We start from the raw sequence: 108482 nt of genomic DNA, 5'->3' as shown, positions 1-108482 counted from the left end.
CTGCTACTATAAATTTGCTTTCACTTATGAAGAACAGCAAGTCACCTTTACAAGGGTTCCTTAAGGGTATCACAATACTCCAAGTTTATGTCATCGCATCGTAGCAGCATTATGGAAAACCACCTCTTACTATGACAACATTGTCAGTTATGTAGACGATATACTGATAGCTACCAAAACCAAGCAAGACAACATCAAAGCTCTAGATGAAGTACTAGGAATTCTGAAAACAGCAGGCTTCCTAGTAAACCCAACCAAAGCTCAGCTAGTTCAACAGGTAGTCTACTTAGGGGTGCAACTGGGCCCTGCCGGGAGGAAACCTGATACCAGTCGAATAGAGCTAATATCTAAACTGCCTGCTCCAACAGATCAGTTAGCACACTCAGGTCCTTCCTAGGCCTGGTTGGTTTTTCCAGGGACTTCATTGAAGGTTATAGTGAGAAGGCAAGGCCACTTTACCAGCTACTTAGGAAAGGCCAACTATGGAAGTGGGGTGAGGGAATTGTACAACAGCTGAAGCAAGCCTTAATGGAGGCACCTGCACTGGCATTGCCTCAGGTAAACAAACCCTTCCACATCCAATTAGCAACCACTAACACAGCAATCAGCTCTATCCTACTGCAACAACATGGAACTTCCTTGAAGCCCATAGCAGATGGTTCCAGAGCGTTATCAGGAGTGGAACAGCAATTCACTGAATGTGAGCGAGAGGTATTGGCTCTTGTATGGGTGCTGGTTCATTGGGAATATATAGTGGGCATGGCTCCTGTAGTGTTAAAGTCCCCGCAGACTCCTGTGAAGTATGTGCTGACTGGAAGAGTAAGCCACCCTTGTCTAGCTAACTGGACCTTAGCTTTGATCAACAAAGAAATACAGGTAGAAAAGTTTGCACATCTTAGCCTGGCACCATTCGCACTTTGAGTTCCTGCACCAAAAGAGCCCCTGATAAATCATTGGTGTCCTCTTCCTGAGAATATGAATCCTGAGATCATATCACCTTTCAAGTTAGAATCAGTGTTTGAAAAAGCTAAAACTTATAACCTAGACCTCTGGGTTGTGGAAGGAAGCAGCATGTACATCAATGGAAAGGCAGCCACAGGGTTTGCGGTTTTACATGTTGCATCTGACAAAGCATTCCAAGGAACCATCGCACACAACTCAGCCCAGGCTGCAGAAATAGTGGCAATCGTAGCCTTGGAAAATGCTGAATCTTCCACAGATATTACCATCTGCACGGATTCTGACTGGGCAATGAGGGCATTGTCTGGACTAGATGGTTATTTGGAAAACAAGGAAATGAGAACAGCAGACAACCAGCCAGTTGCTTATGCCGGATATCTGCAATATGCATGGCAGTTAGCTGAGTCCAGGAGGGGTGACACTTTCTTGTTTAAGGTTAAGGCTCACTGAAAGAATCAATCAGAAATCACTCTCCTGATTAGCAAGGTGGATCGACTGGCAAAACAAGCTGCAAGCTTGGGACCAGAGTTTAGATGGAACAAGGTAAAAGCAACCATTGATGCCTTAACACAGGGGTGGGCAAACTTTTTGGCCTGAGGGCCACATCGGGGTGCAAAACTATATGGAGGGCTGGGTAGGGAAGGCTATGCCTCCCCAAAAAGCCTGGCCCCCGCCCCCTATCCAACCCCTCCCACTTCCCGTCCCCTGACTGCCCCCCTCAGAACCCCCTCCCATCCAACCCCCCCCCCACTCCTTGTCCCCTGACCGCCCCCTCCCGGGACCCTGCCCCTAACTGCCCGCCGGGACACCACCCCCTATCCAAGCCCCCTGTTCCCTGTCCTCTGCACCCTCCCACGAACCTCTGCCCTATCAAACTGCCCCCTGTTCCCCGTCCCGACTGCCCCCCTGCTCCCTGTCCCCCAGCCCTGGCCCCCTTACCGTGCTGCTCAGACCAGCATGTCTGGAGCAGCGCCACCTGGCTGGAGCCAGACATGCTGCCACGCTGCCCTGCATGAGCGTGCAGCCCCACTGCCAAGAACACTGCCCTCACGGTGGCATGGCTGTGGGGGAGGGGGAACAGCAGGGGAGAGGCCGGGGGCTAGCCTCCCCGGCCGGGAGCTCAGGGGCCGGACAGGACGGTCCCGCGGGCCAGACGTGGCCCGCAGGCCGTAGTTTGTCCACCTCTGCCTTAACATCAACAGACCCCACTGATCACCAGGACATCATAAGGTTACAATCACAAGACCCAGAAATTAGGCAGCTAGTAAAGGATGGCAAATACAAATCCTATACCATTAAACAGCATTCGTCTGGTTTAATTACGGTAACTAAAAACAAGGGTGGAGACCAGGAATCTACAGAGGATGGTATTCCATTGCTTGTAATTTTAACTGTGCTTCGACAAGAACTGATACAACTGGCACATAGACAGGGTTATTTTGGAGTCCAGAAAACGCTATGTAAATTGGCTACTGTGGCCTGGTGGCCAGAGATTGCAAGAGATACGGAGCATTATATCAACAACTGCCTGAGATGTGCTCAAAATAACCCAGACACCAAAATCATCAAAGCACCTCTTCTCCATCAACCAGTGGATGGTCCATGGGTAAGGGTGCAAATTGATTATATTGGACTCCTACCTCAAACAAATAGGGGAAACCAATATTGTTTAGTATGCATTGACCCCTTCTCAAAGTGGATCGAGGCTTATCCAGCACGTAATTGTACAGTTCAAACTACTGTCAAGTTATTGCTGGAAAATGCATTCAGTCAGTTTGGTCTACCAAGAGTCATCAATTCCGATCAGGGTCCTCATTTCACTGGAGAAATAACCAAACAACTCTGTATAGCCCTGGGGGTGCGTGAAAGATACCATGCAGAAGGCCACCCTCAAGCATCTGGCCTTGTAGAAAGATCAGATAGATCTCTGAAGACTGCACTCCAGAAAGTCACTGATTCCTCAGGCAAAAACTGGGATCGATACCTCCCATTAATTCTCATGGCAATGAGATCCACCATTGGATCCCACGGTTTCACTGCTCATGAGGTGTTATTCAGACAACTTATGGCAAGGCCAGAACAATGGTGGGTGCCAGAAGGGGTACCCCCCGATGAATATTGGCCAAGAGCAATAACAGACCAATATATAAAATCCATGCTAAGGGTCATCACTGGTGTGCAAAGGGCAGTAGCTGTGACCCTAAAAGCCAATTGTAGGAAGATGGACCAAAGGCTCAATAATAACCTTAAGTTCATTGAATGGAATGTGGGTGATCAAGTTCTATTCAAGTACTATTCAGAAAAAAAAACATCCACTCAGTCCTAGATGGGTTGGTCCTGTTACCATTATAAACAAAGAAAGTCCTACTACTTACTAGCTGGAATTAAAGTCTGGGAAGAAACGAGTCACCAAATGGTTTCACAGCACACAACTCAAAGCGTGGAAGGGAAACATCTACCTAGACAACACTGTAAAGGAAAGAGAGGAAAAGTAATCATAAACCACCTTAGGTAAAATTCATATTTTCATGTTTTCTTTTATAGGGTACTGAAGAAAGCATGAACACTCCTGGAAAATATCTGATGTCTATAGTTATGGCATGGTTATGCCTAAGGATTTGTCAAGGTCTAATAATTCAAGAAAACAAGCACTGGTTTTGTTAAATGAATGAGAGTCTACTCTACAAGTGGAAGATCCCTGTTTTTGAGTATGACCAGGATGAGGATTCAGAAAAGGAGGTATATACATAAGAGGACTTTGAAAATGAGGAATATGATGAGAAGTATGATGAGAATTACGAGAAGGAAAACAAAGGAGCTAGAATCCAAATGTTGCCAAGGGCACCACCTAAAGCCCCAACAAAACCCTTTCCAGAGGAAATTAGGACAGAAGCACCGCCTAAGGCACTATTTAAAATACGCACTTTTGGATTTAAACGGGGAAAACGAGATCTGCCAGCAACTCGAATCCCTCTCACTCCTGCATATCGGGTCGTCCCTGAGGATGTAATGACTGGATTATCCAGCATTTACTCCTACGTAATGGAAGGGTATTGTTATTTAGTTATAAAGGAGAATAAAGGCAACAACTCACTGGTATCATTCACCTTACACGACAGTTGAACACACGACCCAATGCTAAATCCAACTGGACAGCTAAAATATATTAAAAAGTTATCTAATGGATGTGCGTGGATGTTGGACCCTTCCCCTTTCATAGGTTGTTCACAGGACATATAGGGATGTTCACTGGGACTCATCCAAGTGTATCAATTTTAAAATCAGCACATCTTCTGTCACAACACCAGGCTTTATAAATATTACTTCTAGTTTACATCATCACCATAATCTTCAATCCACCTCAATTAAATTATATGTGTATCCTCCTTATACCAACAAACATTTAATCATGAATCTATCCTGTCAAGTATGCAGAAATCAATGTTCTCTCTCTTTGACTAACTATGTTTCATCTAAGTTTTGCAAATTGGATGACTCAGTAAAACGACAACCTCATTTGCACAGGAATTCTCATGGTTAATACTAGTATTTTGCCCATTTTAACTGAAAACATTTGTTCAAATTGACCATTGCTCCACCACCACCAATTAGTTACGTGGGACATTTTGTTTTCAAAAAGGATGTATCAAGAATTATGATGATTGAACCTCAGTTCACCCTAAAGAAGATCATAATACCTATTCAGATCTCTATTATTCCACTACATCTTCCACGTGCACCCTTTGTGACGCCCTTATTAATGAGATGGAGAGCATGGCTACAAGGAATCTTGCCATCCTCCTTACAACAAAGAAAGAAAAGGGATGTGATAGCAAAGGTGCTCGGAGGAGTAGGAGCTGGACTTGGGGTAACTAATACCATCGATGAAAACTTCCTTGCCAAAAGAATAGGTGATCTGAGTCATGACGTGTCAACCTTATTGGAGCCACTATCATCGGAGTTGATGGGATTAGGAACCACCAAATTCAATATTGTAAATATCCTCCCTTATTGGTTGGATATTCAGGAACAAGATCACCTACAGGTATTGGGAGCTCTTGGCATCCTGTAATCAAATTTATCTGAGGCACTTACCTGTATGGAAGCTCAGCAATGATTATTAAGTGTGGCAAAATCAATTGTAAGAGATGCCTTTGGAGTTAAAAAGAATAATTATAAATAACTCCAATGAATTTGAGAAAAGGCATCATGAATGGTGGAGACTCATTAATTTTACGTACTATTCCCATAATGAGACTATTATAGCCCTTGTACTCACCTTAAGGTCAGCTGTTGAGGAAAATATCCTCTCGTTCCACTAGGAATTTTTGCCAACCAATCCCTAATGGTGCCTTTGTGGAAGAAAATAAATGGGTGCATCTTAAGGGGAAAGAGTATAAACCATTAATGTACAAGCCTGTACTGAGCAGAAAGGGTTGGGATATACTTGCACTGTAGGCATATGGGAGGAGCCCCATGTGTGCCTAAACTCTTTGTCAGGAACATGTAATTACGAGCTGCACCACCATTCCCTTGGTAACCAGTCAGCCATAGTGCAGATAGATAGACACTGTGTCTGTGTAAGAAGTCTGTGTCCAATGTTTACTGTAAATAGGTTTTACCATATAATCAACAATTTTATTGCAAATATTTGTTTGTGTCAAGTATCTATTCTAAGGGGATGTGATATAAATGTGACGTTGCATGACCTAGAGTCAGAAGTCATTCAGTCTAAATATCGACTATACGACTACATAGAGACTATACATATTGGAGCTGACTTAGAAGCTATCAAGAAATTACTACACCATAAACAGCTCACCTATTATATCAACAACTTAAAAACAGAAGGTCTTAAGACTCTTCTCACGGTCCACCATTCGGTGGATAAAATCAAATGAATCCTTAAGAAAGTAAAGGATGAAACCACACCACTACACTGGTGGGAAGGTATTTTTACCACCAATGTGAGTGAAGCTCATGCTGCTTGGATCATCATGCTCCATCCAATTATGGTACTCTTAATCCCACAATTTCTTTTAAACATTTAGTACGACCACATAAATGATTATCTGTGCAAGCTCAGAAAGGTTAAGAAAAGGTCTGGCTCAGGTTTAGGTGTAATTCTGGCAGTACTGAATTCCAGAGGAAAGTTCTTGCTACCAAGAATGCCCTGCCCCAACCTCCTCAGTTGTCAGCCTTAGGAAAGTGATTGGGCAGATTGCCTGGCAGATCACAAGGGAGAGGTACCATGGGATAGCTGGGTCCTAGACTTTTAAGGGCTTTGAAGATGGTAATCATCCACTTATGGAAATGATCTGACAAATGTAATAGAAAATGTTAGCCTTCTGTAGTTTTTTGGAGCATCCTATATAAATAACTAGAAAATGACATCCTTTCTACTGAATAGGTAAACAAACAAAAACAACCCACAAACCCCAAGACAGAAACCCATTGTATGGGTTTTTAATTTCTATAGAACCATATTTATTTATAATCCTTATTCAATTCTATAGGACTTTTCCATAAAGGGCACCTTGCAATTCATTCAGAAGGGGCTTGGCAGCCGGCAAAGACTGCACAGAATATTCTCTTATCATATAGCCACTGTATTCTGAAGGCATTGGTCACTAGCTGAAGCTTTCAAGTGGCTTGGTTAGCCCCAAGAAGAGCACTTCACAGTAGTCTAACTTAGAATAATGTAGTTGTAGCAAATTCTGCATCTGAGAAGAAAAGGCATAGTTAGCCAAAAGGCTGTCTGAAGCTGAAAAAAGCCTTTCTAGGTGACTAATTTGGAATACATGGGCAGAGAGCGATAAATTTCACAGACCATCCATGACTAATTATTGTTACTGAATAGAAAGCCAGACAGGTAATTTGTAGATAGCACATTAATGGCATGACAGATTTCCATGTATCACTTTTAATGAAACCATGTTATATTTATGTTTGTATTTGATAGGGTTGTGTTCTAGCAAGGAAACAAATAAAAATCAATGGTACATATTGAGGTGCAGGGATATTTGTCAAACAAGTCATGAACCTGAGCTGAGGAAAATAGGGGCTTGTGTTTTATTTTTTGAAACCTAGCTGTAGACAGTTGTGGCTATTTAAAAGATGCTGCAAATAGTTTTTCAGCCACAGTCAAGCACTCAGAGTACAGAAAGTGAAGAATTACTGGCACTGAATAGCTATAAATGTCCTTTAAAAGTTTCACTGAAGTCAGTGGAGCTATGGTGATTTATACCAGCTAGGGAACTGGCTCACCATTAAAAATGAAAATGAGTGGGGTGGCAAGTGGGAGGACAACTGTATGACTGTATCAACACAAGGACCAGTAATTTCTAGTGAGTGCAATCGCACAGGTGGTGGTTCAAAGTACGGTTAGTCAGGAGGGTGGTAAAAATACCTTAGTCGACCTAAGCCTTGGCTACACTACACCGTCCACCAACAGATCTGTATCCATTGGGAATTGCAGGTAAAAAAAAATCCTGGTGTAGCCAAGGTCTATGGGCTTGTCTACAGATGGAGTTATTCCTGATTATCTCCATGTGTGGACTCGCTTATTCCAGAATAAGAGTATCCACACAGAGTTGATCAGAATTTTTTTTTTTTACCTGCAAGGGATAACGTGTCTAATATATATGTATGACGAAAAAGGCTATTTTTAGAGGCAATGGATTTCACATAATTAATATAAAGCTACATATTAGAGCTACAACAGAAAATTCAAATGACTTAACTTATGTTTCTGGGGAGCATTTTTGTACAATCTTTTTACTCTTACTTTTTTCCTTTACTCAAAGGAAGCTCTTGAGGGCAGGAACTGTCAGTGGCTAGCACACTGAGCCTCCCTTCTTGGTCGAGGCCTGTGGGCACTGCAATATTGTAAATAATGCACAGGAAACATCCACCACAAGACAAAATGCAATACAGTCTAAACTAACTGTATGGAGTCATGCAGAGTAATTCAAAACAAATAGAGACTACAATAAAAGTGTTTTGTGACACATTGGTAGGAAAAAAGCTATACAAAGTTTGCGAAATAAACTTTCCTCCTTATGGAATAATGCTTGTAAGGACTGACAAAAAACTAACAATTATTTCTTTGCAGTTATGGAAATAGGTTCCTCTCCAGAAGATGAATGAGTTTATGTAAATAATATTTTAATACAGTATACTATGTTCAAATTTAGCATGTGAACACCATTCCTAGAGTCAGAGTGGATGTGCTATATATTTTTCATTATTTGTCACGTCATCGGATGTATAATCCTTCACCATAAAACATCACCTCCACCCCCAAACACTTTTATAAAAGCATTCAGGAGCAGATAAATGCAGTTCATTGATGTAGAAACCCAAAACATGATTTCTTAGGGTTTGTGTACACTTAAAAACACTACAGCATCACTGCTGCAGCAGCGTTGCTGTAGTGTTTCAATGTAGACACTACCTACACTGATGGGAGGTGTTCTCCAGTCAGTGTAGGTAATCCACCTCCCCAAGAGGCGGTAGCTAGGTCAACATAAGGATTCTTCCATTGACCTAGTGCTCTCTACACGGGGACTTAGGTCAGTTTAACTACACCACTCAGAGTGTGGATTTTTCACACCCCTGAGTGACGTAGTTATGCCAGCCTAACTTTCTAGTGTAGACCAGGCGTTAATCTAAAATGTAAATGGAAAAGTGCTTTAAATGTTACTTTCATGAGTAAACAATGCTCAATCTTCAGCTAGAGATGCGAAGTGTATACTTACTCCTGTTCAAAATAATGCATCAAATACTTGGACACCCAACAGACACATAGATCACCCCTTCATACACATATCTTCCTTCTTTACCAAAGAATGAGGTTCAGCTGCCTTGACAGCACTGGCTTCCCCCTCACTCAGACCCTATGGAGGACATCAGGAACACAAAGATTGAACACAGAGACTGGACAGCGCAAGGGAAATCCCCACTTTCTCCCTTCTAGCTCTGTGGAGCCTATCCTCAGGCTGTATTATCTTTTCTCCAGAGCCCCTCCATGGGGGCTGGAGCCTCTAGACCAGAGGTGTCCAATATGTTTTCCACTAGCCACATTTGGCTAATAGGCTATTGAATTGTGGCTAATGCATGTGGCTTTTTTATAATGTGACTTAATGTGACTTTTTTTTTTAATGTGGCTAATAAGAAAAATTCAAAACCACAAGTATGGCTAGCAGTGTGGCTAGCATCAAATTTCTGTTGGACACCGCTGCTCTAGACAGATAGAGGATTCCTGGGAATTCACCAGGTTTTGAGGCAAGCTTTGCAATATTTTTCATGGTGGGGTAGGTTCACCTCTGAGTCACAATTGCTCCACTGCTTCAACCTTATTCCTGAGGAAAATTCAATATGATGGGGGCTAATTCAATATGATGGGGGCTAATTTAGCTACAACTAATCAGCAGAAAGATCTTGGAGTCATCGTGGATAGTTCTCTGAAGACATCCACGCAGTGTGCAGCAGCAGTTAAAAAAGCAAACGAGATGTTAGGAATCATTAAAAAAAGGATAGAGAATAAGACGGAGAATATCTTATTGCCCTTATGTAAATCCATGGTACACCCACATCTTGAATACTGCGTACAGATGTGGTCCCCTCATCTCAAAAAAGATATACTGGCATTAGAAAAGGTTCAGAAAAGGACAACTAAAATGATTTGGGGTTTGGAATGGGTCTCATATGAGGAGAGATTAAAGAGGCTAGGACTTTTCAGCTTGAAAAAGAGGAGACTAAGTGGGGATATGATAGAGGTATATAAAATCATGAGTGGTGTGGAGAAAGTGAATAAGGAAAAGTTATTTACTTGTTTCTATAATAAAAGAACTAGGGGCCACCAAATGAAATTAATGGGCAGCAGGTTTAAAACAAATAAAAGGAAGTTCTTCTTCACTCAGCTCACAGTCAACCTGTGGAACTTCTTGCCTGAGGAGGTTGTGAAGGCTAGGACTATAACAGGGTCCTATAAAGAGAAGTGGATAAGAGAACTGGATAAATTCATGGAGGTTAAGTCCATTAATTAGCCAGGATGGGTAAGGAATGGTGTCCCTAGCCTCTGTTTGTCAGAAGGTGGAGATGGATGGCAGGAGAGAAATCACTTGATCATTACCTGTTAGGTTCACTCCCTCTGGGGTACCTGGCATTGGCCACTGTCGGTAGACAGGATACTGGCCTGGATGGACCTTTGGTCTGACCCAGTATGGCTATTCTTATGTTTTTATGAAAAGTAATTTACTGCTGAGCTATACCAGCACCTAGTGCATAATGGCTCAGCTACTCTAGCCAGTGAGAGTGTGTATGCACATTGGGGAGAGGAAACAGGGGTGAAGCCACGACTGTGCCCATTCTTTGCTCTCTCCCACCCACTTGCTGTGGGGAGGGAGTAAGTAGCTGAGTAGCCTCCCTTACTCTAGATCCAACCACCCACGGAGCATTTTAGAAGTTCACAACCATACCTGAACTTTGTGGTTAGCACCCATATTTCATAACCAGTTAAACCAAAACCCCAGCTCTGATGCACCCAATTTTTGAAGAAATTTCAGTTCAGATCTGGATCCAAACTTAGTGACTCCCACCACTACCAGATAAACAAATACAGTACTAGTAGAATAAATAATAATAATATTTTGCACTTAAAGAGCATCTTCACCCAAGCAACTCAAAGCATTTCAGCATTCATCAGCACCAATGTACACATGCTCTTCGGTATTTTAAGATATATATGTGTTGTTTGTACAAGGTACATTGATGATACTGCTTTAAAAGTGTATTCATATGGACTTGATGCTGACTAATTGAGGTTCTGACAAGGAAGTGACAGTTTCTCATTTGCTGTAGAAGTGTTAGAACTTACTGGGGTTAAACACTTGACTGGCTTTGCAGACCTATCTTAGGTTGCAAAGACATTGTAATGCTTAAAAGTGTGAAGTATAAGAAATGTGTCAGTGACAGTGTGGGTTCAGCTTAATGACTACTTGAGAATGTAGGAGGAAACAGAATCTTAACTGATAATGAAATTTTCCATAGGGCTAATTTACAAACAGCAAGCAGTTATATTTTGTGGTCAGATTTTTGCTTGTAGTCATAAGCAAAGCTTATCTGGACATTATGTACTGTGCTTGGGTAATTAGGTTTTGTAACTCACAAGAAAATAGATGGGCTAGACTGGGGAAGATCGTCAGATGCTTAGCACAGGAGAATGGGAATCAGACGATCTGGGTTCTATGCCTGATCTTGCCAGTAACTCACTTTGGGCAAGTCATGCTCTCTACCTCAAATGCTCTCTACCTCAGTTTCCTACTCCATAAAACAGGACTAATAATACTTCCCTGCCTCACAAAGGGGTTGGGAGTGTTAATGAACTAATGTTTGTAAAGCATTTTGAGATCATTGGATGAAAAGTACTATTAAAGTTATTCATTTGCATTATAAGGAAGTGAAGTGTAATTGCCTGGCTGGTGGTTACCCTTCATAAGTATTTTGCTAGATGTAAGGCTCCATGACTCTCTAATCATACTTTAGTTGCTATTATTTCTTTGTTTGGAGAAGCATTCCACATACTAATTTTCCTTAGTGCAAAGAAGTTTCTCCCTAATTTTCCTTTGCCCTCCAGATCTTCTGAATTAAAAGCTAAATTCTGCTTTCAGGTATTCATACCAACTCCTACTAAAATCAATGGAAGTTGTGCTCATGTATCTTAGGGAAGAATTTGGCTCTCAGTTTCCATCCTATCATTTAAAAACTTTATGCCAACTCAAAGATTCCATCCTATTTTCTAGATCTTACTTATGAGTGAACATATCATGATTCTGTCTGTGCCCTTTTACATTTACTCTTTTCTAATGGAATATAAATTTAGTATTTCTACTCCTGTTCAGAAAGTCCAAAAATGCAACAAACAGATGCAAATGAGAGGTGGGTGGGGTTTATTAAAGACATTTTCCAATTACCATTTTCTTTCTACAAAGAGTCACCATGAAACATTACATCTGATGAAGTGGGTTCTAGCCCACAAAAACTTATGCCCAAATAAATTTGTTAGTCTCTAAGGTACCACAAGGACGCCTCGTTTTTTTTTTCATGAAACATAAGTTTCTCAGTTAATATGTAACAGAATCTTATTGAAAAAGCAAATGCTTAGGGTAGTTCAATAATCACAATCTATATTTGATGAATTTGAGGGCCAGATTATCCCATATCTGCCTATTGCAAGGCTTAGAACATTAGAATGGCCATACTAGGTCAGACCAATGGTCCATCTAGCCCTGTATCCTGTCTCCAACAGTGGCCAATGCCAGATGCTTCAGAGGGAATGAACAGGACACGGCAATTTCAAGTGATTTATTCCCTGTCATCCAGTCCCAATTTCTAGCAGTTGGAGGTTCAGGGAAACAGGGAACATGGGGTTTCTTCTTCCTCTGAAACATCTAGTGCTGGTCATTGTTGGAAACCAGACAAGAAGGACCACAGGTCTGATCCAGTATGACAAGTCCTATTTTCCTGACTGCATGATCATACTGTGTACCTAAAGCCATAAATCATGCCTTGTTTAGCAGAAATTTGGACAGAAGAGCATATCTGAAGTAGACGTGTCACTGCAATGGTTCACGTTGTAATTAAATCTGATCTCCACTCCAGGTTACGTGTGTGTGTGCATGTGTGAAAGAATGTGATATTCAGCTGAGTCACTGGACTAGCTTGTTTTATTATTTTAAATTATGTAAGTAAGTTTATGACTCAGAAATCTGTGCAAGATTCCATTCTCCATTTACAATATAAATTAATTCTGCAGTAAAGAGTCATTCAGAAAGAACCTTTTAACGGTGATGCATGTACAAGGGAGCCAAGGTATGGAAACAACTGTGGCTGATGTAACTGAGTAGTTAACTAGCATAGAACAGGACAAATATTTTTTTAGAGAATGGTAACCTCCTCACCTGCCCCCTGCCCAAAAAATAATTGTAATTGTTATGTATGGAAAGAAAGGAACTGTAACAGAATTTGATTGGACTGATCAATGCTTGTGCTCTATGTCATATATGGATTAAATTTACTTTTATACAGCCATTTTCTACTGCTGCTGATGTGTGCTTGTCCCTTGGTTATATAGAGTGAGTGGCATATGTCTGTAAAGACCAGCCTGAAAGTAAGTTCTTTGTCTTTGTGTTTTCTCCCCAAAAGGCAGGAAATAATTTCACATCTTTTAGTGTGCCACATGGATTCAAATGTCAATGTTATATCATGTGTGAGTGTCAATTGGAATAGCTATCATTCTGTTCTTGCAATAGTGATTTTGCTTCCGGCATATCGTGAAATAACATTTCAACCTTCTTTACAATTAGAGTCTGATCCTGCAAAGTGCTGAGTGTAGTCGATTGGGGCCAGTGTGCTCAGCATCTTGTGATACTGAGCCCCTAGTGCAGGGGTGGGCAAACTTTTTGGCCAAGGGCCACATCTGGATGGGGAAATTGCATGCAGGGCCATGAATGTAGGGCTGGGGCAGGGGTTGGGGTGCAGGAGGGAGTGCGGAGTGTGGGAGGGGGTGCGGTGTGCAGGAAGGGGCTCAGGGCAAGAGACTGAGGTGCAGGAGGGGTGCAGCGGGGGGCTCAGGGCAGAGGACCGGGGGGGGGGGCAGAGGGCTCCGCACACTGCCGTCGCCTGAGGGTACCTCCCCCAAAGCTCCCATTGGCCATGGTTCCCCGTTCCCAGCCAATGGGAACGCAGGGGGCAGTGCCTGCAAGCGAGGACAGTGCGCGGAGCCCTCTGCCCCTCCCCGCTCCCAGGGTCCGCAGTGCCGGCCGCTTCCGGGAGTGGCACGGGGCTGGCAATCCTGCAGGCCGGATCCAAAGCTCTGATGGGCCAGATCCAGCCCGCGGGCCATAGTTTGCCCATCCCTGCCCTAGTGAATAGTGACCACATGTTTAGGCCCTATCTGGAGTAGAACACTGGAGAACACCCTAGAAAGATGCTTGTGATAATTTTCCATTACTTCCTTCTCCCTATTAAAAAATTTTAAGTATCTTGGTAGTGTTGACAGATGCCTGTGCTGGCCCTCTGCACAGAAGTAAATTTTACCAATATCCACATTATTATTTTTATTGCAGTAGTGCCTAGGGGCCTCATTGTGGTAGGCTCTGTACAAAACAGAATTAGAGCCAGTCCTTGTCCCTGAGAGATTGCAATCAAAATGAATAAGACAGACAAAGTTAGGGAAAAGGGAAAGAACACACAAGAAAAATGATAGTTTACAATCACCATGAATCAGTTCTGTAGGTGCTTTTCCCAAGCCATAAAATGGCTTAAATACCAAGGTGGATGAAGTAGCTGCTGTACATGAATATGCAAGGAAACTATTTTTCACATGGATTTTTTGACTGCCTTACTGGTAGCGTATGCGCACTATAGAAGGCAGTCTGCCCATAGGTCTTACGACAGCGTTGCCAACACTCACAATAATTGGTGTTTTTCTTAAAGCTTGAGCTCTTGGAGTCATCTGAATAAATGAGAATCTCAGCTTATGTATTTTGTTTAAATGTAAGTTTCTAGCCCTCATGGTAGAGGAGAAAAACAAATGTGATTCAGTGAAATCTAATGGCTCAAAATACAGAAGACAAAAAGAACCGCAATTGTTTTAAATCTCATTATTTTTAACCCAATTTACGATTGTTAGGGTCTGAATGATGAATTTTGAATGTTTGGGGTTGGCAATACTGTGTACAGTAGTCTGTACCATATAGTCTAGTGCAGTGTTTCTCAACCGATGGGTCATGACCCCTAACAGGACTGAAATTATTCTTACAATCTAAAGCAGGAGTTCTCAAACACCACTGCACCGCGACCCCCTTCTGACAACAAAAATTACTACAGAAGCCCAGGAGGCGGGATCGAAGCCTGAGCCCGCCCGAGCCCCGCCACCCAGGGAGGGGTGGGGGAGGGGGAAGTGCAAAGCCGGCGTCCTTCAGTCCCAGACAGGAGGGCCTGTAACCTGAGCCCTGCCACCCAGGGCTGAAGCCTTTGGACTTGGGCTTTGGCCCCAGGTGGTGGGGTCGGGCTTCAGCCCCACACCCCAGCAAGTCTAACTCCAGCCCTGGTGACCCCATTAAAACAGAGTCGCAATCCACTTTGTGGTTCCAACCCACAGTTTGAGAACTGCTGATCTAAAGCATAGAAATTCTCACTACCCCACTCCCTGCCCGTCCTTACCCTTTAAAGTCAGGTATTCTCTGACAAGCTCTCAAAGCTCACACAAAAACTATAGGCAGGGCTGCTTGCACTGCCTATTATTAAGGTTGCCTGACACTTCACATTATAAAACCCTGTTTTCAATTGCTTATAACTCTGCCATAGTTTAACCATGAAATTTTCTATGCTGGGTGTCTTCCTCAGGCTGAAATTTTTGGAAAGTTTCAGCCAAAACAGAATAGCCATTTCCGAGAATGAGATTAGGAAAAAATATGTTTGCTTTACTAATGGTAAAAAAAATCTGGTAACCTTTTCTTTGAACAACTCTAGAGCCCCCAGCTTTGGAGCAAGGATGTGAAATTTGGCAGCCAGGTGACTTGTGCTGTCCCTTATAATAATTCACCCAAACTTGGCCAATTTAAAAGCCTTTGCAAAAATTGCAGATCACATATGCTCAGTAAAGACTGCAGAGATTGTAGCTACTGAAATCTCTGAAGATTCTGTTTGCTCAATCCAGCCTGGGACTGAGCAGGATTTTCCCAGCAATTGCAGCTCTGGTCCACTACTGGCCGTGCCAGGTCTGGGTTCAGGCACTTCAACTGACAGCAGGGAGACTGTCTCTCCTGTGCTCTCAAACGTTGCCTGGCGGGGCCCCACGTAGCATAGACAAGGAATCTGCCTGATACATAAAGCAAAGGGGAGGCCAAACTAAAGTTCCACAAACAACTTTAATTTTGGCATATCCTAACTTTTGAGTGCTTGACGTTTCAACCTTAAAAATGTTCTTTTAATGTAGTTAGTGTGTGTGTGTGTGTAGGTATGTATTAATTTATACAGGCTTATTGTTATCATTGATACATTTACTATAAAAGTAAGCTAAAAACGTAAGGGGGTAATGAACACTTTTGCTTTTGAATAAGAGATTGCCAACCTGAGAAGGTTGAGAAGCACTGGTCTGGTTAACAGTCTTTTCTGTTATCGATACCCCAGAACCCAGTAACACAAAGATGAACCAGCTCTATTGTATTGTTCAACTTATCCTTAGTTTAAACTTTCCTAAATATCTATTGCCATGATCAACCACAATGATTTCTGTGTATCCATTATTGTCTGTCATGTCAGTAATCCTCAGATCAAAACTCCATAAAATAAATTAGTACACTGCATTTACGACAGCATCAAATGAAACATTTTGGTCAGTCATGTTAGCGATTCAGAGATATCAACATCTCCGCACTTCTACTGAAAGTATTTTTTGTACTTTCTCAAATTTCTTATCTATTGACTCAGTGTGTTTACAGATGAGTTTTAGACTTGTGCGTAATAGAAACGTTAGAGTTCTGTTAAGATAAGGATTATGACACCACTGTTCTAGTATCTAATTGAAATGATAAATATTAGTGTTTTTTAAATAGATAGGCTTCTTTGTGGAAAGTAATTTTAAAATAGTTTCTTTAAAAACATAAATACATATTTAAAAAACATGAAAATGAAGACTGCTATATTAAGCAGTTTTGAAGGGTCAGACAAAGAAGGGAGAATGAGAATTGTCTTTTTCTCTGTCCTAACTTGCCCTACTACACAGAAAAATTGTAGTGGATACAGAATACTGGTCATTGTTCTGATCAGCTCCTTCTATCTTAGGTTGACCATAAAAAGTTAAAGTGGGGTTTTCTGTTAAGGGTGATTCAAATGTGTTTATGCTACCATACAAGCCCACTTATTCATGACAGACTGTTGTCTCCCTCAGCTCTGTATTAGCTGTGATACTTTACCTGGGATGAATGACATAAAAAGGTCCTGGAAGAAAGGTGAGAAGGATGAGGGAAAGGAGAAATCAGAGCACAGCTGCCTACATAACTGCTTATTACTGATTCTTGATTTTAAGATCCATTTTATTTACCAAAATGCATGAAAAAGAACATAACTTTGTGAATTTTTAAAAATTATCCTGCAGTAATTATAAACAGTTTAAATTCACCTGAGACTGTCTGCTCTATTTTTAGCTTTAGCAGAAACTCAGCACATTAGTTTAGAGAGGCTTTTATTTTCAAAAGAAAGGCTTTGGAATAAAGAGCTCCTCTCCAAATATCAAGTGATAGTTATCTCTTTCTGAAACTTTTGACGTGTTCTTTAAACAGATGCTCTCTCTCTGTTTGTCCCATGTTTCTTAAATTGCTCTATTTCAAGCTTTTGTCCATAGATGCTGTGCTAGTGAAACTCTAGTGTGAAACTTCCTTTAAATGCTCCTGAATACTATGGAATAGATTATCAATCACTTTCTAAATTAAACTAAACTAACCTAGTGTTAAATATTATTACATAATCCATTACATATGTATGACATAATGCTGGGAACTGGAATAAAGGTGTTATCAGTATGAGAGTGTATTACTAACTATATTAGTCACAATGTGAAACTATGACTTCATTACCCAGATCATCGCAGACAACCTTTAGCCTGTCTTGTAAACTGCTCCATCTGAGTGGATCCTTCTGTCTATGCAGAGCCATAGTGAGGTCAATGGGGCTCAGCATTGGTGTAGGGGCCCGTGGAAGGCAGCCTGCAGGATCAGGGCCTTTATCCCCTACTATGCCATCATATACATGCCACATATGTTATAGAAAAACTACTTTAAAAATGCTTCAGAGAGTTTTGATAATGGCAGATGTGTACATCTAGCAATACACGTTGCAGAGAATTAAAAATTGAAATAACGTGTCAAACCTCTCTACAAATTTCCTTTAAAAAGCTCATAATTTTTAAATCTAATATTTCAGGTCCTTCCAGGGTTGTAAGCTGGGAATCTCTCCATTCCTCTGTACAAAGTTTCTGTCGCTAGTTGGGATGCATTGCTAAATATCAAACCTTAAACATGTCACTGGCCCAGTTCTGGATAGTGCTTGCCCTGGGCCTCAGGCAAATGTAATTTTGGGAGTGGATGCTAGATTTAGAGAAAGGATAAAACATTTTAGTTGCAGGTTGATTTAAAAAGCCAGACACATACTTGAAGCATATGCCTTGAAGTGGTAGGATATGGTATTTTGTTGCTTTTATCTCTTGTTTTTATAATTTTCTTACTATGTACAGCTTTGGCTAGGATCCAGTGGCACAATCCTGTTCTGTGAAAAGTGTTTTTTTCCCTACACCATTAAATCAGATTCAAAACATTAAATAAAGCAAAATTTCTAGGAAATAATTTAATTTTTTTTACCATGGCTTCCTTGTTTTTATGCTAAGATATATTACGAGCAATTCACTTACTGGAAAAGAATCACAATTTGGATAGCAAGGATGAGAAATGGGGAAAGAGGGAAGGAGAGGTCCAGTTTGTGGAAAAAGCTTTACATAGGATTGTTCAGTAAAGAAGAAAAGATCTTCCAGCTGATACTCACTGGGCCAATTTATACACATTCTGCAGTTACATGAGTTGTAAGTCATCAAAGTACTTGTCCAATTATGTGCATATAATAAGGTTTGTACAATGTATATGACACCATGGGACAACTGGGGGAAAAAAGACCACAGAATTAACAAGAGAGGTTTTATTAGCCTAGCATGACAGAGTTGATAGGATCTGTGCAAGTAATTGTCAAAGAATCCTGTTAGGAGCCAGAGAGACCTGCTTTATAAGAAAAATGCATAATCTTTTCCCATGCAATGTATTTTCCATCCAGGAATGAGAATTCTTTCCTACCTTAGCCCCACATTATTCTCACATATTTCCATTCTGTTCAGGCTGGTCCCTGGAAAAATCTCAAGCAATTTATTGTCAGGGAGATCTCTGTGATACTGTATCAGCAGGACAACAAACCAAAATAGTGAGGGATGCTGTGATTTCTAGTAAGTGTCAGAAAATCAGCAAAGTGCATTTTGTAATGTTTCCAGGTGCATGTCAAATATAACAATGCTCATATAACAATGCCCTTCTTTCTGGATTGATTTGTCCCTATGATTGAATTGTATTAACATAGCATGTGTGGGCTCTCCTGTTACATGCAGGACCAATGGGGGGCTTAAAAGATCAGGTAAAACCCCGAGGTAGAAAATCACAGTGTCTGTCTTTCTCCATTGAACTAGCTGTCTCACATGAGAACAGTCCCACTGACTTTTGCAGCAGCAACCACTCATACTGATTATTATTGTATTCAAAAAAAGAAAAGGAGTACTTGTGGCACCTTAGAGACTAACCAATTTATTTGAGCATGAGCTTTCGTGAGCTACAGCTCACTTCATCGGATTGTATTCAAGTACAGGACAGCTCTGACACCCAATGGCCAGTTAGAGTCACTGCAAGTGTAGATTTCTTCTGGTTACTGGGCATCTCCCAACAACTTGGAATGATACAATTTTTACTCTTTACAAATTTCAGCAAATAAGAAACACTATTTCCAAGTGTTTTTATTGTTTACATCAACATATTTTTGCAAACAAAAACACCAGTTACTTCAGAGAATCCAAGTATGGAGAAACTGTAGTCCCTTAATTATTCAATATTCATAATCATTCTTGTATAAAAATCATTTACTGAAGCGCTAATTACTTTAATTGAAAATTCTAATAGTGAGCCAACTGACAGTTACAAATATAGGCCAATACCTTTAATAAATTATTGTGAAATATATGAAGATTAATGTCAGTAATTCAGGATCTCATATACCCAAACCACATCTCAATTCTCTTTCAAGTCAATAACAAAGCTCTCCTTGATCTTCATGGGTGTAAACTCAAGCATCAAGTAGTTTTCTGAAGTGGAGATGTGGATTTGATAATGCAGTTATTACATAATTCACCTGTCTGGGAACCAGATAAGCACCATATTATAAAACCAGGCTAGAGAATCTCTGGGAATTGCATACAATTCCACAACCATGGGTCCTCAAAAAAAAAAAAAAAAAAAAAAGAAATCCAAAAAACATCCCCTCCCCTCATAAACAAAAAACCCATCTGTCTACTTTTCTCAGGCAAACTATTTAAACACAAAAAGAAAAAAGAAAAGGAGTACTTGTGGCACCTTAGAGACTAACCAGTTTATTTGAGCATGAGCTTTCGTGAGCTACAGCTCACTTCATCGGATGCATAGCATATTGTGGAAACTGCAGAAGACATTATATACACACAGAGACCATGAAACAAAACTTCCTCCCACCCCACTGTCCTGCTCGTAACGACAGTGGGGTGGGTGGGAGGAAGTTTTGTTTCATGGTCTCTGTGTGTATATAATGTCTTCTGCAGTTTCCACAATATGCTATGCATCCGATGAAGTGAGCTGTAGCTCACGAAAGCTCATGCTCAAATAAACTGGTTAGTCTCTAAGGTGCCACAAGTACTCCTTTTCTTTTTTCTTTTTACGAATACAGACTAACACAGCTGTTACTCTGAAACCTATTTAAACACAGTTGTGTAATGGGTGTGGTCTTTCTCCCACAGCCTATTCCAGCTCCTGAGGTTATCTTTATATAAAAAAAAAGAAAAGGAGTACTTGTGGCACCTTAGAGACTTATGCTCAAATAAATTGGTTAGTCTCTAAGGTGCCACAAGTACTCCTTTTCTTTTTGCGAATACAGACTAACACGGCTGCTACTCTGAACCCTTTATATAAACAGAATCTCATTCCTGCTCTAGAAATAAGCACCCCAGGAAGCCTCACGTTGAAGAGACAGAACTGTACCACAAATAGCCAGGCTGCGGTGCACCTAGGAGGGAAGTAAAACCTCGTTTCTAAAGTGTTCCGTTTTCTAACCATTTCCTCTGTTCAGAGCCATTCTGTGCTCGTAACCCCAAGAGGCGAGTAAGACGACAGGCACGTGCACAGCAGCGGACCGATGCACGTCACAAGCAACCTAGAAAACACTCCCCATGTCCCACTCGGCCGCTATGCCACTCTGCGAGCAGCAGCACTCCCGCTGCAGGGACCCTGCTTAGCTCTGCGGGCCCAGGGGGCAGCGCTCAGGCAGGCCGCCCAGGCTCCGGACAGAGGCGCTTTGAGCACAGCCGGGGCGGGAATGTCGCATGGGGGCTGCCGGCGCGCTCTGCCCCAGGCCCCGCTGCACCGAAGCACTGTGCGCAGCTGGCTGCGGGGAGCCCGTTGGGCCGGCCAATGGGGGCTGGGCCGAACCCAGTTAACCCCCCGTTACAGACACGCCCCGGCCTCGGGGCTGCCCAGGAACGAAGCGAGGGGCTGGGTGGCCGGTCCTGGGCCGGGCGGGCAGCGCCCCGCTCCCTCCGTGCCCGTTTAACAGCCACGACGTGCCCGAGCTGGGCTCAGACCCCAGCGCCAACGAGCGCTGCACGAGGATCCCCGAGAGCGCGGAGCTGGGGGGGGTCAGCGCTACTCGCGCCCACGGGCTGTTTGTGAAAAGAAAGACGCAGCTAGCGCCCGGCAACAGAATCGACCCGCCGCCGCCGGCTCTTCGCAAGCCCGGGGACTACAGCTCCCAGCATGCAATTGGGGCCGTGCAAGTGCAATCAGCGCATGCGCCGCCCAGAGAGGGTGAATTTACCTCATTTCTCAGCCGGGCGCGATCCCATCATGCCCCTGGGCGACGCGAACCACAGTTTCGTTTTTCTCCTCAGAGTGCGAGGTTTTGTGACTCATCGACGTAGTGTCGCTTAAGGGAAGAAAGGGTCGGGAGCGGGGGTACCACTACGCATTTCCTCCCAAACGTCACTTCCGGTCGCCATTTTGTGCCTGAGCCGGGTGAAGTCTGGAAGCGCCTGGGGCTCGGCGGTGTCGAGACGGTCGCCCGGTAGCGCCGCCATGACGGATCGTTACACCATCCACAGCCAGCTGGAGCACCTGCAGTCCAAGTACATCGGCACGGGCCACGCGGACACCACCAAGTGGGAGTGGCTGGTGAACCAGCACCGCGACTCGTACTGCTCCTACATGGGCCACTTCGACCTGCTCAACTACTTCGCCATCGCCGAGAACGAGAGCAAGGCGCGCGTGCGCTTCAACCTCATGGAGAAGATGCTGCAGCCCTGCGGCCCGCCCGCCGACAAGCCGGAGGAGTCCTAGCGCCGCCCCTCCCTCTGCCCTTCCAAGGGAGCCCCCCTCCCCGTCCCGCCCCCCAAACTTTTGGACCCGACCTGGTTTCCCGAGAACTCGCCCCGCCCGCAGGGGAGCGAAGCCGGGATGGATTCGGGGCGGGGGCGGCTCTCGGGAGGAGCGAGAAGCTGCCGCCTGGACACTGCCGGGGGTGGGAGCCTGGGCTCGCCGTGCTGGACCCCGCTGTTTCTTCCCGCTGTCGGCCGCGAGTGAGCCCGGCAAACGTATGGCTCCGCCGCCCCGCCTCCAGCAGCGACCGTGGCCCGGGAGGGAGCCGGGACTGTGCCAGACCCCGGGCGGGGGAACCTGGACCCACCGCTTCCCGAGATGGGGCCTAACTACGAGGAAACCACGTGTCTTCGCGACCAGCCATTGCGGGGCCCGCTGCTGCTGAGGGGACTTGAGGGACTCGGCCGCGAGCCCTTTCCTGTGGGTAGCACTGTTTGCAACCCCATGCCACACTTTGTTTAGCTATACGGATTTTTTTATTTGTATGTGAAATAAAAATGCGTTGAGTGATTTCAAATGTTGTTCCTGGTGATCTGCCTCTAATGGCTCGGTAGACAAACCAGGGACCAGTCACCTATATAACTATACATGGTGTCAAGTATCAGAGGGTAGCTGTGTTAGTCCATATCCACAAAAACTATGAGGAGTCTGGTGGCACCTTAAAGACTAACAGATTTATTTGGGCATAAGCTTTTGTGGGTAAGAAACCCACTTCTTCAGATGCATGAAATGAAAATTACAGATGAAGGCATTCTAGATCAGTATAATAATGCCTGCATCTGTAATTTTCACTCCATACATCTGAAGAAGCGGGATTTTTACCCACAAAAGCTTATGCCCATATAAATCTGTTAGTCTTTAAGGTGCCACCGGACTCCTTGTTTCTATACAACTATAGTAATGTGTGTTCACAGGGTTTTTGGGTGCATTGTTTCTGGAGCATGAATCGTGGCTTCCATAACTGCAGCTATTTCCCCATCCTGCGTTCCAGGCATTTGCTTAGAAAATTTCAAACCTGTAGATTTGATGGTGCTCCAAGGGATTAATTTGAGTCATGAATGTATTGTGCTAGTAAAATGTGCAACAAAGCCACCTTTTTCAGTAAGTAATTTGATGCTTCCTGGCCCTGAATTACTAAGTGGGATACACTTATTTTTTTTTCTAGTATCTTGTTTACTCTTGTCTCTGTTTCCTCTGGGAACTGTTGGGTTCTCTAAAACCTCACCCCATCTTGTGTGGTGTGTGTCTTCTCTTCCTCTGGTTTCCCCTCTTCTTGTTGCTTTCACTCTTTTCTCCCCCTTACAGGTGTATATAGTTCTGTTGCCTCTTCTATTTTGACCATTGTACTAACAGCAAAGTGAAACTTCATCTCCTAAATGCTTGAATGTATACAGCAACAGAGTACAACACTGCAGGGAGTCTGGGAGAGATGAAATAACTTTTTGCTGAAAGGCTTCTCCCCTCTAAGTAGTTTACATAAACTTACCCATTTCCACAACAAGCAAAAATCTATTTTTTTTTTCTGTGCAGATCTCCTTTTAATAATGTTTATGTTTCTATCCTGGAAGAGTAAAGTATGTAAAACCCTAGTGTAGAAGACTTGGGCAGAGTGATGAAATGCTAGGGCAACAATTTAAAACTACCGTTAACTTGACTGGCAGAGTGGATTGTGCTGCTCTTGGCTTGTTTCTAACTTGAGAATATCATACTGTTTGCTTGCAAAAGCAAATAGTTTGAGTTTTGGGAGGTAGAACCCGATAACATTTATGGAGCTCTTATTTTGGGAACTGGATGGTAATGGCAACGCTCCTTTATTTTTAGTTCCAAATTGAAGTGTTGGTTTGTCTTTCTAGTTCAGGAAGGGGAGGTATAGTACTGTGCGCAGCTAGGAGCTGCATTGTCTCCTCTCTCCTGCACAAGTGTTTCCAAAATGATGACCCTTTTCACATGAGATGAAGGGGAATCTGTTAATTCAGCTATTTAGTAGAGCATACACCATGATCACATGTAGGCTGGACATAGGCAGAAGCTAAAATAAAGCTTCAGCATATCTGTTTTATCTAGCACAGGGTGGATACAGAAATGCATTTCATTACAGTTCAGTATATCTGGATATAAAGTTTATCTTTTTAAACCAATAGTTTTAAGTTTGGGGTAGACAGATTGTCTTTCTGTGCTGTCTATTCTTTTATTAAGGCCTTGCTTTCATGAGTTACCAGTTATATCACTCTGAACTCCCCTGTGTTGATACCGTATGAGTGACATTGGTTTAGCATAAATCCTTTCTCCAGTAACAAGCTAAACAAAACAACCCACCCTCCAGCTTTTAGTACTATAAGTGGCCACAGTGGGGAGGTGTTTTTTGTAGAACTCCATCACTTTTAAATTCACACCTTTAGGTATACTGAACCTTTCCCATGTAGACAAGGCCTTAAATAGAGACCCTGTTCTAGAAGTACCAGTGATTAGCCAATATTTGCTCTGTTAGCATTTGACTGTTACAGTACATTGAATGTATAGAGGTAAAAATGGTGCTTGAGGCTGATAAAGTTCTACACAAATAATGCTTGCAGTTCCTGTCTGAAGACAAAGTACAAGGTATAACAAGTGACTAAGTTTAGTTTCATTTTTTTTAAATTGACGGTGTTCTTCAAAGAGTGGTTATTTGTGCCAGATGATGCACAAACATGTAAAGTCCACAGCTTGAAGGATAAAAGCACTGTTGGTGACTTGGACCTTCAGTGACAAGACTCAATGGGGAGTGGATGGGGTAGAGTGAGGGTGAGGAGGCCCCTGCAAGGGTAGACAGGAAAGTCCTGCAATCCTTTGGGCTGAAAATGGCAGGTAGGTTGTTGACTCTCTTAAAAGTGAAAGAAGAATCCAAAGGCTTCACCTTGCCCACTATTAAATCCATTCCTGAAGAAACCATATGAAATGTTTTATGGGGAAGCTTTATCAATTGGCTTATCTAGTGTAACAATGCGTGTTCTTGTCCATACTACATTAAAAATGCAATTTAGGGGAGTGCAGTAGGGAACTTAATGTGCACCAGCAGGGTCTACATCAGTGGTGGGCAACCTGCAGGCTGCATGCGGTCCATCAGGGTAATCTGATTGCGGGCCAGGCCTGTGAGACATTTTGCTGATGTTGACTATCCACAGGCATGGATCCCTGCAGCTCCCAGTGGCTGTGGTTCGTCACTGGTATTCTGTTGTTTACCAGTGCATTTAAAACTGCAATTAGTTTTTTTGCGTTAATCATGAGTTAACTGCGATTAATCGACAGCCCTAAATTTAATACAACATTCTATTGTGTAATGCTACAAGGATTTGTTTTAAAAGACAAAAATATAATTTGAATGCATATACTCTAGAAAACTTGAAGGTTTGAATTAAAAAAACAACCCTCAAATCTTTCATAGGGTTCAAAACTATTTAAGCTATTATAAAACATATGCACCAGAGAAATTAGGGCTCAGGTTATCCTAACTCATTTTTATTTGACCATTCAATATTCAGGTCTCACATTATAAGGGATATGTTTTGATATGAAGGTTTGAATAGCTAGCAAACAGTGATGCTATGACACCTAGTTTGCCAGAGGCTAAGTAAAAATGCCTCTTGTCCAAAGGCCACCCCTTTGTTTAAAGGGTTGTAAGGCGATTATGAGAAAATGCCAGAGTGCTAAGGCTATGAATACTCCAGAAGTAACATCTCATTTTGTACAAGCTCAAATGTTATAAATTGAAGGCCCGATCCTACAAACCTTTGTTCACATGAGAATTCCTACTCAAGTATTCTCATTGAAACAATTAGGACTTCTCATGTGGGTAAGGATTACAAAACAAAGAATAAGTGATGCAAATGTCAAAAAACAAAAGCAAAGGGTTTTTCTTAGGTATTTTTGCTCTACTTGTGAAACATTTGATGTCAAAATATGTAATGTTTAAAAATTATAAAGGAGCTTTTATAATGGGTGATAAATTATGTACACTACATATAACCTAATAGGAGCCATTGACATTTACTAACATCTGACTTAATTCTATAGTCTTTAGGGACACAAAACTCCTATTGACTTCACTGGGAATTTTGCTTGCAGAATCAGATCCATAATGGGTCCAATCCTGTGAGATGGTTTTAAAATTTTTATTAAAGCTAAAGTTAAAAAAATTATATAAGAGGTTGAGAAAAGAGTGTTTGTACATCTGGGTATAGTTCTTAGATTATCCACAAATACAAAGTTTGTTTTTAAAGTCATATGATACATAGAGCACATAATCAGCAATAACCCAAATTTAGGTGAATAGATTTAACAATACAGTTTAGATATTAGAATCCGAATACTTGGGTACATCATTCATGAAAAGTTATACAGAGATTTGGTTGTGGAAAGCAAAATATATCAGAGTGGAGATTGTCTCTCAATAATTGAGAATTAGGTAGGTTGTCCATTTAGAAAATACAATCCATGAGAAAAGTATTTCAGTTACTTTCCTGACTGCGCTTCTCATCGGCACTCCAGCTCATCCCTCCTGGTATTGCCGATGTCCGATGATGTGTTCTATGTAGATGTCCCTCGACCACTTGATAGTGTCCAACACCATGAGTTGCCATATCACCACAACGTTGACCAATTCCGCCTTCTCTCATTACTAGTGTCCTGTGCGCCCAAGGCTCCGATGATCAGTGTGTGTCTGAACCTGGTAACCCTTAGCTCTCAAGGTTTCGTTCAGAGGGGCATATTTCTCTACCTTTCAAGCTCGGGCATCATGGAAGGCCGAAGTCCTGTTCTCGAAGGGCACTGAGACATCCACCATGATGATCGTCTGGTCCTTGTTGGTGATGATAATGTCCGGTCGCAGTAGTGTTTACGCTGAATGTAAAATACCTGCTTTCGTATATTAATTACTTTGCTGTTGAAACCAAAACCAATCATTTTACATTGCATTACATTATTGTTGTTTGCAGTAATGACAACCATCAAATACAAAAAGTAGAACCAACTACAACTCCTCCACAACCCATGGAACTTCACCTCCAGGCTAAACCATGCCACCAGGTCCCACCACATGGACACTGCACAACACCCCACAATTTATCAATAGTACCCCCAACAAGCTGAATTGGCTGCTCCACGATGGAACCTGATACTGTATTAACATGGAGAACTAGAAAATTCTCTCACCGACTCCACCTCAAAAAATTATTTCACAGTAATGACACCACCCACCACTACCACGTGACCACCAACAGTCATAAGAAAACAATCAGACTGGACACCCTACAGTGGACGAAGCCACACACTTGATCATTACGTTGATTGCTTCGGGAAAAAAACTGACTGAAATCCGTAAACATAACATCCACTGCAATCTCGCCGCAGCTGAGAAGATAGTCCCTGAAATCCAATCACCAGATCAAGCTAGTAGACAAAGGAGGTACTATAGTCACTCGACTGGCCTCATTGATGTAGTCATAGTTGACAACTCTGATTTAAAAACATTAGCCTCTATTTCTGGAAGTCTTTGGCTAGGAGGTGCATCGAATGAGCACTGCAACCATATATTAGCTTGGGACTCTCTTCTAAATAATTTTTTCTCATCTTGGATACATTTGCAGCATTGTCTGCGACCAAGCTGCTTACTAAACATTTGAATTTTTTTTCACAGTTTGTTATAGCTTTTATTGCTACTTTTAAGTATTCTGCTGCATGCGCGTTTCCTGATGTATCAATTGTTTCTGTAAGGAAGACATTCCCTTCTTCTGTCGTCACACAAGCACATACAACAGGATCATTGTGGACATTGCTCCACCCATCCAGACTCAGGTTAACAGTTTTACCCACTAGACCTTTTGCACACTGCTCAATTTCTCTTTCATACACTTTATCCAGCAATTTGTCTGCGACATCTGCTCTGTTGGGTGGACTGTATCCTGGTCTTAATGACTGAACTATGTTAATAAAGTGTGGGTTCTCAATCATACAGAAAGGAGAGTTTGTTGCATAAACAAATCGGGGAATTTTTTCATCAGTTACCTCTTTTTGTAATTTGCTGGTTCTTATCACAAATTTATTTATGGTTGTTTCTGGATTATGGAGTTTTTTTTTTCTTTTTGCTACAGGTGATATACTTGGCTATGTGATATACATGATGTGACTGAAACACTATCATTGGCAGATAACTCTGAAACTATAGAAAATGATGGTGATGCTGAAGGTGGATAGTCTTCAGAATCCTCTATGTTGAGGATGGATTCTCCTGAACAAAATAAGTCAATGCAGTTATTTAATGATTATTACCATACTGCTCATTTAGCATTACTCATTGCATTCACTGACAGTCAGTACTACTTTAAAGGTGAAATTGTAAAAAGGAAGATCTGCCTATTTCAGCTATTTATTTTTTATCACAACTAGAAAAGGAGTACTTGTGGCACCTTAGAGACTAACCAATTTATTTGAACATAAGCTTTCGTGAGCTACAGCTCACTTCATCGGATGCATACTGTGGAAAATACAGAAGATGTTTTTATACGCACAAACCATGAAAAAATGGGTGTTTATCACTACAAAAGGTTTTCTCTCCCCTCACCCCACTCTCCTGCTGGTAATAGCTTATGTAAAGTGATCACTCTCCTTACAATGTGTATGATAATCAAGGTGGGCCATTTCCAGCAAAAATCCAGGTTTTCTCCCCACCCCCCCACACAAACCCACTCTCCTGTTAGTAATAGCTTATCTAAAGTGATCACTCTCCTTACAATGTGTATGATAATCAAGGTGGGCCATTTCCAGCACAAATCCAGGTTTTCTTCCCCCCCTCCACAAACCCACTCTCCTGTTGGTAATAGCTTATCTAAAGTGACCACTCTGGAAATGGCCCACCTTGATTATCATACACATTGTAAGGAGAGTGATCACTTTACATAAGCTATTACCAGCAGGAGAGTGGGGTGGGGGGAAGAGAAAACCTTTTGTAGTGATAAACACCCATTTTTTTCATGGTTTGTGTGTATAAAAACATCTTCTGTATTTTCCACAGTATACATCCGATGAAGTGAGCTGTAGCACATGAAAGCTTATGCTCAAATAAATTGGTTAGTCTCTAAGGTGCCACAAGTACTCCTTTTCTTTTTGCGAGTACAGACTAACATGGCTGTTACTCTGAAATTTATCACAACTGCATCTAAAATGATAGTACCACAGATTAACAACTATATTTTTTGCTCATACATGAGAATTCAAGAATAGCAGAAGGAAGACAGGCAGTTCTTAAGAAAGAAGTATGAAATAAAAGTGTACCAACCTGAAGATTCTGCATTATTCAGATATGTTCCTTTCATGATCTTCAATGCGGCTTCCTCCTGAGAAGGAACATTTCTCATGAAGATGTTTCATTCGGGCAACCACGTCTTGCATTTCTTTGTTGCACTGTTTGCATTTTGAACGCATGCCTGTCTTACCCACAGGTGGAGGAACTTCATTAAAATATTCCCAAACTGGGTCTCTTTTACGGCCTGCTGCCATTACAGGTTTTCCCTTCTAGTGAGAGAATGGCATGGTAGATCTCAAATCAATGAAGGCTACACTCAGAAAGACCTCAAGACTTCTAGAATATGCTGCTCAAACAGTTTCACTTTTGTTTCTACAGCCTGTCCCTCCCTTCTCACATTTATCTCCAGACTTCTTCTCCTTGTCCAGATCTATTTTGCCCCCAACAATCTTCTATTCATTGAGCTTTTTGAAACTTTGCACTTTTAAAGAGAGGTAAGGGGTTGACTCTGTGTACACAAATTTGCAGAGGGACAATAGGGTTGAGGTCTATTATTTCCCACCTCTATATTTATTTATTTTATTTTATTTTAAAACATTTTTGCTGTTAACAAGCATGTTCTCTCTGGAGACACAAATTCACAGTTTGAGAACTGCAAAAACTAAGCATTTCTGATGGTATCTTCTAGACTGAGCACTGAGTCCCATTGGGTAGATAGAAAGATTAACCTAAAGAATCTATACAGAAGCCCCTGGAACCTCATAAGATTGGGTCCCTAATCCATGAACTACTGGAACTCATTTACAAAACTTTTCTTAAACATTACATGAATATATTGTCTCATACTATAAAATTAGAATTTATAATCCCTATTCCATGATGAGATATCTTAATTAAAACTATCTTTAGATAGGGTTTTTCCTCAAAATCATTTTATAAAAAAATCCAATTTAAATAAAAAATCTGATTTTTTTTATTTAAAAAAACAACAACATTGGTTTTTATTCAGCCTGGACAGTGCTCAGATATTTCCCCCCACCCCCCAAACACATGGCTAAACTCATTCATTTCATTCTCATCCATAACAATTTTATTTTATATTCAATAACAAGCACTTTGTCCAAACCATGGGAACAGCCATAGGTACTACGATGTCTCCCCACTATGCCAATCTCTTCACGGGCCACCCGAGGAAGAATTTCTGGAAAAATGCACCACAAAACCCGAGATACAGCAATATATTCATGTTCTGGATGGGCGACCTAAACTCCCTCATAGATTTCCACCACAACTTCACCCACTACCACCCAACCATCAAACGCTCTCTAGAATACTCCCGCACCAGCATCAGCTTCCTGGACACCACAATCTTCCAGTTTCAACCATGGAACCCTACAGACAACTATATACAAAAAACCCACAGATCACAACACCTACCCTCACAGATCGAGTAACCATCCCACACACACCAAAAAAATCTTTTATTTATAGTCAGGCCCTCAGATACCACAGAATGTGCTAAGAGAAGAAAGTCCAAGATACACACCTTAACAAATGTAAAACCGCTTTCACCAAATAAGGACACTCCACCAGAGAAGTAGATCGCATCATGGGACAGGCCACCTAAATACCCCTAAGAGAACCTTCTTCAAAACAAAGAACAAATGAACCAAAAGCCCCCCACACATCCTCCAATGCACACCTCTAGCTGTCACCTACCATTCCACATAGGAATCCATACGGAATCCATAAATAATTATAACCCATATTTGATGGGGACTGTATCCTGAAATAAATCCTTCCCAGCCCCCTCTTCTGGCCTTCAAACAATGCCCAACATCATCAGACACAAGCGCCTCACAGAACACCAACTCAGAGCAGCACCAGACCCTGCCAGAACAACAGACACAAAACCTATAGACATATATCCACTACTACAGTGATCAATACCTGCCTCTCACAAACGCATCTTTTAAGATCCACGTGGTGTCCCTCATCCAGTGCATTAAATACCCCAATTACAACTATGTTGCTTCTTCCTAACATTGGATCTTGTAATGACTTTGCCTTTTTGAATGAAAAGACCTTCATTATAAAATTTCAGTTCCCCAGGTAGGTACTTACTGGTAGTCATCAAGTCACCCCTTCACCTTCTCTTTGATAAATAAAATGATCTCCTTGAGTCTATCACTATAAGGCATGTTTTACAATCCTTTAATCATTCTCATGGCTCCTCTCAGCACCCTCTCCAATTTATCAGCATCCTTATTGAATGGTGGGCACCAGAACTGGATACAATATTCCTGCAGATGTCACATCAGTGCCAAATACAGAGATAATATTGTGACCAGGTGCCTGGGATGGGCAACACTGAGAATGCCACACTCAGAGCAGACTGCAAGAAATAGCGCAGACAATCCCCCCCAAACTGGTGGTTTATTCTATAACTAGATTCACCAAACCAGTAACAAAAGAGCTTCTGCAGCACCACACTGGTTAACTGGAAGCCAAACACAGTCCTCTTTAGGTGTTCCAGCCCTTGGCTCTCATCCAGACAACCCAATCTAGTATAGTGAGAGGTTATTGAAAACCTATGTCACCATATGTGAGATTCTTTCTAATCCCAAAGGATCAGACGCATACCCCCAGGTCAATATGAATCTCAGATCTTACCCAAATATCACAGTCAGTCAATCCGTAGTAACCTACCTAAAAATGTATTAATAAAAGAAGAGAGTTATAAATGGTTAATAGAACATATACATACAAATGATTACATATATTGCTCTCATTGATGGTACTGCCTACCCACAGGGAAAAAAAGGAATCCAACCCCAAAAATTCCCCCAAAACGCCACCACCACACATTGCAACTTTGGATTATGGTTCCTTGGCTTTAAAATTATTTCCTGGTTGATTGACCTTCCAGCCATTCATTAGCTAGGGACAGAATTTTCTCTGTGCCAGAATTTTGCCATTACTTCATCAATACTACCCTCTTCCCATGAAGTTAGGGAAGAACATGCATCTTAACAGTTGTTAAAGTAGATTTAACAATGACGGGCAGCTCTTTCTGCCCCATCCAAGTAAGAGGGGGAGCTGTGGAGGAGCCCTGTTTACCCAAACCAGGCTGAGGAGGGGAACCTCCCCTCTCATTTTAGCACAGGAAGCTGCACTCCTCTGACATTCTCCAAATTCTCCTTACTTTAACCTCATCACTTTAGTTAAATGTTTGGGGCCACTGTGAGCATTTTCAGTGGATTCCCTTTGACACATGGTCCAGCACTTGATTGCAATACTGTATGGTGAATGGAATTAGGTACTGGGTAATGGACAACGTTAAAGCAGTGTTGCATGACTTTCAAAGATCAGGGGGAAAATCCATTTTCTCTACAAAATTAGGATTAGCCTGCACAGCAGGAGTTCAGCAAAATACCTATGGACCAGCAGTAACAGGAACTAATTACTTTTCCTGGCAATGTTTCAAAAAGAGACTTTCATTCCATGGCATATTTGATGAAAGAAGAAATTGACAGTAATTTAGATATTCACAGTGCTATTATTATTTCCTTTCACAACCAACTTCTCTTCATCTCTTTCTCTGTTTGATCCTTAAATCCTGAATTTAGATTAGTCTGTTGCCAGGATAATTACTGTGATATGAAAATTCATCACAATTGTGACTTGAGGTAAGTAGTGTGTGTTTGTGTTTGTGTTTGGGGGTTACTTGCTGTGTGCTGAGCTTGTGTTTGTCTGTCTGTCTGTTTGTTTGTCTGAAGGACCATGTGCTGTGGCCGGCAGTTGGAAGCTGTGAGCTTCTAAACAAGGTTTGAAATCTAGAAGCTTCTGTTCATTGGCTGAGCCTTAGTCACGGGGTGGGGCAATCAAGAAGGCCAGGGCTTTATAAAGCAGTGAGCAAGCAACCAGGGACCACTAACAGGGAGTTTTGAGAGGGAGTTTGGAAAGGGGGTGAGGTACACTTGCCATTCTCTAAAATCTTTAAACTGAACTATAATCAAAACTTCTTGATTTAAACAAAAACCCTATCATTAACCTAGGTAGTTGTAGGAGAAATGCAGGCAGAAGCCCAGCAGCAGAGTGGGGGCTAACCTGTTTATTGCACTCAGTGTGGCCTCTATGATTACCTGCCCTGTGGGTGGGTGGCGTATGTGTGCATTTGATGCAAGGAGCTTCTGGCCCTCTGAGACTGTGTACGGGCTTTGGAGGCCAGGGTGGCAGAACTGGAGGAGCTAAGGGAGGCAGAGAGGTATGTTGATGAGGCTTTCTGGGACACTGTAGATTTGTCCCACCTCTGGTCAGGCAGCCCCTGCACCATTAAGGAGGATGAAAGGCCCAGAGAAGGAGAGCAGTCAATGGGAACAGAGGGAAACCTTCCCATAGTTGGGACCCTCCTTCCAGCTGATGTTGGGGTATCGTCTCACACCGAGGTTGCCTCTCTGGAGGAGGGAACTCCAGTCATTAGGAAAAGGCAGGTGTTAGTAATGGGAGACTAGATCATTAGAAACATATGGTGACTTGCCTGCCTGGTGCAAAGGTTGCGGATCTCTCAAGGCATCTAGATAGACTTAAGTGTAGTACTGGGGAGGAGCCAGTGGTCGTGGTACATGTAAGGAAGGGTAGGAGAGACGTCCTGGAGGCCAAATTTAGGCTGCTAGGAAAGAGACTGAAATCCAGGACCTCTATGTTGGCATTCTCAGAAATGCTTCCAGTTCCATGCACAGGGCCAGGTAGGCAGGCAGAGTCTTCAGAGTCTCAATGCGTGGATGAGACAATGGTGTAGAGGAGGGGTTTCGATTTATTAGGAACTGGGGAAACTTTTCGGGAGCCTATACAGGAAGGATGGGCTCCACCTAACGCAAAGTGGATCCAGACTGCTGGCACTTCACATTAAAAAAGTTGCAGAGCAGTTGTTAAACTAAGAGATGGGGGAAAGCCGATTGCTGCAGAGGCGCACGTGGATCGGACAGAGACTTCTCTTAGAGGAGAGTCTATTGATAGAGATTCTCTAGATTTTAGTCAGGAGGACGGGATGGAAGAGGATAAAATATGGGCCAGATCAGATAAGAAACATTCACATAATGAATCTGACACGTCAGAAAAGGGCAGACAAAATAAGCAGTGACAAGTTTTTAAAGTGCTTGCACAGAAATGCTAGAGGTCTAAATAATAAGATGGGTGTACTAGAGTGCCTCGTGTTAAAGGAGGATATTGATATAATAGGCATCACAGAAAACTGGTGGAGTGAGGACAATCAATGGGACACAATCATTCCGGGGTACAAAATATATCGGAAGGACAGAACAGGTCATGCGGGGCGGAGGGAGTGACAGAAAATATAGAATCAAATGAAATAAAAATCTTAAATGAATCCACATGTTCCATAGAATCTCTATGGATAGTAATTCCGTGCTCTAATAAGAATATAACAGTAGGGATCTATTATCGACCACCTGACCAGGATAGTCATAGTGACAATGAAATGCTAAGGGAGATTAGAGAGGCTATCAACATAAAAAACTCAATAATAGTGGAGGATTTCAATTATCCCCATATTGACTGGGTACATGTCACCTCAGGACGAAATGCAGAGACAAAATTTCTTGATACTTTAAATGACGACTGCTTCTTGGAGCAGCTAGTACAGGAACCCACATGGAGCGCAGGATCTGGTCCAAGAGGTAACTATAACAGAACCGCTTGGAAATCGTGACCATAATATAATAACATTTAACATTCCTGTGGTGGGAAGAACACCTCAACAGTCCAACACTGTGGCATTTAATTTCAGAAAGGGGAACTATGCAAAAATGAGGAGGTTAGTTAAACAGAAATTAAAAGGTACAGTGACTAGAGTGAAATCCCGGCAAGCTGCATGGACACTTTTCAAAGACACCATAATAGAGGCTCAACTTAAATGTATACCCCAAATTAAAAAACACAGTAAAAGAACTAAAAAAGAGCCACCGTGGCTTAACAACCATGGAAAAGAAGCAGTGAGAGATAAAAAGGCATCTTTTTAAAAGTGGAAGTCAAATTCTAGTGAAGTAAATAGAAAGGAGCATAAACACTGCCAAATTAAATGTAAAAATGTAATAAGAAAAGCCAAAAAGGAGTTTGAAGAACAGTTAGCCAAAAACTCAAAAGATAATAATAAAATGTTTTTTAAGTACATCAGAAGCAGAAAGCCTGCTAAACAACCAGTGGGGCCTCTGGACGATCGAGATACAAAAGGAAAGAAACTAAATGAATTCTTCGCTTCAGTCTTCACGGCTGAGGATGTTAGGGAGATTCCCAAACCTGAGCCGTCTTTTGTAGGTGAAAGATCTGAGGAATTGTCACAGATTGAAGTGTCACTCGAGGAGGTTTTGGAATTAATTGAGAAACTTAACAGTAACAAGTCAACGGGACAAGATGACATTCACCCAAGAGTTCTGAAAGAACTCAAATGTGAAATTGGGGAACTATTACCTGTAAATTTGTAATCTGTCCTTTAAATCAGCTACTGTACCCAATGACTGGAAGATAGCTAACGTAACGCCAATATTTAAAAAGGGCTCGAGAGGTGATCCTGGCAATTACAGACCGGTAAGTCTAATGTCAGTACTGGGCAAAATAGTTGAAACAATAGTAAAGAATAAAATTGTCAGACACATAGAAGAACGTAAATTGTTGGGCAAAAGTCAACATGGTTTCTGTAAAGGGAGATCATGTCTTACTAATCTATTAGAGTTCTTTGAGGGGGTCAACAAACATGTGGACAAGGGGGATCCAGTGGACATAGTGTACTTAGATTTACAGAAAGCCTTCGACAAGGTCCCTCACCAAAGGCTCTTATGTAAATTAAGTTGTCATGGGATAAGAGGGAAGAGCCTTTTATGGGATTGAGCACTGGTTAAAAGATAGGGAACAAAGGGTAGGAATAAATAGTAAATTTTCAGAATGGAGAGGGGTGCCTAGTGGTGTTCCCCAAGGGTCAGTCCTAGGACCAATCCTATTCAATTTATTCATAAATGATCTGGAGAAAGGGGTAAACAGTGAGGTGGCAAAGTTTGCAGATGATACTAAACTGCTCAAGATAGTTAAGACCAAAGCAGACTGTGAAGAACTTCATAAAGATCTCATAAAACTAAGTGATTGGGCAACAAAATGGCAAATGAAATTTAATGGGGATAAATGTAAAGTAATACACATTGGAAAAAATAACCCCAACTATACATACAATATGATGGGGGCTAATTTAGCTACAACTAATCAGGAGAAAGATCTTGGAGTCATTGTGGATAGTTCTCTGAAGACGTCCACGCAGTGTGCAGTGGCAGTCAAAAAAACAAACGGGATGTTAGGAATCATTAAAAAAGGGATAGAGAATAAGACGGAGAATATCTCATTGCACTTATATAAATCCATGGTACACCCACATCTTGAATACTGCGTACAGATGTGGTCCCCTCATCTCAAAAAAGATATACGGCATTAGAAAAGGTTCAGAAAAGGGCAACTAAAATGATTAGGGGTTTGGAACGGGTCCCATATGAGAAGAGATTAAAGAGGCTAGGACTTTTCAGCTTGGAAAAGAGGAGACTAAGGGGGGATATGATAGAGGTATATGAAATAATGAGTGGTGTGGAGAAAGTGAATAAGGAAAAGTTATTTACTTATTCTCATAATATAAGAACTATGGGCCACCAAATGAAATTAATGGGTAGCAGGTTTAAAACAAATAAAAGATAGTTCTTCACTCAGCACACAGTCAACCTGTGGATCTCTTTGCCTGAGGTGGTTGTGAAGGCTAGGACTATAACAGGGTTTAAGAGAGAACTGGATAAATTCATGGAGGTTAAGTCCATTAATGGCTATTAGCAAGGATGGGTAAGGAATGGTGTCCCTAGCCTCTGTTTGTCAGAGGGTGGCGATGGATGGCAGGAGAGAGATCACTAGATCATTACCTCTGGGGCACCTGGCATTGACCACTGTTGGTAGACAGGATACTAGGCTGGATGGAACTTTGGTCTGACCTAGTATGGCCATTCTCATGCTCTTATCAGAAGTTTCAGTTACAGCAGGTGACAACTGTTGAGGAACTAAACATTAAAATATAAATATCTTGGTAAGCTGTATAAATGGCAAGGCAAACTATGAGAAATTAAAAATGGAGTTTTAAGTAGTTTTAAACTTTTCCTAGATTCGCAGTCCATCACCTTGAACACATAAAAAGACACACTGGCATAAGATTAATAGAAATAGCTAAGTCTCACATGAAAAGATGGATTTTAGAAATAAGAATTTGAGAAATACTACAATGAGTTTCTTGTAGTCTTGTTTTGAAACTAGAGTAAATAACTTAAATCTCAGTGGGAGCTTTGCTTACCCAAAACACTGCAGGATTGTGCCACTAAAGATCTTCCTGAGACAAAGATTAAATTGATCATTTGAGCTGAAAATAATTCAGAATATTTTGGATAGGAAAATGATTTGAAAATAATCATGTTGCTTTTTACAGCTGCCTACTATAGGATAATATGCCATTGGCAATCATAAATGAAAATCTCTCAAGGTTTAAGTGGTTAAAATATTTGTTTTTTCGATATTGTGGCATGGTGGTTTCTCTCACCCTAACTGACAGAAAATGTAGATGTAAGCATGGGGCTGAAATTGTATGAGAGAGAGAGAGAGAAGTGTAAAGAAATTGCTGCAATGGGACTTAATTTGATCCTGCAATCCCTACTCAGACAAAATTTACCATTAAAAATCAACTGATGGCAAAATGTGGCTCAGTGGGAAGCATTATTGGATCCCATATTGGGAAGTAAAATTATTTGCATTTTAAACATTTCATTTTAGTATGGTAGTTTTGAAGGGTACAGAGCGCAACAGGTTACAGAGAACCACAAAGAACTTGTTTAAATGTGTGGGAGCATTAGTAGACCAGGTGCCACCATTTTAAGCATGGTATAATGTAGATCTGTTTCAAGCAGGGGTAGACAACACCCTAGGTGGTGTTGGTCCTGCTTTGAGCAGGGGGTTGGACTAGATGACCTCCTGAGGTCTCTTCCAACCCTAATCTTCTATGATTCTTTTATGAATACAGTGCTTAAAATACCTATAACTGCCTGAAGCCCTGTTTATGTATATAGAATTTGAAGATTTTATATAGATCAAGGTTAATATTGTAATAATAACTCTTAACCAGCCAAGGCCCAAAGCTGGGCCATAATGTATGACAAAGACCCAAAATAAGGGACACAAAAATGATTAATTAAGGAAACTTAAAATGTTGTGTGATTCCTTCCTTCAGTGCAAAGAACCCCTTCTATAATCCCATTTTCATGATTTTGAATTGTTAAATCATTTTCTGCAATAAGAGTGTTTGTGGTGAATATAAAGGAGTACTCTGAAACCTGTGGTGAATATAGGCTACATCACCAATTCCGGCAATTTTATCATGTCTAGTGATTTCGGAGGTTTTCTTAAAGTTCCCAAGTGCTGGAGCTCCGTCTCTCAGATGTCCTTTCCAAATAAAGTCAGTTTCTAGCCTGCAGAGAAAAGCTGGAAAAACCTCCAATATCAAAAGTCAAATGGAAAAGAATCCTGTAGTTATTTCTCAAATCTAATGATTCTTTCAAAATCAAAGCCAATCTCATAATGTTGAAGTTGGTGAAACCACATGGGTAATTTTGGAGTTCAAACAAGAGACACTGAAGAACTAGGGCTGGGGCCAGCTAGAGCTGTAGACCAGCAGTAACCACGGTTGTGTCAATAGTCTGAGGCCCCGATCCTGCCAACACCTACCCAGCTGTGCACCAGGACTTCAGCGGGGCTGCTCACTGGCCCAAAGCTAAGCATGTGTTGGTTTGGAGACGCACCATGGGGCTTTGTAGCGCTGTGCTCCAGGCGCGTCCCTCTCCCGGGGCCGGCCAGCGTCCGCCCGCACTCACTCACTCCGGCTCCGCCAGGAAGTGACTCCGCAGTTACACCGCGGGGAGGCAGAACCGATTCACCCCCCGGCTGCTTCGCCACCCACCTCGCCCCCGAACCAGCCGCGCGGCTTGTCCTGCGCGCAGAGCGCGGGCTGCTCCGCCCGGGCAGACAGCGGGAGGCGGGGGCAGGGCCGGCCGGCCGAGCGGCCATACAACGCAGGGGCGCCCGCCCACCGTGCCCGGGCAAGTCCCCCGCCCGCCTCCGCCGCTGTCTCGGCGCCCGCCCGCAGCTGAGCTCCCCACCGCAGCCTTCCCCCGGATTTGCACCGCGCGGTAGCCCAGGGCAGGCGGCGGCGCAGCCCCAGCGCTTGGAGCGGGCGGCCGGCCCCAGCCGAGCCGGGAGATGAGCGAGAGTTGCGGGTGAGTGGCAGCCGCTGCTGGGGAGCCTGGGGGCTGGGTGAGGCGGGTGTTTGCGGGCCAGCGCCAGGTGAGCCGAGCGGGGGCGCTGCCTTCCCGCTCCCCTGGAGGGGCTGCCTGGGCTGGGGGCAGAGTGTGAGACTCTCCCACGTTGCTGGAGCTGGGGAGCCCTTGTCCCTGCTCCCCATGCTCGCGGGGGCAAAGAGATTTCCTCGCCCCTGCTCCCCCCTCCCCCATGTGTTGTTACCGGGTTTCCAGGACACTCTCCCTGCCTTTCCCGAGGAGTTTACAGGCTAAATGGTCAGGCGGCAAGACTGGGAGCCGCATAGGGATTTGGGAGCCTTATGTCTAGGCTGTAGTGCCAGGCCAGGGTTAGTAGAACTGGAGTTAGCAGACCTGGGTTTGTTAGCCTAGGGCTTGAGTGTCTACACTCATTTGTAACCCCAGGTTAGGACTTGTTGAATCCTTGGTCCCAACCGGCAGCGCCAACATCTGCACTGCATTATGGGGGCCTGAGTTCAACCACCCCTATCCCAGGCTTCCTAGCGCGCTCCCAAAATGGGGCTGCTCTAGTCCTTTGTCCATGGTGCAGTGTGGGAACACTTGACTGTCCCAAGGACAAAGAATGATGATCTATGGGATACTTTTGGTGAGGCCAATAGGGCTGCATCTACAGTACAAAGCAATAAGGCTTGAAGTGTCCTGGCTTGCCTCCCCTCACTCCTCCATGAACTCCTGGGATCCTGGTAGGGTTGTCAACTTCAGTTGGATGAATTCCTGGAGGTTTCATCACATGACTTTACCTTTAATTCTTAGAGACTCTAGGACAATCCTGGAGGGTTGGCAACCCTAGACTCTGGGTCAGCATTATTTGTGTGTGGACGAAAGAGGGGTTACGCTTGAGCCTGAGTTCAAATCTGGTGCTTACACTGCAGTGTAGACATATAGGCTTTAGGGTTTGTCTACACTGCAATAAAACACCCAGGGCATGCCCACTGTCGGTTGACTCAGGCTCATGAGTCTTGGGCTACAGGGCTATAAAATTGCACTGTATATATCTGGACTTGGGCTGGAGCCCAGGCTCTCAACCCCATCAGGGTTCCAGTTTGAGCAACTACACTGCAATTTTATAGTCCTGCAGCCTGAGCCCATCAGTCGACACAGCCAGCCACAAGTGTTTTATTGCACTGTAGGCGTACCCCTGGGGCCTTGTGAGATGCATATGAGTGACAGCATGTTTATTGCTACATAGTTAGCCACTTACTCTGAGTGCAGGAGGGAAAAGATGCTTTAGTGTCAGCAACCTGTTATCCTCACCGGTTTAAAGGAAACGTGATAATTCTGTTAGTTATTGCTCTCCCAGAGACTTTATTTGCTCCACCCCCTTCTCTATTGCCACCTTCTTGGGCTAAAGAGGAAGCTGCTGCTGCCATTTGTAAAGTATTGTGTATTGAACTGGACTGAGAACAATGATGTACAAAATGCTTTTTCTTCTCCTGCAAAGTATTCTGGGAAAGTAGATTCTCCCTTGTTGAATGAAGTGAGAAGTGGGAAGGGACTGCAAGGTGTGTGTAAGGGGTGGTGATTTTGATTTTTACATGCACAGGCATTTCCTTCTTGTCAGTCTTGAAATGAGTAAAGAGCTGCACAATCAGATCAAGTTTCAGAGTGAGGGGCAGGGGATGCAGAGGGGAAGAACAACATATGCCCATTATCAGAATAAAGAAATACAAGGGATTGGACAAAGTGACATTCCTCGAAACCTACAAAGGTCCAAATGGGGGATGCAGTGTATGACAAAGACAAGAATTATTCATGCAGGAAATTTAGAATACTGGGTGATTCCTTCCTTCCATGTAAATAACTTTCTGTAACTTGAGTTAATGATTTCATATTTCTTATGTAAATATTTTTCAACATTAAAAAGTAGGGGATGCTATACATTGGTGTAGAACAGTGGTTCTCAATCTTTGCAGACTACTGTACCCCTTTCAGGAGTCTGATTTGACTTGTATACCCCCAAGTTTCACCTCACTTAAAAAGCTACTTGCTTACAAAATCAGACATAAAAATACAAGTGTCATAGCACATTATTACTGAAAAATGGATTACTTTCTAATTTTACCATATAATTATAAAATAAAACAATTGGAATATAAATACTGTACTTACATTTCAGTGTAGTATATAGAGCAATATAAACAAGTCATATGAAATTTTAGTTTGTACTGACTTGGCTAGTGTTTTTTATGTATAGCCTGTTGTAAAACTAAGCAAATATCTAGATGAGTTGATGTACTCCCTGGAAGATCTCTGCGTACCTGGTGGAGAACCACTGGTGTAGAACATAGGTAACATTAGGGCTAAAACAAATGATGTGCTTCAAAACTTGGGGGCAGTTAAGAGGTATGGAGGACACAGTGTGAGATATCTTCATGTTATATGTGATATACCCTTACCAGGGTCCTGGAGCGCCATTAAGTGTTGTGCAGCTAGGGACATATCCAGCCTCCTTCCTTTTCCAGGAAGCAGTACCACTTTCTGTGTAATCACAAGTGCCTTCTGAGGCACGGAAAACTGCATTGAGTAACAGGAAAGCAATTTACTGCACATGCATCTGCCTCCAAAAGATTTTTTTTCTTCTCCAAATGTTTTTATCCACAAGCCTCAACCTCTGCCCTCAGTGGAATGCAAATCCAGCCTCAAGCCAGGTTTTTCCACTTGTCTTTCTTCTTTGCTTTTTACAAAAGCCCGAGGATGGACTGATATGTTTGGGCCCAATACAACTTCTACTGACTTTATGAACAAAAAGGCTACAGCATTTTTTTTGATGTTCATCTATACCTAGTTCTTGCCAGTTTATATTTTGCCATGGTAAATGTGTTGTAAGAGAGTCTAATAACTGTGGAAGTGAAGTAGCTAATTGTGTTTTGACACATTCTATAGCATCTATGCAGAGTGAAATTTCATGTTTCGACATGGGAGCTTTATGTTTTCCTTAAAAAAACCCCTCTGGGGGCCAACTATTGCAACCACCACTCAAAACATTTGCATTGACTAAAGCAGCCATACTACAATTTAAGGAATGTGGAATTATCCTTCTATACAAATACTGCATCGGGACAAACATCTCACTTCAGATAGTGGAGTCAGTTTTGATCCTGAATGTCTTTGGCTCTCATTGACTTCTAAGGGAGCCCTGTGCACGTATATTAGGGGAGAATTTGCCTCATGATATTCTGGGTTTTTTTTAAAACTATTCAGTTAGAATTTAAGCTCTGTTATAAAGACAGTAAACAAAAAGTTAACTTTTCTGGGAAGGTGCGGTCAGGAGACCTAATTACTAGTCCAAATACTGCTCCTTCCTTCATGCCCTGCGTATATAACCTGTGTATCTCAATTTCTCCATTTGCAAAGGGGGCAAATAATGCAAATAACTTTTGTAGAGTGCTTTGAAATCATTTGGTGGAAGACACTATAAGTATAAATTATTACTATTTTTAGTGTGGGAGAGTTAATATAAACCGCTGTTTCACAGGATGAATATTTTATTTAGATTTATAAAAGACTTTATAGATATCCATCCTATGCTTTGGGTACCCATTACTTAAATTAAAAAATACATAGCACAATATACAAGACTGCATCTCACCTTGACACACACGCACATCCACATTAGTAAACCCAAAACCATTCAGCCCACCTCATGTCAAACACCTGGGAGGGAGAGGGGCGGAGAGAAAACAATGTGTTTCACAGCATAACCAAAAAGCTGACATCCAGGCTCTGACCAAATGAGAGAGGAGCAAGTTCCACAGTTGAAGAACCCACTCAGAAAGCTGCTCTAAATTTGTAGTGTGGGAGCCCCAGCTGAAGAGTCTCTGCTGTGGAACTTTGGCTCATGGAGAGAGATATTCTCACAAGTAACCAAATCTACACTACACACTTATATCGGTATAACTATGTCACTTGGGGTGTGAAAAATCTGCACCCTTGATTGACATAATTATACTGAGCTAGCCTCTGGTGTAGACAGCGCTATGTCTGTGGTGTAGACATAGCCACCACCTCTCGCAGAGACAGATTAACTGTTCTGACAGGAGAAGCTCTCCCATGGGCGTAGTTGTGTCTTCACTAAAGAAGTGCAGCGGCGAAGCTGCACCAGCGTATGTGAAGACAAACTCCAAGTCCCAACTCATTTAGTTGCAAAGTTAATAACACTTTGCGCCTGATTTTCAGTTACTCCAGTGCTTGTGTAGTCACTTGCACCATTTGTAAAGTGAGTGTGCAGTGCTATCAAGTCAGAATGACAGCATTTAACACCTACTTTGCACTGTTGTAAATGGCTACAGTCACTTGTCTTGCATCTTGATTTAGGCTGCTAGAATTCCACTTGAAAACCTATTGGAAGCCACTGTAGATCCCAGAGAACGCTTCTGTCATGAAACTCCACTTAATAAGTCAGTTGCCATATTAGTAGTTTCAGTTTCTGAATGGTCTCGCTCTAGCTTTTAAACCAGAACTAGTTCTTCTAGACTATATATATAAATAAATATATAGAAATATATAAAATAAACTTAGGGCCACAGCTGACAGCAAAGATGAGAAGGGAAGGGTATTCCAAATAGATTTTTAAGTACAGCAGGTCATCTAATCCTGGGGTAGTCAACAGGCGGACTGTGGGCTAAATCCAGATTGGCAAATGCTCTTGAATGGACCCCAAAATCTTTTATTTACTTATTATTGTTTTTTTTAAATTATTTTCTCTGGAGTCTGGATCTTGACTATATCTTGGCCAAGAAATTTGGACCTTAACAAAAAATAATTTAGAACCCCGATCTAATTCAACCTCAGAGTTTGACCAGGTAGAGTGTCCATAGAGCCCACATAATAACTGTGTACTTTTAAATAATACAGAGGTTGAGTATTTTAAAATCAGTGATGGAAGGTTAATATGTCCTCTCTGTATTACCTATTTATAAACTAACATTTTTATTGGGGAGATGTTTCACATGCACCTTATTTTTCAAAAATACACACTAACCCACCAATAGGGCACAGATTCATTCTTCCTAACTAAAGATAATCTTTAGCTCTCTTTGAATTCAATAATTTTCTCTGTAGTCCTGAATTCTCCAAGCACTGAGTGTCACAAACACACGCGTTCCAGCCCACCCTCTACACCAGGGCCTATTCGAGGGGAAGTGAGAATTCACCCCCAGCCTTTTGTGACATCTTTACACCACCAAAGTGGTTATAGATAGTAATAGGGGTCAGAATCCAACCCTCCATTTAAAAAAAAAAAAAAAGACAGTTACTCTCAAATTCTTTGCAGTGGTAGATATCGGCCCCCAATCCTGCAAACACTTATGCACATGCTTAGCGGTTTCTTCTTAGTGTATGCACAACATGCCTCAGGTGGCATGTCACCAGGATTCATTATCGAATTTGGTTCGCTGGTTGGATCATTAGCTTCCCCGGCTTGGGCTGGGTACTGAGGGGGAGTGTGACGTGAACGCTGATCCATGTCCCCCATGTTTAGTTTTACAGATATAAGTAGTATCTGTGACTTCACTAGAGCTACTCCTGTGTATGAAGTGTTTGTGGGATCAGACCCATATTTATTAAAGCACACATTATCAGATAGTTCCCTAGTGGTCCCACATCAGTTTTATTTATATTAAGATGTTCTCATTTGGAATAGCCTCATTTCATTCACCTCTAATTTTCACAAGAGTTGTAAATGGACAGCAGTCTTACACTCATACTCCAGCATATGGCAGTGTAGTACAAAATATAGTTTAGTCAAGTCACTAAAATAGAAAAGACTCTTTTGGTTCTTTTTTGCTAGTGCAAAAATCAAACAAACTGCTTTTCAACTTTGCAGGGGTAAATAAATGTACCAAAAAAAAACTAGTCCAGGAAACACCTCTTGAAAGCTATCTCAGGGATGCTGCTATTTTCCTGATAACAAGCAGCAAGTAAGAAAAGTTAAGACAGGAGGAAGGTTAGTCTGCTTTGAAATCAGTACAGGTAGCCCTGGCGTTCAACTACTAAATTTAACTACATATATAACAAAAAAAAAAAATTCAGGTAAATATTTTGTTTTCAATTTTATTTTATTGCCAGGTTGTATCCAGGAATTTCAAGTGGAGAGAGAGAGAAAACTCTGTGGGCTTGTCTACATGTAGAACGCTGCAGACACAGGCAGACATTAGTTATACTTACTTCACGTTTTCATACTTTTGTTTACTGCCACAAGGGCTAGAAGCATACTTTTTTGTTAATAAATGCTTAGATTCTGACACCATAACATGATTCTGGTAGCTGGGCTAAGCTGCCTCCACCCTAATACAGCCCAAAGTCATATCTGAGCTTGCTCCCTCCCACTGTGAAAGGACCAGCTGAGCTTGCATATTAGATTTTGAACATCCTCATCATCAATAGTGCTGGTACCTCATTTGAGCAGAGCTTGAACATACCACATGTTCTTCAGTTTGAGTCCTGCTTCACCAGCTACTGTGCCTTAAACACAGCACTTTCAAAAGGTGCATATGGGGTTTGATGCTTATCTCTCTTTTGTTTTAATGGGAATTGAGCTTCCAAAAATCCCTTAGACAGTTTTGAAAACCTTGGCCTAAAACTCCCTGCTGGTTCCTAGGAGCTATTTTGGTACTGCTAGCAACTCCCAAATCAATGTAGTTTTCAGGTTCTGAATGTCTGTGTACAAAAAAAGCATTATAGAATAAATTTAAGTTAAATTGGTCCTGCTCTTACACACATTTGTTAGCTTAAAAACATAGTCTGCATTACTGCTCCATGTAGACAAGACTTTGGGTACAAGTAACCATTTCTGGTGTTCATTGGATAAACATCATTTTTTTTGTATTGGGGTATTTAATCAAATGTTTATTGATTAAAAGTAAAAAATTGGAAGCTGTCAGGACCCCAGCTACTGTGGGGAGGGAGGAAGAGCAGATGAAGGTCAGAGCCTGGTTGGAGCAGACATGAGAATGTGGTCTGAGTTCAGTCTCCACAGGGTGATGGAGAGAGTAGCTGTCCATCCCAGTGTTGTGCCATAGGATCAAGTCATAGTCATGGTTGATGAGCTGTACCAGGTCAGAGTCAAGTGAATCAGCTTAAGTAGGAACGGAGGCACGGCAAGAAGTCAGGAGTGGAGCTGGGGGCCAGGAACTGAGGGAAGGCAAGACATCAGGAGCAGAGCCAGGGATCAGGAACCAGGACTAGGAGTAGGCCAGATACCAGGAGCAAGGCAAGACCTCAGGAATGCAGAGCAAGGTTTGTTTTCAGCAGCAAGCCAGGTATCTGTCTAATTGCACAGACAGGTTGCAGGTGTTTGGCCCAGGCACACTATTTAAGACCTCAGGAAATCAGGAAACACAGTAGGCTTTACCAGTAAGAACCTCCATGGGCAGGACATCCCATGTTGTTTGAACCTGTAGGGATCATAGGCTGCTGTTTTCAATTTCAACGGAGGTGGCAGTGTGGACACAGCAACTGCCTAGGAACTTGCAGTTCCAGGTTCCAGACCAGCAGATCCTCACAAAGCCCTGAACATAATTGTGATCCAGAATCAGATTTTTATTAAATAACAATTCTTCAGCCCTTTATTTTTAGTAAAGATAACCTTCAAAATATGAACCCATTCAATAATCTGTGCTGGAGTTTTCAGAGAACCTGAAACAATAGCATTGAGTTAAGCTTGAACTGTCTCCCATTTCTCTCAAAGAAATTCTGAGACAGCAATAATGTAAATATCAAATATGATTAAGTATTTCACTGTTGACTATTTTAATAGAAACATCTAGCTAACCTTTGTTATATAGTAGCAGATACTGGAGATGAAAGTGGTTGGAGAGAGAGAACTCACGGCTAGAGTGCCTCCTCATAGCTGAATGTGGTGTAGCAGGCTCTCACCTCTCTAGTGTCCCTGACAAAGCTTCCTGTGACGTTCTCACTTCCCATAACTCAGCCCGCCAGACAGTCCACAATTTAGACCCACCTCTATTGGGGAACAAAATTCAATAAAAGAAAAGGTTATGTCATTACAAAAGGTTCTCAACCCAGTCCTCTCAGCCATTCTTATCTCCTTCCTCAGCCTCATGCCGGTAAGGGAACCCACACCCTCTCACTCCACTGGGCTCTAGTCCAGGGAATCTGTGACCAGCATCCAAGGTCTGCTCCATTCAACTGCTTGCTGCTGCCTTCCTGGACTCTTTCCTACCCTAGCCTTCCTCAGGACTTCTCCCCTACAGCTTTTCTAGGTTCACTCTACTTTCAAGGCCAGGACACCCAGGGCCCTCCCCTTGAATGCCCAACAAAATCCCAAACCAACAAATATAAACTTAAACCCATTTCCATGCTGCTTGGGCTTGACCTTTTGTCCCTGTCTTGTTTCCCTTACTTTATTCCACATGCAAATGCCTCCCAGGGCTCACTGTCTGGAATTCTGCTTCTTTCAGCATGCATGCACCATCAGAGCCTGTGCCACCTAGTGGCCTCCCTGTCTTGCTCCTGGCCTCCTGCCAGCCATCTCTGCACAGGTGAGGATCTCAGCATTTGCTCTTCCCCTGGGGAGACTAGGAGAATAAAGCCCGCTTTAATCCTACAGAGTGAATGCAGAATTTCTTCTTCTCCTCCCTAGAGCTCTTTCTGTTCTAGACTTCCTGCATTTATAGTCACAACCCAGCTGGACTTAATCTCTAATTAAGCCTGTCCCACTCTCCAGGTGCAACCTTGTACCCTAATTGGCATCTCAGGCCTATATTAACACTTCCTCAGAGTATGTGAGGTACATACCCCATCAGAGGGTGTAGTAGAGTAGTCAGTAACTATCAAAGATTGTTAGGGTGAAGAACAAGGAATTCTCCACAAAACCTTTAAATTTAACATGATCTTTGTCCTTGCCTAAGAAGGGGAGGGAGGATGTGATATTCTCTCTTCAGTTCTAAAAGCCTCAATTACCTTCTAGGTGCCAAAAAACCAAAGCTGGTTCCACACCTTACTGCATGCTAGCATCCCCAATTGTAACAATTGGTTAGGGAACAATCTTCAGCTTTCCTCTTGGTAAGTTCTGCAGTGTAGTTACATATTTCCAAAGCAACCATCTGCAGCAGATTGGAGGTTTGGTAGCCGCATAACATTTTAGAAAGCCAATATAAAAACATTACACAATGGATAGTTTCCTGTGTGTGTTAATAACTAGTTGTTAGAAGTCCATCCTTTGAGTGGATTTAACAGTCAACATCACATACTTGCTCACTGCTGACAATTTTCTTGGCTTAAGTCTTTTAAATGGGGCAGGGATAGCTCAGTGGTTTGAGCATTGGCCTGCTAAACCCTGGGTTGTGAGTTCAGTCCTTGAGGGGGCCATTTAGGGCTCTGGGGCAAAAATTGGGGATTGGTCCTGCTTTGAGCAGGGAGTTGGACTAGATGACCTCCTGAGGTCCCTTCCAACCCTGATAGTCTATGATTCTATGAAATGCTCTACAGCTGTTGCCCTTAAATGACCTTAATTTCTCCAAATTGGAGACCTCAAACCAAACATGACCACTTCACAGAGGGAATGTTGTAAATTAGAGTGACCTTTTGGTGACTAGGGATAGAAATGTCAAATGCCAGTTTCTTTCATGACACAGTCGCCCATACGGAATGTATCAGATGTCAAGTTGGGAGCTAAAAAGGGCACATGATTGGTTGAAATCTAATAAGAAAGACTGATGATCTTTTGGTGACCTCTTATTGAAAGGTCAAAGTTCAAATTTAGGATTTTTTAAAAAATTCTTTTTGCAAGCGTTTCCTCTTCTGGAGTCTCTTTTCTATTATGAATTACATAAATCCTGGGTTCTTTCTCTCTCCAATGCTGGAAAAGTAGCATGTGAATTAAATAAAGTTCAAGATTATACCTGAAAAGAGGTATATAAATAGGTGAATCCCATAAGAATGACTTATGATCTTTCAGTGACCTCTGAAGGAATGGTCATAGTTGGGATTTTGCTGTACTTGACAATTGAATAATGAATGAGTGAACCAAATTTCAAGATTCTAGCTCAACAGAGACATGGAAAATGTCTGGCGCTCGTACTCTTGTTTCTCAGAGTTCCTTCATTCTATGAAGGTATTTGCTGAACTTTCCTTCCCCTTCTGCCTCCCTACAGAGCTCTTGAGCTATGGGCCTTGTTGTTCTAATACAGGGTGACTCAGATTTCATTGTTCCTTCCACATTCCCCAGTACTTAAGAGAACCTTGCACAGAAAAGAGCCAACCTTCTTTTGTCCAATCGAGCTTCAGGTTTGTTTGCATCATTCAAGAGAAGAGCTATATTACTATGAAAGATGAAATAGCAAGGGCTAATATTTTACATAACCAAGCTAGCATGATGAGTATTGTAGACTTAGTGCTACATTTTGGCTGCCCGTTTGAACAAAGGTGCAAGGAGCCTCTTATTACCAGTTCAAGAGCCAGGCAGAATGTGGACATTACTAACAGTCTCTAAGTAACAATTCCAACCAGCACTCAAGATGAGAAAGGGTCTGGTTATGTCTCTGTTACTAGTCTTCAAGTCAGGGAGGTGGAACATCAACCCAAATTCTAGATGTTTGCAAAGTTCCCATTTTGAACTCTCTCTCCTCTATCTGTGAAACAGATACTGCCACTGGGTGAAGATTCAGTATAATTATCTGTTCAGCAGGTTTCAGAGTAGCAGCCGTGTTAGTCTGTATCCGCAAAAAGAAAAGGAGGACTTGTGGCACCTTAGAGACTAACAAATTTATTTGAGCATAAGCTTTCATGAGCTATGAAGTGAGCTGTAGCTCACGAAAGCTTATGCTCAAATAAATTTGTTAGTCTCTAAGGTGCCACAAGTCTTCCTTTTCTTTTTAGTGTTAATACAGTGATTGGAGACTTCCTGAAAAATGCTAGCATAGATAAGGCTTGAGAGAGTTAAATTTTAACACCTGATCCATGGCACATTCACATGGGTGTTTACTGTGATCTTAAATTAGTCTTTTAACATCTGGGACCAAATTGCTGACTTATTCCTTAATGTCTTTAAGAGGAAAGGACATGAAGGATCCGAACATTTGTGTATGATAGTACTGTATGTGAAAAAGTGTCTCATCACTGACAAACCCCCTTGTCTCTAGATGCAACACACTTTCTCTTCTCTCACACCCCTTGCCAACAGTCTCTCCCACCTGGCAGTGGCCTCTCTTTCCATAACCTAGTTCTCCAACCAGATCGTGGTTTAAGTTCACTGCTTTCAAGGTAACAGAAAGTCCAATAGAACAAGAGTCCCAGTGTTCCTACAAAAAGGTCTTCAGCCCTACCTCTGGGCTGCATGGTCCTCACACCCTTCTCTTAAAGCTCCCAGTCATCCTTATCCCTGTGTCCGAGTCTTCAGATCACCTTCTCTGGTAGCTGATAGGGGAACCCAGGCCCTCCCACTACACCAGGTTCTAGCTCAGGGACCCAATAACCAAGAGCCAGGGACTGCTCTGCACAACTCCTTGTTGTTGCATCTTTAGACTGCTCCCCATCCAGCATTTTTCAGGCTCTCCCCTTCTTACGCTAAACTTTCATTCAGGGCCAGGGCTTTCATGCTCCCAACAAACTCCCAAACCATAAAATATAAACATAACCCACTTCTCATCCCTCCTTGGGCTCAACCTTACATCCCTCTCCACTTTTTCTTGCTCTGTTCCCTAATGGAATGCCTCCCAGGGCTCTCTTCCTGCAGTTTCAGTTCCTGCAGCCCCTTGGGCTTCCTCCTTAACCCTCCTGGTGACTACACACTCTAATCCCAGAGAGTGACTGGAAAGTTCTTCACACTCTCTCTGCAGCACCCTTCTGCTCTCAGCTGCCTCAGTGAAGCTTGACCTACCTTCTGGGTGCAGCTCAGTATGTTAATTGGCCTTTCGGGCCCAACTAATGCTTTCAGAGCCTGTGTGGGGTACACACCCCATCACATAACACCCTAATTAGTAATGGAACTGGGAAACTAAGCCTCTCCTGAAAGCCAGTCCTACACAGTGTTGAAGAATTTATGTACTGAAACTTATCCCCTTCAATAGTCAATGTATCAGCACAGGCATGATTGAAAGCAGAAACCTTAATACCTCTGGGAATTGTGAGAAAATGGAAAGACTCAGAAAAGCACAGCGAGACATAATGGAAACCAGTTATCCTAATTAGGATCCACTGTTAAGGATCCCAATATTTAATAATAAATCAACAGTCCTGTTGCTCCTCATTTTTAGATGTTAAATTCTTTATGTCTAGCTAGAAGTCTTTGCTTAGCAATAGTCCTGGATTAGTCCCAGTTCTGGGCACCACATTTCAGGAAAGATGTGGACAAATTGGAAAAAGTCCAGAGAAGAGCAACAAAAATGATTAAAGGTCTAGAAAACATGACCTATGAGGGAAGATTGAAAAAATTGGGTTTCTTTACTCTGGGAAAGAGAAGATTGAGAGGGGACATAACAGTTTTCAAGTACATAAAAGGTTGTTACAAAGAGGAAGGAGAAAAATTGTTTTTCTTAACCTCTGAGGATAGGACAAGAAGCAATGGGCTTAAATCGCAGCAAGGGAGGTTTAGGTTGGACAGTAGGAAGAACTTCCTAACGGTCAGGGTGGCTAAGAACTGGAATAAATTGCCTAGGAAGGTTGTGGAATCTCCATCATTGGAGATTTTTAAGAGCAGGTTAGACAAACACCTGTCAGGGATGGTCTAGATAATACTTAGTCCTGCCATGAGTGCCGGGGACTGGACTAGATAACCTCTCGAGGCCCCTTCCAGTCCTATGATTCTATGATTAAGAAGCATCAGAAGGTGGTGTTATCTACATGTTTCCTGTGGCAGAGTGTAACTTTTCCTTCATGCCCCTTGGGTGCTTGTCTACATCTGGGGCCTGCTACAAGCTGATGTAAAGAGCTGCAAAAAGGAAGTTAGTTGCTGCAGACAACCAGAAGTTTTATTGATCCTACAAAATTTAGGAAACAATGCTGCATATCCTTGGGCGCCATTTACTGGCATTTTATCTATCACTGTATACCTATATACCAGGGGTGGGCAAACTATGGCCCGCAGGCCACATCTGGCCCACTAGCCGATTTAATCTGGCCCTCAAGCTACCACTGTGGAGGGGGATCTGAGGCTTGCCCTGCTTCTGCGCTCTAGCGGGGTCGGGGGCCGCTCCGTGCGCGCGTGCTGCGGCTCCACAAGGCTCCCGGAAGCAGCGGCATATCCCCTCTCCAGCTCCTAAGCATAGGGTCAGCCAGAGGAGTCTGCACGCTGCCCCCACCCCATGTGCCACCCCCGCAGTTCCCATTGGCCAGGAACTGCGACCAATAGGAGCTGCAGGGGCGGTGCCTGTGGACGGGGCAGTGCGCAGAGCCTCCTGGTCGCGCCTCCACATAGCAGCCAGAGGGGGGACATGCCGCTGCTTTTGGGAGCTGCTTGAGGTAAGTGCCACCCGGAGCTTGCACCCCTGAGCTCCTCCCGGACCCAGCCCCTCCCCCGCCCTCCAAGCGCCTCGATCCTAGCCCGGAGCACCCTCCTGCACCCCAAACCCCTCATCCCCAGCCCCACTCCAGAGCCCGCACCTCCAGCTGGAACCCTCATCCCTGGCACTCCTGCCCCAGCCTGGAGCCCCCTCCCACACCCTGAACTCCTTTCTGGCCCCACCCCAGAGCCTGCACTCCCAGCCAGAGCCTTCGCCCCCTCCCGCACCCCAACCCCAATTTTGTGAGTGTTTATGGCCCGCCATACAATTTCCATACCCAGATGTGGCCCTCGGGCCAAAAAGTTTGCCCACCCCTTTTATATACAGACCTCTCTTTTATGTAACAGTCTTGTAACAGGCCAAAGAGACAAAGCCTTCTCCATATGACCCCCTGCAGGTCACCTTTAAGAGTGTATGACACATCTTAAAAATATATATGCAAATAACCTGTGAAGATACCAAGTCTCTGATCCTGAAGTCCTTACTTGGGCAAAACTTCCATAGAAAGTGAATAGTCCCTTTGCAGAACTGGAAGCTAAATCAGTAAAAAAAAAAAAAAAAAAAAAAAAAAAAAATGTGTGTTGGTTTTAAAAATGACAAACTATTGTAATTTTAACAAAATCTTATGGCATAACTTACTAAGTTTAGACTCCTCTTTTTCGTACTTAATGACAAAACACGTACATGAAACAGGGCAGGAAATGCATTTATGTTCACTCTGCTAGGTATTTGCAATATCAGTAGTGAGTATATGAAACTGAGGGATTCTAAAATAATTTAAGCAAGATGTTAAATTAACATGTTGGTTTACATAAGGCAAATCTATTTTTATGATTTATTTCTGCTACAGAAATGGTTGTTACATATGACCAGATCCCCAGGCCCCCCCCCCCCTTTTTTTTTTTTTTTTTTTTTGGAGCCGTGGGAGGTTCGAGGCATGATTGGCCTATATGGTAGGATGCAGGCATATCTCTCTCTCCTTTATGATAGCTTGAATCCTCATGTTTGGAAACTTGGCAACCTGTAGTGTTTGACTTCTTCATAGTGAGCTGTGTAGGAAAATGAAAGAAGATGATGTTAGAGCCAAGTCTTTTGTAAAACCACTGTTTAACTCCAGAAGGCTTGTTGGCCTTTCCTGATGGTTTGTTGGAAGGGAGCACAATGCTTCAGAGAGACAAAACAAAAAAACTTCCCCCCCAGCCCCCTTTTCCCCTATGTTGTCACATAGGTTGAGTAAAGTTGTGATGAGTGTCCCTCCTGCTATCCTAAAATGCATATTCAGCTTCAAATTCAAAACATTGAAAATAGTTTAGTTGATGTGCTGAGGAAGGATGTAACCTGAGAAAATCTTTTTTCACATGATTTCATATGAATGGGTTTCTCATTTGCTTTGTTTTAGGTAAATCCAGAATTTGAACTGGTGATCCAATATTGTTTATGCAGGCATACTGAAATGGAGATTTCCTTACCCTCTGCTTTGGAATATATATTATTTTAGGAATGTGTCTGGGTCTTTTAGAGAGACAAGAGGGGAAGGGGATATCTTTTATTGGACCAACTTCTGTTGGTGAGAGAGACGAGCTTTTGAGCTACACAGACCTCTTCTTCAAGTGTTCTAGGTCACTTGTCACTTTTAGGTACTGTTTTTAGTTTTAGTTTAATTGATTCCTATAACAACTATCTGCATATAATACCTCCTCTGTGGGACTTTATCCTGCAAAGTGATGAGCATCCTGACCCTGATCCAGCACATGCTTAACTTTAAACACAAACTAGTCCTACTGAAGTAAATGGTCACAGGATACTGGTTAAAATAATAATGTGCATAAATGCTTTGCTGGATCAGGATCAGAGGGCTCAGTACCTTGCAGGATCAAACCCTGGGACTGTTCCTGCAGTTTTGCCTGAGTAATGTGTCTGTCTACCTGGCCTGGGAGGCATGCTCCCAGCTGCATATAACCACACCCTAAGTGTCTTTGTATGCTATACTTAACAGCAATTTCATTAAGTTATGTTTTTACTCTCCAAATACAAAATTTAAAATGGTCTTATGATTATTGCAGAGACTCTCCTCCTCCTGAATCCTATTATTCGTTACCCAATATATTATCAACTTTAAAAAATTATTATTACTATTACATATTACAGTAGCAGCTAGAGGCTTCATCCAAGATCAGGGCCCCACTGTGGCAGGTGCTGTACACACATACATAAATAGACACAGCCGCTGCCCCCAATGAATTTACAGATTAAATAAACAAGATAGACAAATTGGGGGAGAAATGAAGTGTTGTCATTACCAGTTTACAAATGGGGAACTGAGACACAGAGAGGTTAAGTAGCTTGCCGAAGGTCTGTGGCAAAAGTGGGAATTGGACCCAGATATCCTGACTTCTAGTCCTGGCTCTTAACCACAAGTCCATGCTTCCGTTAATATCTTATGAATTTAGGCAACTGATGTTTTTAGCATAGAAGCTTAAAACTTGGAGGGAAATAATCTGATAGTTTTCTATTTTGTCAGTCAGATTTGTACACTTCCTTTTTTTCCTTTGGCTTCCTGGCTGCTAGGTTAAAACTTTATATTGAGGTTCTCTCTGATGTACTTGCAACTTAATTGGATTTTAGTGTAACTTTTTAAAATTTATTCTACAGAGCTTCTGCCTTCCTTAATGAGGTAAGGATGAGCAAGTACCCTGGTTGGTACATCTACTGTCATGGAGACCTTGCTGGTCAGGGCAGAATACCATTAAGCAATCCAAAGGGCATAATAGTGGGAAAACCATGGCGAGAGTCCCAGTGCTGCCTCTCAGAACGGGGAAGCTTGTGTATGTGACAAGAGTGCAGTAATGGGCAGGACCTTGGCCATTGAGTTTCATATTAAATAAGAAATTAGACTTAGGACGCCATTGGTACTTTATTTTAATCTGAATTGACACGGGCCTTTTTTAGGTAAAATAAGACTTTGATAGAGCTTTCTCAGAAGCAGAATATATTTGTCAGTATTTTGAGATTATTACGAACTTGTGGATATGTGTATTGGTTAGTGCAGGAGATGGCTGGGTTTCATTTCCAACTCTGCCTCCCTCTGTAAGATTGGGCAAAACATAGCCCATTGATCTAAGCTCACTGAAGTCAATGAAAGTCTCATAGTCTGATCTTTGAGATCAGTGAATAATGAGGTGCTCAACACTATTTGAAAATCAAGCCATTATAACCTTTAGAGGTGCCTTTAAAAACTAGTTATAAAGAAAAGTATTCCACAGCAGCCATGTTATTTGTTTTAAAATAATACCACAAAACTATAAAAAAAACTATGCACAACACATTAGAGAAGCTGAATCCTGAACTGCTTTACTACTTTCCACCCACATCATCTACCTAGTGATTTCATGTTTTCCTTTGTTGTATATCTGCTTGATCCTGTATGGAAGAGATACATTCCTCCCATGACATTTGAAATTCTTTAGCTTTGTCGCTTATAAATAAGATTTCCACATCAGGCAACTTCTGCTATGTCAACAAGCCCACCTTCTAAAACTGGAATACAAGGTTTTCTGTCTGCTAAGTATCAAGTTATTTGCATAACCAAAGGAAATTGCAATCTGTTTTTTAAAATATTTTGTAGTCCCATATACTGAAGAAAAATCCTGTAGCAAATATAATTGACTCTTCCAGTAACTTAAGATTCCATGTTTAATGTTTGCTGTTTTATGCTATATACGATAGACCCCAAATACACACAAATATTCAGCAAGATTCACTCATAGAAAATGCTGATGTGTTATTCTTAACATGGGCCAAATCCTAACCTTGGTTACACATGTGAAGCTTCCATTAACTTCAGTGGAGCTGTGCATGTGTCTCCAAAGTTAAAATTTGGTCTTCTATATTAGTCTCTTCCCATTAGAACTCTGTTAATACTTAAACCATTTCTGCTTTACTATGCTATTCCTCCCCTTTTATGAATTAGAGAGCAGGAACTGTATAAGAAGAAATTCAGACAAGCAAACACAAAAGTGTCAGTGATCGTTAAAATAGGAAAAAACCAGCATGGAGAATCGTATGGCTTAGTACGATCAACAAATACCTGCAATACGGAAGGAAGATAAGGGAAGTTGGGACACCATAATCCTTACGAGAACAAAACCAAATATGTTTTGTTGCTGAGGAGAGAGTTGGGGGTCTACCTACACAGCATGTGTATTAGTATACACTTTTGATTATTCTGACCGTTATATGAAGCAATACAAACTAGTCTAGGGCCTGCTTACACAGTCTGTTAGAAGTGTGTAAGCTCCCACTGGCTGTTCAGCAGGTTTTGTAGGCAGAAGGGGATGCAGAGGTAACCTATTCTGTGGGGGATGCAGTCTTACTTGATGGGGTGGAGACCTCTTGTAAATGAAGTTCTTGTGCCGAGTTTAGCACCTGCCAGTGGATCCTGTTCCTCTTCTCTTCCTTTGCTGCCTACCCTAAGTCTGCAGTTATCCCTCATGTAGTTGCCCTACATGGGAAATGGTAGGGTGAGTAGAATTACTAAATGCTACCTTTTGGCAGAGAAGATGTGTGTGTATGGGGGAAAGGGAGACACATTTCCTCTCTTCTTACTCACCACCTCCAATCGCCATGTGGAGGGGTTCTATACCCAGACAATGACTTGTCCTCACAAAATTTCAGGGCTGTCAGCAGGGGATGCTTGCTTCAGCCAGAAATCTCTACTGTTGTCAGCCAACCTGGGAGAAATGCTCTTTCCCAAGACGTCAGGAGGACACTGCCTTGTCTGGCATCACCCTCAGTTCCCTGGAAGCCAGGAGTAAGAGGCAGAGCCATTGGCTTTCAGCAACAGCGTAATGACTGCCAACTACAACCTTTCTGTGCTAATTTTAATACCACTGACATGTTACTGTTTTCCTGCCTCACAATGCCTTGCAGCTGCATTCTCTTGAACTTACCACTTCTTTCTCTCCCCTTGGGCCTATTTCCTGCCCCCCTGCTCATGCTCTTTTTCCATCCAGCCTTCCAAACATCCTCTTCCTCTGTCACTTCCTCTGTCTCAAACCAATGTCATCAGTCCCCACGCCCAACCTCAAAATGTCTCAGTTAGAAGCATCTTATTAACAGCTCATTTATTTTTAAAAGTGAGGATGAAATCCTGGATCAATTTAATTCAATGGCATAATCCTACTGATTTCAGTGGGGGCAGGATTTTACCTTCGATTTTTTTACAATCGTGTCTCTGTACCCTCATCCACCGCCTGAAACCTTTAAGGGTAGGTCTACACAGCAACTAGATACCTGTGGCTGGCCCATACCAGCCTACTCGGGCTCGCGGGGCTCTGGCTGTGGGGCTGTTTCATTGCTGTGTAATGTTGTCTTATTATTATTTGTATTGCATAGCTCTAGGCATCCCATCCAAGCATCAGGGACCTATTGTGCTAGGCACTATACAGACAAGTAACAAAGGAAACGTGCCCCAGAGTGCTTGCAATCTAGGTGTTAGGGTACGATAGGTGGATGAATCAGATAATTAGGATGGGTGGGAGTATGAAATAACATGACAAGAGTTTAGTAGAAAAACAGAAGTCCCCAGAAGACTTACAAAATTGCTAACACAGAATCTGATTCTGCTGTCCTTGACACAGTCAAAACTCCTTTTGGCTTAGCCAGTGTAAGGACTCCAAGATCAGGCCCAGAAATAACAGATTCAGAGACAAAAATGGCAGTTAAGGACATAAAAGTTGAGGCATAAGGATGTGCTCTTTTAATGCTAAATATTAACAAAGGATGGCTTATTTTGAGTAGCATTGGGTTCATTAAAAATAAACACTTTGGCCATTTGGGAGTGTTTGTGAATTAAAGAGGGAATCAGTTCTACTGAATAAAGATTTTTACTCTTTTTTTTTTTTTTGCTCTCCAAGCTATAATATTCTTTCCTTATTAAACCTCTTCAGATAAGATCCCTCTGACTTATAGAGGAACTGAACAACTATTTAAGGGTCACTTCAAATTGCCCATGCCGATCCTTGCATTGTCAGACTCTTTCAACTGCAACAAAATTAACACATGAGGATGTATCCGTGTGTCTGTAGCTTATAATATTATGATTCTATAGTCAGCTCTACATATGATTGTCTTTTTTCAGGGTTAAACATGAACACTTCCACTATAGTAAACTAAATTTTTCCATTTCCTTTATTTAGGTTTCCTTTGCCTGATCTGTAAACATGTCCACTGATCTGCTATGTAAGTAAACTTCCCTCCTAATAAATGTTAGTACCACATGGCTTTATTAGAATGGTCAGGTGTGCTCAGGACTGATGTTTCATTTTAAATTGAAGAACTATTTTTATGTTGGTGTATTTTGTCAGATATCTACAGAACACTATTGTTAGTGAGTGAGACTACTCTTGGAATAAGGTACTACTCACCATGATTAAAGTAGTGAAAATCAGTTGAAGAACAGACCCAAATTCGTTGAGACACCATCAATTTAAAAATCACCCTTCTGTCTAAAAGTGTTTTACCTCCTTTGGTTGCAAGTGAACCTAAGATGACAATAAGTTTCTTTCTTTCTTTTCTTCATTTGACAGCATGTTCTGTATTAATTGTTTCACTATTGTCAGTTTCCGCTGTTGCATACCTGCCTTTCACACAGTGGCAGAGGGGAGACCGGAAGAAAAATAGAATCGTAAAACCACAATAATTGTCAGAGAGGCTTAAGGAAGATGTGGCAGCTGAGACTATTTTTTTAGGCACATTTTTTTAGACTGACTAGATTTCAAGTTGATGGTGTCCCTTTACTTGATTCAAAAGGAAGGATATTGCCTGGTGGCAAACAAGCTAATACTTACTTATTCCTGAAGACCACAAAATTGTCTGCTGAGGACTGAGCTGCACGAGTGTGGCCGTGTTGGAGAATGTGATTACATTACAGTTGTCTGCTACCATGGTTAAAGCAAAACTGTTCTATTTTGTGCTACATTCAGCAGTAGCTCTCAATCTTTCCAGACTACTGTACCCCTTTCAGGAGGTTGATTTGTCTTTTGTACCCCAAGATTTCCCTCACTTAAAAACTACCTTCTCTTTGAATCCTTCCACTGCATCAAGTTCAAGCTTCTTGGCATCGCCTTCAAGTCCCTACACAATTCCATTCCAGTCTGACTTTTTTGACTTGTCCAAGTATTAGGCTACTTTTATTGTGCTGCACCCTGCCGTCTCACTCTTCCAGTGGTGGGCTGGCTACATCTCCAGTAAACAGCTGCTTTTTCTTCCACAAAGCCCTTTCTAAGGTGGTATGCAAAATCACTCTTCTTTCCTTTACCTTCTCCTGCAAACTCACTTCATCTGTGATGCCTATGATAAACTCTTGCCAATTAATTTCTGCTTATTTTTTATATTCTCTCCATTAATCTCATGCAAACAATAAAATACTGTGTGTGTGTCTGTCTGTCTATGCATGCTTAGTTATCTGCCTTTCCATATTTAGGTGAAACATGGTCACTAAAGAAGTGAACTGTGGAAAAGAGGGGATGTGACCTCTAGGGGAGGGAAACATTAGAAATGTATTGTATCAGATGTGAGTGATTTTTTCATAAAAAGAATAAAGGAAAATTTAGATTTTTCTTGGTAATTGAAACCAGATAATAGACTTATATAGGCTAACAGTTGGCAGATAGCAACTCATCTTGGAGGTGATATACCTGCTTTAACACAGTTATTTGAGAAAGTACATTTTATGCACGCAGCAACTAATTGGAGCCATTGGTGGATGATTTAGTGCTCTTTAGCATGTATAGGAAAACTTCAGACATAAAGATTTATAATGTATGTATATACTTGGTGATCTCATGTGTAACAAGGAAAACTCCCGGTTTTGGACTCCTAGCATCTTATTTTGCTGATTTGTAATTGACATCATAATGCTGCTGCTTTTGCTTCTGCTCCAGACATTGTTTTCCTGGAAGCAGAGACTTTTTTGTGTGTCATGATAGACTGGCACAAATAGTGGTCCATGCTTGGAGAATTAGTTCTAAACCAGATCTGCCATGTAGCAGGAAGTTTGCCATCATGTATTGCTCAATTCTTGACAAACAGTTTCCAGTCGCATCTAAGTGTAATGAGTAATAAAAGCATGACTAATCTGTTTACCCCCAATTCAACTGTGCTAAACCTTATCATATGTATTATAATTACATTATTATTATTTGTATCGCCATAGCGCCTAGGAACCCTAGTCTTCTAATGAACAAAATTGGAAGGTTTACACAAGAAACCTCCTGGATTGGAGTTGACCCTGGTGATCCATACATTCATGATCTTCAGGCCTCATTCCTGTAATATACTGTACCTAGGACTTAAACTGCTAACTTAGAAAGTTTCAGTTGGTTCAGAACACAACAGATTCTTTCTCAGCAGCACGACTTCAGTTCTGTACTCTTTTCTGTGCATTGAAATGACCCTCATCATTGTAATATCTAAACACCTCTCTGTCATTAAGGTAGTTATCCTCCCAACAGCTCTGTGAGGTAGGGAAGTACTATTATCCCCAGTTTGTAGATGGGGAATTGAGGCACACAGACACTAAGTGGCTTGCTCAAGATCCTACAGGACTTTTGTGACAGAGCAGGGACTAGAACCTGGGTCTTTGGTGTTCTAGCCCCCACCCCCCAAGGCCATCCTTGCCTAGCTTCTTAGGACACATCTTCACAAGCCATGTCGGCAGTGCTTTAATGTGGCTGTGTAGTCCCGGCACCAGCGCTGGGAGTTGGTGGGTGTTTTTTCACACCCCTGGGCGAGAAAGTTGCAGCGCTGTAAAGTGCCAATGTAGACAAGCCCTTAGTGAGCATCAGGTCAAATACAAGCTTCCTTTCCTCTTTTTCTAAGTCCATTATGGGACTGGCCCCAACTGTCTGAGGGTGTGGCTACTGTACATGATCATAGAGCTCCAGTCCATTGGGGCAATGGAACTGTCAACTTCAGCACTGAAACTTGCATGTGTAGGAGACAGCTTTCTCTGCCGCTGGTTCACCTCTATGGAGTTATCTCCAAAAGAGATCAGGAAGACCATGAGCCTCACACCAAGCCTCTCTTATGTAACTCAACAAATACTTGTGCACGCGCACATACGCACATCCCCTAAAACAATGGGGTGCAAGAGAAAGACACATTCTTCTTGTATTCACTTTAATAAGTTTGTGAGACACTCAGATGACACAGTGATGGACATGGCATAAGAATCTAGACAGATATATGCAGAACTTGAAAAAATCCACTCTCCTATGATGAGTAGAAAGCTTCCCTGAGGTGAGAGCCATCAGCGTTCACAGAATCTAAGTTTTAATTAAAATGGTTGCGAAGATAACTGTCTTAGAGAGAACTGAATATAAAACAATGCAATGCTGTCTTCCTAAGCCTGCAGACTGACAGTGCTCTTCTTGTGCTCCTGTCTTTCACATACTGCAGCACAGTGAAATTAACAAGATGGGTCAATTTCATTGCTGTTATTTGACACCCTAGGAGCTGCAGAGAGACTATCAAGAACCAGGGCAATTTCCACTGGGAACGCTGCATTTTCAGGGTAGGATGCTTGTCTCTGCAGCTCTCTGGCAGCAAACAAAGATCAGGATGAGTCCAGGTCTTGCCACGTGTAGAGAATGTTGTAAGAAAGAGAGTAGTTGAAGGACCCAGTGACAGTGCATTGATATCATCTTTCTAAATAAAAGGTATACAAAACAGAAGGTGATACTAATGGGTATGGGTAACTTCATTCATTACACCAATGTGTATATGGTGCATCAAGTTGGATCCAAATTCTGCTGAACTGTCCCCAGAGTTCTGCAACGCTCTTGTGCAGTGAACTGAAAGTTCTGCAGTAGCTTAAATAAAAACCAGAGATTTCTTGAAATATTAAATATGAAAATGAATAAGACAAACAGTGCAGTAGCCTAATGTATTTTGATATTAAATTATATGTATTTTACATTTTCTGCATTTTCAGATTTAGATATGATACTGATGTTTGTATTGACATCCTAACGTTGGCAGCACTAGCACTTATCATTGGGAAGACAGGAGGTTTTGGCCGCTGGTTGGGGACAATTTGGGGTTTGAGGCTTCAATGGAGGCATTTTGGGTTAAGTGAATTAGCTGGATGATTCTGCTAAAATGATTAGCAGTAAAAATAGTTCAGTTGACGTATTAAGATGTTTCCTTTAGGTTCCAGAGTTAACACTACATTGGCATGAATGACACAATTCACATCTCTCAGAGCTGTTTCATTTTGTGTGCAGAGTCCAGTCACATTTTCAAGGTTATCTTCCCAAACATGAGGACTAGAAACATACTAATAAAGAAGAAAGCTTAAGTTCTTAGAAATCTTAGAACACAATTCTGCTGCAATGGATGGATTCTACAGAAAATTTCACAGACACATAACACAGGGGAACTTGCCAACAGCTGGAACATCAGTAGCAGTGTCAACAAACTTTGGGAAGTAAACTGAAAACGAAGGTCATAATGAAATTTTAACGTGATAAATTAATGAGATCGCAAACGACTCTAACTAGTAGCCTTAACCTGGAAAATTAAGAAAAGAGTTAAAGTTTATTTATGAAATGTCAGACAGTTATTGAAGGTTGACTGACCAGGGAAGTAAGTAACTTCCCTTGGAGCTTGTTTTTCTTTCTTACCTTAGATGAACTAGTGGGCAGTATATTATGCTGTCTGAATGTGTGAGTTTGTCACGATTAGCATTCTGCACTGTCACTGGAATGTAGGAAGCAGATGAATTTGAATGAACCCTGAGGTGGTCTGCAGGGCCCTTTCCTTGTCTTGAGGAAACCTGTCGCTGTTCATCTCAGCCAGGCCTAGTGAAAACAATGAAGGAGAGGAGGTGGGTCTTTGATCTCTTTGTTGTATTTGCTCCTGGGGAACTCTCTGAAATGAATGCCCTGTTTTCCTAAAAAACTGAATGGCTATGCCTAACTAGCTTCGTGAAGCCCTGGGGAATTCACTGCTTCTTTTTATTGACCGCTGAAAAGGGCACATGGTACTGAATGGGTCCTCTTGTGAAAACAAAGCAGAGCAAAGTTAGACTTTAGTTTAACATGGGGGTATTGGGAAAATAGTGCTGAAGGAGGAGGAGATGTTTCCTGCTATCTTGCCCTAGACTAATTCTGTCTCAAATAGAATTTGCAGTCTGGTAAGAGTTGTTTCAGTTTTACTACACATAATAAGCTTGTGAAGTATTTATACTGTATTATTCTTAAATGCAAAAAGTTGGATCTCACTGTATTCTTTCCCATGAAACATATACATGACACTAGCTTGTTTCTTAGCTTTTTTTAAAAAAACAAACAAACCAGAATTAATTAGGACTTTTAATGAAAGTAAAAAAGGTAATAACTAGAAGTAGAATGAAAGATTTTCCTTTGACTGACATTTAAGGCTCTCTCTCTCTAAATTAAGTCCCTACCCTTCATTCATTTCTGTAGGCTGTAGTATTTATATGCAGTTCTTTACATATATGAGAATTAATTGAACTGCATAGGATCTTTCAGTGACCAGTGTATATCACAATCTTAATATTCACAGAGAGGACAGCTGATTAATAGGCCTATTTAGCAGGAAATCTAGAATCCTCAGAACCCAAGTATTGTTTGTAAAGAAACCTCTCTACCTTTGCTTTTCCATTTATACACACCAAAGGCAGGAGGAGGGTTTGCCATCACTGATAATTTTTGATGACTTTAGGGTACCAATTGTTTTCTGTAAAAATATAGGGAAGAAGATAACCAAGGACCAATGTTTTTCTGTTTACATGTTCAGAGTTGTTGTCAGAGGAAAGGAATCCCCCAAGTAATTGAAATGTAAATTTACTAATAAAAACAGAAAAAGCAAAACCTGACAGTATTTGTATTAGTTTCAGTGGTGACCAAAGTAAAAGGCTTTTGGCTCATGAAACTACACCTTTCAGATATGACAAACAGACTGACTGAAGGCAAAAAGCTATACAACCTAGTTTCCTTATATACCAACTTAAATCCAAGTGCAAACTTGAGATGAAATGATAGTTGTCATGATGCCTACTAGTTACAGCGGGAAGTGGAAGTCAGAATTCTTGCATTATGGCCCTGATTCAGCAGTATACTTAAATAGGTGTGTAACTTTAGTGAACATGAATAATCCTATAGACTTTGATGGTCTATAGACTGCTCACATATTTAAAATTATGCATATGCTTAAGGAACTTGTTCAATCTGGGCCTATATTCCCATCTGACACTGGTTTGCTGTAGGACCTTGAGCAAGTAACTTTATTGTTTTTTGCCTTAGTATCTTCTTCTGTAGAACAGATAACTCTTACCTATTTATCTCTCAGAGGTGTTGAGATTTAATTTACTAATGCTTGTAAAATGCTTTGAGATCTTGTGAATGAAATGGTGGTATTTAAGTGGAGAGTATATGTATGTAAGTTTGCAGGTTTTGCTTTTATATCCGCAACATTTTCAGGACACCCCTCCTCCCTCCCCCCTCCCCCCCAAAAAAACAACCAACCAAACAAAAAAAAAACACCCCACAAAAAACAAACCAAAAAACTATGTACATGATTTAGGCAGAGAAGTAAAAATCTGCACCTCAAGCAGAGTGGTTGCTATGTTTGTTGACCCAACATTTATTAAAAAAAATGCACCCAGATCACCACTTGCTCTAGCTCTATTTGTACTTCACAGACAGTGGAAGCAAGTATAGCAATCAGTTAGGCAGGAATGGGACACTGGGAACAAAGGCGTACATCCTCAAAGGTATTTAAGTCTCTAATTCCCACTGGAATTTAGGTGCCCAAACACCTTTGAGGATCTGGGCCAAAGTGACTAGAAAGCTATATCTTTTCACTAACCAGATACTGTATTCTTCACTTTTAGTTTTATTTCATTTGCAGATGTTTCCTAATGAGAGAATTAACAGGGCTTTATAGTGAAATGGCACTCTAAACTCAGATTACAGTATAACTACGGGAAAGAGAAAACGAAGCCTTTGTTAAAACCAAAGGTGTATGTGTATGTGACTCTCAAACTCACAAACATCTACTCAAAAATCCCCTTCTACCCAAAAAAGATAATTCTTATATGGAGTCATCGCACATTATGACCAAATCCAAGCCCTGAGGAATTCAGTCACTGCTAATTTTGTTTTGGTCTCCCTACCAATCATGCTATTTATTAGAAAAACTGGTTGCCAGTTTTTTAGCAACCTAGCTGGCAAGGCATTAGATTGTTGTCTTATGAACCTGCTAAGATCGGGGAAGCTGTCAGAAATGTAATTCCTTAGAAGTTTATTCTGGACCTGTAATGATGATTGTCTAGAACAGTGGTTCTTAACCTGGGGTGCACGCATCCCCTGGGGGTGCAAGATGCCCTTTCTGGAGGTCCGAGACATGCCAGATTTTTTTAGAAGGTAAATCATCGAAAACACCAATTAAGCACAGGCACGTAAGTACAACTACTTTGTTTCATCAAACCTATGTATTTATTAACATTATACATTTTTTAACGATTACTGTAATATACAAACAAAAAATATATCTAGGTTTAAAGAACTGACCTACTTCAATGATTTTTGATAAGGGGTGCGAGAACATATTTTGAGAACCAAAGGGATGCAGGCTGCAGTAAAGGTTAAGAACCACTGGTCTAGAAGTACAATAAGACAAGTAAATGGAAACACAGCACTTTGGTTGGAAAGATAGGATGGCTGTTTTATCTATTTATGACCTGGACTTCTCAATTTTATTTACTGTATAACACAACCTCTCCACTCCAAAGCTAAAATAAAAAACTCTGCCTATGCATCCATTTGGATGTACAGCAAATGTTTAAAGTTCATGTGAAGAAAGTGAAATACACATGTTAATGTTCGCAGGACTGGTATCTTAGGGAGCTGATCCGTGAAACAAGGCACGCAATAGGAATAAACGGAGACTTATCCAGGATAGAGCTGACAGATGCCAAGTCTGAGTTAAAACTAAAACACATAGTAAAAAGGACACATAGTTTACTAAAACAAATAGTAAAAAGACCGTCCTTGTTATATAAATTAGACATTTCTTAATCTAACTGAAAATATCTGTTGGGAGGGAATGTTTATTGTTTTATCCATTAGTTATGGCCTCTTTGACATCACTCAAGATGTGATAAAGGCCAAAGCTAAACCGTTGGGCCAAGTAATGACCTTCACTTATAAGAAGAACTTCATGAAAAGGTGCTCTGTCTGATCAAGATAGTCCATGTTTGAGTATCCTATCCAAACATACACTTTGGAACTCATTAGCTCATTTAAAACATCTTTTTTTTTTTTTTTTTTCTTTTGAGTGAATTTAGAGCTGGTAACAGGTGTCAGACTTTCTACTCTGAAGGCTGAAGTTTTCTAATCAGAAAATAAATACAGTCTTCTCCTCACGTCATCATGGAAGTTTCGATTCTACAACATAATTTTGTGGCAAGGGGAGGATTCCATAGCACACTTTAGAGATGTAGAATACCTAAGTCCCTGCTTCTCACTGTTATTGTGCCAACTTCTTCCCAGTGTCATCATTAAATGCTCATATTCATATTTATTTGTTCTGTGTCTAGGAAATTTATTGGTGTAATTCTGAGGCATCTTAAGAAGGCATATGCCCAGCATTTACAGAGTGGACCTAATAAAATTGCAGACCTCCCAGCAGTCTTGGGGTTTGCAGAAAATGGCCCACTTTGACTCCCCTGTGCCAGCTAAAGCAGAACATTTCCCACATTCAGGGCTGGGGGGAAAGGGGGGAGAAAGAGGGACAGGTTTGCTCCAGGGGCTCATTTGAGAGGGCTCCCAAACCCAGTAGTGTTGCAACCTGGCACATGGGGTCGCAGCGCCACGCATGTTTGGCCTGGCTGCCCCTCTGTAGAAGGAGGGGGTAGCTGGTCCATATTTGAGTGGTGCTGTGCCCCACTTTAGCCACTTTAAATGTTTGGACAAAGGGAATTAAGCACCCAAAAATTAAAGCACTCACTGAAGCACTTGTTATTTTTGCAAATCTTTGCCAAAACTTTTGAACCTGTATATCTGTGCCTTATGCTGAGAGAGAAATGGAAAACAACAATTACAGGTACTTTCAGCACGTTCAAGAGTGTACTCAAATCGCTGTACCCCCAAAAGAACCCTGGGCCAGGTCCTTGCTCAGTGGGACCTGAGGGGAGGTGGAGAGTCCTAATCAAACTCCCCCAGTCCCAGGGGTGGCCAGGAGCTAATTCAGCCCCAATATGTTACAACAGGCTATTCTAGCTATTCTGAAGGGCCATTCCATGATCTCAGGATCACTGAAGCGTAGAGTTCTGGCTACCCCTGGACTCTGACTCCTATGCATCTTAGCGCTGAAGTAGAGGATCTGGCCCCATTTCCAGTCTTGCCAACCTTAAAGAAATCAAAAGTCATGCGTCAGACCCCCCAAAACCATGAGTTTTTAAAAAAAACCATTGAATGCTTTTTAGTCTGTCTCTTCTTGACTTTTAAACTCCCCACTTCATCTCTGCCAGTGTGTGTGCGCAAGAGAATTTCAGGTTAAAAAGTCAACTTTTAATCTACATAAAAATGCATGCCTCTCCCTGGCTGCTCAGATGGAGACTCCGCTTACCCTCATCTCACCCTGAAGATAGGGAAACTGTCATCGTTTCCTTTACTGCTTTGACTCTACCCCCTCCTGGTTTATTTCCTTAGATAAAAGAGGGGTGTATTGGTGAATAGTTTGAGAACCACTGACCTAATTAATGCACATGATTCATACCCACACATAGAACTTGTATTACTTTTTAGGGTTGAGGAGTTACAGATATACATATTAAATAACCTATACAGATTATTCATATATGTGATAAAATCACACTGTAAAAAACAATATGGGATTGGGTTAGCCTTTTGCAAGAAGCAACACTTCTCTGAGTCCCCCACTTCTCTGCCCAAAACTAGGCAGGGTTGTCGTCACTCCCACCCCCTGTCCTGCTGCTGCTCCAGACCTTCCCCCCCCTTCAACAGCCCTTCCCACCCCAGTCCTGCTGTCTCCCCCTACTCCAGAGGATCCCTCCCCTGCACTCTCTTCTCCCCACGTCTCCTTGCCCTAGACCCCCTCCACCAAGTGGTTCCAGTTCAGAATATTTTTGGAGGGGAAGACAACATATACCTCAACAACCCTCCACCAGCCCCCTAAAAAGTCAGGTGCTAAGCAAATCCTGGGTGGCTAACACTGGTGTTTTTTGTCTCTGCACCTCACTTTTCAGCCTGCAGGCTTGAACTCAGAGTGTTGACATCAAAATCATGGACCATCCATAAGTAAAACGGCCAGCTTTGTTAAAACTCTGGATGCTGTGCACATATGCCTGTGTCCTCCTAAGTGCACATTTGGCTGGGTCAAAGCTGGAAAATGCCAGTGTTCTGTAGGGGTTGTTTCATGTAAGTATCATTCACTAGGAGATTTGGCACGAAAAATCAACCTGCAAAAAGTCTCCCTAAAGGGAATTGCATAGTGGCTGAGACCAGCAGAAGATTACTTTTGCAATAAGGCAATAAACTGTTTTTCAACAAAATTGGCAATCATTTTTCTGACTCTGCTGCTAACTTCCACCACTATTTCTGGAAGTAATTTTATGTGACTTCATGCCAAACCATTGTGGGAAGAAAGGAGAAAAGCTGAAAACAAGTCAAACTATTTTTCAATTTGATTTTTTTGAAATGGGTTCAACTTTCAGCAATGAGGGAAGTATCTTTGTTCATGCTTATTGGAAACTATTACATGTAAACTACAGGAATTGAGTTCATTTGAACTGTACTTACTATGCATATGAATTCTGATAGTAACTAAAAAACATTGTGACCCATCATAAGCATGACACATATTTTAGCCTTAAGAATAATTTAAAAAAGGATAATTTTTGACTTACCCTTCCAACAACCGAAAGTTAGATTTCAGTTCATTTTCAACAGGAGAAAAATGCTGAAAATTTGGATAAACTACTTGGTTTGAAAAAAGCAGAGAGAAATTAAACATGATATGCCTTCCAGTATGAATCACCTTTCTTTTTATAAATGTCACCACAATATGCTATTTCTGTATTTTTCATAAAAATGGAAAATTTGCTGAATTCACCATCTAGGTTGATTTCACCATTGTAAAGTTGGTGGGTGAGTGAATTAGTGGAGAGAGGGAAAATTTAAATTTTTTAATTATTATTTTTGATACGTTTTTGTTTTTATTCCTACATTGCGTGCATATATATGAAAAGAGAAACCGCAGAATTATACTTGTTGAATTGAAAAAGGTACTTACAAGATATATCAAAGGAAATATTTGTTTTAAAAAGCATTAACTTTTTGAATGTCATTGTCTACTGTCATTAAATAATTGTCTGACCCCTCCCCCATTATAATGGTGAAAATTGAAAGACAAAATCAAAAATATGCTTAAAACCCATAATTTTACACACTGATGAAAATTTAAATAGATGAAAAACACTTTAATGTCCATATTATCTGTTGAAATTATATTTAAAAAAAAAAACAACCAAATTCTGCCAAGCCTATGTATAATAGATATCCAAAGCAATCTGAAAGAACAGCTTCATAGCGTTCGGTTTGATAACTTTTTCCATAAAGTGAACGCTTCAAGTTTTTTATTACAATTGTAAGATAAGCTGTCCCCAGATTTAAATATTAAAAAAATCAATATTTTATTAAAAAATAAAAACTAATAGAAATATTACTGTATTTAAAAAAATGAAAACAGTTGTTTTAAGATAAACATTCCCTTGCAGTGTTTGAAATCTAAACACAGAGGCAAGGATGACCTGAAAATGAGTGTCCATTAAAAAAAACGAAAGGGATTTCATTTATTTCCATTGATTACTTTTTGTGTCTCTCAGCTTAGATGTAGTGCATAAATAGCAAATTGGAATTTTAAGATCACTGACTTTTAATAAAGTAAAGCATTATTAGTAATATAAATATGTTAACTTATGCAATTAAAGAGACAAAACTTAAAAATCATAGGTTATTTCTGATGGCTCTCCTAAATCAGACACTCACACTGGGTCCGGTCCCAGCCCTCACTCTGGCTGCTGAAAAGCAGCTAGGAAGGCAGCAGAACCAGCTCCCTAAATCCTCTGTTAATGCAGGGTTGCCATAGCAGTTCCTATGCCAGCCCCCAATGTAGAGGGCATAGCTGGGGGAAAGTGGCATGGCTGGGAAGCCTTGGTGACCTCCAAGCTGCCAAACTCCTAAGTGTAAAATACAAGCACAATGTTCTATCTTTTTTAGGAATGATATGGCAGATTGGCTGGTGGGATGTGTGTGCAGGTCAATTACGTGTACACACACACCCTCCCCTCCACCTAAATTCGATTACATTTTGAAACAGAATTTAAACTGTTGTATATAAGTGAGTGGTTCCATCCTGAACACCTCTTAAGATGTGCAGAAGTGAACCCCACTCCAGTGCACCTTAGGAGCTCCAAAACTGAAGGTAGGTTTCATGGCTTTTCCTCAGCTGTGAATCTCCTAAAATGTGCTAGAGTAGAGCTCCTTCCTGCAGATTATTAGACACAACTGGAAGACCCATTTCTTGTGTGCTTTAGGAGTTCAGCAGAGGGAGCCATTCTCCTGCATATTTTAGGAGAATCTATTAGAAGACACCCACTCAGGAACACCTTAAAGCAGTGGCTCTCAACCTTTCCAGACTACTGTACCCCTTTCCGGTGTCTGATTTATCTTGCGTACCCCAAGTTTCACCTCACTTAAAAATTACTTGCTTACAAAATCAGACACAAAAATACAGAAGTGTCATAGCACACTATTACTGAAAAATTGCTTACTTTCTCATTTTTACCATATCATTATAAAATAAAATCAATTGAAATATAAATATTGTATTTACATTTCAGTGTGATACCTGAGCCTGTTTTTCACTTGTGAGCTTTTTGGGAGGCAGTGAAACAACACCAACAATTACGTTTTTCTCCACATTGAGTCTACTTCTGCTCTGTTTTTGATGGCAGTCATAGCAGAAAATGAGACTTCACAAAGATACATTGACCCAAAAGGTAACATAACATCCAAAACAGGGTTCCCAATGTCAGTGTACTCTTTTTGTACTGAACACCAGAACTGGGTTAGTGTGGAGTCATTAAACTTCATTTGCAAACTATGGTCTGAGGACAGCTTAAAAAGATTTTCTTGCTGATTGGCAGAATGCTGCTAATATCTAACAAAATGAATGGGTTTCTTACCCAGTCGAGCTGAGCTGAGCAGTGTTGAATGTTGGGGAAACATGACTTGAACTCAGATGTCAAATGGGCCAAATGATCTTTATCTGAAGCTTCAAGTGGTTTCGTAGAAATAGTTGAAGCTTTTTTCATTTTAAGCTGGGAAGTCTGGAACTCATAAATCTTTCTTTGAAAAAATTCTACTGGCTTACCCTTATGCATAGGGTGTTTTATCTTCAAATCTTGTTGCAAATACGCCGCCTTTATACTATTATTTGTTAGTTTCTCCACAAAAGAAACACAAAGCTTGAGGTGGATCACTATTTGTAGATGTGAATCCAAAAGCAATATATTCCTTGCAGAACTGGGTTTGTTTTTTTCCAGTCATTTTCAATTTCTTAAATTTTTCACTGTTGCCACTACCACTTCCTCGTTTTAAACATCTATCCATTTTTACGTTGCAACTGCATGCACATCATGATAATTGCACCATCACTTACGTGCTTGCATGCATCAGTAAATGACATAAAACACATGCGTAATACTGCACGTATATGCACTTTACATTACCATATAATATAGAGAGAGCAATATAAAATGTCACTGTCTGTATGCAATTTTAGTTTGTATGGATTTTGCTAGTGCTTTTTATGTAGCCTGTTGTAAAACTAGGCAAATATGTAGATGAGGTGACGTACCCCCAGAAGACCTCTGCATACCCCCTGGGGTTCGCATACCTCTGGTTGAGAACCACTGCCATAAGGGTTTCACAACAGGGGAAGAAAGTCTTTGTGCTTTCCCCAGCAGGATGTGGCAGACATGAGGACTACATGGATGTGAGATGTCTAGTTAAATAGTTCCAAATTATGCAGTTTGCACTCACTATTTGAAATTTATTGAAAGGCATCTGAGTTTTAAAGTGCTGAAGAATAAACCTCTTTCTTTCTATATGTTTTTCTGGATCTACAGTTATGGAAAATAGTGTGCCATACCATTCATCTAATAATACAATGTGTGATGTATATTAAAGATTGTAGCTTAGTGCATTCACACAAATGGGCAGAGTTAAGGTTATGTATTCATAATCTTCATTTTGTCATTTCCTGACTTTAAGTGCTTAACTGTACAATAATAATAACAGTACTTAGCTCTTATGTAGCAATTTTCATTAGTCCAGCCATAATGCTCTTTCAATATAAAACTATTTGTATGGCATAGAAAAATTAAGGCTACATAAGACTAAAATAAGGCATGAAGTCATGGAGAATTTGAAAAAATATTCTGCAGTCTTGTTAGACAAGGAATCAGTTACTATAGCTAAACATTGAAATTCAATCATTAGAAGAAATTTTAGTGAGACTAAAAAATTATAGACTAATTAAAAGACTTCAAATAAAATTCTTGGCCTCATAATTCTATAATTGTAGTTGATGTGCTATTCTACCACAACATAAATTGAATTAGTTATTAATCAATTCAGAGCTTCAGATACTTTACATACAAATACACTGTGCACACAAAGCTTAGAATATGGAATGTTTCTTTCACAAACACATTTTCTATGGTGGAAATGTGTGGCTGTGGGCCAAGATAAAGGGAAAACTACTTGGGATTAACTGTTCACTAATTGAGTACTTTGAATTTCTGCCAAGGAAATTACATTCTGAAACAAGCTTTTCAAGCTCTCCAACAGTGAACTCTTCAGAACAAACACAAAGCAAGAAAACCTCGTGTACTCTTAAGTAAGGAGAGCCAAGACTTGCATCCATTAGTGTTCCTGCTGTATTCTTCTTAAGTATCTGGTAATTTTAGAATAGGATTTGTTCATACTATTACGTTCCATCAGATGAAATATTGTGTGTCACAGTATAATAGAAAACAAATATGATGTAATATAAAGGTCGGCAACCTTTCAGAAGTGGTGTGCGGAGTCTTCATTTATTCACTCTAATTTAAGGTTTCGCGTGCCAGTAATACATTTTAATGTTTTTAGAGGGTCTCTTTCTATAAGTCTATAATATAGAACTAAACTATTGTTGTATGAAAAGTAAATAAGGTTTTAAAAATGTTTAAGAAGCTTCATTTAAAATTAAATTAAAATGCGGAGCCCCCCGGACCGGTGGCCAGGACCTGGGCAGTGTGAGTGCCACTGAAAATCAGCTCATGTGCCGCCTTTGGCATGCGTGCCATAGGTTGCCTACCCCGATGTAATATGTACTGCAATTATATTGTATGTTAGACAAATAAATTCTCCCAGGATGTTTATTTCTTCAGCCAACAAAAAGCCTTCCACTACATAAGAACTAAATGATAATAGGACAGAACAGTTTACTCTGGGATAAATTACTTATGTTTGTTATGCAAATCTTACAATTGCAGTTAGACCAAGACTGGGAGTACTGTATATCTTGATCTTTGTTCATTGGTTACATTTAACATCTCCTTCTAGCCTTTTCACCTGCAGAACGAAGTAAAAGTTTAAATACACCTCATCTGGACAACATTTTGCCATAGAAACCTATTTAGAGGTTAGATTATTGCAGTTAGACATTCTAAAAGGAGTGCTTTTTCTCTACATTCAATGTGCTCATAAATTATTTTGTAATAATTGTGTGAGCGATTGGTTTTGGCCTTTCAAAGAATTGCACTGGTCACTTGAAGGTGAAGGACACAGAAAATGTAAAAAGACATGGCTATTGTAGAATTTCCTGTTTTATGGTTGTTGAAATTAGGTTGACCAGATAGCAAGTGTGAAAAATCGGGACGGGATGGGGGGTAATAGGAGCCTATATAAGAAAAAGACCCATAAATCGGGACTGTCCCTATAAAATTGGGACATCTGGTCACCCTAGTTGAAATAAATTTGTTCAAAGGGTTTTTGCTGTCAGTTGTATTGTATGATATTTCTAGGCAACACTTGGATTTAGTTTGGCTTATACTGTACTACAAAAGCAGACAGCCAGGTTCTCAAAATGGATAAGACAGAGAACAAAGCTAAGAAGCCTGATTGGACCTCATGGAGTCATCTGCCTATGCAACCTCCCTCCAGTCATTTATTTGGTGAGAAGGGGTGAATTTTTGCTATTTCACTAAACTGGGCTCCAGACTCTCCTTTCAGCAGGAAATTAGGCACTGGAATAGGTCAGCCTCTCATGGTTAAGTCAGACTTCCCCAACATCGTGTCCGATTATGAGTGATGCTGAGAAATGATTTACCTTCTCTGCAATGTTCTGCCCTTCCTCAATTGCGCCTTGGGTTGCCTGGTGATTGGGTAAATTAATTGATTCTCATGTAGGCTTTCTGCTTCTGCTATACTTAATTGCTTTTGTTTTTATGCTTTTGGCTATGGTTCACATTCTCTCCTAACCGTATCCAATTATGGACCTTCTTTTCTATTCCTGTTAGGTGGTAAACCTTTGGGTCATTCTAAGACAAAGATCCCTAAAGGGAAGAAAAGATTCACTGGCCATTTGTAGACTCTTTTATTGCGGGAAGGCCTCCACAAATAGATGTATCTTGTGTTGTGCTTGCAAAGAGACAAGTCTCAAACTCATCCTGATCTCTTGTGTTAGGGAATTCTACAGCTGTAGGCCTGTTGCTGAAAATGCTAGGTATTTGATGCCTGACAGTTTTACCCAGGACTCAGTCAGCTGAAAAAGTGAAAGTAATTATAGTATTCACAGTGGAGTGCAGAAGGAGAGAGACAGTCCTTGAGGTTTCAGGGTGGTAGCCGTGTTAGTCTGTATCAGCAAAAACAACGAGGAGTCCTTGTGGCACCTTAGAGACTTACAAATGTATTTGGGCATAAGCTTTTGTGGGCTAGAACCCACTTCATCAGATGCATGGACTGGAAAATACAGTAGCAGGCAGGGCCGTCCTTAGGCATACGCAGCTGCATAGGGCACCATGAAATTTGGGGTAGCTGCATGCTGCATATGTGGCAGAACCAGCCCTATCCCTTGGCCAGCCCCTCGACGGGCTGCGCCCACTGCAAGGGGCAGGGCCATCCCTAGGGAGATGTGGGGCCCCGGACAACTCCCTCTGCCCTGCCTCTTACCCTTCCCCCGTGCTCCGCCCCCGGCCTGCCCGCATTCCACCTCTTCCCCCAGCAACCCTGCGCTCAGTGGCAGCGGCGGGAAGCGGAGCAACCTCGCCCCAGCCCTCTCTACTCCACCTGCTCCCAGCCGTGACGCTCTGCTTCCCGCCGCCGGTGAGTACGGGGAGGTTGGGGAAAGGTTACCTACCAGCGGCGGGAACCGGAGCAACACGGCCCCAGCCCGCTCCGCTTCTCTTGCTCCGGCCCCAGCCATGTCGCTCAGGTTGGGAAAAGGACTGTCCCCGCTCTCACTGGTGGCGGGAAGCCAAGCGCTGTGGCTGGGAGCTGATGGAGTAGAGCGGGCTGGGGCCGGGGCCGGGCTGCTTCGCTTCCTGCCACTGCCGGTGAGTGCGGGGGAGGGATCCCTTCCCCGAGCGACACGGCTGGGGCTGGGGTGAGGGAAGTGGAGCAGGCTGCTCCTGGCCCCCCGCTAATCTCCTGGGCCACTCTGGGCCTGCGGGGCCCCCAAAAGTGGCCCCCCACAGCTCCTGCCTCCCAGACCCTGGAGGGGGGAGGCCTGGGGTCCCACACAGCCCCACCTGAGGGGGGCTGCATAGGACACCCAAATGGCTAGGGACGGCCCTGGTAGCAGGTATAAATACACAGCACATGAAAGGATGGGAGTCGCCTTACCAAGTGGGCGGTCAGTCTAACGAGACAAATCAGCTTAAGTCCATTGAGTGTTTACAAAAGGAGAGCTTTGGGACCTTAACCCAGATCCAGAACTGGATGGGAGAGCCACTGTAGTGAAAACAGTACAGGTGAGCTGTATTCTCAATGATCTGTCCCATTTGGGAACTTAGCTGTTGTATTTTGGATCAGCTAAAAGTTGTACATGCCTTTGTGGTCAGCCCTAAGTAGTGGATTGTAGGAGTCCAGCCTAGAGTGTTCTACCATGGCTAAGTCCTTTGATAAGAAAAGACCCCATTTTCTTGCTAGCCAAAAGATAACAACAATGGCCAGAAACAGTTTTTCTGTTTGGATGTCAAAAGTATCAACTGATATGTTTGGCTCCACTTATATCCCTCCCCCTGGCCAATGCTGAATTTAGCAAAATATCAGAAAATTCTTCTCCGGGGCAAGATCTGTTGAACTATTTATTAGCTTCTAAGGGAACACACCGAAGCCACATCATCTGGGACATTTAAAAATAGAGTAGACAAAGCACTAACAAAAAGACAGTGGGACAATCTTGTACTAACCAGTGCAGGGATATACTAAGTGACATGGCAAGTCTCTGCAGTTTCTGTGCTTTTTCTTACGTGCTTATACATTGTCAAATAGTCCCGTAAACTTGAAATGGAATCCATTAATCTTGTTTAGATACACTTAATGATTTAAGGGGATAATGGTGTGGAGGAAGCATGGAGCAATATGTTAAAGTTACTATTAAAATTGGGAAATAATTTTTTGGCAGAATATTTTTTCTGTCAAAACACATTTCCTTCTCACTCCCAGCAACTAACACTCTGTACAGTACATAGCACGTCCATGTCTGTTTTCTATAACAAAATGTTCTGTATTGCAGAAACAACTTAATTATCCATTTTTTTACTTGAACAGCACAGTTAAAAGGATCTATAGAACTGGTGTAAATTGTCACCAGGAAGTTGGTGCCATATTGGGACTGTGTAACTTACATGTTTCTTTTCTGGCAATGTTTTTAATTCAGTGCACACCTACTTGCAGTAAGTTATGAGTTCTCATGTAATTTTCTTCAGAGAATAAATTTAAGATTGACATATTTCAGAATTTTTGGAAGGAAATGGTGGCGGGCACCCTCACATGTTAATTCCAGATAATAGAGTGCAGAAAATACTGGGGAAAATAAACGTTAGCTAACTTCGTGAAACCAACCCTAGCATTCCTTAAGCTTTATGGCTCACCTAATGCCCAATGTTACCTACTGCAATTATCCTCCTAGATTTTCGTGAGTGTGCCTCTAGAGTTCACTTACTCTTTTGAACAACTGCCTAGGCCAGGGGTGGGCAAACTTTTTGGCCTGAGGGCCCCATCTGAGTATGGAAATTGTATGGCGGGCCGTGAATGCCTGGTGGGAGAGGGGGACTCTATGGGGTGTAGCATGTGGGGGGCTCTATAAGGGATGTTACTGAGGTGGGAGACTCATGGGGTGTGGCGGGGAGGGGGGTTCCACAGGGGCAGTACCGGGGACTCCTAGGGGCTCCAAGGTGGCCGTACTAGGCATCGCCATGGGTGGAGGCACCCTAGCTGGGACAAGTGTGGCCCTTGGCTGGTTTCGAGGCTCTCGAGGGTGGGGCCGTAGGAGACTGGGACGGGATTGGGCGCACTGCCGAGTAGGGGCAGGGTTCCGATCCTGGAAATAGTGCGGTGCGGTTGTGCCTGCGCAGTGTGGCTCTGCGTGTGTTGGAAGATGGTAGAATTGTGAGTTGGGGGTTGGGAAGCACTGGGTGGAGCGGGGCAAGCCCCCAACCCCGGCCCCCCAGTGGGAGCTCAAGGGCCAGATAAAAATGACTGATGTGCCGGAAGCAGCCCGCGGGCCGTAGTTTGCCCACCCCAGCCTAGGCTCATATTGCATGCCTGACTCGGCATCATTGAGCCTGGAGATCAGATTCCTTCCCTTGGGAACGTGTACTGTGCCTGTCCCTAACCAAAGTCTCTGCCATGAATTCCAGATATCTAACAAGGTATTATGCACAGGATTAAAAATAAAAGAGAAAAAAATCACAATAAATAATAAGTAAGTAAAATCATGGCTGGGCTAGCACTATGATAATCATAGGTATTAATTTAATCTTCATTTAAAATATCAAAATATGAGTTAAGTATGATGAACAATCTTCCAGTGTATCAAGTCCTTCCATGGCTGGCAGTTTGCTCAGATGTCTTCCCCACAACTAGAGTGCCATGTCTCATCTAGGCCTCTTTCTGTGGCCAGTCTTCTTCGGCCATGTCTACACTACAAATTTATGCTGACATAACTTGAGTCAACATACAGCTGCCACAGTTAGTATATTGCTTGTGTGCATGCATACTTGGCTCCGTGTCGGCAGTGTGTGTAGTAGGCAGGAGTGCTTTTATTAATGCAGAGTGCAGTGCACTGTGGGTAGGGATCCCACTGTACAACTTACCACTATCCAATGCGCAGTCTTTTGGGAAATTTTGGCAATGCATGATGGGGCTGAAATGAGTCGTGCAGGGGTGACTGGGAGCATGGGGTCAACTTCCCAGTTTGTATCTGTCTCCATCCCATAATGTTAAATGTATCCCATAATTTTTCTGCCTTTTTTTTTTTTTTCTTCAAAATCCCACAAACCCACGCAGGACTTGTCACTGTGCACCATCTCTGACAGAAGATCAGAGCCTGCCCAGCTCTGCCCTATCGTCATGAGTGTTGCAAACACAGGGCACATGATCGTGGAGTATTTGTAGAACCCCAGAACCGAATAAGTGGGGAACATGATGATTCCTTGGAGGAAAGATTGCTGTGGGATATAGTGAGAACCAATTCTAGGTTGTTAGTGGCATTCACGGAGCAGCTGCAGATGGTGGAGTGCTGCTTCTGGAACAAGCACTGATTGGTGGAATTGGGATGACGAGCAGTGGCTGCAGAACTTTTGGACACACAAGGCCATGTTCCTGGATCTGTGCACTGAGCTCACCCAAGCCCTCCAGTGCAGGGACACCAAAATGAGAGCTGCACTGACAGCAGAGAAGTGAGTGGCAATCACCCTGTGGAAACTTGCAATGCCAGTTTGCTACCGGTCAGTCAGAAATCAATTTGGAGTTGGGACATCCACCGCAAAGACCGTTGTGTTGCAAATGTGCAGGGCCATTAATCATCTCTTACTACTGTGACTGTTGGCAGGGTGCAGGACATAGTGGATGAATTTGCAACACCAGGGTTTCTGAACTGCGGAGGAGCAACAGACAGCGTGCATATCCTTATTTTGGCACCAGCCCACCTTGCTACAGAATACGTGAATAGAAAGGGCTACTTTTCTACGGTTATGACATCAGTGTGAACTTGTCAGGGAGGGTACATGACGCTCACATTTTTAAGAGCACAGGACTGTTCAGAAAGCTACAAGCAGGGACTTTAATTTCCAAATGGCAGATTACCATTGAGAAGTTGAAATGCCAATAGTGATCCTGCAGGACCCAGCCTACCCATTGCTCCCTGGCTTATGAAGTCGTACACAAGCCACCTCAACAGCACCAAGGAACGATTGCACTACCAGCTCAGCAGATGCAGAATGACAGTTGAATGTGCTTTTGGTTGTTTGAAGGATCGCTTGTACTGTTTACTCACAAGATTGGACCTTTAGTGAGAAAAATATCCCAATGGCTATAGCTGCCTGATGTGTCCTGCATAATATATGTGATGCAAAAATTTCCACTAGGGTGGAGAGCGGAGGTAGTATGGTGAATTTGGATATCCAGATACAAAGCCTATTAGAAGAGCTCAACACAGAACTATACGGCTCAGGGAGCCTTTGAAAGATAATTTAAACAGTGAACCAGAGTAGTGCGTATGTTGTTGTGGTGTGCTCTACCTGCTCCTGCTCTTTTTGACCTGGTAGGAATCGTGTGGTGATTGATGTACATGTAGGAATACAGCATTGTCAATTCACCAATTAATTTTGTTTGTGAATTACCCTGTTAGTTGTGTAACATTGTGCAGGTAATGGGTTGCTTTCAGAACTGCTGAGCACTTGCAGCCTATGTTATGAACTAATATTAGTGAATTGTGTTCCGAATAATAGAATTTTATTCTGTAACCAAATCATGGAGGAAGAAATAAGGCTGCTATCCCTACGGATATTCAGGAGTGGATTGCAGAGTACCTCCATGAAAGTTTCATCAAGGTCTCTCAGGAAGATTCTAGGGACATTCCTGTGTACACAAACAAATTGTTTTCCCTGCCTCCCCCTCATCCCCTGTCTAACTGTACCGGGGAATGAAAAGCAGATAAACTCTACCTCTCTTTGTTGTACTGCTACATCTTCTAGTAGGAGTAAATTAATAAAAAGTTGATAGTTGTGTCCTGCTAAGTTGGAGGCATCATCACTGTAATGGAACATAAATGTGGACACTTTACCTGAGGTTCCTTCCCCTGCATTAGGCTCACGTGCTCAACTGTTAGGACTGACAGGACTGCAGTGGAGTCTCAAACAGGTCCTGCAGCATAACCGGACACACTTCCCCTCAGTCACATGTCCCCCATCCTCCTCCTCTTCCTCACTGTTCACACACCATGGTCCTGTGACTTGGGCTCCTTAGAAGTATCCACAGTGGTGCACAGGGTGGTGCTGGGGTCACTGCCAAGTAGGGCATGCAGCTCTTTGTAAAAGCAGCAGGTCTGAGGCTCAGCACTGGATCAATTGTTGGCCTCCCTGGCCTTCTAATATGCCTGCTGTAGTCCCTTTGTTTTTACGGGGCAGTGCTGCTGATCCTTGTCGTATACCACCTCCTGCATCCCCTGTGCAATCTGCTTATAGATGTCCATGTTTCTGTGGCTGGTTCGTAGCGGTGCTTGCACAGCCTCTTCTTCCCACAGGCCCAGGAGCTCCAAAATCTCCTGTCTACTCCAGGCAGGAGTGCATCTGGCGCATGTAGCCAGCATGGTCAGCTGGGCAGTTGCACACAACAGTGGAGAGCTGCTAGGTGTGCTTGCCAAGCTGGGCAATCAGGAAAAGCCATTTCAAAAATTTGCAGGGCTTCAAAGGGGGTGCATCAGGTGTTTGTGTCCCTTGGGCAGTGGAGTTCACAATTGTGACTAGAGCAGTCAGTGTCAGGCATTGTGGGACAGCGGCTGGAGCACTGTTATGCTAGGTCTACACTACAATGTTAAGGTGACTTAAGTTACATTGACGTACAGCGACCGCTGTAATTAAAGTGCTGTTGCATGTCCACGCTATGCTCCTTATGTCAGCAGAGTGCATCCACACTAACAACTCTTGCATCAACACAGAGAGCAGTGCACTGTGGGTAGCTATCCCACTGTGCAACTGGCTGCAGAGTGCTTTGGGAAGGGTTTGCAATGCCTCATGGGGGTAGGTTCAGCGTCACATGATGCAGGTTCCATGGGCATCCTACTAGGTTTTCAACTGCCCTGGTAACCAGCGAGCCAGCCATCTGTGTCAGAAAGCATAGGTCCTGCACTGCTCTTCAATGTCATGCTGTGCGTTATGAAAACAAGGCTGTAAGAGGAGCTCAATGGGGAGCGGAGACGAGGGGGGTCTATTCACCCCCACCCTGACCCCAGACCACTCCTTGTTACAAGTGGCATATCTGTGGCTGCACACCAGAGGTGAGTATTTGCCTCCCTTGCCTTCTGCTATGCCTGCCACAACTCTGAGTTTTACCCAGCACCGCTGCGTGTGTCTATCATAGCCCTTCCCCTCCATGCCCTGGGCAAGTTCCTGCACCTGAATTGGAGCTGTGCCTGCACAGCCTCCTTTCCCAACAGACCCAGGAGATCCATCACCTCTGGTGCACTCCAGGCAGGAGCACGTTTGCTGCATGGAACTGGTCTGCTCAGCTGGGCAGTTGCTATGTGAGAACTCTGCACCAAGCAAACAGGAAGAGCAAGTTCAAAACTTCCTGGGGCTTTAACAGGGGAGAGGCGTTCAGCTGTGTATCTGGCTACAGGGCAGTGGAGTTCAAAACGATGACCAAAGCAGTCACAGTGGGCATTGTAGGATACCTCCTGGAGGCCACTTGGGGTGATGTAAGCAATACAGTGTTTACACTGACGCTGGGTTGCTCTAACTTTGTTGCCCTAAGCTTTACACCTTTCACCGAGGTGGTTTTATGTTGGCATAGCAGGCGAGTTAAAGTGGCGGGAGGAGCATTGCAGTGTGTACACCTTCACGGTTAGGTCAATGTAAGCTGCGTTTGGTAGACAAAACTATGTAGTGTAGACATGGCTTTAGGGTTGATATAGGTAACAGTGTCTACATTCACACTGCATTGACCTCATTACATCGACCATGGCTCAACACTGATCAAGGAGATGATGTCACTATGTTGGCATAATGGAGAGCTTACATTGGTGGGAGATAAATTTAGACATGTGTAGACATGCACAAACAGGTTGACACAAGGCAGCTTATGTCAACCTAACTTTGTAGTGTAGACTAGGCCTAAGATAGTTATGCAATTTTCTTCCCTATTTTAAGTTCTTCTAACTTTCCAAAGTTTGGTCTGAAATTTCTCATGGTTGTTTTCAGATAGCCTAAAGGTGATTTTTGTCATCGTTGTTGAGAATTTTGTGTGAAGCCGGGTGAATATTTTTTTAGGATACTATGTAGGAGCAAGAAAAATGCTTTACAAGTTTGAATGTTTTGCCTAAGATGGTTTTTTTTTTGGTGTCTTAAACGTTCAAATTTGGCATGTTCATACGTCTTCAAGGAGAAACATAATCTTTAATAAGATACTAAATTATTGAGAAATAGTGAAGTTAAAAGTGATAAAAATTTGCTTACTGCGATTATACACACAAATAAATTGCTTGTGAAGTGAAGTTTCTAGTTCCATATAAACTTGTAGGCACTTCGAGTCTGCCTGGAGGGAAGGCGCTTTATTTGTATTATTTGCATACTGTCAAAGATATTTCTGGTAGTATAAACAGCAACACACACGTACTGATCAACCTCTACCTATGTTGGAATGGTGGTTGGGAAAGAGAACCAAAGAGAGAACTTTGTTTAGATTTCTTATCGAATTTACAGGGGCTGATTTTTCAGAAGTGCTGAGTATCAGCAGCTCCTACTGACTTCAGCTAGAGTTCTGGCAACTCAATTTTGAAATTCAGGCCAACAGATTTTAGTAACGTGCTCAGATACCATGGCAGGACAGACAAACAACACCCCCTTGGATCGTACAATCTAATTTATATAGAAACGTGAGTAATGATCAGCACCACATTGGGTTAATATTAGTGGGGTGACCAAACAGGAGAAGAGAGAAAGAAGTGTTCAGGAAAGCCCTTTATAATGTTACTGTTGATGATATGTATGTGTGTGTAAGTGTAGAAATTTTAAGCTGCAAGCATTTTATTTACGCTACATTAACTTGTTGATTAAAATAAAGTCAGGCAGTTGATTGGCACTGGGGGTGCCTGAGTGGAGATTATGATGTGATATGTTGCTAGTTAGTCAGGGGTAATGAATTTGAGGAGGTATTCAAAGGAGATAAATTGCTCTCGTCTTTCCACCTCCTCCTGTTTCCCCCTCTTCTCCCCCTCCCCCCCGCTGCCTTCTCACTAGCCCTAGAGGGGTCAGCTTCCTGATCTGGGTGCTGTACCCCTGACACTATTAAAAGTTGCAGTCTGCTGCGATTCTTCCAGAATCTTCCTGACACCTACAGTCCTACAGGGGGAGGAGTCAGCAAGGTCATTTACATAGCAGCTAACTCTTTAAAGGGCAAATACCTGGGGACTGTTAAAAGGGTTGTTCAAGAGTTCACAGTTTTGATGAATCACAGAGGTATGGCATGGATTGATAAGGTCACTGACTTTGTGATTAGATACATCCTCCCTATAACAGCAGTTCTTTGTCTCTTTTCTGCTTTTGGCAGTGTTTTTCAGTGGTTTGCACAAAACAAAGCCCACAGTCTCTTTTCAAGTACTCCTTTTCTTTTTTCTAGCAGTGGCCTTACAATCTGAAACAAAAGCCACCATTATTCCACTTTAGCTCAGGAAGCCAAACTAGGACCCCAAACACTTTTCCTGGCCTCAGAAGACATACAGATTGTTGGTGATTTATTTTAATGGCTCTAAAGTTAAATCACAAATAGATGGATGCTTTCTTGAAGCCCAGCTATATAGAAATTTCAAATGCATAAAACAATGTATAGCAAGAAAAAAAAATCCGTTTTGCAGATAAATTTTGTGGGCTTTTTAAGTGAGGTTAATTTGTATGCCTTTGGAATGAAATGTACTCAATCAGAATCGACCAAAAAAGAAAAAATCAATTTCAACTATTGGCAGTGTGACTGCACAGCCAAGGGCTAATAACAAAAAAAAGTAACTTTTTGCCCTAAGGAAATAGTTCCCAAATTTGTTGTAGACCCTGAACCACTGCAGTGCTTCAAACCCTAGCTGGTTTCCTAACTTTGCTAAAAATATTTTACATTTATTTATCAATCAAGATTGATGAATCTGGGCAATGTTAGCTTTTAAAGAATATTGTTAGGTGATAGCCTTTTGCTGATGTCTCCCCCTTTTCAATTACCAGATACACTTGCCAATGTGCTGAACTGCCTATAAATCTACTTCCTCATTTAGTCTGATCCAGAGCCGAATGAAGTCAACAGGAATCTTCCTATGGACGTCAGTGGGTTTTGGATCAGGCACATAGAACCCAGATTCAGCAGAACATTTAAACGTATGTAAAGTGCTTTGACAAATGAGGGGCTACCTGTTGTTGGAACTAACAGTGAATACCTGCATATATGCTACCAGTCCCTTTCCTCAGAAAACTTGCTCTCTGTTGCAGTTGCCCTCAATGTCTCCCCAGCACCCCAAGGCTTTCCCTGACCTGAGCTTAGCTGTTGGCCCATGACAGTTGTGACCCACAGAGCCACTGGAGGTCCTTCCTTCCAGCCTTCTCTCCAATCTCCCACAGCCTTTTTGACCTCATATGGCATCTTTCCCATCCTCTCTCCTCATCCATCTTTCCTGCTCACTCTGTCATTGGATTACTGCAATTTACTTGATGAAAGGTTTTCCTATAAACTTTATGGAAATAAAACATGGATGACCAACATCATCTTCACATTTGAAGTCAGCCATGAAGAGCTGTGTTTTCTTTGGTTCAGACATTGGTGGCTATGAAAGGATGGTGGTGGTTATTTTTTTGTCCAGATGGATAGCCAGTGTGTGTTAGAGCTGCTGTGAACTCTTTCCACACTCCCAACCCCAACCTCAACTCCCCTGGCTCTTCTCTAAGTCCAGGCAGCTCCTGTCACTGAGCCACCACTGCATTGACAGTGGCAATTCTGCAACAGAAAAGCTTCAAAAACAGACTCCAAGGAGAAACTGCTGAGATTGAATTAATATGCAAACTAGATACCATTAACTTGGGTTTGAATAGAGACTGGGAGTGGCTGGGGCATTACACGTATTGAATCTATTTCCCCATGTTAAGTATCCTCACACCTTCTTGTCAACTGTCTAAATGGGCCATCTTGATTATCACTACAAAAGTTTTTTTCTCCTGCTGATAATAGTTCATCTTAATTACTTAGCCTCTTACAGTTTGTATGGCAACTTCCACCTTCTCTGTATGTGTATATATATCTTCTTACATATGTTCCATTCTATGCACCCAATGAAGTGGGCTGTAGCCCACGAAAGCTTATGCTCTAATAAATTTGTTAGTCTCTAAGGTGACACAAGTACTCATGTTCTTTTTGCGGATACAGACTAACACAGCTGCTACTCTGAAATCTGAGAGATACTGTATCAAAAAGTATAGCTCTAAAAAGTGTAGTAATGCTGGAATTTGCAGACATTAGTTTTCCCATCAATGCCCTCTCTGGCTGGGTCAGTTATATAGCCTTCCAGATGCCATCCCTATGGAATAATGGCAGGGAGGCTCCGAGTATACTCTGTAGAGTACTTCTGACATTGTCAAACATTGTCAGTTGCATTGGCCATACATGATTGTCTGGATGGTTGGAACTAGAAGAACCCATTGCAACTATTTTTTATATGAAGTACAACTCTGAGCCTCCAATCCTGCATTGAGAACTGCATGGGCAGATCTCTGAATCCACACAGAGCCTTACTACCCTCCCTGGAACTCTGCACATGTTTTCTTGTAGGATCAGGACCTCACTGCGCAGTTCTGTATACATCTTGGACATGGTACACAAGAGTATGTACTTAAACTCATCTTGCACTAATCTTAGTTCCCAGCAGCACTACTCAGAGTGCTTACAATTAAGCACACATATAAATCTTTGGAGGATATGGGCCTATTTATCTGTATTCACACAAGCATGGGTGCAAAATTCAGTGGTTCTGTTTCCAGAGCCTTAATCTTCAGATTAAAACAGACAATATATTATCAACACCTTATGTAAAGAGACAGATGCTTTAATGGAAAATGGCAGTGACTACTTATCATAGGTAAATTATTAACTAAGATGAGTTTTAAACAGACTTACAGACACTTGGCACGGTTTTTATTTAATACTGCTCTGATGACTCATTCTTAGATGCAGGAAGGGCAGCATAGGAAAGTGAAAAGAACAGGAGTACTTGTGGCACCTTAGAGACTAACAAATGTATTTGAGCATAAGCTTTCATGAGCTCACTTCATCGGAAACAGATTGACAGAGCCAGAGGAGTACCCAGAAGTTACCTACTACAGGACAGGCTCAACAAAGAAAATAACAGAACACCACTAGCCATCACCTTCAGCCCCCAACTAAAACCTCTCCAGTGCACTATCAAGGATCTACAACCTATCCTGAAGGACGATAGGTTGTAGATCACTCTCACAGATCTTGGGAGACAGGCTAGTCTTTGCTTACAGACAGCCTCCCAACCTGAAGCAAATACTCACCAGCAACCACACACCACACAACAAAACCACTAACCCAGGAACCTGTCCTTGCAACAAAGCCCGTTGCCAACTGTGTCCACATATCTATTCAGGGGACACCATCGTAGGGCCTAATCACATCAGCCACACTATCAGAGGCTCATTCACCTTCACATCTACCAATGTGATATATGCCACCATGTGCCAGCAATGCCCCTCTGCCATGTACATTGGTCAAACTGGACAGTCTCTACGTAAAAGAATAAATGGACACAAATCAGACGTCAAGAATTATAACATTCAAAAACCAGTCGGAGAACACTTCAATCTCTTTGGTCACTCGATTACAGACCTAAAAGTGGCAATTCTTCAACAAAAAAAACTTCAAAAACAGACTTCAAGGAGAGACTGCTGAATTGGAATTAGTTTGCAAACTGGATACAATTAACTTAGGCTTGAGTAGAGACTGGGAGTGGATGTGTCATTACACAAAGTAAAACTATTTCCCCATGTTTATCCCCCCCCCCCCCCCCCCGTTCCTCACACGTTCTTGTCAGCTGCTGGAAATGGCCCACCTTGATTATCACTACAAAAGGCCCCTCTTCCCCCCCCCCCCCCCCGTGTATGGTAACACCCATTGTTTCATGTTCTCTGTGTATATAAATCTCCCCACTGTATTTTCCACTGCATACATCCGATGAAGTGAGCTGTAGCTCACAAACACTTATGCTCAAATAAATTTGTTAGTCCCTAAGGTGCCACAAGTACTCCTTTTTGCAGATACAGACTAACCCGGCTGTTACTCTGAAACCTGTCATAGGAAAGTGAGAGAGGCAAGAAGAGGCTTTCAGTGTTGTTGTAAAACTAAGTTATTTATCTGGTTTTGTTTATGGTTTTTTTTCCCCCCTTCCCAGTGCTTTAATAACCAGTCAAAGTTTTTAACCTGTCTCATGCTGAGTTACCACTTCTTACCTCCCCAACTACAGTTATTTGGTTGTCCAAACAGTGGCTTCCTAATTCACTGTTAGGTCACTTAAATCTTTTTTTTTTTTTTTTTTTTTAGGCCATCATTTTCAAATCTAGTGCCCAAGGATAGGCCCCAAAGTCCATATTTGGGCACCTGAATAAAAATGGCCTAATTTCACTGTTGATAACACTTGTGATTTTTAATCATGAGTCTCATGATTTTTGGTAATTTTTCTGTAGCTCCAGCTTCCGGAATAATTGAATATGTGAGAATTTTAGCTTTCATTTAAAATACAAAACAAAAGTAGGTTTCTAGCCCTCAATAATGCCAAAACTAACTGGAAAACATGAACCTTGAAAGTTTAAACATCATGATGAAAATTAAAAAAGATCCTAATCTGTTATTTATTAAAGTCTAATGATTTTTTTTAGCCAGTCATGGTTTGAGTTTTTGAACGCTTGGGATTGGCAATACTGTAAATTTCAGAGATATTGAACTCCCACAATTCCCACTGAAATAAATTGGAGTTTTGGGGACTTAGAACCTCAAAAAAGTCAGGACACTTTTATTTAGGTGCCTAAATATGAATTTTGGCCTAAGCTTTCCATTTTAGTTAGTTATTGGGCCTGATTCTGCTTTTGAAGGCATGTGTGGTTCCATTTGATTTCAAAAGGAACTATGTAGGAATTACCAGAGGGCAGAATTTGATTGATTTCAAAATTATGTAATTACTTTCGAGGTTTTATTTAATACTGCATATATTATAGACACATCCTCCTCAGAAGTCTGATAAAGCTAGTATTCTAAGTGTTAAAGAAATGAAATAGGCTGTAATTTAAAAAGCTAAAATCTCAAATATTAATGAAGTTCAGATTTGGGCAGAACCTGCATAGGATTTAAAAATCTCTTTTGACACATAGCCAAGATGCACTGGAATTTTTAACTACGCAAGTGCTCATTTTTATTGTACAATTCAGCATCTTAAAATATTCTGATTCCTTCCCACCATCTTGGGATGCACTTTCACCGTTGGTATGCAGAATTCTCTACTGAGCACAGCTGCATAGTCCACCAGCATAGTTGAGTTGGAAGTTAACCAAATCAGAAAAACTTGTGTAGAGTTTAACTAATCTCTTGGAACTGGTTTGTTTATAACACTGATAGGTGATTTGTAATGCATATAGAAAGTGAGCATCTGGAGAATTTGAACAAAAGGTCATAGCTTGTTTTCTTGATCTTCTTGAACAACATATTGTAGCACTTTAATGTTAACTATACCCTTTAAAGGGACTATATTAAATATTGGTAAACAAAGTGATTTTAAAATTGAAAAGTTTAAGGTTTGAGTATAACTGCCTAAATACTGTTGATCAGTCTTTTAAAATGGACTGAAATGAAAGGTTCATGTAGCAGGATTTGTTTTAAAGATAATGCTGTCTGGGGAAAAAAAGAGAGTGAAAATAGTCTCTTGTGCTGCATAAGAACACAGGCCTTATACAGATTTGATCATTCATCCCTGTGCCTCTTGTAGCTCCTTAAAAAAGGACAGTTTTATTCATTGTAAGAATAGTTCTCACCTGAATTCTAGAGACCTTGGCAGTAAGCTTGTTTCTATGGTATTAACTAAGTGCCCATTTCTAAAGTGGTTTTCACAGCCTTTCAGCCACACATTTCTTGCTGATCTTGACATGAGTTAGAGCTTAACAGTTACACACTGCACTGAAAATTTGATTTACACTCATTAGTATAAAATATTAAACATGGACCTCACTTACAAATCTCAGCACTTGGGGAAATTAATTGTTTTTCACATCAAACTGTATTTATGTTCTAGAATAACAGATTTATCTTTTTCATTGTGTCTCTCTGGAAAACACCATAAACAAAGGCAGACAAGTGCTAAACTGATCTAAATAAATGTCTTGATTAATCTGCTTTGATTTTTTGATGGCAGTTGCCTGTTTCTAATGCAGTTCAGTACTCAAAATACCCAATCTTTTGAGGGACATATGTTCCAAAGTACCCCCAAAATCTTTTCTAAACCACTTTAGTCTAACTGTAATTTTATAGTGCAAAAAAAGGATGTTTTCTTGAATTACATGCCAAAATATTCTAGCAACACTATGCAGTAAGCCACCCTAAACAAGGGAAACAATCATATCCATAAAGGTACAGACATAAAAAATCCAAAAATAGCACAACATTTTCCAAAGTAGTTTGATTTAATTAGTTCTCATTTTATGTATGTTTTTTTGTGAGAGGTCAGGGGGAGATGTGCAGCTGTATTATGTTAGTATGCAGCATAACTATTTTGTGCTAAGATCGATCAAGCCAAGCAAGTGATCAGGCTGGGTCCTGAAGCCAAGTGCTTCAGGGCAATTTGTTGGTGATGCAGCAGGCGGCACTTTTTCTTCTTAGTCTTGACCGAAAGAGCCAGCAGGGTGAAGAATCCTTATATGCACACACAGGTTGGGCACGTAAGGGGATGGATGAAATTCTTTCCCAGTTTTTCTAGGCAGCTGCTAATGCAGAGAAAATGTATTTGTGATGAGATAGGACCCTGCAGCATTAGTCTTTAGAGCTTGGGACAGAGATCCCCAAAGTGTGGCACGAAGGACCATCAGGGAGGCACCGTAGGGCCCAGGCAAGCCCCCATGGGGTTGGGGAAGGAGCTCCACACAGCCCCACCCCGCCCCCTGCTCTGCTCCGTTCCAGCCCCCAGCCGCGTCCCTGGCTCCTGGCCTCATGTGCGCCTCTCCCCGTCCCCAGCGTCAGCCGCGGCTCCATTCCCAACCCGGGGCTGAGGCTGGGGGCAAGGTCAGGAGTGGAGCCGCACCTGGCCACAGGGCCGGATTGCTGGCCCCCACCACAGCCCAGTTGTGGCTCCAGCCACAGCCCTGGCTGCGGCTCTGGCCCCAGATCCACCCCCAGCTGCAGCCCCAGCCAGGGCCCCCTTAACACTGTCCGCATTCTGCCCCCAAAGCCGTGGCCCCACTCCTGGCCCAGGCTCAGGGGCGGTGGGGGGCATGGACCTCAAAAGTTTGGGGACCACTGGGTTAGGAGCAGTGCTGGCCTGTGCTCCTTTTGCATGAGATCAGGTAGAGGAAGTGTTGCACGGATTCGCACGCTTTCCCTTCCCTTCTTTGGCATATGAGGGTGTGTCTACACAGCAGTAAAAAACAACCTTGTCATCTGATTTCAGCTTGTGGTCCCAGAACCTGGGCTCCAGCCTGAGCCTGAACATTGACACTGCAATTTTATAACCTCACAGCCCGAACCTGAGTCAGCTGGCATGGCCAGCCACGGGTGTTTTATTGCAGCGTAGACGTACGCTGAGAGTTAAAGGAGGGGTTAGATGTGACAAGTTTCATGGCAGCAGAAAATTGTTGGGCAAATTCTATGTCCATGGAAATGCAGAAATTGTTTTGTGGTACGTCTCTCCTGAGGTGGCTGCATTTCATTTGAGGGTGAAGTGGGCCCTGTATTTAGCTAGTGTATCAGTTTGTTTGCAAAGGGCTTTGGGATCCTCCAGTATGAACGGTGCTATAAGGTGTTATTTTGCAGTCTCCTTTTCATTCCCAACTTCTTGGGAATAGAGGGATAGTACATTACTTTTGTAATTGGGAGCTTTCTTCTTGGCTTATAGGGTGTGAGGACTGTGGAAAAAGCCTTATAGGAGAATGTAAACTCCATGGACCACTCATCAGGGTTAAAGACAGGGTTATTCCCAGTCGAGCCCGCCTTACCCTACCTCACTACCTCACTTTGCGAGTGCTGGAGCTGCGAGCTGGGAACCAACAGAGTAAGTATCGTAGCTCTTTCAGCTATGGCTTGGGAAAGAAGCGATGAAAAGGTACCAACACGGCTTGTTTTCATAAGTAACTTAGAGGTGGTATTTTGTTCAAATAGTTCTAAACAGCCTATCTTAGCTGGGCTCAACCGAAAATTAAGTCCCAGAACCTGCCACTGATGGAGACGGAGAGGCAGACAGGCCAAACCTGAGCAGTGCTGTGACCCCGTGCACCTGGTGATAATGGCACTTGGTTTGGGGGCCTCATCAAATGTATTTCTACAACCATTTCCAAGTTTTCATGGATTTTATTCAAATTCATGATTTATGACCTCCGTGACAAAATTGTAGCCCTTTCTATAGGTACTTCAGTTAATTGTGACATAGGCGTGCAAAGGGGGAAAGAGATGAAAGAAACAAAATTCAGAGGGCATATGAATTCAGTACAATTCACCTTTTCGGAATCTGAAGTCAGCATTGTAGAAAGATTGTATTGTTTCTTTCAGGCAACATGGTAGTTTGTTGGAGTTTGGAGAGAGAGGGGGAATTAGAAATTCCTTGCTAATTTACAGATATTCCCCAATGATTGTTATATAACTCTAATTCTGCCTAGATAGTACTGCAGAATATGAAGGTCTTCTGTGCAGTACTATCAATCTTAATATGCGGGAATAATGGAACATGTAAGATAGCTTACTTTGTACTTCCTTAGCTATACACACTGATTGACAAAGCTGTCCTCTCCAGCAAACATGCCAAGGTGCAGAACCATAGGGAAGGGATATTTAGCAGCTTACAGTAGCCCTGCTGACACTCACGTCATTCTGTCTGTTCCATACTTCTAGCCCCACAGTTTAATATGGAAAATTGGCAATTTATCATGAATTAGACTTATTGGGTAAACTTTCCAAAACCACCCAAGTCCCATTTTAAAAAGTGACTTTGAAAATTTTACCCATTAGAGCAGTGGTTCTCAAACTTTTGTATTGGTGACCCCTTTCTCACAGAAAGCCTCTGAGTGCGACCCCCTTTATAAATTCAAAACTTTTTTATTAAAAATATTATTAAAAATGCTGGAGGTAAAGTGATGTTTTGGGGTGGAGGCTGACAGCTCAAGGGCCCCCCACGTAATAACCTTGTGATCCCCTCAGGGGTCACGACCCCCCATTTGAGAACCCCCCCATTAGAGGTACTTGCCTGATTTATTGCTCAGCCTGAGTCTAGGAGAGGAATTCCATGTGACCATCCTATTTTACACTTGTTCATTTCCCTCAGTTGAAGCTATTTGGGATTTAGATCATGATGTGCATATTCTTCTTAAACTGGTCTTATTTTTATTCACAGTCCTTGGAGTGTTTGCTAAGAAAGTTATACAGAAGAGAACACAGTTTGGTCCTTATGTTGGGAAACTATCTACAAAACTTACCCACTATGATGACAACAGGCTAGTTCTACAGGTAATGAACTCAGAGGTTCAGCTGGGCTTTGGAGGATTTTCTTTGCTGGGTTTCAAGCTATTGCAGGAGGGTTTGTAATATTTCAATTTTTTATTTATTTCTTTTTTAAGTGGCATAAGCATCTCTCTTTTTCCTATTCAACTTTCATAGGCAAGAGTATTCATACTGCACATGCAGTCATGTCCAAAGTTTCATGGTTTTCAGGTCAGTGTAACTTTAATTGGACAACTGGTATTCCAATTCTGATCTAATGATGCATAATTTGATATAAACATAATATATGATGCAGACCAATTTGATCCTCTAGTGTAATGCTGAGGTGCTGGCTTGTATTTGCCCAATCTAGAATTTGTCCAATCTATTTTTAAAATGGCTATAGCCAGGGTTTTCTACTAGTTCCTTGGGAGTGTTATTCCTCAGTCATTGCTGTTAGGAAATTTTTCCAGAAGGTAGGAGAGAACAGGCAGAGCTTTGGCAAAATCTGTCCTTTTATATTTTCACTAACCGGTAATCCAGGCACCATTTGACTTTAATCTTTGGTGAGAGTGGGTCGTTTTTTTATATAATCTTTTTCTGTGGGTGAGTCAGCAATAGTGGCAATAACTGGTTAAGGCACCTGTTGAGTGAGGAAAACAGGATAAAAGGGGGCAAATATTTTTAAACGTAAACCACAAGACACATAACCTTTGCCACGTTGCTTATAGCATTTGTTGTTGTCTTGTCTATTTTGGTTGTACGCTATTTAGCCATGTCTTCCTATGAGTTTGTAGAGTGCCCAGCACAATGATGAGAGCTTTTGGGCACTTCCACAATGCAAATAAATAATATGCATCTTAAAGTTGTATCTAGGTATACCTCATGTACCATCCTAATCATGCACACCTTTGTTTAAATTTTAAAAATACTTGTTAGTTATTCGCCTTGATTCCCTTCTGGATTACAGTATTCCCTGCTAGCCTAGCCATCTGCCTAGGGAAGGGTTGCATTGGCATAGGACATTTGCTACCCCCACAGGCCCATAGACAACCAGTGCAGCCCTGAAAGTGACCAACAATAGCTGATACAATGCACCCAGTAGGAACCCCACTAGCAAAGGCTGCCTATAGACCTCTGCCAGCAAGTTAAAGCTGTCCTCCGATGGAACCCCTTTGGGAGGTTGACAGTGCAAACAACATCTGCCCACCTCTGTCCCCGCTCCAGACACAGCAACCTGTACTGGGGCCGAGAGTATAATTTATAACAACTATGCCAGTATGAGTGAATCAAACACTTGCTAGTTTCCTCCTCTTAGCTGTCTTTTAACCAAGCTTTACGCAATTCCCCCTGCCCCTTCCTCTGTCAATCCCTGTATCCCCTTAATTATCTTAAGATTTATATTCTAAATGGCTGATGAGTTACCTCATGAGATAGAGAGAATGGCATGAGACTTTACCCTGAATTTCTTCTAGCACAACAGCAGGAGCTTTGTCTTCTCTCTGCCAGAATCCTGAGTGTGACTGAGGCCAGCATTTATGCAGCAGACATGTATTTTCATCAGCAATGGCAGTGTTAGATGGAAAGCTCCCAAAGGCGATGGAAATGCAGGGTGTTTCACATAATTGCTTCTTAACTCTCAAGAGCTTTCAGATGACCAGTGGAGCAGATAAATGGCATATTTGTGTATGTAGTATCAACATACTGGATGTGGACATACCGCTACAGCAAGACAATCCATCTTTCAGTGTATGTCACTGAAGGGTGACATCCTGGCAGCAGAGCTGAAGCCTCTTGCCCAACACATTCCTTTCTTTTTCCAACTAAAAGGAATAAAGTGAAGCCGAGAGAATGAGAGACTTTCCAGGCATTGTCATTCATTAGTATGACTTCCTTATTGTTATGGGAATACAGCATGTGGTCAGTCAAGAGGGATGAATGTTGAAATAGCAAGATACTGGATGTTATCCCATTAGACTTATGTGAATTATATTATTTTTCCATGCAAAACAAAACTTCAGTACAGCATTTAAGATTGAGATATCAAGCACTTTGGAAATGCATTACAGTTCAAAGCTTATCTTTCTCCCTGTCTGCTTGCGCTTAAACCTTAAAATATCTTTCTAAAATTATTTGTCAAGTAATAGAACCTGTAATTACAGATTTCAAACAAATACCTGGTTACTTCTATGCCTGGGCCCCTCATAAATTGTACAGTCTTAACCTTTTTTATTTTTTTTTTCTTCCCAGTTGGCTCATTTAAAAGTCACTTATCTTGTTTTTAAAAACATCTTTGTATGAAAAAATATATAAAAAGCATTGTCCCTGACTCAGATTCAACAAAAAACAGGTTAGTGTGTTCCTTTCCACAGCTCTGTTATAACTCGTGCCTTCTCCCATACCCTCTCTCCTTTTTCTTCAGGTATTGAAAGATGACGGAAAGTACTTTCTGGATGCTCCCAATGAAGACACTGGTAACTGGATGATGTTTGTCCGACTGGCCCGGAACCAGGAAGAACAGACCCTTGTAGCCTATCAGTACGCTGGAGAAGTCTACTTCACAACTGTTAAGGTAGTTAAAGCTGCACCACCTCACATTACTACCATTCAAATGATAGTTTACTGTAACCAAAAACTCAGAGGAGACTAGCTCACCTCATTACAGATGAGAGGCTGATTATACTTAAGTAACCTCCTCTCCATTACACACCCCTCTTCATAACATTTAATGTACAATCAAACAGGCTGCTTTCTGACTAGACTTAATGTGTCATGGAATCTGCTGCAAGGGATAGGAAAGAAAATGATAGATAGTGGTGGTAAAAACAACTCAAATAGCATGGTTGATAATTGTAGTTTAAGCATGGATGTTATCAAAATATTCTTTTTCAAATCTGAATTGGTTTGTGATGAGCTTGCTCTAGCAGTATTACATCCAGCACAGCTTTGTTCGGGAAAGGACAAACAGTACCTTTCTTTTCTTAGTTATATAATGAAACAACTTGTGGGAGACCAGTTGCTCAGAAACTGGATACTAAACAGAAAACTTTGAAAGCTCTACAATACTGAATACTATACTCAAGAACAGTGATTTAGCTGGAGACTTACTTTTCAGAATTTCTAGCACTGTGATCCTGTTGCAAGGTGACCAGTTTCTGAGAGAAACTCTGTATTTATAGGTGAAAATGAAATATAGCACCTTGCTTCTTGGCTTTGTTCTGACCACTATAAAGTGGATCCTAAGACTACAGCAGCTGTAAATCTTAGTTTACTATAAGACTGCAATTTTATTCTCTTGCCGTCTCACAAATAAGATTTTCTAGTAATGGAGTAAATGTGACATTTCTTGTTTCACATTTTTTATTAACTATATTTTACTTGAGCTACTGTATATCATGTCTAAAGAAGGCATACTTTAGAGGCCTAGGAGTCAAGAACTCACAATATCTAATAGCAGCTCTGCCCCAAATTTTCTGTGCGACTTTAGGCAAGTTATTTAACTGATTTATCTATCTGTAAAATGGGAATAATACTTACCTACTTCACAAGAGTGTTAAAAGCACTTTACAAGCATTAACTAATTCTTGCAAGATATACAGTGCTATGGAAGTATTACTGGTATTTGGCTACGTAAGAACGTTAGTGTAAAAAGGGACAGGTGATAACATGTAACAGATTGTCACATTGTCTTGTAGAGGTGAATAATAGTTCTGTATTCAAGATTCTGGAGCAATCCACAGTACTTTTGTGATTTTATACAAAATAAGATTACATCTATACCATACAAGTAAAAATGAGTAGTATTATCATGAGTTGGAAAGCACGAACAAATGCTTTTTAGGGCTGTCAAGCGATTAAAAAAATTAATCGCGCTGTTAATAATAAAATAGCACTTATTTAAACATTTTTGGATGTTTTCTACGTGTTCAAATATATTGATTTCAGTTACAACACAGAATACAAAGTGTACAGTGCTCACTTTATATTTATTTGATCACAAATATTTGCACTGTAAAAAACCAAAGGAATAGTATATATCAATTCACCTAATACAAGTACTGTAGTGCAATCTCTTTATCATGCAAGTTGAACTTACAAATGTAGAATTATGTACAAAAAATAACTGAATTCAAAAATAAAATAATGTAAAACTTTAGAGCCTACAAGTCCACTCAGTCCTACTTCACCCAATCGCTCAGACAAAGAAGTTTGGTTACAATTTGCAGGAGATAATGCTGCCCATGTCTTATTTATAACGTCACCTGAAAGTGAGAACAGGCATTCGCGTGACACTGTTGTAGCCGGCATAGCAAGATATATTTATGTGCCAGATGCGCTAAAGATTCATATGTCCCTTCGTGCTTTAACCTCCATTCCAGAGGACATGCGTTCATGCTGATGACAGGTTCTGCTCGATCACAATCAAAGCAAAGCAGACCGATGCATGTTCATTTTCATCATCTTAGTCAGATGCCACCAGCAGAAGGTTGATTTTCTTTTTTGGTGGTTCGGATTCTGTAGTTTCCGCATCAGAGCGTTGCTCTTTTAATACATCCTCCACACCTCATCCCTCTCAGATTTTGGAAGGCACTTCAGATTCTTAAACCTTGCGTCGAGTGCTGTATCTTGCTGTAGAAATCTCACATTGGTACCTTCTTTGCGTTTTGTCAAATCTGCAGTGAAAGTGTTCTTAAAACAAACATGTTGGGTCATCATCCAAGGCTGCTATAAAATGAAATATATGGCAGAATGCAGGTAAAACAAAACAGGAGACATACAATTGTCCCCCAAGGAGTTCAGTCACAAATTTAATTGATGCATTTTTTTTTAACAAGCATCATCAGCATGTCCTCTGGAATGGTGGTCGAAGCATGAAGGGGCATATGAATGTTTAGCACATCTGACACGTAGATACCTTGCAATGCTGGCTACAAAAGTTCCATGCGAATGACTGGTCTCACTTTCAGGTGACATTGTAAATAAGAAGCAGTCAGTAATATCTCCTGTAAATGTAAACAAACTTGTTTGTCTTAACAAGGAGGAGGACTGAGTGGACTTGTGGGCTCTAAAGTTTTACATTGATTTGGAGTGCAGTTATATAATAAAGTAAATCTACATTTGTAAGTTACACTATGATAAAGAGATTGCACTGAAGTACTTGTATGAGGTGAATGAGAAATACTATCTTATTTTTACAGTGCAAATATTTGTAATAAAATAATATAAAGTGAGCACTGTACACTTTGTATTCTGTGTTGTAATAGAAATCAATATATTTGAAAATGTAGAAAAACACCCAAAAATCTTAAATAAATTTCAACTGGTATTCTATTGTTTAACAGTGCAATTCATCGTGATTTTTTTTTTTTAGTTAATTGCATCAGTTAACTGTGATTAATCGACAACCTTGAAGGAAAAGCATTAGGGCTGTGATAATGAGTTAGTCAAGCTATATTTAGGGTGACCAGACAGCAAATGTGAAAAATCGGGATGAGAGGTAATAGGAGCCTATATAAGAAAAAGACCCAAAAATCAGGACTGTCCCTATAAAATCGGGATATCTGGTCACCCTATCTATATTTTCTTGCATAATTTATATGTTACAGGCCAAACTCTTTGCAGGTGTCAATGAGTGCTGCTCTATGGACTTCAATGGAGCAGCACTCATTTACTCCAGCAGAAAATTTGGCCACACACATCTAACTTGAAGAATGTGGTATGGTGGATTGAGTCTTACCAGCCTAGCTGTACTCTGCATCATACGAGAGGCTGGTTCAATAGTGACCTTGCTCCTCTCACTTCTGAGGAAAAGCATTGCTCACTGTATTGTGGGAGTGTGATGAACTGTTCCTGGAGGAGAGAAAGGGCCACTTGCTACACTAAAGCACATCCTGCTGTTTACTTCACAGAGTAGCCATGGAGTTGGTCACAGAGAAAGCTATTTCCTACAGGTAGGAGAAAGAACACCATAAATAACGTCTGTTAAGAGTGGTAAAAAGTGGTGACACCTCCCCTCCCCTTTATAATACAGAGATGAAGATCCTTAAGATTCAGTTTGGAACAAAGAAAGGAAACTGCAATGAGACAAATCTGCTGCTACAAAATGTGTATATGTACATGTATGTATGTAATTTTTGTTTAAGTGACTTATTTAGCTCTCATTTGCCTATTGAGTGACTAGAGAACACAGAGAATTTGGTGAAATACCACCATGAATGACAAATCGCTACAACACATTTTAAAAACAAAAATCCTACAGTATACAAGCAAATAAGCATCATCCATGATCAAAGTCCATCTGACCACTTAAGAATTTGTGTGTATTACCACATCATTCCTATGTCTAACACTGATGCTAGGAAAGAACAAAAATATTGATGTAAAGAAGTCACACGTAGCACAAGACCCAGCCATCAATCTTCTCTGCTGTTTCCTCCACAGAGCATGGAAATTATATAAGAGTGAAATGCTAATGTATTTACTGCTGCTCACTCTGTATTTTTCTGTAATTTATCATATCTTTAGCCAATAATAATGCATAGTATTTACCTTGGTCTTAACCTCAATGACCTTTGTTAAATTTCCTCCTCCCGGTCTTTAAGAATTGTACAAATAAATAACTGATTTTTCAACTCACACTGAATAGTAGTTAAAAAAAAGTTGAATTTTGAAACTAGGCTGTAAACCAAGGTGCTTAGGGGAGCCGACCTTGAAAATTCCAAGGTCAGGGCAGGCTGCTAAAAGGAGAGCAGATTATCCCTAAACTGTGCTTCTGCCCCCCACACTGGTTATCAAGAAGCTAAAAAAAAAAATAAAAAAAAGTCACCCAGCTCCTTTTATTGAATTCTAGTCTCTGGCTCCCAAACAGCAAATAGGTCCAGTAAAGTGAAAAGTTATTTAAAACTCTAGTCACTAAGCAAAATGTTCTTCTGATCCCGCAAAGGGCCACCCATGTAACATAATATTAGGTTGGAACTTATACAACACTGCCAGCCAATCCTTTAGTATCTAACACCAAAGGTTTATTAGAAAAGAATGAGAAGAGAGTCGTTAAATGGTGAAAGCAATTATATACATACATCATATATCAGGTTCTTAGCAGAACTGGTGACTTTGCTGGCTTGTAGAGTCCCTCTGGAACACATCCAAAACTTGGATGGGTCTATCAGTCCTTTGTTCAAAGCTTCAGTTCGCAGAGAAATTACTCCAGAGGTGAGAAGCAGGATTGAAGACAAAATGGAGAAGATGCAGCTGCCTTTCAATATCCTTTGCCATGTGGCCTGTACATCTTCTGTCCCAAACACAAGCTCATGGGCGTGGAAGAGCTCTTGTAATCTCCTGTCCACAACATGTCCCTCATGTCTTGCTGACTCATAGGCATAGCTCCTGGCTTCTCTCAATGGGTTCATTGTAGAGTTGATTGCCCTTGATTGGCCATCCAATAGGTTAGATGGTCCCAGACAGATCGGTCTCAGCAATGTCATCCAGAAACACAGCACGGGTTGGAGATGCAGATATATCATACATATTTGTAACTTACAAATTAAAAAAACAAGGCCATCATACTTAGCAAATCAGAACTTTTCCACTGATACCTTACATGGTGCATCTTGTAAGATTCATTGCAATTTTATAATATTGGTATCAATATTATAATAAATGGTCACCCATATTCCATACAGCATCACATAAGCTATCAATGGTTTAAGCAGATATGAAGAAAACTGTTCCTGTAAAGGTAACAACTAGACTAACACCTGTTTTAAATAAGATGTAAAAGTTTCCTATAGAAACAGACAATACAAGTAAATACTGGGGATTTTTTTCCATTCACAGCCAATTGAACCCCACACAGAATTAAAAGTGTGGTATGCTGCAGATTACGCCAAGTTTATGGAAGCTTCTGCAGTTGTCATCAAAGAAGAGTCTGATAGCTGTGCTTTATCACCAGTTTTAACAACAGTAAGTGTCCAAGGATTGCATCCAAGCCAACACCTGGCCTTATCTCAGAAAACTTACCTGCTCACCTTGCCTCAGTTCACATGACTGAAAATGATTGTCAACTAGTCTAACGTTGAATTAACAGTTTCAATCAAATAGCAAAAGAAAAAAGTATTACCTGGAGCTCTGTTACTTTCTGTACAGTACTTGTACTCTGAACAGAGCACAATACAGTGTTGGCATGTAATGGTAAACTTTGGAAAGGCTAACATGCTGGCATGTATTCTTGGGAAACTGAGTACACCAATCCTTAAGGTTGTCCTCTCACCCATTCACTGCTCTAGCTTATGTCCTAACTCTTTGTCATACATGTGCTGCATGTTACAGCCTGCCCCCCACCACCCAGTGTTAAAGCACAAAAGCTTTTACATCTCATTATTTTCTTCGTTCTCCATGTCTCTATGGAGAGAGAGATACATACCCTGCATTGTTGGCAAAATAATCCCACAGGCCCATGGTTTCTGTATAGCTGCAGTATTGCAGAATGCTCTCAGTCTAAAATTAAGTGAAAAACTTGACTGTCTTAACTATGGAACTGTGACTGTGCTTGTTCTTATTATGGAAGTGCAAGAGACACTGAAATTTACTATGCAGAGAAAAAAAATCACCCAAGGCTCAATGAGAACTAGAATAGCAATAAACACCAGACAACAACATGGAAATAATCATTTACCCAATCATTTGTTTTCATGCTTGTACACAGCTAAGATTACTATGTCTCCAACTGAACACCGGTCTGGGTGGCACAGTTACGAGCTATGCCTGTCACTAAGGGAAGCGAGAGGCCTTGGGAAGACTAAAGACGACACAGGGCTGGTGAGAAGAATGTGACCTCTCTCTCTTTGTAATGGTTAATCTGAGGGAACTGTTTCTGTTCTCATTGCAGAGAGAGTGTGCCGACGCCTGGATATGCTCCAATTGTAATAACGTTTTTGGGACTTTAGCTCTGCTGGAATCTCACCAATGCATCAGTAAAGACAAAGCACTTCTCACCAGCTTCAGAGCAGCAAATAAATTAGAACCTCTAAAAGCCAAGGGCAAAACCAAAGGCAAACTGAGTGAAACTGGCTTGGGCACAAGCATTGTCCAGTGCTATGGGGCCATTTCCTGTTCCCCTAGTGCAAAGTCTACCTGTGCCAGCACAGGAAGTGTTTGCGGTTCCATTGTGAGGTTTGTGCCTACATGGAGAAATGATCAGTCTTCACTACTAAAGGAAAGAGAAGCGAAGCAGCCAGACAGTTATCACTGCCGACTCTGCGGGAAGATATTTGTTTCTGTTGAAAAGCTCACAGCCCACACTTACGCCCACACAGGAGAGCGTCCCTACAGGTGTTCCCAGCCAGGATGCATGAAAACTTTCATTTCCAAATATAAACTGATAAGGTACAGCTCCTGAAGGGATAGCAGCCCTTCCCAGTGGGGGTGTGGGGAGGAAAAGATGTCTTTTCTTGGCACTAGTGACATCTACTCGCCAAACTCCATTGGTCATATTTCTATATAGGATGTTAAGATTTAAATAAATGCTGTTCAAGGTACATGAATAAAACAGATTCACTGCCATGTGTTGCTTACAACTATCCATTCCGAGCCCCAAGTCAGGTGGGCTTATATGTGACTCCTTTCTTTTAAGGAACTTGAGCACTTCACAAACATTAAATTGATTACGTCTCACCTCACTTTTGAGAGTAAGTGTTATACCCCTTTTACAGATGAGAGAACAGGCATAGGGAGGATGAATGAGTTTTCCCATTGTATTCCAGCGAGTCAGTGGCAGGACAATAGGTATGCCAACTCCCAGTCCTCTGTTGTAGCCACCAGCTATTCTCTGCCGCTCTTAAGTACAATTTATAATTGCTATTCAAAAAGGTGTTTTTTGCAGTAATGTTAATCTAACTCTACAGACTATAAAAAACCCACTGGTTTGCTATTTAATAGAGTCTGTCTTTTTGAAAACTGTTACCCTAGAGAGCGCAAGTGCCTTCACATTCTGAAGCTGTATTCCACTTGTGTGCATGAGTTCCGTAAACGTGTTGTTGTTCTTCTGTTTTAGGCACTCGGCCACCCACTCTCCACAGAAATCTCACCAATGTGGTTACTGTGAAAAGACCTTCCACAGAAAGGACCATCTGAAAAATCACCTTCAGACTCACGATCCCAACAAAATGGCCTTCAAGTGTGAAGACTGTGGCAAGAAGTACAACACCAAGCTGGGTTACAAACGACACCTGGCTCTTCATGCAGCCACCAGTGGGGACCTTACCTGCAGGATGTGCTCCCAAGAGTTCGGAGGCACAGAAATGTTGTTAGAACACCTCAAAACTCACGCAGGGAAGCCAGGCAGCAGCACCAAGGAAAAGAAACATAAGTGTGACCATTGTGAACGCTATTTCTACACCCGCAAAGATGTGCGGCGTCACATGGTGGTTCACACAGGCTGCAAGGACTTCTTCTGCCAGTTTTGTGCCCAGAGATTTGGGCGCAAGGACCACTTGACTCGCCACATGAAGAAAACACATGCACAAGAGCTGCTGAAGGGCAGGTTGCAGAATGGTGACTTTCAGGGTCTCTTTGACCCTCTCTCCCCATTCAGACTGAAGGAAGATGCCAGTATCCTGTCCTCTTTTCCTGAGAGGGCTTCTATGCAGCATGGGATTCTGAACACATTGGAAGCAGAAGAGTATAGCAGCCCACATATTCACTGTCAACAAAGCCTACAGTCTACTCATCCTCTGGAACCTCCTCACTTGCTAAGGATGAGCTGTGTAGATAGTCTCTCAGCCACTCATTCTAAACCATCTTCACCATCAATTCCTACCAACCAGAATTTTCATCAGCACAACAAATATGAACTGAGTACTACCTCATTTGCACCAGCATCCCTCAAAAACCTACCCATCGAAGTGGATGTTAAAGCTCATAATGTGAACTTGCTCGAGGACCTGCCTTTACCAGAACCTCACAAAGTCAATCTGGAAGAAGCTTCCTCGGGGGGTGCAGGCGATGCTGGCAAGTACATATTGCACAAGGAGACTGTGACAACAGTTGAATCTATTAGCATGCCCTCCATGGATCTTACTCATATACTGGGTTTCTGGCAGTTCCCTCAGAGTGATAACCAGAATAACAGTGGGGACATCACAATGGCATTTGGTCATGAGGAAGCACCACACAGGCTGAGCTGCCTCAACCAACAGCAAGGTGCACAGCTAGCTCTGGGTGGAGTGGCCCTAAACCAGCTTCATCCCCATTCTTTTTCATCCAGTACAAATTCTGTAACATTGCCTCATTTTCACCATGCATTCAGATAACTACCATCTTTTTTAGGGCTCCTTTTCATACCCAGATTTCTGAAGGAGAAAAGCCCCAAACCATTTAAGAACTTTTAGAAAGGACATTATAAACATTGTAGAATGTTCCAGGAAGTAACAGAGTGAATAGATGTATTTTATCTAATACTTACTAGTTTCATAGCATATGACACTTGCAACAATGCCATCTTTTCTGCTCAATACCCTCCATGTTTTCACACTTAAACTAAATAGCTGAACTAGTGTTCTTCAATGGAAATACAAATGTATCTAAAACATGCACAAAACATGATGGCTGCTATGGGGGTGAGGGTGGGAAACATAACTTTTTAAATGAGCCATGACTCGCAGTTAGTTTATACAAATGACTTGAACATTGTTCAGATGTAGAATCTAGGAGGGTCCAGTAGGTTTTAATGGCAAGCACTTAATCACTGAGCTTTAAGAATTTTTAACTTAAGTTGTGACTTCCTTCAATTATTTTATCTCCTCTCACTTTTTTAAAAACAAAATATTTGCTCTGGTGATTAGGTTGAACTCAAATTTGTTTTTTTTGAAGTGCACTTCCGCTGTGTGTGGAGATACGGTGTTTTCTCTGGGGCTGGAAATAACTACCACTGTCGTAGCCTAAGAATAAATGTCTTGTATAAATGGCTTTTTCTGAAGAGGAAGTATATGGTTAAGACGACACATTAATTTTCATTTAGACCGTGATCCTGCAAGATGCTAGGCATTCTGGGCCTAATCCAAGAAAGCACTTAAGCCTAAACTTAGCTTAAAGCACGAGTAGTCCCACTGACGCCAGCACTCAGCCCCTTGCACAATCTAACTCTCAGGCTATGTCTACACTAGCACTTTTTTGTCAGCAAAACTGCACCCCAACCAACAAAAGCACCAGTGTAGACCGCACTATGTCAGCAGGAGATACGTCCCGCCGACATATCTACCATTGCTCATTGGAGGTGTTTTAATTATGCGGCGGGAGAGCTCTCTCCCGCTGGCATAGCGCAACTACAGAGGAGACCTTACAGCTGCGCTGCTGTACAGTCTGTAGTGTAGACGCAGCCTCAGGAAAGATTATGTTCCCCATCCAAGCAAGCTCTGTTCACTTTTGGTTGATAATGATGGCCTTTGTTTAGTCCAGGAAAGTGGTACTTCATCGTGAAAACAATGAGGAGTCTGGTGGCATACAGACTAATACGGCTACCCCTCTGATACTTATTCATTGTAACAATCTGTAGCATAAATGTTCCTTGGCAGCTAAACTACTCTAGCAACATAAGCTTGATGTTACAGTCCTCCACGTATGCATGGTAGCTCTTGTTGCAGTCAATGACTGGTCTAAAGTCCTTCTGGATGCAAGATCAGAGAAGGTCCCACCATGTCTCTTCCACAGCTACAAATAGTGTCAAACCCCCACTAAGGTTGGATAAATATATGGCAGGTATGAAAATGTTAAGTAATTTTATATTCATGGTTTCAGCACAGTAGTAATTAACAAGTTATATCTAGCCATTAAGTTACATTTGTTTGTATAAACCAAAACAGAAATATGCTCTTTTTGTGTTTTGTTTTTGTAAATTGTCTGTATATAGTTCCTTTCTAAAAGTCTTCAGGTGTCAAAGTGCCATCAGCTGACACGACCTGGTGAACTCATGCAAATTGGAAAAGATACCACACTACAAACTCTATTTTTTTCAAAAGAAAACCTTCAGGGTTCATTCATCTCCCGTAAACCACTTCACAAAGATCCTGTGGTTTTTAGTTTGCTGCTGTTGCTGATTAGGTTCTTCTGCATCAAAAGGAAACACAGAAATGTAAAGTCCAAATCCTGCAAGGTGCTCTCTGCCCTCAAGTCCCATTAAGTTGTTTAAAAATAGATTGATTTATTAATGAACTACTAAAAAAAGCCCTTCTCCGAAAACTTCAGGAATGCTAGTGTATGCCTGTTGTGCATTTTTAAATTATTCTAGGACTTTATGGGTAAAAGCTTTAAAAATTTGTTGTGTGGGTGTAGATTTAGATGAATTAATTTACTGTGTTGTCCTTTCTGATTGCACATTGTATTCACTTTGCTTCATCCACTATTGTATATCTTTAACAATATGGATTTTTATAGGCATTGTCTAAACATATAATATTAATGAGCATTTTATCAGTTTGGTTTGAACTTCTGCAAAGAGTTGTAACTAAATATTTAAATCATTTTCCTTCACTTAAGGGTCACGGTTAAAAGAAATGCAACACAGATACTGAGCTAGAATCATGACCATGTTCTGTATGGAAATGTTCATCTTTAGCGGGATTCCAGATTTATGATCCATCAAGAGAACCTGTGCCCATACCTGCTTACAAGCTCTTCTGAAATACAGCACTGTGCCTTCTAGAGGGGTGCTAGTCTTCTGTAGTTAATGAAGAGTGCTTCAAGTTCAAATAAAAAGTAACATGAATCACCTTTGTTAGTAGAGCTCCTAGATAACAGGAGGTAATGGTGATTAAAACATTCTAATGAAAAAGATAATCAATCAGTTATTTTAATTCTGTCAATAAATTCAAAATAGCTTCTAACATTCCCGAAAGCTTAAATGTAGGGGTAGCCTAAACACAGGCCCTGTTTTGTATTGAATCACTAAGGGCACCACAGGTCATGTATCCAGTAAGAATTTTTATCTTTAGAATCTCAGAACACTACAAATA

The 108482-nt window shown here is 41.7% G+C and overlaps 2 protein-coding genes across 2 annotated transcripts; both read left to right on the top strand.

The window, feature by feature from the left end:
• The first annotated feature begins 21689 nt into the window (after nt 1-21689).
• Nucleotides 21690-22882, top strand: SF3B5 (splicing factor 3b subunit 5). Its single transcript, XM_074948547.1, has one exon. It carries the CDS (start codon nt 21930-21932, stop codon nt 22188-22190), a length of 261 nt encoding a protein of 86 aa, XP_074804648.1. The 5' UTR covers nt 21690-21929; the 3' UTR covers nt 22191-22882.
• Nucleotides 22883-39837: 16955 nt separating this feature from the next.
• Nucleotides 39838-107633, top strand: PLAGL1 (PLAG1 like zinc finger 1). The gene is made up of 9 exons (XM_074948546.1): nt 39838-39863; nt 86024-86123; nt 92903-93058; nt 94391-94503; nt 96899-97048; nt 100386-100427; nt 102313-102438; nt 103364-103860; nt 104528-107633. The coding sequence occupies exons 2-9, from the start codon at nt 86063-86065 to the stop codon at nt 105783-105785; spliced, it is 2403 nt and encodes an 800-aa protein (XP_074804647.1). The 5' UTR covers nt 39838-39863; nt 86024-86062; the 3' UTR covers nt 105786-107633.
• The last annotated feature ends 849 nt before the right edge of the window (nt 107634-108482 follow it).

Source organism: Natator depressus, chromosome 3 (genome assembly GCF_965152275.1).
Source record: "Natator depressus isolate rNatDep1 chromosome 3, rNatDep2.hap1, whole genome shotgun sequence".
In the NCBI taxonomy this organism is placed as follows: domain Eukaryota; kingdom Metazoa; phylum Chordata; order Testudines; family Cheloniidae; genus Natator; species Natator depressus.
This window is presented reverse-complemented; position numbering and strand designations above follow the sequence as displayed.

Coding starts and splice junctions, on each gene's coding strand:
- SF3B5 (XM_074948547.1), top strand. CDS start 21,930: ATGACGGATCGTTACACCATCCACAGCCAGCTGGAGCACCTGCAGTCC.
- PLAGL1 (XM_074948546.1), top strand. CDS start 86,063: ATGGACGTCAGTGGGTTTTGGATCAGGCACATAGAACCCAGATTCAGC. Junction 102,439..103,363: donor TATCACCAGTTTTAACAACA/GTAAGTGTCCAA, acceptor TTCTCATTGCAG/AGAGAGTGTGCCGACGCCTG. Junction 103,861..104,527: donor TCCAAATATAAACTGATAAG/GTACAGCTCCTG, acceptor CTTCTGTTTTAG/GCACTCGGCCACCCACTCTC.